General features: G+C 52.3%; 1 protein-coding gene across 1 annotated transcript; it reads left to right on the top strand.

The window, feature by feature from the left end:
- The first annotated feature begins 1,749 nt into the window (after positions 1-1,749).
- LOC144929561 (uncharacterized) lies at positions 1,750-83,870 on the top strand. The gene is made up of 5 exons (XM_078849458.1): positions 1,750-2,651; positions 3,239-3,698; positions 70,516-70,645; positions 72,868-72,952; positions 83,746-83,870. Exons 1-5 carry the CDS (start codon positions 2,069-2,071, stop codon positions 83,868-83,870), a joined length of 1,383 nt encoding a protein of 460 aa, XP_078705584.1. The 5' UTR covers positions 1,750-2,068.
- The last annotated feature ends 59,282 nt before the right edge of the window (positions 83,871-143,152 follow it).

The following is a 143,152-nucleotide window of genomic DNA, read 5'->3' on the forward strand; positions in this document are numbered from 1 at the left end:
ATGCTGCTACAATTGAATATTTATTGATGCATGGTATTAAACAAAATATTGATAGTGATTTTACTAACTCAAAAAGACGATATACTGATAAACTGCGTGTTCTAACAAAAAATGTGTTTGAACGACATCTTTTAAACGGTGAAGTAAAGTCACAGCAATATCTTGTATATTCGGAGAGCAAAGGAGCCATGTTTTGTGCCCCATGTCGATTATTCAGAGGGATCTCTAGTCTGACGACGAGTGGATACCATGACTGGAAAAACATATCAGCTCGACTATGGGAACATGAAAATCCGACTGAACATAAAACATGTGTACTGACAATGGTGAAGAGAGGCGAGATATCCGGAAGAACTGATATGAATTTAAAATTTCAAATGGAAGAAGACATTATTTATTGGAGAAATGTGTTGAAGAGGATTGTAGCAGTGGTAAAGAAACTGTCAAGCAGAGGACTTGCATTTAAAGGTAAGGTGGAAAAATTTGGATCGCCTTATAACGGCAATTACATGATGGCTCTTGAGCTTGTTGCAGAATTTGATCCATTTCTAGCAAATCACATTGCATGTTACGGAAATGAAGGTTGAGGTAACGTATCTTATCTTTCATCCTATATATGTAATGAATTTATAAAATTGATGGCTTCAAATGTGATCTCAAAAATTATTAAAGAAGTAAAAGAAGCCAAATATTTCTCAATAAGTGTTGACTCAACTCCCGACATATCTCATGTTGATCAATTGGCTTTTATACTGAGATATGTAAATGATAATGGCATACCAGCAGGGAGGTTTCTTTGTTTTTTACCAAATACTGGCCACAAATCAGAATAGTTAGCTGATGGTCTACTTTCAACTTTGAATTGTTATGGATTAGATATCGCAAACTGCCGTGGCCAGTCGTATGACAATGCCACTAACATGTCTGGTGTATATAGCGGGTTGCAAGCAAGAATAAAGAATATAAATCCTGATGCTGAGTATGTGCCTTGCTCTGCACATTCTTTAAATCTGGTTGGAGTATGCACAGCAGAAAGTTGTCAAGAAGCATGTTCATTTTTCTCAACTGTCCAACATCTTTATTCATTTTTTTCTGCCTCCCACTGGTGGGAGATTTTACTATCTAATTTGAAGCCAGGCAGTAAAGTAATAAAAAGATTTTCTGAGACTCGATGGTCATCTTGAGTGGAAGCTTGTCATTATTTGAGGGAAAACTGGAATGCTATAATTAAAGCCTTAAATACAATAAAGGAAGATGCTACTGAGAAACCTGTTACACATAATGAAGCTACAGGCTTGCAGCGAAAACTCCATCAACTTAAGGCAGCTTTTATGGCTGTATTTTGGAGCTCACTCTTGGAAAGATTTCATATAACTAGCCAAAAACTGCAAAATGTTTATATTGATATACAGACAGTTGTAGAACTCTACAACTCACTAATAGGATACATTAATTCTATACGGGACTTGTTTGATATGTACGAAGAGACAGCCAAAGAAAAATCTGAAATTGGACTACGAATTTGACACAAGGTGAAAAAGAAAGCGTAAACTTCAATCTGATGAGACACGTGAAGTTGAAGTGAAAATGTGTGGTAGAGATAAATTTAAAGTAGATACCTTTTTAACAATACTAGACCTTGTATGCTCTGAATTAAAATGCAGAAGCAATGCGTATCAAGAACTTTATGGCAGATTTCAGTTTCTCTCTAAGCCCTGGTCTACACTAGGACTTTAGGTCGAATTTAGCAACGTTAAATCGATTTAAACCTGCACCCGTCCACACAGTGAAGCCCTTTATTTCGACTTAAAGGGCTCTTAAAATCGATTTCCTTACTCCACCCCTGACAAGTGGATTAGCGCTTAAATCGACGTTCCCAGCTCGAATTTGGGGTACTGTGGACACAATTCGATGGTATTGGCCTCCGGGAGCTATCCCAGAGTGCTCCATTCTGACCGCTCTGGACAGCACTCTCAACTCAGATGCACTGGCCAGGTAGACAGGAAAAGAACCGCGAACTTTTGAATCTCATTTCCTGTTTGGCCAGCGTGGCAAGCTGCAGGTGACCATGCAGAGCTCATCAGCACAGGTGACCATGATGGAGTCCCAGAATCGCAAAAGAGCTCCAGCATGGACCGAACGGGAGGTACGGGATCTGATCGCTGTTTGGGGAGAGGAATCCGTGCTATCAGAACTCCGTTCCAGTTTTCGAAATGCCAAAACCTTTGTGAAAATCTCCCAGGGCATGAAGGACAGAGGCCATAACAGGGACCCGAAGCAGTGCCGCGTGAAACTGAAGGAGCTGAGGCAAGCCTACCAGAAAACCAGAGAGGCGAACAGCCGCTCTGGGTCAGAGCCCCAAACATGCCGTTTCTATGATGAGCTGCATGCCATTTTAGGGGGTTCAGCCACCACTACCCCAGCCGTGTTGTTTGACTCCTTCAATGGAGATGGAGGCAATACGGAAGCAGGTTTTGGGGACGAAGAAGATGATGATGAGGAGGAGGTTGTAGATAGCTCACAGCAAGCAAGCGGAGAAACCGGTTTTCCCGACAGCCAGGAACTGTTTCTCACCCTAGACCTGGAGCCAGTACCCCCCGAACCCACCCAAGGCTTCCTCCTGGACCCAGCAGGCGGAGAAGGGACCTCTGGTGAGTGTACCTTTTAAAATGCTATACATGGTTTAAAAGCAAGCATGTGAAAGGATTACTTTGCCCTGGCATTTGCGGTTCTCCTAGATGTAGTCCTAAAGCCTTTGCAAAAGGTTTCTGGGGAGGGCAGCCTTATTTCGTCCTTCATGGTAGGACACTTTATCACTCCAGGCCAGTAACACATACTCGGGAATCACTGTAGAACAAAGCATTGCAGTGTATGTTTGCTGGCATTCAACCAAAATCCGTTCTTTCTCTCTCTGTGTTATCCTCAGGAGAGTGAGATATAATTCATGGTCACCTGGTTGAAATAGGGTGCTTTTCTTCAGGGACACTCAGTATAGCCCATTCCTGCTGGGCTGTTTGCCTGTGGCTGAACAGAAATGTTCCCCGCTGTTAGCCACAGGGAGGGGGGAAGGTTGAGGGGGTAGTCATGAGGTGGGAGGAGGCAAAATGCGACCTTGTAACGAAAGCACATGTGCTATGTATGTAATGTTAACAGCAAGGTTTACCCTGAAAGAGTGTAGCGACTGTTTTATAAAATGTGTCTTTTTAAATACCGCTGTCCCTTTTTTTTTCTCCACCAGCTGCATGTGTTTCAATGATCACAGGATCTTCTCCTTCCCAGAGGCTAGTGAAGCTTAGAAAGAAAAAAAAACGCACTCGCGATGAAATGTTCTCCGAGCTCATGCTGTCCTCCCACACTGACAGAGCACAGACGAATGCGTGGAGGCAAATAATGTCAGAGTGCAGGAAAGCACAAAATGACCGGGAGGAGAGGTGGAGGGCTGAAGAGAGTAAGTGGCGGGCTGAAGAGAGTAAGTGGCGGGCTGAAGACAGGGCTGAAGCTCAAATGTGGCGGCAGCGTGATGAGAGGAGGCAGGATTCAATGCTGAGGCTGCTGCAGGACCAAACCAGAATGCTCCAGTGTATGGTTGAGCTGCAGCAAAGGCAGCTGGAGCACAGACTGCCACTGCTGCCCCTCTGTAACCAACCGCCCTCCTCCCCAAGTTCCATAGCCTCCACACCCAGACGCCCAAGAACGCGGTGGGGGGGCCTCCAGCCAACCAGCCACTCTACAACAGAGGATTGCCCAAAAAAAAGAAGGCTGTCATTCAATAAATTTTAAAGTTGTAAACTTTTAAAGTGCTGTGCTTAAAGTGCTGTGTGGCATTTTCCTTCCCTCCTCCACCACCCCTCCTGGGATACCTTGGTAGTCATCTCCCTATTTGTGTGATGAATGAATAACGAATGCATGACTGTGAAGCAGCAATGACTTTATTGCCTCTGCAAGCGGTGATTAAAGGGAGGAGGGGAGGGTGGTTAGCTTACAGGGAAGTAGAGTGAACCAAGGGGCGGGGGGTTTCATCAAGGAGAAACAAACAGAACTTTCACACTGTAGCCTGGCCAGTCATGAAACTGGTTTTCAAAGCTTCTCTGATGCGTACCGCGCCCTCCTGAGCTCTTCTAACCGCCCTGGTGTCTGGCTGCGCGTAACCAGCAGCTAGGCGATTTGCCTCAACCTCCCACCCCGCCATAAACGTCTCCCCCTTACTCTCACAGATATTGTGGAGCACACAGCAAGCAGTAATAACAGTGGGAATATTGGTTTCGCTGAGGTCTAAGCGAGTCAGTAAACTGCGCCAGCGCACCTTTAAATGTCCAAATGCACATTCTACCACCATTCTGCACTTGCTCAGCCTGTAGTTGAACAGCTCCTGACCACTGTCCAGGCTGCCTGTGTACGGCTTCATGAGCCATGGCATTAAGGGGTAGGCTGGGTCCCCAAGGAGAACTATAGGCATTTCAACATCCCCAACAGTTATTTTCTGGTCTGGGAAGAAAGTCCCTTCCTGCAGCTTTTGAAACAGACCAGAGTTCCTGAAGATGCGAGCGTCATGCACCTTTCCCGGCCATCCCACGTTGATGTTGGTGAAACGTCCCTTGTGATCCACCAGAGCTTGCAGCACTATCGAAAAGTACCCCTTGCGGTTTATGTACTCGCCGGCTTGGTGCTCCGGTGCCAAGATAGGGATATGGGTTCCGTCTATAGCCCCACCACAGTTAGGGAATCCCATTGCAGCAAAGCCATCCACTATGACCTGCACATTTTCCAGGGTCACTACCCTTGATATCAGCAGATCTTTGATTGCATGAGCTACTTGCACCACAGCAGCCCCCACAGTAGATTTGCCCACTCCAAATTGATTTCCAACTGACCGGTAGCTGTCTGGCGTTGCAAGCTTCCACAGGGCTATCGCCACTCGCTTCTCAACTGTGAGGGCTGCTCTCATCCTGGTATTCATGCGCTTCAGGGCAGGGGAAAGCAAGTCACAAAGTTCCATGAAAGTGCCCTTACGCATGCGAAAGTTTCGCAGCCACTGGGAATCGTCCCAGACCTGCAACACTATGCGGTCCCACCAGTCTGTGCTTGTTTCCCGAGCCCAGAATCGGCGTTCCACAGCATGAACCTGCCCCATTAGCACCATGATGCATGCATTGGCAGGGCCCATGCTTTCAGAGAAATCTGTGTCCATGTCCTGATCGCTCACGGGACCGCGCTGACGTCGCCTCCTCGCCCGGTATCGCGTTGCCATGTTCTGGTGCTGCATATACTGCTGGATAATGCGTGTGGTGGTTGATGTGCTCCTAATTGCCAAAATGAGCTCAGCGGCCTCCATGCTTGCCTTGGTATGGCGTCCGCACAGAAAAAAGGCGCGGAACGATTGTCTGCCGTTGCTCTGACGGAGGGAGGGGCGACTGACGACACGGCTTACAGGGTTGGCTTCAGGGAGCTAAAATCAACAAAGGGTGTGCCTGTACATCAAGGAGTATTTCAGGCAGGACTGCACGGAGGGTTCCAATAAGAAATGGTGCACCAAAGTTATCGTTGTTATTGGAACAAGGAGGTTAGCCTGGCCTCTGATTGATACATGGCTAGATTAACCTCGCTGCGCCTTCTCTGTGACTGACTGCAGTGTGATCTAGACAGGGGAGGAGGAAAATGAGTACAAAACAAATCTGGTCTATTTCTTGTTCTGACCCACTCCATCTATCCTTTACATCTTTGGCTGGCAGCAGACAAAAAAGGTGCGAAATGATTGTCTGCCCTTGCTTTCACGGGGGGAGGGAGGGTGGGAACGGGGTCCTGACGATATGTACCCAGAACCACCCGCGACAATGTTTTAGCCCCATCAGGCATTGGGATATCAACCCAGAATTCCAATGGGCAGCGGAGACTGCGGGAACTGTGGGATAGCTACCCACAGTGCAACGCTCCGGAAGTCGACGCTTGCCTCGGTACTGTGGAAGCGCTCCGCCGAGTTAATGCACTTAATGCACTTAGAGCATTTTCTGTGGGGACACACACACTCGAATATATAAAACCGATTTAAAAAAAACCGACTTCTATAAATTCGACCTAATTTCGTAGTGTAGACATACCCTAACATTATCAGTACTTCAACAACAGATATAACAGTTCACGCTAAAAAATTACAGCTATGCTACCACAGAGATTTAGAAGAATCATTCGTGAATGAGTGTCTACATTTTCAATCATATTTGGAATGTTTAGAAATTCCTGAAAATGAAAAGAAGTCAATTTTAAGATATTGCAGCCTTCTTTGAAATCGAAACATTCATTCAGTGTATCCAAACATTGATATTGCCTTCCGAATGTTCGTTTGCACACCTGCTACGAACTGTTCAGCGGAATGATCATTTTCAGCATTAAAAAGGGTCAAAAACTATTTGAGGGCTAATCTCAGTGAAGAAAAAGTAAACTCCCTTTCTCTCCTGACAATTGAAAAGGATCTAACAACTTCTCTGGATTATACAGAATTAATTAATAAGTTTGCCGCTCAGAGGTGTAGGAGTAAACAAATGTAATTACTTACTACTCACATACTTTTATTTCTTTTATCCTATCTACATAAAATAAAAAATAAATATTTTATATACACTGGACCCCCGCTTGAACGCGGGGTTTTGGATCCATTGATGGTCCCGTGCTATAAGTGAAATCACCCTATACAGACATGCGTTCAAGCGAGGGTCCGCTGTACTTGTAATTTTCTTTATAATAAAACTTATAAATGTTCAATTATTTTAATGATATTTAGATTCATTTTAGTTCAAATGAATTTGTGAAAAAACTTCATATGGGGGGGTGGCAATTATTTCAGGGCCTGGGGGAGCAAAATCATTAATCCGCCACTGATTAGGAGTAGGGCAGGAACGCTACCTGCTTACAGGCCATTAGCACAGTTTGCTTCAGGTTTCAAACAGCCTAGAGTTTGAGGCTGGTTAGGCCCTTCGCTGTTCCCTATGGAGTGTTGCAGAACGGTGAGAACTCTCCGCCAGTCTAATGTCTCCCTCCCAGAGCTAGCTATGTGTGTGGATGGGGAGCAGGGCTCCCTGCTCATTCCCAGGCAGATGGGCCTTCCTCTTCCACTTGCAACTGCCTGCTTCCAACCTGAACACAGAGGAGAGTGTGTCTCTGCCTGGCCCCTGCAAAGCCCCCGCCCGCCTGCCCCCAATGCGGCCCTTTGATGGGTCTGCCTTTGAGTCTACCAGCAAATGCCAGGGGCCTGGAGCTGTTTGTGATTCACTGGGGAGGTGAGCAGTTGGGGAGCTACAAAAATAGCCCCCCTCTCCCCCGGTGCAGATCACCCTCCCCTCACACACACCTGCACCCTCACGAGCGCATACAGACTCGGAGTCAGACTACAATGCTGCTATGGAGAGACAGTAACACACAGAGATGTGCACTCACGTAGACAGCTGTACACGAATGCACATACACAAATCATAACAGGGATTCACACACACACACTCAGGGACATGTGCACTTATCGATTTACACATGCATGTGCCCACACTAACAAAGCACGATGCTGGCCAGGGCCCTGGGCAACGTTTTAAGCACTGCTGCACCCAGAAATGTCTCTCTGTGGGGAGCCACCTGCCCCTCCCCCATCTCCCCTGAGTTCCCTCCACCAGGGTTCCCATTCGCACGCAAGCCCCTACCCCGGGGTTCTCTCTTCCCAGGTCCAGGTGCTTCAGGCCTGGCGTTTGCAGTGATTTCCAGGGCCCTAGTGGCAGGGTGAAGGGGACAGGATCCCCTTGCATGCACTGCTCACAGCTGGAGCAGAAAGGCCTGGCAGGGGATATATGGCAGGAGCCAGAGGTCCCCCTTGCTCAGACTGGGGAGAAGAGCTCCAGCCACCCTAGGAAGCAGCTCTCCTGCCTGTGGGTCGAGGTGGAGACTCTAGGCCCAGCTCATGTGGTCAATGCAAGAACGCCAGGCCCCATGTTGTCCTGAAAGTCCTCAAGGGGGGGTCTGTGTTGGGGAGGAGCTGGCTACATGTGAGAGATGCTACAGCTCAGGGGCTCCACGCGCCCATGTCTCAGAGACTGTATATTCCTATCCAAATGCTCCCCCCGGATCAGTGGTAGGAGGCCTCCTCCAGGCCAGTGTTGGGGACACTGGGGCATGACCACTAGGTAACTCGAGGGGATGGAAGACCACGAGTGTCGATGAAGCCCCCTCGCACTAGGCCCAGGTGTCCTTGGCCCCCCTCCTGCCTGGAGGCACTCGCAGCAGCTCTGTGTACTAGGCCCAAGTGTCCTTGGCCCCCCCGCCTGGAGGCACACACAGCAGTTATGCTGAGAATCTGCAACATTATGCTGCGGAGTCAGACTGCCTGAAACTAAGCAAGGCCAAACAGGGCAGATATGGAAGAACAATGCTGAATAAAGCAGCTTTATGTATAGCTTAACAAATGATACAGAGAACAAGGGAACTAGCTGGGAACTGGATTGGCTGGCTATATGGATACTTAGGACATATGGATACTTAGGGCAGCTTGCTATTGGATAAGTATTCTGGAAAAAAGGATGTATAAAAGCCTGTGTAACTTCCTGCTCTGTGTACAGGATTTGAGATTCAAATCTCCCTGTACCTTTTTGAAGCTTCAAATAAACTTTTCTGCTTCTCCACCCCGTTGTGATTATTGGGTGTAGCACACCGGGTAGCGAACCAACTCAAGCTGTTGTTCAGCCTCTCAGCACTGGGTGCCGGCAACAGCTTTTGGCGTCCCTGGGTGGGCGGAGGCTGCAATTTAGCCTTGCCTGGACCCCTTCTGGAGGTTGAGGATTGCGGCGAGAACCGACGCCCAGTGCGCACCGGTGAGTTCATCGGGGGCCTCGGAGGAGACGCGATTTGATCGACCCCGGAGGGCACAATGGTGCAATGCACTCATATAGTGGAGAAGCAGTTGTGGTGGACGACGGTGAAGAACTGGTCCCTTGCAGTTGTGGACGACGGTGAAGAACTGGTCCCTTGGATAAGGTAGGAACCTTTTGAAATCCGGATTGTATGCTCTGTTGGAACCTGGGGACGCCCAGAGTTACTCTGTAGGTATGGGACAGGGACAGAGCTCAGGGGTTAGGGCACGGTGTACACCCCTAGAGTGCATTCTAGCAAACTGAAAGGTATTTGGTGCGGATCCGATGACTAAGAGCCAATTAAAACGATTCTGTACAGTTGACTGACCTCAATATCAACTAGAGGACCAGGAGTGGTGGCCACCAGGAGGGTCAATTAATTACAACACGATCCTTCAGTTACTCCTGTTCTGTCAGAGAACAAGGAAATGGAATGAACATATGTATGCGTATTTGTTTCTGACTTTATGTACTCAACCAGATATTTTACAGCGCTGTAATCTGACTCCGACTGGTTTGGTAGCAGCTAATGTTAGTCCCCAGACCCCCACCCCCACTTAATGGCAGAGCCGGTGTCCCCTTTGGCCCCTACACCCACACCTTGTAAGTTCCCAATGGTTGGCCTATACCCCTTAATCACCGAAACTAAAGTCGCCCGGTCTGGATCGGACATGCGTCCGGCCACGACTATGCAGGTTTATACTCATGTGCCCTTTAATCCTGTGGATTTGGCTGCTTTCAAAGCACAGGCAGGAGAGTTTTCCACCAACCCAAACAAGTTTATATCAGTCTTTGAGGGGTGCCTCAGTAGTCACAAGCTGGACTGGGATGATTGTAACATCCTCCTGCGAACCCTATTGTCTGAGGTTGAAAGACAACAGGTTGTGTCCAAGGCAAGGGAGGAGGTGCAGAAACAGTATTACCGGGATTGTATTAATGTCCCTGACCCGGATGCACAAGTCCCCCGAGCAGACCCCAGGTGGGATCCAAATGATCATGGGGATATGACCCGCCTTACCTCCTATAAGGAGTTGCTTTTGCATGGACTCCGTCACTCTGCTGTCCGACATAATAATTGGGCAAAGCCATATGAAGTAATGCAGGATTTAAAAGAAAGCCCAGGGGCCTTTCTACAGCGTATTTGGGACACCATTCGACAGAACACTAATGCAGACCCCGATGATCAGGCAACTGAGTCAATTATTAAGGGAATTTTTACGAGCAGAGCAGCCCCTGATATTAAGAGAAAGTTACAAAAAAAGGAGGATTTAATGGGCATGACCATGGCACAAATCTTAGAGACTGCAAACCGAGCTTATAGTCTGAGAGAGACAGAGAAGGAGAGAAAGCAAGTGAGATTGATGGCAACAGCGGTACAGGCCGGCACTAAGAGAAGTGGCCGGGGAGGAAGGAGCCGTGGGTGCAACCGTCCGGGCCCGCAGGAGAGAAGACTGGGTCGCAACCAGTGTGCCCTGTGTCGACAGGAGGGACGCTGGAAAAATGAGTGCCCAAAGAGGAAAGAAAAGGGGGGGTGCCCCTATGATGGCGATGGCGGAACAGAAATAGGGGTGTCAGGGGAGACGGACCACCCTACCCCAGAACCCCGAGTAAAGATGCGGGTGGGAAGCTCAGAAATAGATTTTTTAGTGGACTCTGGAGCGGCCCGAACTGCCGTAAATCAGCCTCTTCAGTTGCCAGTAGCAGATTCCCTTACCGTGGTGGGAGCCACAAGCAGGGACACCAAGTGCCCAGTGTATGCCCAGTGGAATGTGCTTTGGGAAACAGGACTATATCCCACAAGCTGGTATACCTCCCTGAGTGTCCAACACCTCTGCTGGGACAGGATCTGCTTTTTCGCCTCGGTGCCACCCTGCATTTTACTGAGGATGAAATAACCCTTACCTTACCCCTTGAGAATGCATGGCTCATGACCCTTGCAGTTGAGCCCTCAGCCATGCAAGCCCCAGATTGGAGCCTGTGGGAAGACCAGGTGTACCCCCTCATGTGGGCATCAGGGATTCCAGGAAAGGCCACCCACCAGACCCCCATTACTATTCAGCTCATACCAGGGAAAGGCCCAGTGCAAGTAAAACAGTATCCAATCAAGAGGGAAGCCAGAGAAGGTTTACAGGAAACTATAGATCAATTCCTAATGTATGGTATTCTCCGGGAATGTCAGTCAGCCTGAAACACTCCCATTCTACCCATACAGAAGCCTGATGGCACATATCGGCTGGTACAGGACCTAAGGGCAGTCAATGAACAGGTTAAGACTCTGCACCCTCTTGTCCCTAACCCGTATACCTTATTGGCTTCTATAGGGGGACAGTATACCCATTTTTCAGTTCTTGATCAAAAAGATGCTTTCTTTACCATCCCAATTGCCACCCCGTCACAGGAGATCTTCTCCTTCGAGTGGGAGGACCGAAAAAGGGTTAAAAAGCAACTTTGCTGGACAGTGTTGGCCCAGGAATTTAAAAACTCCCCCACCCTCTTTGGCCAGGCTCTGGCCAGGGACCTAGAGGAGTGGGATAATGAGGAGGCCCTCCTTCTGCAGTATGTAGATGATTTATTAATTGCCACTGTGGGCCAAACCCCCTGCCTTAAAGCCACCGTGAGCCTCCTGAATTTTATTGGACTCCAGGGATATCGGGTAGCACAGAGTAAGGCTCAAATCACCCTCCCAGAGGTACGGTACCTCGGGTTTCACATGCGGCAAGGGGAGCGTCAGCTTTCAAATGAAAGAAAGGAAGCTATCTGTCAAGTTCCTACTCCAAGTAATCGTAAGCGGCTCAGGACATTTCTGGGTATGGCAGGCTTTTGGAGGATCTGGATCCCAGAGTTTGAACTGTGGGCTAAACCCCTGTACGACTGTGTAAAAGGAGCAGATCATGACCCCTTCTATTGGACCCCAGAGGCTGACAGGGCATTTAAAATCCTGAAAAAAAAATTGATGGAAGCCCAGGCTCTGGGCCTGCTGGATCTCTCTAAGCTGTTTCAGTTGTATGTACATGAACGAAGGGGGGTGGCCCTAGGAGTGCTTACACAGCTGTTATGAGCATAGAGACGTCCCGTGGCTTATTTTTCTAAGCAATTGGATCAGGTTGCAAAGGGTTGGCGGGCATGTTTACGGGCGGTCGCAGCTACTGCCCTATTGCTTGAGGAAGCCGAGACGCTAACATTGGGAGGGGTTATGCAAATCTATACTCCCCATATGGTCCGAGCCTTATTGGATGCAAAGGGAGGGCTCTGGCTCACCCAGGCTCGGATTGCTCAGTATCAGGCTAAGCTGTTAGAGAACTCTGAAGTCACCCTACAGCCTTGCCCCCTCCCTTAACCCAGCCACTCTCTTGCCAGAAACAGAGGAACAGAAACATGACTGTTTAGAGATCATAGATGTCCAGTACTCCAGCCGTCCGGATTTAAAGGATGTACCTCTCCCAAATGCAGATTATGAGTGGTACACTGATGGTAGCAGTACTGTAATAGATGGACAAAGGAGGGCGGGTTATGCTGTTGTGACCCTCCATGACACTGTGGAAGCTGAAGGTTTGCCTGCTGGGACCTCTGCCCAGCTTGCCGAACTAATAGCCCTGACCCATGCACTTGAACTGTCAAAAGGAAAGCGGGTCAACATTTTTACTGATTCAAAGTATGCTTTTGGTGTGCTGCATGCTCATGCTGGCCTATGGAAGCAAAGGGGAATGCTGACAGCCCAAGGCTCCCCAGTCAAGTATGGGCCCCAAATCCTCCGGCTCCTAGAAGCTGTACAACTCCCCTCGGAAGTGGCGGTGGTACATTGTAAAGCCCATCAAAGGGAGGATCAAGATGTGGCCAGAGGTGGTGCCCGGGCAGATAAAGAGGCTAAGCATGCTGCCACCCTGCCATCCCCTCAGACTGAAAACGCCCATCTGCATGCCCTTATCCCATCAGTAGGGGAGCTTCCAACCCCTCAGTACTCTGGGGAGGAGAGACAGCTAACCGACAAACTCGGTCTCTGGGAAAAGGAGGGATGGCTCCATTCCGCAGAAGGGAAGGTCCTCTTACCAAAAGGCCTAATCCGGCCAGTGCTGCAGAAACTACATCAAACCACTCATGCTGGCAGGGAAGCACTTATCCAACTAATGGGAAAATACTTTATCACTTCCGGACTCCGACCCCTGGCTGCCCAGGTACAAGCGGACTGCTTAGTCTGCCAAAAGAATAACCCCCGACCGGGACATCCTGTGCCATCAGCTGCCCTAGAACCCACTCCAGGCCCCGGACAAGTGGGGCAAATAGACTTTACTGTGTTTCCCCGGACCCAAGTGTTCACATATCTCCTTGTCATAGTGGATCGGTTCAGCGGATGGCCAGAAGCCTTCCCATGCCGTAACTGCACTGCCAGGACAGTGGCCCTCAAGTTTGTTAAGGAGCTCATTCCTCGCTTTGGACTCCCCCGTGGATGGAATCTGACAACGGGACACACTTCACGTCAAAAATCATCCAAAGCATCTCACATGCCTTACAAATCCCCTGGAAACTCCATACGCCCTGGAGACCGCAAGCCAGTGGGGTAGTGGAGCGGACCAATCAGACCCTTAAACAGCATCTCTCAAAAGTGTGCCAAGAAGCCTCACTGCGATGGCCTGATGCTTTGCCCCTCGTCCTACTCCGTATCCGCGTTCTCCCAAAGGGTAGATTAGGGCTCAGTCCCTTTGAAATTATGTTTGGAAGGGCATGGCCTATGAATGGCACCCCGGTTCTGTCAGGGGAATGGGAGTTGGGTAATGTTTTTTTGTCACAGTATATGTGTTCCCTGTCTGCTGTTCTCTTGTCTCTTCACAGGTATACCAAGGATTCCCAGCCTCTCCCCTTGGACTCTCCCATCCACTCCTTACAGCCCGGTGACTCCGTGCTTGTTCGCACCTGGAAAGACGAGCCTCTCCAGGAAAAGTGGAAAGGACCCTATACCGTCTCCCATACAGCGGCAAAGACCGAGGGACACAAGAACTGGATCCATCCCTCTCGTCTGAAGGCAGTACCCGCCCCCTCGTCAGCAGAACCGTGGATCGTCCAACCTGCTGACTCCTCGTCCAGTGACGATCTCGGGCTAAAGCTACTGTTTAAAAGACACAAATAGCGGACACCTTAACGCCTAAATGGGCCCACCCAGGTACTGAAGGCCCTGGGTTGGGAAGACTCTGGTGATAATTAATTGGGTAACATTGTTATTCTCTGTATTGGTATTTCCAAACTGTGCATATCGGGAGCATAACTCCTTTGTTTCGCTTGTGTCGGGCTCAACAGGTAGTGATCAATGGCTCCATGTCTAGTTGGCAGCCGGTATCAAGTGGAGTGCCCCAAGGGTCGGTCCTGGGGCTGGTTTTGTTCAATATCTTCATAAATGATCTGGAGGACGGTGTGGATTGCACTCTCAGCAAATTTGCGGATGATACTAAACTGGGAGGAGTGGTAGATACGCTGGAGGGGAGGGATAGGATACAGAAGGACCTAGACAAATTGGAGGATTGGGCCAAAAGAAATCTGATGAGGTTCAGCAAGGATAAGTGCAGGGTCCTGCACTTAGGACGGAAGAACCCAATGCACAGCTACAGACTAGGGGCCGAATGGCTAGGCAGCAGTTCTGCGGAAAAGGACCTAGGGGTGACAGTGGATGAGAAGCTGGATATGAGTCAACAGTGTGCCCTTGTTCCCAAGAAGGCCAATGGCATTTTGGGATGTATAAGTTGGGGCATAGCGAGCAGATCGAGGGACGTGATCGTTCCCCTCTATTCGACATTGGTGAGGCCTCATCTGGAGTACTGTGTCCAGTTTTGGGCCCCACACTACAAGAAGGATGTGGATAAATTGGAGAGAGTCCAGCGAAGGGCAACAAAAATGATTAGGGGTCTGGAACACATGACTTATGAGGAGAGGCTGAGGGAGCTGGGATTGTTTAGCCTGCAGAAGAGAAGAATGAGGGGGGATTTGATAGCTGCTTTCAACTACCTGAAAGGGGGTTCCAAAGAGGATGACTCTAGACTGTTCTCAATGGTAGCAGATGACAGAACGAGGAGTAATGGTCTCAAGTTGCAGTGCGGGAGGTTTAGATTGGATATTAGGAAAAACTTTTTCACTAAGAGGGTGGTGAAACACTGAAATGCGTTACCTAGGGAGTTGGTAGAATCTCCTTCCTTAAAGGTTTTTAAGGTCAGGCTTGACAAAGCCCTGGCTCGGATGATTTAACTGGGAATGGGTCCTGCTTCGAGCAGGGGGTTGGACTACATGACCTTCAGGGGTCCCTTCCAACCCTGATATTCTATGATTCTATGATTCTATGCACCATGTTGCTTCTTTAACAAACGAGACTGATTGCTGGGTATGTGCTCCGACTCCACTGTCCCCCAAAACGGGAATGCCCCTTGACATGCTGCCCCTGACTCTAGCAGAATTAGCCGCTACCAAAAAGCAGGAAAGAACGGACTCACCGTTCTGGAACAAGACCTCTTTACAGCAAGCCACCTATCAGGACCAGGAGTATTCAGTTGCAGTACTCACTGAGGGAGTTATGTTTTCCCCGAAACCAATCTGATCACTATGGGCGTCCTGTGGGAAAAAGCTTCTGTGTTATTACACAGTGGGCTGATGGGTATTGGATAAAGACCAACAGGGGAGGCCAACAGTGTGGGTGTAATGGTTCCTCCCCTTTTAGGGAAACTCTTACAAATAATCTTACCACAAAAGAGGGGTTTGAAAATATAACTTGCCGTCCAGTTAATATCGCCAATGTAGCAAGCCAATGGTGGGTTTGTAGTGGTCCCTATGGCGAGTGTAATTTGAACGGCACAATTAGAAACGCCCCCACTTGTACCCAATCAGGAGGATGGGATGCCCCCTTAGGGGCATATGAACTGTTTGAAAAAGCAGCCTTAAATATCCCAGGAATCCCCTTAAAAAACAGTCCTTACTGGGCCCTACAGGATCACTATTTTGTATGTGGCCGAAAGGCTTATAAGGTGCTGCCAGCCAACTGGACAGGTAGCTGTTATATAGCTCATGAAGTTCCTCATCTGTCAATAACTGCCACACTGCCCAAAGGAAAGATTAAAAATGCCCGAGACACTTCTGTTGAGTCATGAGAAAAGACCCTGCGGCGAACGACTACAGCATTGGAGGGCAATATGAAGAATTCCCTCACAACCGAGAAGCCTGTAGGGTGCTCTGTACTGGGAATAGCGCTGCTGTTTTCCGGGCCAGCCATGGCATGCATAGGCCGCTATACTGTAAGGCCGCAAATGGTACTTGAGAAAGTGGCCTTAGAGTTAGAGGACTCGGTTAGTGATTTAGGGTCGACAGTAAAAACATTAAATAAAGAGGTACAGCAGCTCAGGACGTTTTTCCTCCAAAACAGGCTGGCTTTGGACTATCTCTTGGCATCCCAAGGAGGGGTTTGTGCCCTCGTCGGGCCCCAATGTTGTGTATATGTAAATGATAGCAGTTATGAGATCTATGAAAAGGTGGTACAGGCTGAGGCCCATGCCCGAGCTGGAGCACAGATTGCCTATACTGCCCCCGAGAGCGATTGGTTGCAAACCTTGTTTTCAGGCTGGGGTTTGTCGTCTTGGCTTGGTGGTTTATTTAGCCTGCTATTGAAACTTCTCTTTCCTGTATTGGTTGTATTAATGGTATTATGCTGTGCAGTCTCATGTGTTAGGGCCCTTTTGCAAAAGTTAATAAGTCATTCTCTTCAGGCTATCACAAAGTGCTTATGCAAAGTCCTATTGTAAAGAAATAAATAGCCCAAGTGAGAAAACTCAGAGCCAAGGTTGTTGAGTGTTCTCAAAGGGGGGAGTTGTTGGGGACACTGGGGCACGGCCACTAGGTAACTTGAGGGGATGGAAGACCACGAGTGTCGATGAAGCCCCCTCGCACTAGGCCCAGGTGTCCTTGCCCCCCCCACTCCCGCCTGGAGGCACTCGCAGCAGCTCTGCGTACTAGGCCCAAGTGTCCTTGGCCCCCCTGCCTGGAGGCACACACAGCGGTTATGCTGAGAATCTGCAACAATGTGCTGCAGAGTCAGACTGCCTGAAACTAAGCAAGGCCAAACAGGGCAGATATGGAAGAACAATGCTGAATAAAGCAGCTTTATGTATGATTTAACAAATGATACAGAGAACCAGGGAACTAGCTGGGAACTGGATTGGCTGGCTATATGGATACTTAGGGCAGCTTGCTATTGGATAAGTATGCTGGGAAAAAGGATGTATAGAAGCCTGTGTAACTTCCTGCTCTGTGTACAGGATTTGAGTTTCAAATCTCCCTGTACCTTTTTGAAGCTTCAAATAAACTTTTCTGCTTCTCCACCCCGTTGTGATTACTGGGTGTAGCACACCGGGTAGCGAACCAACTCAAGCTGTTGTTCAGCCTCTCGGCACTGGGTGCTGGCAACACCAGGGCGCATCCCCTCAGCAGCAGCAGGATCAGGCCAAATGGCTACAAGGTGTTGTAGTGAGAGCCAGACAGTGCTGTTTGGATAATAGGGCTCTTGGCTATAGAATAACATTCAAAGGGCCTGTGTGCTTCTATTGTCCTCTCTCCCCTGGGCCCAGGCTGGCGTTCCCATCTCCTCACCAGGCCAGGGCTGACAGAGAACACTGCCTGTCCCAAGGGACACGCCACCCAGAGAGCTGAAAGGGGCTCAGCCATCTGTGAGGTCGCCCAGGTGCACGCTTAGTCATGTTTTCACACACATACATGTGCTCAGACACACATATGCACACACCACATGCACATGCTGACATGTGTACATACATGTGAGTGAATACATGTACACATCCACATCCATATGCTCACATGTATGCCTGTGCACACACCTCTGCATCCACACACAGGAATACACATGCACACACTTGCACATGCAGCCTTGCCCCTTAGGACCGGCATGATGTTTGTTTTGGGTTAATGGATTCATAGGATTTGGACACTTGTCCTCCATGAAGAGGCCAGTTTGTTCCCTTCTCTGCCCAGAGCCTCCTTGCAGACCCGAGCTAGAACCAGGGCAGCAGAGGAGTTAAGGTCACCAAGCTCCCTGCTTGCTACCATCAATCCACTCTGCAAATCTGACGGCCTCATATCATCAACAGGCTCAGATTGATTTCTTGACTGGGAGCAATGAGCAGCTTCACATGAAAAATGAGGCCTTGCACCATCAATAGAAGTTCTAATTACAACTTACATTCAGGACATTCTGTGCAGCAGAGGCCAGATTTACAGTGACTTCCCGGTGGGCGTGCATCCCTTTCCGATTAACTGCAGCACACATTGCAGATTGCTCCAGAGGGGCCATTCCCAGCTGCCCCACACTGCAAGGGCACCGCCTGGAGCTGAAAGGACACAGATTGCTGCCTGCCACCCTGGAGAGACAGCCCTAGAGGAGGAGATGGGGGTGGAGGAAGGGTTACAACATCCAGCTTTTCCCATTCTACAAACTCTTTTCTTTACCTGCTTCACCCCAACCTAACCCCTACCCCCAGGGTGCTGCATCCTGACCGGACGGCAATGCATGCCTGGCACATTCATCTGCACTACTGTGGTGCTCCATGTGTACTGCCCAGCACAAGGAGCAGTACCAGGGGATTGGGCCATGGGATGTGGGGCAGTGCTGTTAGGGATGCAGTCCATTGTGCAGCACAATGCTGGGACCCCATGGGAAGCAGCTGGTACATTGGTCAGGGCCACTGTGGACTCCGGAAGCCGTGCCCAACACATCAGATGCAGCCAGGGATGCTTCATGGGAGGTGGCACCAGGAGGTGTGCCATGGTAGACAACTGGTATGGTGACCATGGCTCTCATCTCAGCTCTGCCACGGACCCTCTGGGTGACCTCAGACAAGTCCCTTCCCTGCTCTGTGCCTCAGTTTCTCCATCTGTAAATTGGGGATAATGCTGTTAGAGTCTACCGGTCTTTTCCACAAGGGTGCTCTGGGGGATGTAAAAGTGAGCCGTACATTTGTGTCTGATGCCCAATAGGAAGAGTATGAAGCAGACCCGTGTGTTCCAAGAGGAATGGCTGTTGGGTCCAGAGTTCGGCTCCTGGATAGCGTGATGTGACTGCCCTGCAATGGCGGTGTAGTGTCTGGATGCAGTGACACAGGACGTCAGATAAACATAAGCAGCCAAGTGCCATTTAGTCCATGGCGTCGTTCTGCTCTGTGAAAGACTCCCAGGGAGAAGGGCTCAGCAGCAGCAGAAGGGGCAGGTTGATGTGGAGTATCCGGCGGATGTGACCTCACCGTGATGAACCTGTCAGCCAATGAGAAGAAAGAGACGTGTGTGGCCTGCGTGAAATTGGAACTCTGTACCCAAGTGAGCTACTACTGGCCTGTCTGACTTCTACAACTCTGCACCAACCGTCTCCTCAGAGCAGCCAGAGAGCTCCAAGTCAAACTGGAAGCAAAAGGCTGCCCAGGACTCTTCCTTGAGTTTGCGAACGTTCTGCCTAAGCCAAAGTGGGTCCAGCCTCATCCCAAGGAAACTCAGACATAATTTCTTTTCACCCTTTGAAACGTGGGTCCTCAAGGATTTATTGATGATGAGATGCCCGCTGGATTTGCTTCTACATGGCCGGTTTGAATCTGATCTAACTCCGGTGGAAATCATGAGCAATGCCATTGCTGTCACGGAGCTGCAGGGATGTAAAGCCAGCAGGAGCTCTAAATCGGAGCTGGCACGTGCCATTTTCAGCTCTTTGCCCCGGAGCTGAATTAGAGAGAGATAGAGAGAAGGAAATTGTTCTTGTCGCTATCCAACTTAAAAACATAATACTTGATTATTCTGAATCTGTCTCTTCCTTTTCCTGGGAGCTGGTGGCTTCACTTAGAGGGGTTAAGGCTTTCTCTTTACCCCTTCCCCTGGTTCCTGTCATGCAGACCGAAAGCAGAAGACCCGAAGTGCAGGCAATGTGATGTTTATTGGGGTTAGTTTCAAGCACGCATGTCCATAGCTCTACACGCTGGCAGAGCCTGTTTCCCGGTGTTCCATTCCCAGCTCTGACGCTGCAGAGCCTTTACCCACGTCCCCGTTCCCAACTCTGATGCCACAGAACCTGTGTCCCCTTCCCTATTCCCACCTCCTCCTTCTTAGCAGGCCCAAATATACCTGCAGTGCACACCCCTGGTCCCACCCCTTACAATTTATGGTCATGTTCCGTTTGGGAGGGTTGTGAGTCTGGGGTCTTGATACCGCCTTTTTTGTATCCCATGGGAGGGGCAGGGTGTGAGGTTGTGTCCTGGCCAAGGCCAGGCTTTTCTTTGTCTTTTAGTTTTTCTTATGCCCCCCTCCATCCCCCTTGCCCCTCCCAACTGGTTGCTTGAGCTGGGCTTGAGAGAGGAGCCAAGCAGCCTTCCAGTGTATGCTCATATATTGTACTTCCACTCTGCCCAGCAACACTTCAGCCCTGTTCCTTATCTCTTTTCACCCCATCTGCTTGTGGACAGATGTAACACACAGAGTCTTTGTTCTTTGTTCACACTTATTAGTGAGGATATAAGAGTATCAAAAATCAACTGCAAAATTCTATCTCAGGCTAATGACCAGGCCTAGATACTAACAAGGGTGAGGCACTTCTGCACAGTCCAAGTTCAACATGCAGAAGCAGAATTTTGCTTTTCACAAACAGAGCCATGACCTAGCCAACTATCGCTGGACATTGGCAAAGGAGGCGGGGGTTGGAGTCATAATTGGTCTTTGGGGTTCACACTTGAATCAGGGGTAAGATATGGGTTTGCATTTGAGGGCACCAAAATCTCATGATCTGTTCTTGCCCCCAAATAGCAGAGGTCTTGCAAGGTCAAAATCTCTCATAAGTTTTCAGTTCCATCCAGACAAGAATCTTAAAAACTAACTCCTTCCAGTCTGGGAACTAATCTGCAGCCCATCATTGGGGTGGGTCCAAAATCTGAAGTACTTTGAAGTCAAGGCTGTGGGGTGTGGCCCATCTCTAGTTATCATTGGGCTAATTTGGCTAATTTGGTTTTGCTGGGGCCTGGTCTTTCTCTCTTGAGAGAAATAGACACAGGACCTCCATTACTGTCACCTCCATTACTGTGTGGATGCTGCTTGGTACGGAGCTGCAGCATGCGAGTCTCTGAAGTAGGCAATGTAGTGCCTCTTTGCATCAATCTAAGAACAAGAACGACAGCCTTCTACGTTGGTCCCAAACAGCACCCTTCCAAATAGAGCTCCAGGTGCTCAAGCAGGTTTGAATTTAGGCTTTGAAACAGGTTTGGATGGGACATCCAAATCCCCTGGATAGCTCTGAAAAGTCTCAGCCCCTGAATTTTTGGGTGTTTTTCTGAATTAAACCTTCCATTTTTCATTGCATCTATCATTGTGTTCGGAGGCTGAGTGACCATACTCTGTTCTTGGATCAGTCCTTTAATAACCTCCTGTCAGGGTTCCCTCCCCACTCTGAACTCTAGGGTACAGATGTGGGGACCCACATGAAAGACCCCCTAAACTTATTTTTACCAGCTTAGGTTAAAAACTCCCCAAGGCACAAATTCTCCCTTGTACTTTGGATTAGATAAACACTGCCACCACCAAGTGATTCAAACAAACATTTAGGAGGGGCCACTTGGAACCCTATCTCCCCCTAATATCCCCCCAAGCCCTATGCCTGCTTTCCTAGGGTGGCTTGAGAATAAACAAGATGAGCACAGTCCAACCTTGGGTTTTTAGGGACACTAAAAACCCCAATCAGATTCTTAAAAAACAGAACTTTATTAGAAGCACAAAGAAAAGAGAACAGAACAACTCTGTAAGATTAGAATGGAAGATAATCTCACAGGCAGTCAGATTTAAAACATAGAGAATCCCTCTAGGCAAAACCTTAAATTACAAAAAGACACAAAAACAGGAATACACATTCCCTCCAGCACAGTGAATTTCACAAGCCAAAACAAAAGAAAATCTAATGCCTTTTCTAGCTAGATTACTTACTAATTCTATAGGAGTTGGATTGCTTGCTTTCTTGGTCTGTCCCCCGAAGAAGCATCACACAGACAGACAAAGCCTTTCCCTCCCCCCCACAGATTTGAAAGTATCTTGTCCCCTGATTGGTCTTTGGGTCAGGTGTAAGCCAGGTTACTTGAGCTTCTTAACCCCTTCCCTTAATTTTTATGACACGCCCCCCAAATCACAGATAGTGTGAAAACACTGGCTGTGATTTCTTCCTGGAGCTCTGAGAGAAAACAGAATTAATAAGACACATGCATCTCCAGATATACTACTAACTGTATAAAGACTAACAATATTTTCTACATCTCAAGGACAATTTTAACCAGTTGATTCTGGGAAACTTTCACAGGAGAGTGCATCAGCCACTTTGTTAGAAGCTCCTGAAATGTGTTGTATTTCAAAATCAAAATCTTAGAGAGCTAAACTCCACCAAAGAAGTCTTTTGTTATTTCCCTTGGAGGTATGAAGCCACTTTAGCACTGCATGGTTGGTCTGCAGGTTGAAACGCCGTCCCCAAAGTATGGGCGTAGCTTTTCCAGAGCGTAGACAATGGCGTAACATTCCTTTTCACTGATTGACCAGTGGCTTTCCCTCTCAGATAGCTTCTTGCTGAGAAACACGACAGGATGGAATTCTTGATTTGGTCCTTCCTGCATTAAGACAGCTCCCACACCACACTTGGACGCATCTGTGGTTACTAGGAACAGTTTTTCAAAGTCTGGGGCCCTTAGCACAGGGTCAGACATGAGTGTCGCTTTAAGCTGGTTAAAGACCTTCTGACACTCTTCAGTCCATTGAACGGCATTTGGCTGTTTCTTTTTGGTTAGGTCTGTCAGTGGGGCGGCGATTTGGCTGTATTGCAGTGGAAATCGCCTGTAATATCCTGCCAAGCCTAAGAAGGATTGGACCTGTTTCTTTGACTTTGGGACAGGCCACTTTTGGATAGCATCCACTTTGGCCTGTAGGGGGTTGATAGTTCCTTGACCCACCTGGTGTCCAAGGTAAGTCACTCTGTTGAGGCCTATTTGACACTTCCTAGCCTTAACAGTTAGTCCTGCCTCCCTTATGTGCTTGAAAACTTGTTGTAGATGCTCCAGGTGTTCTGCCCACGAATCAGAAAATATGGCCACATTGTCCAGATAGGCGACTGCATATTCTCCCAGTCCCGCTCAGATACCATCTACAAGTCTTTGGAAGGTGGCGGGTGCATTCCACAGCCCGAAAGGGAGCGCATTAAATTCAGACAGCCCTACATGGGTGATGAAGGCTGACCTTTCCTTGGTGGATTCATCCAGCGGTACCTGCCAGTACTCCTTGGTTAAGTCCAAGGTAGAGATGAACTGGGGACGTCCCAGTTTCTCTAATAGTTCATCTGTGCGTGGCATTGGATAGTTGTCTGGGCGAGTTACAGCATTTAGCTTATGGTAGTCCACACAAAAACGTATCTCCCCATCTGGTTTGGGAACTAGAACCACTGGAGATGGCCATGCACTGCCAGAGGGGCGGATTACCCCCATCTGTAGCATATCCTGGACCGCCCGTTCTATAGCAGTTTTAGCTTGAGGAGACACCTGGTAAGGTTGGGCCCTAATTGGGTGAGCATTACCTGTTGCAATGGAGTGGTATGCCCGTTCAGTCAGTCCTGGGATGGCTGAGAACATTGGCACATAGCTAGTGCACAGCTCCTTGATCTGCTGTTGCTGCATACACCCAAGGGTCATGGAGAGATTCACCTCTTCCACGCCACCATCACTTTTCCCTTCATAGTAGACACCTTCAGGCCACTCAGTGTCATCTCCTCCCTGGGCTATAAACTGACAAACCTTTAATTCTTTGGAATAAAAGGGCTTTAGAGAATTAATATGGTACACCTTAGGCTTTTGGTTTGAGGTGGGGGAGGCTATGAGATAATTAACAGCTCCTAGGCACTCTTGGACCGTGAATGGCCCTTCCCATGATGCTTCCATTTTATGGGCCTGGAGCGCCTTTAAGACCATGACCTGGTCCCCTACCTTGAAGAAACGCTCTCTGGCATGTTTATCATACCAGGCTTTTTGCTCTTCCTGAACCTCTTTAGGTGATGGGTCCTCAATCCTGCTTCATACCTCTGGAGGAACTTTGCTACACTGAAGCATTGAACAAAGGACTGATGACCCATCCCGGCTGGGGATGTACTCCAGAGACTTAGAGGAGAAGAAAGTGATCAGGAACAGTCAGAATGGATTCACCAAGGCCAAGTCATGCCTGACTTATCTAATTGCCTTCTATGATGAGATAACTGGCTCTGTGGATGAGGGGAAAGCAGTGGACGTGTTGTTCCTTGACTTTAGCAAAGCTTTTGACATGGTCTCCCGCAGTATTCTTGCCAGCAAGTTAAAGAAGTATGGGCTGGATGAATGGATGATAAGGTGGATAGAAAGTTGGCTAGATTGTGAGGCTCAACGGGTAGTGATCAATGGCTCCATGTCTAGTTGGCAGCCGGTATCAAGTGGAGTGCTCCAAAGGTCAGTCCTTGGGCCGGTTTTGCTCAATATCTTCATTAATGATCTGGAGGATGGTGTGGATTGCACCCTCAGCAAGTTTGCAGATGATACTAAACTGGGAGGAGTGGTAGATACACTGGAGGGGAGGGTTAGGATACAGAGGGACCTAGACAAATTAGAGGATTGTGCCAACAAAAATCTGATGAGGTTCAACAATGACAAGTGCAGAGTCCTGCACTTAGGAAGGACCATGCACCACTACAGACTAGGGACCGAATGGCATGGCAGCAGTTCTGCAGAAAGGAACCTAGGGGTTACAGTGGACAAGAAGCTGGATATGAGTCAACAGTGTGCCCCTGTAGCCAACAAGGCCAATGGCATTTTGGGATGTATAACTAGGGGCATTGCCAGCAGATCGAGGGACATGATCGTTCCCCTCTATTCGACATTGGTGAGGCCTCATCTGGAGTACTGTGTCCAGTTTTGGGCCCCACACTACAAGAAGGATGTGGAAAAATTGGAAAGAGTCCAGCGGAGGGCAACAAAAATGATTAGGGGACTGGAACACATAACTTATGAGGAGAGGCTGAGGGAGCTGGGATTGTTTAGCCTGCAGAAGAGAAGAATGAGGGGGGATTTGATAGCTGCTTTCAACTACCTGAAAGGGGGTTCCAAAGAGGCTCTAGACTGTTCTCAATGGTAGCAGATGACAGAACGAGGAGTAATGGTCTCAAGTTGCAGTGGGGGAGGTTTAGGTTGGATATTAGGAAAAACTTTTTCACTATGAGAGTGGTGAAACACTGGAATGAGTTACCTAGGGAGGTGGTAGAATCTCCTTCCTTAGAGGTTTTTAAGGTCAGGCTTGACAAAGCCCTGGCTGGGATGATTTAACTGGGAATTGGTCCTGCTTCGAGCAGGGGGTTAGACTAGATGACCTTCTGGGGTCCCTTCCAACCCTGATATTCTATGATTCTATGATTCTATACCTGAAAGGGGGTTCCCAAGAGGATGGATCTAGACTGTTCTCAGTGGTAGCAGATGACAGAACAAGGAGTAATGGTCTCAAGTTGCAGTGGGGGAGGTTTAGGTTGGATATTAGGAAAAACTTTTTCACTAGGAGGGTGGTAAAACACTGGAATGCGTTACCTAGGGAGGTAGTGGAATCTCCTTCCTTAGAAGTTTTTAAGGTCAGGCTTGACAAAGCCTTGGCTGGGATGATTTAGTTGGGGATTGGTCCTGCTTTGAGCAGGGGGTTGGACTAGATGACCTCCTGAGGTCCCTTCCAACCCTGATATTCTATGATTCTATGATTCTATGACTTGATTTGAAAGTATCTTGACCCCTGATTGGTCATTTGGGTCAGGTGCGAGCCAGGTGACTTGAGCTTCTTAACTCTTTACAGGTAAGAGGATTTTATAGTACTGTATCAGAGCTTCTTAACCCCTTCCCTTTATATTTATGACACCTCCTTGGCAGCAACTGCAGCCGTCGTACGGAACATCCCAGAGCTCGGACCCAGGGAGGTGGAAGAGTGATAAGCAGACATGTGAATGGAGAAGGAATTTCTATAGGTCATTTCTCCATTTTTGTCTGAAGTGGACTCCACCAGAAAAGGCCAGGGCTTTAGAGAGCCTCTAGATGCTAGAATTCTGCAAAAGTGGTTGGCTGTGGTTTAAAAGCCACACTTGGCGTAGTTTTCCACTGAGGGCAGGGGACTCACAAATTTGCCTTTGGAGAAAGTTGTTTTTAAACACATTAATCTGGGGCCCTGAATCCAAACTGAAATGATCATTCTCATGTCAGGCCATGCACAGGGCTGATAAGGAAGCAGAGAATAAGAGCTGGATTCCTGTGCTTGCCAGGCAACAGCTGGGGCTCTGTGTGCCTCTGCTTTCATGTAGTTTGGATCTGCTCTGAAGCTGCTGGGCACAGACACTTCTGAAGCAGCAGCAACTTTGCACGGTGCGTTTGTTTTGTGTCTGAACTGTACATACAGCAATGAATGGCGCTCAGAAAAGATGGATGTATTCTTGTTCTTTTGGCTGGTTTTGATTTATTATTTACTTCGCTTTTTTCAACTCTTCCGAAGCATTGTAAATCATCTAAATCATTTTTCTTCCTGCCTGGCTAGTTTGGGGGGAGCTGAAGGGAGATGAGTGTGCTGAGCTCCCGGTGTTGGAGGGTTTGCTGTGTTTTTATACACACACACTGTCTGTATATCTGGGAGCTTAAATCTCCAAAGTGTCTTGGAAGGGTTTGAGGGTCCTGGTCCCTCTGTTTATCACTTTTGCTTCTGGCTGGACTGTTCAGCTCTTGCTCCCATAGATGAGTACTCAGCTCTTACATTCGGGTGCATGGGCTACTCCTGAGAGTAAGTGCTCACCAGCGCAAGTAAAGGTTGCACAATCCAGCCCCGTGGCCATATTTTCACAAGAGCTGTGCACATTGGGTGCCGAGGCCTTGAAATACTAGCCCTTTGTTACTATGGGGGCCTCGTCCTTCCCATTGGAAGTAGTACATAAACTCCCATGGATTTCTGGGCATCACAGTCAGGACCACAGTGCTCAGGGGAACTTCCAGGACAACGGTCTCCGTTCTGTTTACACTTACTTTCGCTCTGCACTGGTGGAGTGACTCCTGATTGACAGCAGTGGTGTAGGTGTGAACAATCCAAAGGGCCCTGCTTGGAGATGGATTCACTCAAGGCCAGAAGGATTCAGTTAAAACCAGGCATTCATTAACATGGGCAATAAAACCAAAATAATCGGGCCAATAGGAGTAGTCCAGCAATGACTCCATGGCCTCCCTCGGGCTTAATGTACCCAGAGCAAGAGACTCAGTTCTAGAGAAGAGAAGGAACTCTGTGACCTTGGCCTGGACAGACATCTGGGGGCAGAATTTCCAGAGCTTTGCACCCTCAGCTGGGGCCAGATTATCAGAAGAGCTGAGCACCCAACGCTCCCCTAATGTGGTCTTACATAAATATGGCCCCAGTTCTTTTGAAAATTATGGCCCTATTGACTCCTACTCTGCAACTAGTTTTCCTTAGAGATCCAGGAGCCTTCACCCCCGGCCACATCCCTTAATAGCTTCTCAGATGAGCTGAGGAGAGGCCAGGAGGGCACAAATATCAGCATGTACAGGCTAAAGTTAGGGTGAATGCTGGGGGTTAAAAAAAAGCATTTGCAAATATTCATTGGACTAAAAACTGCCCATTGTCCTTAATGCTATGGGTGACCACCCTTTGCCCACATCTCACAAATATTCATGCAAGTGAAAGACTGTTCATGGGGAAGAAAAGCATTGCATGTGTACATATGTATGTTTGCACAAGCATTCGTACCGCCAGTGAATACACAGACATCTTACAAGCTCTTTTGAGGTTTTGGAGAGAGGCGTTCAGGGGTCATTTGCATCTCCCCAGTCCTGGGACTGGTGTGTGTGACAAGAATGCTCTACGAAAGCAGTGTGCGTATATATGTAGCTAGCTAATAGATAATGACGCTCAAAAACACACAGGGATCAATGCAAGTTGTTGGGCTCTGCAAACGGCTTCCCGTGCACAGTTGGTAACATGGGGTCAGTTTGTGTTGGTCTGATTTCGATTTTTAAGGCTTTCCTGACATCCGGGGCATGCCAGAGCCTCTCCGTGGAGGGCAGTGGGAGAGTGATAGAAAATGGAATTTACTTTTGGACTCTTCAGCCCCTCTTCTGTGGCAGGCATGGAGGGGTACCAGCAGAATCAGCAGATATTCTTTACCCACCACCCCCACTCAGAGGGTGGGGAGCAGGAGGTACAAATGACGGGGCAGCAATGGCTGCAAATCTGGCAGGGCCCCCCAGCTGGGTGAGTGGTTCAGGCCAGCTCAAGCCCCTGAGTTTCCAGGAGGGGCAAGGGTGGGAGCTACACATGCTGCAGCTCTGAGTGGCTGTCCTTGCCTTGGAGGCAGAGAATTCAGTGTGGGATCTGTTCAGAGACTTGAGAGTTTCTGTGCAGACCTATCGGAGGCTGTAGGACCTCGTCATCTGCAGCGAAACCCATTGAGCTGGCAGAGCAGGAGAACACAGCTTGCCCTGTCTATACTCTAGGACTTTAAAGCACATCAGTTACAGCCTGTTAATGAAGATAAGGCTTTAGGTGAGTGGGGAAAGCGAGATCAGGGCAAGAATGTAACTGTGAGCTTCTCCCATTCCCCTTTGTTACTGGCTTTGTTCCTGCAAACACGAACACACTCTGTTCATTTCAATGGAAATACTCACACGAGTAAAATTACACAAGTCCTTCAGGCTGGGATTCCCAATGGGGCTAAGGGAGTTAGACGCTCAGGCCCAGATCAGCAAACATATTTAGGCACTTAACTCCCATTGAAATTAATCTCTTAGATCTGTAAAAGCGGCAAAGAGTCCTGTGGCACCTTATAGACTAACAGATGTGTTGGAGCATGAGCTTTCGTGGGTGAACACCCACTTAGATCTGTGTTTGTACAACGCCTAGCACAATGGGGTTCTGGGGCTCCAGGGCCCGGCAATAATAATAAGGGGGGGGGAAAGCTCAGTGGTTTGAGCATTGGCCCGCTAAACCCAGGGTTGTGAGTTCAGTCCTGGAGGGGGGGCCATTTAGGGAACTGGGGCAAAAATTGGGGATTGGTCCTGCTTTGAGCAGGGGGTGGGACTAGATGACCTCCTGAGGTCCCTTCCAACCCTGATCTTCTGTGATTCTATGATAAGGATCAAGCGTGGTCTGAGGCCTGTCTACACGTGGCTGTCGTGTCAGTAGAACTAATTCTGTGGAGGCTGAGATATTTACCAAAGCAGCTCTACAGTCTGAGCCCCAGTGTGGATGCGCTTATACTGACACAAAGCCCCTTAGACGGATATAACGTTATCTACACTAGGGGTGGTACGGCTGGAACCACACTGCTGCCATCTTTAAACGGGAACATCCTTTGTGAGTAGACAAGGCCTAAGTGATGTATCCTGATGTAAGGAAAAAAAGAGAGCCTTTAATTCCAGCTGCAGAATCTTTCTACTATAAATGCGAGTGATGATGCATGCGTCAGAGAGAGCCTGCTTTTGTGCTCAGAGGGTGATTCAACACTGGAACAACCTACCAAGGGAATCAATGGCTTCTCCAGCTCTTGATGTCTGCAGATCAAGCCTGAACGCCATGTCTGGTGCTGGGCCTTAGCTAAACACAAGCTGTGTCACTCAGTACAGGGATAGCTGGATGGAATCTCATGGCCTGTGCTCATGGCAAGGTCGGATTTCTGGGCTGAACTCTATGACTAGGAATCCCAAGGGGAGTGTGCATGGTGGGCACTTTTCGGCACATGACTCTGCACTCGGCTGGGGTTCTTTCTAGCACATCTCTCTAGCATCTCATCCAGCTAATAAAAATCCAAGAACTAACAAAAGAATTGCAACTTGCCAAGTTATAACATCCATAACTTTGACAACTGAGCCAATGTTCTTTAGTCGTGACTCACTTTGTCATTCTCAATCAGAGCTACAGAACAAGCCAAGTTTGGAGAAAACTGGCTCAGGTTGTGAATATTTACGCTGGGGAAAAACATCCTCTGTGGGCTTCAGGGGGCCGGGGCCTTGGTGTTCTCTCAATTAAGGATGAGTTTCTCCCTGTGCTCAGAGGACGCACGGGAGGTGGGAGTGCCTGGGGGGTGCGGTGGTTGCCTCTGGTGGATTAGGGGTGAGGAGAATTCCACAGAACTCAGCAGTAATGTCGATGGATGACTGAAGAGAGTGGGGATGGGTCACAGCATGGGGACGCACCCTGTTCCTAGTGAGAAGGCTGGGGTAGGTGGTAGGGGAAGCTTCGGGGCTTTGAAAGGGACACACAGGTGATCTCCTTGGTGGGCAGGGGTCCCTGAGTATTTGTGTCACATCCAGCAGGGCTCCGACAGCTGGCTTGACCATTTGTTGAGCCTACTGAATCCAGGGCTCACACAGCAGGACACAACACACCCAGAGGAATCGAAGAGGACTTTATCCTGGCTTCCATGGAGGCACTAACTCATGGCAAGGACCAGCTCCTCCGGTGAAACTCCCTGCAGAGGCCAAGGTGGCTGTGAGTCCTGGGACATCACTGAGGCCCAACTGCTGGTGCATCTCCTCAAGCACCAGCCATTGACAGTTTTCTCCCTTCAGGAGGGGCAGGGATTTTTCCTTGCCCACAAGGAAGCTCAGTGACCCCATGTTCCTCTCAGTGGGGGCAGAGCAGAAGCCCCCTGACTAAAGTCAAGAAAAGCCCTGAGCTGCATCTCACTGTGGGAGACTGGACTGGACCAGGAGTTGTCCGATCCCCATGGCCTGAGACCAAGGCCAGGCCGGAGGACACGTGTAAATGAGGAACAGGAAGCCCAGCCATACCCAGCCCTGAATCTCCTGCTCTCAGATTCTACATCGTGGTCTAGGTACCCTCCTTCTAGCCGATTGAAACCAAGCCTGGGCCATGCTCTGGCTTCACACAGCCATGCTGCTGTCTCAGGAATTTTCTGTAACAGCCCAGAGCACAATGGGTGGAGGAGAATGAGTAGGGCCCTACCAAATTCACGGCTATGAAAAATGCATCACGGACTGTGAAATCTGGTCTCCCCCCATGAAATCTGGTCTTTTGTGTGCTTTTACCTTGAATACAGATTTCATTGGGAAAACCACTCAAATTGTGGGTCCTGACCAAAAAGGGAGTTACAGGGGGGTTGGAAGGTTATTTTTAGGGGGGTTGTGGTATTGCCATCCTTACTTCTGCACTGCTGCCTTCAGATCTGGGTGACTGGAGAGTGGCAGCTGAAGACTGAGGGCCCAGCTCGGCAGGCAGCAGTGCAGAAGTAAAGGTGGCAATCCCATACTATGCTCTCCTGTCAAGGTTCCTTCCCCACTCTGAACTCTAGAGTACAGATGTGGGGACCTGCATGAAAGACCCCCTAAGTTTATTCTTACCAGCTTAGGTTAAAAGCTGCCACCACCAAAGTGTTACACAAAGAACAGGGGAAGTGCCCACTTGGAAACATCTCCCCCCCCCAAAATATCCCCCCAAACACTACACCCCCTTTCCTGGGGAAAGCTTGATAAAAATCCTCACCAATTTGTACAGGTGAACACAGACCCAAACCCTTGGATCTTAAGAACAATGAAAAAGCAAACAGGTTCTTAAAAGAAGAATTTTAATTAAAGAAAAAGTAAAAAGAATCACCTCCGTAAAATCAGGATGGTAAATACCTTACAGGGTAATCAGATTCAAAACAGAGAGAATCCCTCTAGGCAAAACCATAAGTTACAAAAAGACACAAAAACAGGAATATACATTCCCTCCAGCACAGCTTATTTTACCAGCCATTTAAACAAAAGAGAATCTAACTAGCTTGCTTACTAACTCTTTACAGGAGTTCTGACCTTCATTCCTGCTCTGGTCCCGGCAAAAGCATCGCAAAGACAGACTGACCCTTTGCCTCCCCCCCGCCACCCCCCAGCTCTGAAAGTATCTTGTCTCCTCATCGGTCATTTGGGTCAGGTGCCAGCGAGGCTATCTTTAACTTCTTAACCCTTTACAGGTGAAAGGGTTTTTCCTCTGGCCAGGAGGGATTTAAAGGTGTTTACCCTTCCCTTTGTATTTATGACACCTCCTTACTTCTGCGCTGCTGGCAGCGGCTCGGCCTTCAGAGCTGGGCTCCCGGCCAGCAGCCTCTGCTGCCCAGCTCCGAAGGTAGCGGGGCCACCAGCCACAGTGCAGAAGTGGCAGTATCGCGACCCCTCTACAGTAGCCTTGCGACCCCCCCACAACTCCTTTTTAGGCCAGGGCCAAAGGTCCCTCTAACTTTTCCCACACACGTGCGGAATGAATTTTGTTATGTGCCCCAATATGGAGGTGATGTGTGACAGGGGCCAGGATGAGGGGCTTTGGGTGCAGGAGGGTGCTCCGGGGCTAGGGTGGGGAGAGAGGACTCCCCCCAGCCCTCTCTCCCCTCAGCAGCACTTGGGCTGGGTGGGAGAGATGCCTCTCCCCAGCACAGCAGCTCCGAAACTGGGGCCATGGGATAGATGCCCCTTCCCCAGCCACGGCAGCGGGGCGCCCCGCCTATGGCAGGTCCTGGCTGGGGCTGAGTTTGGGACGTGGGAGGGGAGGGGTGCCCCAGCAGGTCCGGGGTTGAGTTGGGGCCGGGGGAAGGGTGCCCCCCTTAGGCACCGACTCCATGGATGCTCCAGGGCTGGAGCACCCGCAGAGAAAAATTTGTGGGTGCTCCAGCAGCCAAGCTCTTCCTGCCCCCCAGCACCTCTCATGTGCCACCAGACCCGCTGACCAATGCCTCCTCCTCCTCCCTCCCAGCGCCTCCCCCTTGCCACGAACAGCTGCTTCACGGCATGTAGAAAAATCTGGGAGGGAAGGGAGGAGGGGGACAGGGAGCATTCGGGGGAGGAGGTGGGGAAGAGGCAGGATGGGGGCAGGGGCTTGTGGTAAGGGGTGGAGTGGGGGTAGGGCCTGGGGAGGAGGAGGGGCTAGAGGGGAAGTCCGCGCAGATGGCGTGCCCCTCCCCCGGGTGCGGCAGGTCGGCTGGGTGGGTTCCCTGAGTCCCTGCACAGCACTAAATAGGCCACGCAACTTACAGAGAACGTAGGTGCCGACTCCTAAAATTACAACACTGTGAAACTTCAGATTTAAATAGCTGAAATCATGAAATTTATGATTTTTAAAATCCTATGACCATGAAATTGACCCAAATGGACTCTGAATTTGGTAGGACCCTATGAGACAGGGAGGTTGCAGACACTGCTTTGGAACCCAGCGAGTGCCGAGCTCACAGAAATCCATGTATCTCTGTTCCCTGCAACTCCCAGGACTTGAACAAATTTCCATTGACTAGACAGAAATGGTAGAATTATCAATAATAATTCAGAAGAGGCAGAAGTGTTCAATACCTACTTCTGTTCTGTATTTGGAACAAAACAGGTGATGTCGACCTGTCACATGATAACACTCTTTCCATTGCATTAGCATCTCAGGAGGATGTTAAGCAGCAGCTTCTAAAGTTAAACAATTTTAAATCGGCAGGTCCGGATAACTTGCACCCAAGAGTTTTAAAAGAGCTGGCTACAGGACTTGCCGAACCATTAGTGTTGATTTTTAATAAGTCATGAACCACAGGGGAACTTCCAAAAGCCTGGAAGAAAGCTAATGTTGGGCCAATATTTAAAGAGGCTAAACAGGATGACCCAGGTAATTATAGGCCTGTCAGTCAGACATTGATCTCAGGTGAGATAATGGAGCAGCTGATACAGAACTTGATTAATAAAGAACTCAAGGAGAGTAATGTAATTAATGCCAATCAACACAGGTTTATGGAAAATAGATCCTGTCAAACTAACTTGCTGTCTTTTTTTGAGGAGATTACAAGTTTGCTTGAGAAACGCAACGGTGTTGATGCAATAGGCTTGATCTCTGTCACACATCTGAGTTGGCACTGCATGACATTTTGATTAAAAAACCAGAATGGTACAAAATTAACACAGCACACACTCAATGGGTTAAAAGTTGCCTAACGGATAGGTCTCAAAATGTAACTGTACAAGGGGAATGATCATCGAAAGTGTATGTTTCTAGTGGGGTCCCGCAAGGATCGGTTCTTGGCCCTACGCTATTTAACACTTGTATTAGTGACCTGGAAGACAACATAAAATCATCATTGGTAACGCTTGCAACGACACAAAAACTGGGGGATGGTAAATAATGAAGAAGACAGCTCACTGATTCAGAGCAGTCTGGATTGCTTGGTAAGTTGGGCACAAGCCAACAATATGCGTTTTAATATGGCTACATGTAAATGCCTACATCTGGGAACAAAGACTGCAGGCCATGCTTACAGGATGAGGGACTCTATCCTGGGAAGTAGCGACTCTGAAAAAGATTTTGTGGGCCAGGGGGTGGATAATCAGTGGAACATGAGTTCCTGGAGCAACGCTGTGGCCTAAAGAGCTAATGCGATCTTCAAATACATAAGTAGGGGAATCTCAAGTGGGAGAGAGAGATTATTTTACTATCGTATGTGGCACTCCTGCGACCACTGCTGGAATCCTGTGTCCAGTTCTGGTGTCCACAACTCAAGAAGGATTTTGCTAAATTGACTCACGTTCAGAGAAGAGCCACGAGGATGATTAAAGGATTAGAAAACTTTCCTTATAGTGATAGAGTCAAGGAGCTCAATCTATTTAGCTTAACAAAGAGAAAGTTAAGAGGCAACTTGATCACAGTCTATAGGTACCTCACTGGGAATCAAATATTTAATAACTGGATCTTCAATCTAGCAGACAAAGGTAAAATGTGATCCAGTGCCTGGAAGCTGAAGCTAGACAAATTCAGACTGGAAATAAGATGCACATTTGTAAGAGGGAGGGAAATTAACCATTAGAACAATTTACAAAGGGTCATGGTGGATTCTCCGTCACTGGCAATTTTTAAATCAAGACTGGGTGTTTGTCTAAAAGCTCTGCTCTAGGAGTTTTTTGGGATGTTCTCTGTCCTGTGCTATCCAGAGGCCAGACCAGATGATCACAATGGTCCCTTCTGGCCTTGGAATCTATGGAATCCATGATTTCATGAGTGATTAATCTGCCCCTGTTTAGGTGTGAAGTGAATGTTTACTGGCATAGAATAAATTAAATATCACATGAGTGAACAGCGGAATATTAAACTGAACATCTCCGTCTGATTAGCACATGCTGTGAGGGGTTGAAGGTTTGATCTTTGGACAGATGTGTCCGTTTAGCCTCTATGAGACATTTCCAAGATCACTGAACCCTGCCCTCCCCCATTATGCAAAGGCTAAGAGGCCTCACAGCACAAGACATGGAGAAATTCAAGCTCTGAAATGAAGATCTTTTCTTTCTTTCTTTCTTTCTTTCTTTCTTTCTTTCTTTCTTTCTTTCTTTCTTTTGCCACATTTCTCTCTCCCCCTAACGCTATAATCTGCACAAATTCTAAGATTTCAGGAATGCAATGGAAATTTGGGAAGGGTTGCCAAGGAACTGTGTGCACCAGTCACCTGTCAGTGTGTACAATACTTTTAATCTTGTCACATAAATAATTTTATTATGTAAAATATCAAATGTTTGGAATAAACTTAAAAGCCACAATGTTCTAGTCAGAGGTTTTGTTAAAAAAAATCCCAGCAACAAAGATAAATAAAATGCAACCCTTTTCTCTCCCCTCCCCCCATCTCCGCCTCTTCCCAGCACTGCGAGGAAGTGACTCTTGACTGCACAGAATGAAACTTTCTCTGAGAAGCAGGAGTGGGGGGATGGCTTGTGAGCAAAGATGGTTCCTTCTCTATGTCTTCAGTGCTTGAAAACTGGAGCCCCGGCTTTTGGTCTCAGCACCCTTGCAACCACCCAGGAGCTGGGGCTGGGAAGTAGCAGACAGCTCACACATGCTGGATGCAGAGCTTTTTAGAAAATCTGCCCTGAGGGTGAGTGTTGAACTCCTGAGAATCCAGCCTCGTCTCAACAAGATGGAAAATGAAGGGGGGGAAACTGAGGCATGAGCCGGGACAGTGATTCAGGGTATGTCTACACTGCAATTCAACACCTGCAGCTGGCGCGTGTTAGCTGAGGCGGGCCTGGGGCTGTTTAATGGTGAGGTGGATGTTCAGAACGTCAGAGCCCAAAGGTCTACAGGGCAGTTACACAGCCCCATAGCCCGAGCCCATGTCAGCTGATACAGGCCAGCCACGGGTGTTTAATTGCAGTGATAGAGGCAGGGAATAGACTCCATGGCTCCTGAGCCGCAGGGCAGTGCTCTGTCCACTGGGCCTCACCCTGCCACTCTCACAATTCTTCTTAGAACTTTTATTTATTTTATTTTCTATCTGAATGATTCATACAACCCCCAAACCATAGCACAGAACAGTTCAGCCTCAGCTCCCGCTGCCCACACCGTCCCCTCTGGCCTGGCCTCGTGGCTGCAGTTGGGAGGCAGCTCCCAGAGCCGCGCTGGATCACCCCAGGAAGGGAGTCAGGGCACAGTTCCCCTCTCAGCTGCACACAGTGAAACTCTAATTCGGCCCTCGATTTGTACTGCCTGCAGGATTTCCGGCACCGCTACAGGATGAGAGAGGCGGGAGCGGCACCAGGGGACCTGCCGAGTGAATGTTGCTACTGGCCCCAAGATCAAGAGCAGCATGAAAAGCGACGATCCCTTTGTTAGTTATTGTTAGCGACGCCGGACTGACAGCACTGGAAAGCAAAGTCCTCTCTACCCTATCCGTCTGGGTACCGGTGCAGCCCCCGGCACCACTGTATCAGTCCTGCATGCTGGTGCATTTTACCCTCCCTGTTATCCCCATGCCCAGACAGGGAGTGGAGGCCAAGGGCAGCTGAAATGACTTGCCCAAGGGCACCCAAGGAGTGTGTGGCTGAGGCAGGAACTGAGCCTGAGTCCCAGGCCAGTGTTCGAGTCACTAGCTCATCCTCAGGGTAGGCTCAGCGTGGGCTGCCAAGGGGCCTGCTCTGACCCTTGCAGGGACTGCCCTTCAAGGGGAGCGGAGAGCTGTGTTTTCCGGTCAGCCCTTGGCTTCTCTACTGTGACTACAAAGTGAGCCACAGGTGGGGGAACTTTGTGGCGTGGACCCACCAACTTGGTCCACAGGAGCCAGTGAACAGCGAACAGAGGGCACAACAGCTTGGCCATGGGGCTGGGAGAGCCCCTGGGATGCAGAGGTGCAAGGCTCACAGCCGCCAGCTCGCAAACTCAGCTCTGTACACAGGCCAGAGGGAAGCACCCAGGAGCATCCAGCCAGGGCTTCCTCTTCTGTCCAGCAAAATCAGTGCTAACAACACACGGGGCTGCTGCAGCTGGAGTGAATGGGGCCCCACCTGGCCGTGGCCCCCCTTCTCTCTGGATGCTGCTGAGATTGGGTTGGGAAGCTGAGTATTGACTCAGTCTCTGCCTGGAAGCCAGCTTGCTCAGTGCATAGCACAGAAGAGCCCAAGGGGGCATTGCACCAGGCAATGGTTCCAGAGGTCAGTTTTGCTGGTCCCTGGAACTGGAGGCCTGAATCTGTAAAGAGCTCCTAGGTCTCTCAGAACAGCCCAGCGAGCTCTGAAACTCTTGCTTGGCTTGTGCCATGGCTTTAATCGGCTGTCACGGACTCTGCAGTGCTTGGCTTTCCTGGGGCCAGTGGGTGGGGAGGGGCGAGGCGCAGCCGCGACCGGGCTAGGAGTGGGGGCATGAAGAGACGCTCATGGAGCTGTGACATGTTTGCAGATGTGCGCCCTGCCCAGGGGCAGCGTGTCACTTAAACAGCGAGCTGCCCCTTCCGCTCAGAACGGCCGCTGTGATGGATCCAGCTACGGGCAGGGTTTCTGTCTCTGCGCAGTCAGGTCCCCAGCAGCAAACACAGCCACTTTTCCAGCCTTCCTGCTGCCTTCTGCTCGTGCGTCTTTGTCCCTCCGGTTTGCCTGGCCAGGCAGATAGTTAAGGCCATTGCAGGGAGCTGCTTGTGTAGCGAAAGCGAAGGTCACCACCACCCCGTTTGTTCTGAAAGGCAAAAAGCAGGAGGCTCCATGTTTGGTGCCCGCAGAGAAGTGCCTGCTTTCGTGCCACCTGGTCTGTTCTGCTTGAGCAAAGGCTGATATTGAGATGTCTCTGTGGAGCGAGGAGACACACCTGGGGGGTTCTGTGCTGTGGCTACCAGCCTTCGACAGCGGGTCTGTGGTGGGTCCACAGAACAGCTCCAGCGTGGACAGCCACAGCACACATGTCCCCTACCCAAAATATGGCTCCACTCTGAGCTGGGGAGAGCCCCTCTAGGGGTGATACTGGGGCAATCCAAGGGATCAAACCTTCGCCTCTTTGCCACATCAGCCAGCAAGCACCAATTGCCTTGGTTTTCAGTGCTGTTAATACCTGCCCACTGGGGAATGGGCTGAGCACTACCAACTCACTGCGCACAGGCCAACGGCCAGCTGCTCGCTGGTAATGGCTCTGGTCACCTGCCCCAGCTGACCAAGGCTGAACTCAGACTGCTGACCTAGCCGGGAGAGACCGTCTCACATTTACAATCCCTGGTGCCAACCAGGCCTCCTAGAACAATTTTTGTACAGTCTGACCCTTGCCCCGAATTGAATTCCCTTATCCTGTAGCCAGACGACTGCACCCACCGACACATTGACCTCTTGCCTTTGTTTCTAAGTGTATGCTATTGATGCAGAGGCACCATGCATCCCGGCAACTCCCCTTTATGGGAGGAGCAGCCCATTTTCCTCCCCCAGGAGTGTCCATCCCCTCCCCCCATGGCTCGCGCTGGGGAGGCAGCGACCTGGTGGATGCTCCGGAAAGCCTGGAGCTGGGAGCAGTGTTCTCCTGAACCCACATCACCTTCAGTCAAACCAGCTGTCACACAGAGGGGTGATGGGTAGAGCATAGGCCCTGCCTGCTGTGGGGAGCCAAGGAACAGACAGCTCATCAGATCAGAGAACCATAGGGTTAAAAGGGACCTCCAGGGTCATCTGGTCTAACCCCCAAGCACTCTGGGAGCTCATTGGTGAGGAGCGGGGCTCAGATCCCCAGCCTGCCTGAGCCACCCTTGTAGCCACCCTACAACTCATTTGGGGTGATCCAAAACAATTTTCACAACTAAATTGACAAGCTCCAGCTGCCCCAGGGCCCTTTCTCCCTCCATCCCACCCTCCCCTACTTGGGCCCCGATAACTCAGGGTGCTTGGGCTGTGCCGGGGCCCCGCAGGGAGGGATAGCAGAGCGGGCTGCAGGCTCCTGGGCTTTATGTGTTTTAAAGCAGCCCCTGGATGTCATTGGGAAGTTGGTTTTATTTTAATTCACATGTAATTGTAATTACCTCCCTAATCACTCTGCAGAGTATATTAGAAATGTGCATGTATAATACAGCCTACAGAGCTCTCCGAATGGATTCTTCAGCTAACCAAAGCTCCAAGGATCTTCTCCCTGCTTTGCCGCAGTCTAGCAACCCTGCTGCTGGCCTTTGCTAATTCTCCTCAATTTCCTCAACTCCAGTGCCCACAATAGAGCTAAAAAGAACAGGAGGACTTGTGGCACTTTAGAGACTAACCCATTTATTTGAGCATAAGCTTTCGTGAGCTACAGCTCACTTTGTGGGATGCATCCGAATAGAGCTCTATCTGATGGCACCACAGCGATCTCCAGCCTTGCCCTCCACAGGGCTGGCTTTTTGTGGCTTGGATGGGTTCTGGCATGACTGTGTCAGGATCCCCAAGCTCTGCCTTTCGTAGTTTGGCTGCTGCCCCCCTGTCCCCCAAGAACAGCATCTTTCCCAGCCGGAGTGCGCAAGGGCTGTTCACGGCTCAGAATGGAGCTCAGATCTCAGGAGCTTTCAGCCACCGCTGCTCAGCAAGACCTAGACTCTGCAAGTCCCTTTGTGGCGGGGCTGGGAGGCAGCCGCCCGCCAACACAGGTGTAAGTGGAGCCCTGCACAGTTGGGTGCAGCCCTGGGTGGAGCTCTCTGCGCTGAGCCAGCCTCAGCATGCCTGCTCCTGTCCCTGCAATGCACCAGGAGGTGGGCTGGGAGTGGGCGTAGGACACTGACTGTGCTTTACCATGCACCCCCCTCTCTGGCCTCACTCCTGCCTGAGAGTAGACAAGGGGTAACAGGTCACCAATGCAAATGCCTCCTCATCCTCAGGGACAGCTGTGAGGAATCACAAAGCCTGACGGCACCAGAGGGCCCCACTGCAGTATTGCCCTGTCTTTCTGGAGGTGCTGCAGGGTTTGTTCCAGGGGAAAGCCCTGGCCCTTCTCAACGTGTCCCCTATGCATGGCCTGCTGCCTCCTTGGCTCTCCGGTGTGGATGGCACTGAACTTGCACGGAGAAATGGCAGAGGCAGCTCCTGGCTCCAGCGCCTCCTGAGAAGGGAAGAATTGTTGCTATTATTCAGGTGCCAGGCATCTCTCTGCCCCGATACGTTGGAGTTGGCACAAGCTAACATGCCGTCCAGTCTTCCCCTGGCCCACCCAGCCAGTGCTGCCTCCCTGACACGTTCCCGGAAGTACAGCTCCATGCATCTCAGGGCATTACCCCATGCCAGTCAGCTCCACATCAACACAGCCTCCCATGAATCCCTCTGCTGTCAGAGCCACCTGGGGTCTGGGGACCAGGGTTTAATCGGGATCAGGTTTCAGGGTCTCCGATTTAATCACCCCCTCGGTAATGACTGTGCTTTGCAGCCTGTCTGAAAACCTGGACTGGCATCAGGGAGGGGACACTGACAAGTCAGACAATGGAAGGGAAAGTTTATCCTTGGGGCAGAAAGTGAAGCCAACTGGAGCCTGCTAATTACCTGTCCGATATGCTTCCAAGATGCCGAAAACATATGAAGGGGGGAGAGGAGGAAAAAATATTATTTTCAAGAATTATCTGGTACTTAAAAGCATGAGACCCACAGGGGAAACTAATAAATTTTAAATAGTTTGGAGCGTTGAGACCAGCATTTCACTTTGTGCTGCTGCTGAGTTGTTTTGCAAGTGTATTTAATGAAACCCTTCATTATGTTCAGATAATTATGATCTCCTCATTTCTGTGGCTGCCTGAATTTGCCATCTGTGCTTGCAGGTACGCGCTCTGTCTTGACACCTTGGGCACTGCGAGGGAATCGCGCGCTCAGCTCAGCTACTTGCTCATGGGACCCTCTGTAATTTATTAAGGTGCCCAGGTTCAGGTACATCATCTGGTCTTTCCCCACCCACCCCCACCTGCAGGAACAACTTGCATGCGGCTGCCATTCTCCTGATCCAAATGGTAGCTGAGCACTGGTTAATAACATCTCAGTTTCAACCCCAATGTTTCTCCCATGACCCTTCCTCACTGTTGTCAATTCTGGAGATTTTATGACAAGTCTTGCGATATTTGGTGTTTTTCTTAAAGCCCCAGTGCCTGGAATTAGGAGATTGCAGGAGAATCTCAGCTTTCATTTTAAAACCAGTACGTTTTTAGCTCTCATGGCTGCAGAGAAAAGCTGGGAAATGTGGCTGAGAGCACCTAAAGGAAACCAGAAGGCAAATAACCAGAACGCGACATCTATTGTCTTTTTAGACTCTCATGGTTTTAGCCAACCTCCTGCATTTTGGATGGTTCCTTGCTGCCGACCAGTGATCGCTTTGGAGGGTAGAGTCCATAGCTCAGGGCTGGGAGAGGTGGCTGCCAGCACACATTGATGGCACACTTGGAAAATACTGTCATCCCCTGGGCTTTCACTTAGCCATTTGCACCTCTCTTGCCAAGTCCCCCTGTTCTGTGCTGTTCTCATTTCTGCTGTTCCATCACATTGTTCTCCTGCTAGTTTATTTCTTGCATGCTGCAATCACCCCCTGGTGAGAGGTGGAGCAGTAGCGCGACAGCGTGTACCAGGAGTAAATGGGAACAGCTGACTCTCGGGGTGGGAAATGTCCTCGTGTCCCTAAAATCAAACTGTCTCGCCATTTTGGAGAGCCAGTGGGGGACTGCCTGAGGGCTTGTCTGCATGGGGAGTTATTCCAGAACAGCTATTCCTAATTAACTCCTTTTACAGGCACTGTTATTTTGGAACTAGAATGGCGTATTCCAAATTAGTTTAATCCATGCATTTGGAAAAAGGCATGTTTAGTCCAGAATGAGAGCATCCACACAGGAACTTAATCAGGAATAGCTCTTTCACTTCAAATTCAGACCCTACCTTAATCTGAATTCATTTCCCATTGTAGACAAGCCCTGGGAAATGGCTGCCTCTGGAAGGCCCACAGGGCCCTGATTCCTAGCGGTGTGGCGCACTCCCTACTCTAGCTGAAATTGAGGGGAGCTGCGGGTGTTCAGCCCGCCTGGAAATCAGGGCCAAGGCTGGGTCCCCAAACAATGAGGCCCCCAAAATGGAACAGTGGCCTTGATCAAACTTGGACTGGGCAGATACAGGGCTGGGCAGCAGGGTCCCAGGAACCCCCATATTTCAGTCCATGCAGCTATGAGGAACGGCTGCCAAGAGGGTCTGAGGCTTTGTATCTGACCGTTGCCTTTACTCTCATGTCCCTCTTTGAGCAGCCCCAGCCAGCCGCAGAGTTCCAGAAGGACTCAGCAGCCAGTGGGCACCCAACGTGCTGAGCCCTAGGCTTTGTGTTCTGTGTTTGTACAGTGCCTAGCACGGTGGGGTCCTGCTCCAGGACAGGGCTCCTCGGTGCTGCGGTAATACACACACAGCTCCTTTGTGCTGCAAGCTGGCAGGGCCCGAGGGAGTCTGACCTCCCCTCCCCTGGGCAGCAGCACAAGTTTCCAGCCCTGTGCAGCTCCCTGCTCTCTGCCTGCCGTAGGGAGGAAGACTCCCTCACTGTAAAGAGCAGCCATTAATCCAGCTGATGGCCAGGATATCCGCCGACACTCCAGTCCCTGCCACAGGCCTCTCGCAGTGACTCTGCCTAGCACAGGAAACGTGTGATTCCTGTAGCAGGGGGACCCGCAGGATGGCCAGATAGGCGGGTCCCGCTGCTCTGGGTTCAAGTGTTATTTTGCAAAGGAGGCTGAGTCAGGCTGAGTCTCCCGTAGAGAGAGTCGTGACTCGGAGGGTCCTGCCCTGGCTCACGGCTTTCAGAATAGGGAGTTCTCCTCAGTTTACACAGAGCATGACTGTCTTGCAGGGGAGGGGATGAATCAGGGCGGAATACTCTGCCTTTGCTCTCTAGGTCCAACCCACTTGGCTGTGGCCAAAAATTACTCCAGTGTGATTGTCATTGATCTGTACGTCACGCTGACAGTGTGTGCAGGGACTGCCGTTCAGAGCCCAGGAGCCCCCCTCTCGGCCCCCCCCCAGTGCTAAAAGCACCCCCACTACTGCTGGAACCCAAGGAGTAGCTCCACTAGCAGGCAGCTGTAGTAGACTCCTATCCTATGTGTAACACCTGCGGAGCAAAGAGTTACTTGTGCTTGGGGCTGTACGGTTGGCAGATGAGGCCTGGCCTCCAAAGCCGAAGTCCAGAGGAAGGCTGGAGTAGGGGTGCTGAGGGGCTTGAGCATGGCTCTCTGTGTTAGCTCCATTATTTTTGTTTGGATTTTTAAAAAAAAAAACCCCATTGTATCGAATATTTATTGTCTTCTGGCTTCCTTGTGCTCCCTAGTCTGTCTGTCTTCATCTGTTGTCTCCTGTCTTATCCATAGCTTGTAAAACTCATCCGGGCTGGGCCTCGCTTCATGGTCAGTGTTTGTGTAGCTCCATGGCGGAGGCTCCTTGGTGCTGCGGTAATACAAATAATTAATCATACTAATTAATCACCTGTTTTGTTCGGCAGCCTGGCCTGGTATCTGAGGTTGCGTGAAAGCCAGACAAGCGCCGGCTTGGAGGGCTGAGGTGGTGCTGGCAGGCTGGGGAAGTCTCTCTCCTTTCCAGAGAGGGCGTTCCCATCACTGGGGCCTCGTGGTGCCATCTGGGGCTTTGCTGGATCCCAGCTTCAGCTGGATCCCCATCAGTTTCAAAGGGCATGTCTCAGTGAGGCCCCTTGGCATGGGACAAGCCTTTTCTCCCCCCGAACGCTGGTCCAAACTAGCTCTGCTCCATTGACCACACACCAGGAACAGCCCAAGGGGGTCTCTTTGCGCTGGCTGCCATGGTCAGGGTTGCCAGTTTTGGCTGGACGTATTCCTGGAGGTTCCATCACATGACATAATATTTAATGAAAAATTAATCTTTAATTCCTGGAGACTCCAGGGCAATCCTGGAGGGTTGGCAGCCCTAGTCATGGTGCTGGGCCGGCAAGGGAGCCAGATTTGAGGAGGAGGGGATGTTTGTGTCCTGAGGGCCTGCCCAGGGATGCCCAGGGCCTGCCTCCACTGCGGATCCACTTGAGGTAAATAATAACCAAACTCTTCTTAGGGACAGGGGAGAAGAGGGGTTGGGGGCCTGGTGGAAAGGGGGGAGCAGAGGCAGAGCCCAGGGGGTGAGCAGGAGGGGGGTGCATGGAGCGAGGCTGGAAAGCGGGCGCAGGAGGCAGAGGCCAAAGCAGAGGTTGGTCAGGTTATGGGGATGAGGGCGGATAAGAGAGGAGCAGAGGTGGTGGGGAGCCGGGATTTGCTGAGGGCTGGACAAGGCCTGTGTTAAGGGGATCGGGGTGGGGTTTAGCCGCTGGGTTTCTGGCAGGTTGAAGGGGAAGGGAAGACGAGAACATAGAGGCCAGAGACTCAGGCTGCAGTGGCTGCCGGCAGAGGTAAGCAAGGTCTGCCACGGGCTGAGTGAACCAACCATGGTGCCTGAACTCCCTCTCAGCCCTGTAGGGGGCGCTCTAAGGCAGAGCTGAGGCATGGGGGGGGGGAACCTCACCCTGCCACTGCCCTTCTGCACCTGCTCTGGGGACGGTCACGGACATGGCCTGCAACCTGCTCAGAGCAGGTGCGGGGCTCAGTCCCATTCAAGCGACAGCCCAAGGGCAGCGGACGGCCCTCTTGTGCTGTGCCTGGGGGGCGGGGAGCGCACGGGGGCAGCTCGGCAGCGGCAGGGTGTTCTGAGGAGGGGGCTGGGGGAGGTGTGCGGGGTCACGTGGTGCCCGGGGGAAGGGTCGCGTGGCTGACGAGAGGAGGCAGGACACGGTGAACAGGCGAGCAGCAGGAGCTGAGGGGAGCAGTGCACGGGGAAGGACGTTGCGAGGGACAGGGCGCAGGGAAGAGTCGGGACAAGGAGTCTGAGTGGCCTACAGGAGGTGGAGCCGGCGAGAGGCTTGGGAAGGGCAAACGAAGCCCGTGGGACAGTGACTAAAGAGAGGGGTCTCGTCCACAGGGCTGCCAGCTGGGCACCTCTCCCCAGCTTTAAAATGACACTGGCAAGGTTTCCTTGCAAGCCAGGCTGTTCCTTGGGACTGGCCAGCAGGCTCCATTCATACCCACTCCTGCACAGCCCGGGGCCCCGGCTGCAGCCCCAGCTGGCCCCGCAGCCCGGTTCGTGGGCCAGCCAAGCCTCCATTCACGTAGCACAGTCCCTGCTCCCGGCACGCCCGCTGCCCTGGCCACGCTCCCTCCACACTGCCGGGGTTTCAGAAAGAAGCTTTTGAAAACAGTAGGTTTGAGAAAAACCCCCTGCTATCTCCTCCTCATTGCACCCCGCGAGGGACAGTGTGGTCTAGTGGGCAGGGCACTGGTCCAGCACCATGAGCCAGGGGTTCAATTCCTGTCTCTGTCGCCAGCCTGGTGCATGACCCTGGGAAAGTGACATCTGTCCCTAGGGCAGGGAGTGCAACGGGGCCCTGAGCTCAGCTGGGGCCTCTGGGTGCTGCTGGGATACACGTAACGGTCATTATTACCGGATACGAGCTGAGTTAGCTTGGAAGCGTCTGTGCTGCTGCAGGCACCTTGCTGGGATTCCAGCGAGAACACGTGGGTCCGGGATCAGTCTTTCCCCTTGGTTTTGCAGAGCTGGGAGCTGAGTGGATCTATTGGTCTGGCCATATATAGGTGGGCGAGCCAGAGGCACAGGGGAGGAGACAAGTTCCAGGTTCTATGCTCCAGGGCCCCACACCTCTGGTTCCCACTTCTCAGGCACATTGGCAGAGCTGGGTGGACACCTAAAGGGAAGTCTGATTTCATGGGGGTCTGTGGGTCGGGAATGACCTGCATCAGCAAGGGCAGGAGGGATCGAGGGCTGGAATAGCTGTGGACCTTTCGCATCAGGTTTAAGGCAGATCATGGGGCAGCCCAAGCTCAGAAGAGGAGAGCGTGGTGGTGGTAGGGCTGAGTGCAGATGGCTCTCAGGACGGATAGCAGGGAGTGCTGCAAGTCGGGGGGAGGGGCAGGAGATGAGCCTTGTGGGGGACCCAGGAGAGGAGCAGCAGAGGGTGTTTCAAGGGAGGATTCAGGTGCCTTGGTCGGCTGTGTAGCTGGGTAGTTACCTGCACACTTGGCAGGGTCACCAACCCTCCAGGATTGGCCTGGAGTCTCCCGGAATTGGCATTGATCTCCCGGTGACTATTGAAACCAATCTGGGGGATCTGAATTGGATATTTTAAGAAAATGACATTATGTCATGTTGCGGGGGGAATCTCCCGGAATAGCTTCAGTCAGAGTTGGCAAGCCTGACATTTGGCCCTGGTGCGTTAGTCCAGGTTCCCAGCAACCTGAGACTCCATGTTCTAGCAAAGGAGGTTTCCTCTTTCCCTGTCTTCTTCCTCCTCTGTCTCCCTGTCCTTTGTCATTTCTGCCCTTCCCTTCCTCTCTTGCGCCTCCCCCTTTTTCTCTCTAAAGGGGCACCTCTCTCTGTTATTCCCGGCCACGTGCCTCACTCTGCCCAAGCCAGTAGGGGCCTGTGTGCTGCTCTCCACAGGCCGTGTGCCACGACTCGGCTCCCGCTGCTTTGTACTGAGCCCACACTTCTCTAAAGTGGCTGCCGGGGGCCCAACTTATGATGCTCCTGATTCAGCACGGTGGACTGGCTGAAACAGATGCCTCTGCCAGAGGAAAACCTTAAGAATAAAGTGTCATCGTGTCATTGAGCAGGAGGGAATCCCTGCTCCGTATCATGTGTATGCCTCCCCTGGGCCTCACCAGAAAGCATGGTGCAACTAATTCACATCTGCAGAAGTCTGACACAATTACTATAGCCCACATTTAAAGAGCGGTACCAGGACTAGAACCCTGGTCCGTCAGTTCCAAAAACACAGGTCTCTGCCACTGGGTCCAAAGAAGAGAGGCTAGATGGGGGCTCAGCGACAGCTACCAGGCACAAAGGTCAGGTTTCCAAGGCTACAGGGCACCCAATGTGCTGAACTTGCTGGAAAATCTGGCCATTTATTTTGGTACCGAAATGGAAGCCAAGTTTTTCCAAAAATCTACCTCCAAACTGTGCTGCAAACAAAAGACTCAATTACCTTATAAACTCACATGCCTGAGGAGCTGGGAATAGAGCCTTGGGTCCTCAATTCCCAACAGCTAGGCTGCTTCCACTTGTAAGTTAAAGGAGAGCTCCTCCCTAACTAGTTGCCCTAACAGCTTCCATGTCCCTGCTGAAGGCCGAGCCAACAAAGGGTTAACAGCATTCATCCACAGAACTGAAACACTGCCGTACCTGAAAATGGCTCTGGACTCTCGGACCAGGCAAAGCTACAGGCCATTTACAGGCAAACCAGGCTGCTCTGATCCCAGAGGTCTGTATCCCAAGAACTTGAGTGAGGAGCTTTCCTGGGAACTGCTGCCCCAAGCACCCGTACCATTGTGGACAGATGTTATACGTGATTTTGCTTATGGAAAACGAGAATAAAAACAAAACCAGTTTACTAAATGCAAACGGATCCCAACCAAAGAGAGAGACGGGGAGAATCAGCCAGTGTGTTAGCCACCCAGCTTCTACCAGAGCAAATAACCAGGACAGAGAAGAGTCAGCAAGGGACACACACCGCTGCAGTGTTCCAGACTAGGGTCTCAGTGCTGGATACACCCCGCCTCAATGCCACTGAGTCCCTCCCTGGGACACTGAGAAGGTTGATGGATGCAAAGATCTGCCGCTTTCCAGTTTTGCCGGGAGATGGGACGTTTGGGACTGACAACGTGGTTTCCTTTCCAGCCTCGGTGCAGGCCCTCATGCAGTCAGAAATCAGGAGTGCAAGTGGCTTTTTGTGCGCCCAGCAGTGCTTCTTCACTGTGGTTACATCCACCCTACAAGTGGGGCTGGTTCCCAGTTCACAGAGACACACTCGCGCTGGCTCTCCTCCGAGCTAACCCGCCGGAACCCCGCGGGTGCGTGCTCCAGGCAGCGAGCCTGGGCCACCTCTGCCACTGCCTCGCCCTCTGCAGCACCACTCCTGGTTTTTGCATGCTGGCTCAGAGGATGTCAGCCTGAGCTGGGAGTCACACCCCTAGCTGTAGACACAGCCTGTGCTGGGTTCCTGCTGGCTAGCTCACTTCCCTAGAGGAATGAGTGGTACCATAGGAGAGGGTTTGTCACCACCGGAAAGTGAAGCGACGGTGAGGGAGAGTTTACGATTTCTTCTCATACCAGAGTTAATATTATGGAATGAGTGTAATCAGTGGGATGAACTAGGGGGATGCACCCTGCAGCCATGGCAGATTAGGAGACGTGAAGGAGGAGCAATAGACTTGCAAGAGCCCACAAATTCAACTGAAAGAAAATTTCCGAATGGAGGGGAGCATATGGTAGAAGCTGTGAGGCTATCGATCCGACGTCAGGAGGACACGGATATAATACTGGGGCTGTGTGTTGGAGTAACTGTAAAACTGGAGAAGTGAAACGGAGAATCTGAGCCCGAGAGAGAACAATGCTGAGAGAGACCAAAGAGGCCGTGATGTTGGCTAAGAGAGTAACTTTGAGTGATTTCAGCTACCCAGACATTAACGGCTACAAAGTCACATCAGGACCCAGCTTGGAGGAGCAATTTCTCGGCTCCAGAAATGATTGGAAGAGCTAGTGAAATGGCAACACTCGACTTAATTCTAAGGACTGCAGTCGAATTTCTAAGGGATAATGGCCCTAATTACTTTTCACCTCCCTTTGGAGGCCAAAAAACAGTTCTAAAGCTTTAGGCTGGGTGATTTTAAATAACTGAGAAAGCTCCCTGGGAAAGCCTAAAGTTGGAAGTTACCAAATTAAAATCCTCGCAATCAGTATGGAGGCTACTTACGCCACCAGCATCCCCCAAAGGATTTACAATCCCAGAGGGTCAGACTTTAACGGTGTAAAGAGTCCGAGGTGAAGAAAAGTTTGAGTTTGCTCAAATGGCAGAGCGCAAGGGGTCATTCGAGCCAAACACGTATCCTTCAGAAAGTAACAGTCTAGCCCAGCAATGCCATTAAAGAGGAACATAAATTATGGCCGTTAATGTAAAGTGGAGATTAGGAGACTAACTGGAGATCACGATGTCCTTCCCCGCAGTATTCTCCTTTCAAGCTGAGATCCCAAGAGTGAGTGAGAGGGCAGGCGTCATTCTCAGCCCTAGTTCTTCAGAGTGATCATGCTCTTTGCTTCCCCAGTGCTCTGTAACAGTTCTGGTGCCAAACCTACAGCACCTGGAATGCAGCAAGTCCGGAGGCCGAAGATGGGATCTCAACCTGCTGAGTTTCTGGGAAATGCTTTCAGTCCGAGAGCAGCACCATGGACTTTTTCTCTAAACTCCAGCCTGAACCTTCTGCTCTCGCTGGAACAATGGGGATGTTCAGGGATGAGGTTTACGGTTTCATGTTAGATTTGAAGTAAAATTTGCAGCGGTGGCTCATGTGGCAGGTCTGGTGGTTGCTGTGACCACTTGGGAACTCCTCTCCCCCCACACCCTGGAGAGAGCGGAGCAAAGCCCATGTCTCACACAGAGTTTTGCCTTCACCATGCTGTGCTTGAACCGAAACGGCAAATCATGGGGCATGAATCCCCTTGAACCAAACCCAGAGATATTCACACAGCTCTTCCGCAAGGATGGAGCCACCAGAGACTGAACAGCTCAGGGGCCAGTGGCTGGGAACAGAGGGACCTCTCTGATGAGAAGGGAGTCCAGCAGCCCAAGCAGTCCAGCAGTGGAGACTCTAGTGTGTTGTAGCCCAGGGCTGGTTTTTGCCTAGGATAGCACCGAAATTGACTTGAGGATCTCACTTGCCTCACCTCTTGGCCAAAAAGTCCCCATCTTTTTGCTGGGTAGCCAGGAGAAGGTGGTTGTTTCCACAGCTGCTGAACTGTTCAGCTCACAGAGCACAGCCACAGGAAGTGACTACCCCTTTCCTCCAGGAGAGGGCACTGGGACCCTGAGTTAAGCTTCTCACTGCTTTTCAAAGGCACCGTCTCACCAAGGCTGGAGAAACTCATCACAGGAGAGAGTGAAACAGGCAGAGAGAGCTGCCATGTTACTGTGCATCGGTTTATAGTGTTGCATGACAGGCACTCAAGCAACAGTCGGCTAAAGGAAACAGATGTTGGAAAAAAATCAATGTGCTGGCTTTCCGGGGGCATCACTTGACACAGAAATATCCAGGTTGGCTGCACCTGCCTTGATGGCGAATGTCCTGGGGGTGCCAGGCTGGGATGCACCTGCCGTGATGAATGTGCTGGGGGTGCCCGGGTGGGATGTCTCTCCATGCTGCTGCACAAGCTAGCTATGTCCTAACCTACCTTTGATTTGAGCGGAGTGTTACTAGGCAGCCAGGTGTGTGATTTGGTGGGGGGGAATCAGCAGTAACAGGTTAAATAAAGAATGAAACTGTTCTGGCTGATGTGGGGGGAGGGGTGTTAGCATTATACTAGGACCCCCGAACACTAATGGGAGCCCCCTTTGCCCTTGCTGAGGCGCAGTGGAACAGGGTGTGGTGGGAACAGCTTTCCCCAGGGAGCCGTAGACCCGGACTGCCACCTCTGGGGAAGGAGCTGCTTAAAGGGCAGGTTAGAACCGACACTGGTGGGGCTGGTACAGGGTGAGAGGCAGGGAGGCCAGCTGGAGCCTGGGTTCATTACCCTTCTGCACATGCTTGGTCAGGAGCTGGCCTGGAAGTGCTCCATGCAGAGCAGGGGCTGGTTTGTTTTGGGTGCTGGGGCGGGTCATATATTATTGCCACGTGGGTGGGGAAGCCTCTGCTCTATTTATTGTGAAGGTTGAGTCCGCGGGGTGCCTGGCGTGCAGGCTGAGGGCCTGGATACACTCTGCCTTGCCCCCCTCTCTGCGCCAGCCATCCAGCAGGGCACTTTGCAGAGCAACCAACTTCCTCTGACCCCATTTCAATGCCACGTGGCTGCTCTTGCCTGTCTACGGAGGAGAGGCAGTGCTGGGTGCGCACGTGTGATTTGGGAGTGGATCTAAGGCGATCATGCTCATTAGTCTATTTGCAGCTAATTGACAGCGGGTGCATGCCTCCCACACTGACAGACATGTGAAACGGCTGTGCCAAGCGGCCCCTCAGTGCCATGCAGGCATCACAAGTGGGGGCGTAGGGCTGCTGTGTTTGGGGTAGCTAGGCCCATCGCAGGGCCCTCTACCTCCTCTCTGACTCAGTTGATCCTGCACAGGAACGGGCAATTAGGAGAACAAATGTAAAAGCGAAAAATAAACCCCATTCCTCTTTGATTCCTCTGCTTTTTTCATGCCAAGATTAGTAATTGTCTAAGCATCTCAATTTGCTGGTTTCACTTAATCATAGACACTTTGGAGATTATCAGCCTTCCCCACATGTTCCTTACCTTGTTCCAAACTACAAGACCCAAAGGGAGCAGCTAGCAAGTGCCTGCAGGAGCGACTGCAGCAAAGCACCATCTCTTGTGCGCTCTGCTTCTCCGGATTGTCCCTCAGGCTGGCCTGTCAGAGTTTGATTGCTTCTGAAACCGTGGTGTATTCCCGCCAAGTTCCAGAGGACAGGGGCTGTAAGGAACGGGGAAGTGGGGGGTGGGGGCAGTCTTGTCAGCTCCTGGCAGCTCAGAGCCTTTGATTTGCACAAAAGAAAGAAGGAAGGAGGAGAGGGGGAACGGAAATGATTTATTCAGTGAGTTCCTAACCATTTTTTTTCAGAGGCTGTGAAATAACAGAAGCCGACTGAAAGGTGAAGCACTAAGAGAGATGAAGGAGGGGCGTTTGAAGGCATTTTCTCCCTTTTTGTCATATTGAGCTGCAAAGCGGTTAATTCGTGGAGCATGGCTGCTTCCTGGAAGGTCTGAGCCACCGAGTGGAGCACAGAGTAACCTCTCTGCCAGTGCTGGGCGCACGCGTTCTGCTCAGCTACCCCAGCGAAGGGATCTCCTCGCTCGGAACCAAGAACCTCCACAGAACAGAACAGAACAGAGCTGGGTGATCGAGAGTCCCAATGTGCCAGGATTTCCTGTGTCCTGGCTGGCAACATCCACTCTCACAGGGTGTCTGGCCATCCCCTTGCTCCGCTGGGTGCCCCAACAGGGCCCAACCCCAAAGGCAGTCACCTCTTGCCCATCCCTACTCTAAAGGCCGTTGGGGGCCAGCTCCCTCCATCAAGCTGCAGATCCACTGCCCTGTGCACAGGACACCCAGGGCTGCTAAACACTCCGGAAGACACCTGACGGCACAAAGCTGACAGAGCTGGTGAGAGCCGCTCTTTCTGGCTCTGTGTTGGTGGGAGTGGACTCTCTGTGGTGGGAGCACTGTGCCTGACCATGCTGTGTGCACAGGAAACAGAGGGACAGCTTCCCTTCATCCCAGATCCCCGTACGTCCGGCCCTGGTTTGGCATCTGAAGAACCACTTGTAGCTCTGGAACCTTCCCCCTGGCTCCCCAGAGACCAACGTAGTGTGTACCCTCACCTGAAATGGTGGGCAGATGGCTTAGCACTAGGAGCAGTTTTACCACAGCAGTGGATTCATCCCTTGTGTGTGTGAACACCTCCAACCCAGCTCCTCTGTGGGCCATCGTCAGTGCTCTGTAACCCCGCCTTTCAGAGCTCTCCACACCCTCTGCAAAGGGGACGCAGGGGAAGGGGATGGCCAGTCTCAGCAATACATTCAGCTGCTTTGAAGCATTTTAGGGTTAGAATCAAGCATCAGACAAACCCCGTAATTTGAAAAATTGGCTGAGGTCGGCTGCAGAGTTTCTGGGAACACCCCGTCTTAGGCTTTTCTTCCTAAATTCTCATTTTGGGGCTTAAAATGCTGCAAACGTCACATTATTTTTGCAAGTGTGCTTGCCAGCTCTGCCTTGCCTGTCCTGCTTGTGCTGGGACAGGGAGAAGGAGACACAGAGGGGCAGGTAACGCCTACCAAGAATAATGAAGTGGCAAATGAATTTGCAAAGAGTTTTGCTTTATGCAATATTGTTGGCCATACAACTTTTCCTTCTGCTGATTTTGCTAGTGTAACCCTTCTGCCCGTCAGAGTTGGCAGCAACAAGGGCCGGGTTCAATATCTAGGGGTTCCATTCCAATAACACAATGCAAACCGGCTCGAGCCCCCACCCAGTGACCTGGGACCAATATATACCACCCCCGCTGGGCGCCTCCAAGAGGCAATACTTCCCCTCTTGCAAGCACATAGTCTGAGTGTAGCAAAAAGTCTTTTAATAACAGAGAGAAACAATGTGGCCTTATGTTGGGGAAACACCACCAACAGGATTCATAACACAACCCATGAGCAAAACAACCCCACCCCAGGCAAATTGGGGCATGCCCTTTTCCCTTTGGTTCTTGAGTCCAGCAACCCCAAATCACCCAAAGTCCCAAAAGTCCAATGCCCCAAAAGTCTCTGTCCCTGGTCAGGGCAGCCCCAGAGTTCGAAAGTTTATCGGCGGAGCTTTACCTCCCAACCTGGGTGGAAATGGGATGGGGGTAAGAGGCACCTTACGTGATCTGAAGCTGACCGCCCCATAGCTCCATAGCGGCGCTCCGCTCCGCCAGCCGCCCCACAAAACTCCTTCGCTCAGCTGCGCTCCGCTCCACCAGCCGCCCCACAAACTCCTTCGCTCAGCTCCACGGCCCACAAGCAGCTCCTGCCATCCACACACTGCTCCGCGTCGAACTGCTTCACCAGCCGTCCCGCAAACTGCTCCACAATATATCTTCAGGCTCCCCCACTACTTAACACAACACTCAGTGATTTCAGCTCTTAGGTGAATTCAGCTTATAGTAGGGGAGCCCCAGTGCTGGTGCACTGTCAGCCCAAAGTGAGCTCAGCAGCCTGTAACTAGACTTCTAATGAAATCAAAATTAGCTCTGATATTCCACAGTTGAGAGAGGAGGAAGTGCAAGCAGCATGTAAGGCCCTCACCAAGGGGCCCACACCACCAAGTATTAATACTTGTCCCCAGCCTCTCTCCATTCACACAGTTTTGGAACCCATGGCCCTTGCCTAGCGAGTGCTACTTAGTTGATGGCGAGTCCCTCCATCATAACAAAAGGCCACGTACAGTTCCAAGCACAGTTCCCATAATCAGGGTAATAACAATTTAGTCTTCCTGCCCCAATAACAGAGACACTGGGGATCCCACGGCAGCCAAAGTGACCATTTGGGCAGCTATGGTCTCATTCTAGGCGTGGTGGATGTGCCTATGCAAATGAGATCAGCCCCTGAAGTTCTTTTCCACAACTTGCCACACCTCACCACCAGATGTCAGGGTGGAGCTCATCCTGACACTGCTTACACTAGCATAAGTACTGGAATAGTTCACACCCCTCCCCACCCCCGCTTCAGTTTATGACTTTTAGATAATGGGAACCAACCTGGAATTCCAAGGGAGAGGAGAAATGGAGGAAAAATGTATTAAAATCACAAGAACTGAACGTTTTATCCATTCTGATAAAGCTTTCGCTTTTGTAGATTTGCAAATAAGGTCTACAGATCTCTGAGCACTGAACGTCCACCCGGCACCAGAGAACTCAACTGCTTTGGTCACATCTGCTCCTGGGAAGGGTCCCTCTAGTAGACAGTGACATGGGGCTGTGGTTTCAAACGAGCGCAGGGCCAGATGTTCAAGTGTCCACAATTAGAGGCAGTTACCACTTAGAAATGTAAATAGATGTAAGCAGAGTCAGGATGAGCTCCACCCTGACATCTGGTGGTGAGGTGTGGCAAGTTGTGGAAAAGAACTTCAGAGGCTGATCTCATTTGCATAGGCACACCCACCCCACCTAGAAGGAGACCATAGCTGCCCAAATGGTCACTTTGGCTGCTGGGGGATCCCCAGTGTCTCTGTTATTGGGGCAGGAAGAATAAATTGTTATTACCCTGATTATGGGAACTGTGCTTGGAACTGTACTGGGCCTTTTGTTATGATGGAGGGACTCGCCATCAACTAAGTAGCACTCGCTAGGCAAGGGACATGAGTTCCAAAACTCTGTGAATTGAGAAAGGTTGGGGGGACAGGTATTTATGCTTGGTGGTGTGGGCCTTATATGCTAATTGCACTTCCTCCTCTCTCCACTGTGGAATATCAGAGCTAATGTTGACTCTATTAGGAGTCTAGTTACAGGCTGCTGAGCTGAATTCACTGTGGGCTAATAACAGGTTTCAGAGTAACAGCCGTGGTAGTCTGTATTTGCAAAAAGAAAAGGAGGACTTGTGGCACCTTAGAGACTAACCAATTTATTTGAGCATGAGCTTTCGTGAGCTACAGCTCACTTCATCGGATGCATACCGTGGAAACTGCAGCAGACATTATATACACACAGAGATCATGAAACAATACCTCCTCCCACCCCACTGTCCTGACAGTGTCCTGCTTGTGGGATGCGGAGCGGAGCAGTTCATGGGATGGTGGGAGCTGCTTGTGGGACGTGGAGCTGAGCGGAGCAGTTTGTGGACTGGCTGGTGAAGTGGAGCGGAGTGAAGCGAAGGCCTATGGAGCTGTGGGACAGTCAGCTTCAGATCATGTAAGGTGCCCCTTACCTCTTCTCCCTCCCCCACCCAATCTCCACCCAGGTTGGGAGGTAAAACTTTGCAGATAAACTTTTGAACTCTGGGGCTGCCCTGACCAGGGACAGAGACTTCTGGGCCATTGGACTTTTGGGACTTTGGGTGATTTGGGGTTGCTGGACTCAAGAACCCAAGGGAAAGGACACGCCCCAATTTGCTTGGGGTGGGTTTTTGCTCATGGGTTGTGTTATGAATCCTGTTCGTGGTGTTTCCCCAACATAATGCCACATTGTTTATCTCTGTTATTAAAAGACTTTTTGCTAAACTCAGACTCCATGCTTGCGAGAGGGGAAGTATTGCCTCTTGGAGGCGCCCAGCGGGGGTGGTATATATTTGTCCCAGGTCACTGGGTGGGGGCTCGAGCCGGTTTTGCATTGTGTTATTGGAATGGAACCCCTAGATACTGAACCCGGCCCTTGTTGCTGCCAACTCTGATGGGCAGAAGGGTTACATAAGGACCAGATTCTCCACGGAGTTCAGCAGATCTCATTGTGACACTGATGGCCAGATTTTCTAAAGAACTCAGCACCAAACTTAATGCCTACACAGTAGCTAAGAGCTCTTAAAAATCCTGGCCAGAGTAGAGAGCTATTCACTGGCACAGCACTCCCTCGCTCGTCCGCTGACAACTGTAGTGAGTCCTCTCCTCCAAGATCATTGCAAATGATCCTGGCCTTTTCTAGTGGACCTGAACAGTTTTACTCACACACCAGCTCTGAACACATCTGCATACCCTGGGAAGAAGGCTGTGCTCCTGGAGGAAGCATCTCTCATATGTCTGATTCACTTAGCCATTGCTTTTCCATTTGCAAGTGCTCACAAGCTGATCCTGATTTCCACAAATGAATTTGTTATCTGCAAGTGTTTGCTGAATCGTTTATGCAAACAACTTTCAGCCTGTGGGGTGTTTGCAAACTCTTCATTTCCTGGTAGGTGATTAGTAGAACTGATTGGAAAATGGGGGGGAAAGACTTTTGTGAGATGTTGTCAAACTTCCCTCCCATCTGCATTTCTTCTTGTGGAAATTTCAACAAAAAATGTTGATGAAATGAAAAAATATTAGTCCCCTGTGTCCCATGCTGCTGCTTCTGCTTCCTGATGAGATATCTGGAAAATAACCAATAGCGAACCCTCTTCTTCAGGCCTCATGGAGGTTCATTTGAAGAACAGTCCCTCCCCAAATGTACATGTGAACAAAACCCCCATGTGTGACAATTCACAAATAGCCAATAATAAGAGGCATGGGTACAGGTAAGTTGAATAGCCCTTCGGAAACTAAGGCTGCAGAATTCAACCTACCCCTGTCAAGAGTAACCTGAAAGCTCAGGGGAGCAGGGAATAAAAGAAAAATGAAGGAAAAAACTCAACGAAATCTCAGTGACAAACCGTAATCAGAGGGTTTGATCTCTTCTCTGGGTAGAGCTCCCAAAGTGTTTGTTTCAAACAGAATACGGTGCTGTGATCCACACTGGCTCCTGAAGGGAGCTGTAGTGAATATTGATCAGTTAGGAAGCTATGCGCTCTTCGTGCCGTGGGGCTGGTGGGATGCAGAAAGCGAGGAATATCACTGAACTGTTGCTTTGGTAACTGCCATGAAAGGGTCCGAACTAATGTCAGAGTCCTTCCTTTCCCTTCTGCCTTGGAGCTGATTTTCTCCAGTGGAAGAACAACTGACAAGCCCTTGATCCAGCCCGTAAATGAAGGAGAATATTGAGATTTCCATGGCTGTGTTGCAATCCTCTCTCTCTCTGGCACGCGTGCACCCCCCCCCTCCCCGGCACCCCCCGAATGCCAGTGCAGGCCAGTGGGAAATGTTCCATAGCTACCTATTCTTCCTTCTCTCCCTGGTAGCTAGTTTGGTGCTGATGGAAGGTGATGGCTTGACAGTCCTGGAGACTGGAGTCCTCTCCCCACAGAGCGTAAGTGTCCCAGTCATGCCAAGCCTTTGTGCATCAGCTTTGTGGGAGCTAAGTCTTTGGCCTCTCTGCACAGGCTGCCAAGTCGGAGCCAGTTGCTGATGGTTCTTTTCATGCTGTGGACATCTGGACACTAGTAACTGGATGGTGACACCCACCAACTTATTTCACATAGACCACCAAACCGCTCTTAAATGGTAACAACCTTTGGTCACCACCGACATTGCCTGGATTCTGCCTGGCAGCAAAGAGGAGAAGGGTTCCCAATCTCCCATTTCTTAAGTGCCATAAAATCACAAGATCCAAAAGAACACAGTTCTGTTTGCTGTAACCCCTAAGAGCCGGGATGTCCCCATGCCTTGTGCCATGTGGTGCAAGACTCCCTGTGATGGGGCATGAAATAGCCAGTCACAAAGAGGTAGGCAAAGGATTGGACATCTGAAAAGAGGGAGGGGGCTCTGGGGTTGCTGAGCTCAGCTCCGGTGCGTTTGGTGGGGTGTGTGGGCCTCCAAGTGGCACAGCGCAGCTTGGAACAGAAATCCTTCCCCAGGGGCTTAGCAACCCTAATAGAAAATGGTGCCTAGAAGATGTATTCATTTGCCGTGTCTGGTAATTACACTGCACAGGTGATGTGCGGGGCCTGGATCTGTTCCACACACACCAGGCCCGGGGTGGGGAGGGACCGTGCCCACATTTTGTTAATCTCTGAAGAAGGAAAGAAACCCCAGAAGCCTGGCTGTGAAGGGGAAGAGGACCCGCACCTGTCTCCATTCAGGGTGCGCCCCTGCCTCCCTCAGGGGCTACAATTCACATTCACACCCCTCCTCCCCGCAGCAGGACTCCGTAGGGTTCATCATACAGAGACCAAGAGAGAGTGGTCGAGTGGGCAGGACATGCAGTGGGGCACCTCAGGCCCAGCTGCTGGGTCTGGCTCTCTGGTCCCTTGTGGGTAGGAGAGCACAGGGAGTGGGCGAGCCTGGGGAGCAAGGGGGCTGCTGGCACAAGGGAAGGTGGCGAGAAGGCAGAGGAAAGGAGCAGGAACTGGAGGGAGCCCAAGAGGGGAGGAGGAGAGAGCCGAGGGGAAGGGCGGGCATGGCTCAGGGCAAGAGGGGTGAGGCGGGAAGGGAGAAGTGTGAGAGAGCTGGGAAAGGGGAGTGAGAGCCTGGGCAGGACAACTGACCTCCCTTAGCAGCACACACCACGCAGGTCTGTCCAGACCCCACAGGGTTCGTGCCGCAGATCCCTGCCAGGTGAAGGACGCAGCTCAGACACAGCCCATGCCTGGGCTCAGTCACTCATGAGCTGGGCCAGGCATAGGGAATTCAAACCCAGCCCTGCCGCCAGGGTGAGGATGTGCCACGAGGGTCCCAGGCCGGGTCCTTGTGGGAGACGTAGGGAAGGCAGGAGTGTGCAGTCCAGAGCCCTTCTGAACAGAGCCTCTCTGGAGTGTCCACGTGGAGTCCCAGCCCATCCCACACACCTCACTGCAGGCAGGCAGGACAGTGCCTGGGGACATGATACCTGCAGCAGGAACGGATTCGTAGGGGTCAGGGATGAGTGGGGCCAGAGCTAAGGCTGCAGAGGGGGGTGGTGTTCAGGGCTCGGGGAGCCTGGCGGGAGAGCTCAGACAAGGTGGGGACAAAGCCAACCCCTCCTGTCTGGGAAGCACCTGGATATCCCTGGGTAGGCCCAGCAGGGGTGACACTGCGCATGGATGTTCCCCCCGTGGAGGATCTCCTTGCAGACACGTGGGGGCGCAGCTGCACCTGCGCCCCCCCCTTAACGCAGACTCATGCCAGGCCCTGTGCTCGGTGTCTAATCCAATGCACAGAAGAGATGTCATTCCACTGTCAGCGATGGCTGAAGGGGGACACGATACAGCTGCTCACTTTCTATCCCAGGAGCCAGCCCTGGGTGGGGTGGGGTGGGGTGGGTGGGCTGGCTGCAGAGAGCTCTGTCTCTTAGAACGAAGGGCTATAGGGAGAGGTGGAGGGGCGCAGGATGTGGGGGGAGCTCAGCTGGGGTGCGCTGTAGGGCCTGGTGGAAGAGGGCTGGCTGTGGGGGATACAAGTCCCAGCAGGGGGCGCTGGGGTAAGGGTGCAGGAGGGCTGGCTGTAGCTCCATTTTCTGTCTATATTTCACACACACCCCAACCCCCAACCCCCACCCTGCTTTGCAGAAATGACATAACTACAGGGATTTAATATTCCACTGCTAAATTTCTTCATTTTTCAGGATAATTTCCACTATTTCATTGAGGAATAATTAATTGCATTGTCTTTAATCAGTTGTTTTACAAATCCAGCAGCGCAAGAAATTTTCATCGACAGACAATGTAGGCAGCTGCTCTTTCCTTCTGGGTGCATTAATGAAGTGAAATAGCTCGAGTTGGAAAAATATCTACTGGCAAAAAAAAATCTATTGAGGAGGGAAAAATTGAAAAGATTTTGCAGTTGTGTGCGTGGGGAGGTGAGGGGGTGCCCTAGAGAAAGAGAAGTTTAGTCCGTTCCTTGCCCCTTGTGGAATGCGGCTAGGGAGGAAGGCTAGTCTCGTGGCCAAGGCATCAGACTGGACTCATTTCCCAGCTCTGGAGAGACCTTGGGCAAATCCTATGAACTCACTGTGCCTCAGTTTCCCAGTTGTAAAATGTGGATAGGCTGATGCTTCCTTTTCCAACCCTTTGTTTGTTTGGTCCAATTGAGCTGTGAGCTCTTCAGGGCAGGAAATGTCTCTCCCTATGCAGCGCCTAGCACAATGGGGAGCCGATCTTGGCCAGGGCCTCTACGCGCTAATACAAATAATGAGTAAGGCCTGGCCCAAGGGTCACACCAGAAATGTGACACAGAGAACAGTTAAAGTGAGAGAAAGAGAACACGGAAAAACGGTGGAGGGAAATGCAGAGCGCCGGGGAGAGGGGAGAGTGAAAGGAAACAGCCAGAGGGAGAGGAGCCCGTCTGAAGACAATGGGATAGCAAGAGGAACCAATAGGTACAAGCACCGAGGGCCCCATCGTCTCCTCCGGCCCGTGAACAGGTGTGAGCTAAGGGGAGCGTGAGGGAGCCCCTGCCCTGATGGAAGGTGCTATGTAAGTGTGAGCTATTGCTCTCATTTCCCTTCCTAGATGCACCAATGACCCTTCAGCTGCCCTTGTGCCAGGCCCGAGCAATGCTACAGCCCTTTTAACCCTTCCCTGTCGGAGTGCTTGGGCTTCCTGCAGCAGGGCTAGCGTGAGGTTAGGCTCCATCTGCCCTGCAGTATCAGCATGGCAGGTGTGATTTTATCTTCTAGCTGGAGTCAGGGTGGTCCAGGGAGACGGGCCTGGGCTGGAAATCAGGAGGCCAGGTGCTAATCCTGCTCGGCGCCTCCGTTTCTCCTCCTGCCCTGTGCCTGGCAGCTCTTCAGGGCAGAGACCATTGTGTTTGTACAGCTCCTAGTGCAGCAGGGCCCTGATCGTAGCTGGAGCCTCTTGGTGCCACTGTGATATAAACTATTATGACAAGAGGCTTTTAAGAGATGTGGGGCCAAAAGATCCAGCTTTTAACATTTCCACTAGGCGTGTCACTGCTACCTCTCAGAGCCCAGTGACCCCGCTGGGTGGAAAGAAGGGAGATGGTGGAGGTAGAAGGCAAAGGCAGGTTCTTCATGGTTCCTTAGTGGAGTTAGCTTGGCATCAGGGCCGGCCTTATGGGTGGGTGACGTGGCCAACGGCACATTGCACCATGGTCGGGGGGCACCGCCCAACTGCTGCAAGCTGGTGGGCCTGGGCTGCCAGAGCGAGGGTGAGTACGGGCGAACTGAGGGTTGGAGCCCCTGGCTAGCTGGACGGTGGGCAGGGCTGGAAGTGGAAGTGGAGGCAGAGCGGCCACAGGCCACTCCTGGAGAGAGATGTAGCGCTGGGCCTGTGCTAGGAGCCTGGCACATCCCTTGGTTCCTCTCTCTGGGCCTGGCATGTGTCCCTTGGGGTAACAGCCTGTCACTAAATTAGGATTGCCAACTTTGGTTGGACATATTCCTGGAGGTTTCATCAAATGACATAATCTTTAATTAAAGATTAATTTTTAATTCCTGGAGGGTTGGCAACCCTACATTAAATGTTTGTTGACGTGTGTGCTGCCCTATGGGGCCAGACTTAGGGAAAATGGCACCAAAATATAGGATGGCCCAGGGCACCATTTTCCCTAAGGCTGGCCCTGCTTGGCATTTCCAGGCTTCTCAAAGTTATCCTTGTTGTGCTGGTTTTTTTCATTCTCCCCTTTCCTTTCACCTCCCTCCTTCGCAATGCAGGCAGTGTGAGAAGAGTGCTGTTACGGTGAGCTCTTGACCGGGGCCTGCGCTGCAGAGTTTAGCTGTGTCACCTGATGTCTCCCCATAAGAATGGTGCTAGTGGGTCAGAGCAAGGGTCCATCTAGCCCAGTGTCCTGTCATCTGACAGTGGCCAACGCCAGGTGCCCCAGAGGGAATGAACAGAACAGGGAATCTTCAAGTGATCCATCCCCCTTTCGCCCATTCCCAGCTTCTGGCAAACAGAGGCTAGGGACACCATTCCTGCCCATCCTGGCTAATAGCCATTGATGGACCTATCCTCCATGAATGTATCTAGTTCTTTTTTGAACCCTGTTATGGTCTTGGCCTTCACGACCTCCTCTGGCAAGGAGTTCCACAGGTTGGCTGTGCGTTGTGTGAAGAAATACTTCCTTTTATTTGTTTTAAACCTGCTGCCCATTAATTTCATTTGGTGACCCCTAGTTCTTGTGTTATGAGAAGTAGTAAACAACACTTCCTTATCTACTTTCTCTACACCAGTCATGATTTTGTAGACCTCGATCATATCCCCCCCTTAGTCGTCTCTTTCCCAAGCTGAAAGTCCCACAGCTCAGGGACGTTGGGATCCAGTGCTTTGATGGGTCCCATTAGAGGATGGGTTGGTTGCAAAATATAGATATTGTTATTTGTTATTATTTGTATTACTGTAGCACTGAGGAGCCCCAGCCATGGAGCAGGACCCCATTGTGCTAGGGGCTGTACAAACACTGAACAAAAAGACACCCTTGTCCCAAAGTGTCCAATCTAAGTAACAAATCAAAACATCCCCAGAGATTGGGCATGCTAGTTGGATCCAGGGGTTTGGCTCCATTTCCAATGAACTATCCTGTAGTACTGCATTGAACTGGCTAGCACCACCAGTGCCCTCATTGGATGGAATCCTCTCATGTTTGATTTACAGGTGAAATAATGGAAATTCCCCAGTGGAAGAAGTCTGTGGGTTGGGAGCAGGACAGGAGGCTTTGAATGCTATTCTCTCTGTTGCTGTGAGGGTGTAAGCAGGTAAACTGTCACCCGCGTGATCCTAGCTAGACACGAAGCTGTTACAAAGCCAAAGAAAGAAAAGAGTCCAAATATTAGGCAATAATAAAGAGCTACTCATACTAACACCTAGCTTCATCTGTAGATCCCAAAGTATTTTCTAAAGGCAGTAAATATCATTTCGCTAATAACGCTCAGACATGGTAGAACAGGACCCTGCACAGCATGCCAGCTACCTTTGGCATTGATACAAGCGTGATCAATGAACTAAGGTGCTCTATAATTGGCCAACAGCCCTGATGGTGACAAACAACCTTGCTTCAGCTCAATTCAGTTTGAGTAAAGGGACAGCTCGGGTGCCCTTTGTCACCCCTGCTTTGAGTCTTAGCAGTAGAACAATTAGCCAGATGTATCCAGCAAGACAATGTGCCAAAGGACTTCCTATGTGATGACACAGAAGAAGAGATGGTGAGTTTATATGCAAATGACATACACTTAACTGAATGCAACCAGACAAACTCCACGGCAGGGGTGTGAGATGTGATCTTGAAGTTTGGTCAATGGTCTGGATTGCTGGCATTGAAGTCGCTGTGTTTTGTACTTTGATGATGAAACACACCATTTAAGTGCTACATGCTTTTAACACAGCCTCCAGCTGTCAGGCAAAGACTCTCTGAAAAGCCAGTTCGGACTCTTGGATTAGACACAAGGCCCCTCATTGATTGGGCTAAATGGGAGACAGCTAGGGGGATGATACAGTGATGTTTAAGGTGCTACAAGTGTTATAAAGAACAGAGCTGGCTAAAGACTACAACAGCATTCGACAGCGTATCAAACTGACTGCTTCGGGATTTTGCTTTGGGAGGGCTTTGGCTCCTTCTGTGCCATGAACATTTGTGCTGTGTAGTTTTACTGGTGAAAAAGTGAATACCAAAGCTGCATGTACAAGCACTCATGAGAACTGAAGTTTTAATTCCCACACATGAATATTCACATTAAATACCCATGCATTTCTCCAGTCAGGGACCAGGAGCAATGCCGTGTGATTTAACACGGCCAATCACTATGAACCGCCACAGCTAATATTAAATACTTGTAGGATCTACAGCTAAATTATTTGCAAGAATAAAAATGCCACATAATTTTCAGTTACAATCAGTGACATTGCAATCAGCTTGAAAATATTCTGTAAGTGGAAAGGTGGCAGAATTCCTCAGAGGACCTGTTCTTCCTGCTCTAAGAATGAGCTTCGTAAAGGGGAAGCCAGAGCAACTCTGCTTCAGCAACACCGTAAGCCGATCTCCATATTAAAAGTGTGCTCTGACTTATTAAATTCCTTTAAGGCGCTATAACCCCCAAACTCCTCTGTAGACTAAACATATCATTCCTCGGAGAAGCTGTCAGAGGCAGTGCCAAACAACAGCACACAATTAAAGCCCCAAACAACACGGCACAATAAATCGCTGGAACCATGACTGGTCAGTGTAGCAGAGCGTGGAGTAAAGATCTTAATTACATTTAGACCAAACAGTATTAGGTTATTTATTGGATACTGTAAGTACTTGAGAATGGGCAGAAAGTCATTCCAGCCACATCCCTGGGCATTTCAGAGTGCAGATGAGAGGGAGACCAAGCAAGGTGTGCAGCCAATATCCATCACAGAACATTTTCAGAAGGAAGAAGACTGGTTTCTTGAAATAAGGCCCGATTGCATCATTGATTTTAAAGTGATCGCAGCATCATTTGAAGAACGCAGCAGCTGCCCCAGGTGGTAAAACAGCTGGAAAGCTGCCAGAGCCCAGGGGAACCAGCAGGACGTCTTTGCTGGTTTGTCACACTGCAGAATGCTTTTAACCCTTTCAAAGTGGAGACCCTATTTCCTGGACACATTCGCCAGGTTGAAAACTGCTTGTTGCGACGGCGTGCTGGCTACAGGAATTCTGGGTGCCTATGGGGTGGGGGCAGGGGGAAGAGTGGGGAGTGTTGGAGTTGCTAAATTGCATGTCATTACCCAGCATGCTCTTCCAGCTCACAGCTACATCATAAGCAGTTTCTGGCATCTGAGAATAAGCTGAAAGACATTTGTGCTGGCTGGAATGTCACTGGCTTCTTTACAATGTGTTCTGCGTGGTAGAACGGTGGAGCGTCCTCCCCAGCATCTAGCCTGTAGCTCCGGGTGGTATTTGGGGCATGGCTTAGTGAATTTCTTATACCTAAAGGCTGTCTAGGTTCAGAGTCTCTACCTCTGGCACAATCACTGCAGCAAGCCATTTGCAGAGCTGCTCACAGTGTCTTCCAGGCTGGTTAGTAAGTGGGGGTGGGGAGGGGGTTCTTTCACAACAACCCTTTAGAAGGGTTCTCTGCACTGCGTGGAAAGATTCCAGGGCACTTTTTGCAAGAGGTGGGGCTTGTCCCAGTGTCTTTGGCCAGTTTCCCTCTCCCAACACTGTTGTGCAAAATGCTGTACACCAGTTGGTTGTCATCCTCCATGACTGAAGGGGTGTCTGCATTTCCATGGTGCTATGGGACTGTTGCCCAAATAAGGACTTTTAGGATTAAACCCAGAGCTTGTATGGGTTTAATGGCAATCACAATAGACATGCAAGAGATCATTGCTATTTGGACTGTACACACTAAACAATAGTATCACAACCTGTGCACAAGAAGCCGGCTGGATTGGAAGTTATGTTTGAGTCAGCCTGCTCACACCCCTTTATTGTTCTCTGCTTGTGAACATTCATAGAATCATAGAATCATAGAATATCAGGGTTGGAAGGGACCCCAGAAGGTCATCTAGTCCAACCCCCTGCTCAAAGCAGGACCAATTCCCAGTTAAATCATCCCAGCCAGGGCTTTGTCAAGCCTGATAAAGTTATTCCCATAACTGCAGTTTTGTTTGTGTGAAAAGTCACAACAGGTGAAGTTTTGGGCCTCTGGTCTAGAAATGGATTGATGAATGGTGGGTGGAAACACATGTAGGCCACCAGCTGAGGGATGTAAACCAAGCCATGTGACTCAGGGGACTCACTACAAAGCTCACACAGCAAACTCCAAATTGCGAGTAATCAGCTGCCTACTACTACGAACAGTCTGCAGAGAATCCAGAGCCTCCACTCCGGTCATAAAACCCATTCACCAAACAGTCTGGAGTCATAAACAAATGTGTAAGCCATGGTCTGTGAGCCTACAGTGAACGAACTATGGCCCTACAACTGTCAAATCTACTGTTTGCAATGAATGGTCAGACCAGCTAGTTTGGGTTTTGGTGAACTGTACGGTGCTGTGTGCATGGCACATGAGGGTCACAGCTGAGGGGTTTTCCTTCAGCCTTAGCAGCTACTGAGGAAGGACGCTCATCCCTAAGAGATTGGGGTTCAGTTCCTGGTTCTGCTACAGCAACCTTACATAAGTCACTGGGTCAGTTGCCCCTCCCCCATTAGGGTAGTGCTATTTTATTTGTGTCTTTCCTAATTAGTTTGCAAGGACTTTGGAGCAAACCCTGTGGCTCACTGTGTGTGGAATGCCAAGCACAACAGAGCCCTGATCTTAGCTGGGGGCTAAGTGCAAACACAAATAACAACAGGAGCTGTTTTAGAGCTGAGATTCTGAAGCGTAAGTCTGCAGCCCGGGGTGATTCTGTGCCCAGTTCTGTGGTTGCAGAATTGTGGAGCATGCAGGGCCTTGCCTGCAGCCCTCAGTGGCCTTGGAGCTGGACAGAATTGTCCATCTAAGTTTTCAGCAAAACTTCCTTGGAACATTTTCCATTTCCATTGACTTGGAGGGTGGGGGGAGGGAGTTGCTGAAAAACTGAAAACCCTGATATTTTTCACTGGGCCCCCCAAAATCCAAACTATTTCAAAGAAAACGTTAGACGAAAATAAACTGGCCATGAATATATTTAGGCTGGAAATGAGAAGAAGATTTCTAGCCATTAGAAGAGGACGATTCTGGAACAGCTTCCCAATAGAAGAAGCGGAGGAAAACACACCAAGTGGTTGAAGATGGAGCTTGATAAATTTATGACCAGGATTATCTGCTGGGGCTGCCTGTGATAGCAGGGGCTGGACTCAGTGACCCCAGAGGTCCTTTCCAGTCCTGTCCTGTGTTCCTATGCAATGCAAAATAAAAAATAAAAAAATGTTTTCATCCAGTTGTTTTTCAGGGGGAAAAAAATCATCGTTTCCCAACCAGACCTAGTGCTTTTGCCATATCCACTCGGGACTATCATGCCTGGAGATCCCAGTTATTCAACTAGCCTTGCACTAAAATATTGGCAGCATCAACACAGAGACAAAACTAAGCCTAGGGAAAGCATGCAGGTTGGATTAGGGCAGCTGCTAGCCAGAGAGGTGATCATCTGGGCCAGTTGAGCCAGTGTTATTGCCAGGGACTGGGAACAGCTGCTCCCATGCCAGACTTGCTGGGGAGCGGGGAGGCAAAGTCCCAGCCACAGGAGTGGCTAATGCTATGTGTACTGAATGATCAAGCTGACAAGCGTGGCTGATCTCAGGTGTCATCTGAGGGGCCTAAGGTCGTGCCATGCCATGAGATGTGCAGCACTTCCGATGGATGGAGAGGCCACGGAAAGGCACCTGGAGCGTGGGGGGAGGGTAGGACTGGGAGGAGTCCAGCCTCCTTCCCTACAAGGAAGTCTGCCCCGAGCGAGCGGGAGTGAGCAGAAGCCAGTAACCCTTTCGTGCCCAGGCCATCCCTGGAGGTCGGGGTGGCTGCAGGTTTTGGGCTCTGGCTGATGGGCAGCTGGAGCCGTGAGCCGGGGCGCCCCCTCCTGGAGCGTGTCTGGCTTTGAAGAACTGGGAGCTAATGCTCTTTTTTTCCCTTTCCCCCTTTCTGTCTCAGCAGCTGACAGGCAGCAAAAGACCCTTTTCAGTTGTCACGGCAACAGCGTGTCACAAAGATGGCTCGCTGTGAAGTGCCAGCAGCCAAGGGCTCTGCTCTCAATCTCTGCCACCTTGGCCCCTGCCAGCCAGGCTGCTCAGCACTGGCAAGTGCCCCCAGGCACAGGAGTGTGCTTGTGTTTGTGCACTTGTGTGTGTGTGCACCTATGACTGTGTGTGCATGAGTGGGGGGAGGGGAAGTATCCACTCCCACTGCATTCAGACTGTTGGCAACCGCACCCAAATCCCATAGGACCCTGTGTGCATCTTGGAGCAAGAAGCAGCGTCTCCTGGGGTCGGACAGCTGTTGTGTCCCTCTGGCTGGCCAGCCTGTGCTTGCTGGGCTGGGGTCCAGTGCACTGTTCCTGGCCAGGACCTGCTCCTGACACTCAGCTTGGGCAAACGCTCATGCCCCTGCTGCCCGAACCTTGCCTACAGGAGGAGGCTAGAAGAGATTGATGGTCTAACCACCCCATCCCAGTCCCCAGCAATGGCCTAAGAACATTAGAACAGCCATACTGGTCAGACCAAAGGTCCATCTAGCCCAGTACCCTGTCTTCAAACAGCACCAATGCCAGGTGGGAATGAACAGAACAGGCAATCAGCAAGTGATCCATCCCCTACCGCCCATTCCCAGCCTCTGGCAAACAGAGACTAGGGACACCATCCCTGCCCAGCCTGGCTAATAGCCATTGATGGACCTATTCTATGAACTTATCTAGTTCTTTTTTTAACCATTTTATAGTCTTGACCTTCACAACATCCTCTGGCAGAGTTCCACAGGTTGACTGCGCATTGTGTGAAGAAATATTTCCTTTTGTTTGTTTTAAACCTGCTGCCCATTCATTCCATTTGCTGACCCCTAGTTCTCATGTTATGAGAAGGAGTAAATAACACTTCATTTACTTTCTTCACACCAGTCATGATTTTATAGCCCTCTATCATATTGCCCCTTAGTCGTCTCTTTTCCAAGCTGAAAAGTCCAGTTTTATTAATCTCTCTTTATTAATCTGCAGAAAAGGACCTAGGGATTACAGCAGACGAGAAGCTGGATATGAGTCTATGGTTTGCCCTTGCTGCCAAGAAGGCTAAAGGCATTTTGGGATGTATAAGTAGGGGCATTGCCAGCAGATCGAGGGAGGTGATCGTTCCCCTCTATTCAGCATTGGTAAGGCCTCATCTGGAGTACTGTGTCCCGTTTTGGGCCCCACACTACAAGAAGGATGTGGAAAAATTGGAAAGAGTCCAGCGGAGGGCAACAAAAATGATTAGGGGACTGGAACACATGACTTATGAGGAGAGGCTGAGGGAACTGGGGTTGTTTAGTCTGCGGAAGAGAAGAGTGAGGGGGGATTCGATAGCTGCTTTCAACTACCTGAAAGGGGGTTCCCAAGAGGATGGATCTAGACTGTTCTCTGTGGTGGCAGATGACAGAACAAGGAACAATGGTCTCAAGTTGCAGTGGGGGAGGTTTAGGTTGGATATTAGGAAAAACTTTTTCACTAGGAGGGTGGTGAAGCACTGGAATGGGTTACCTAGGGAGGTGGCGGAATCTCCTTCCTTAGAGGTTTTTAAGGTCAGGCTTGACAAAGCCCTGGCTGGGATGATTTAGTTGGGGATTGGTCCTGCTTTGAGCAGGGGGTTGGACTAGATGACCTCCTGAGGTCCCTTCCAACCCTGATATTCTATGATTCCAATCTCGCTTCTGCCTCTCTGAGGGATACAGACCTCGCAACTTGCTCCGCTCCCATGACTGGCCGGCCTGGAGAGTCTCATCGGGCTCTCTATGACCCATGTTTAGTGCCCGTCACATGAACTCATGAGATGTGGCATTTCCATGAAGGCCCCCCCGGCTCCCTGGGGGGACCCCCATTTGGAGGGCTGTCACCAAGACCCCAGCAACACCCTCAGAAGCGGGACAGTTTCGTCTCTCCCTGGTCCCAGGAGGCCTCCGTGCTCCGAATGAGCCCCAGGTCACAGCAAGTGCAGGAGGGTCTGTATGCTGCTTCTCAGACTGGCCCAGCCTGCTGGGGCTCTCCCCAGCCCTGGCATTGTGGAGCCGATGGCAGCAAAGCTGCTTCTCCCCTCCCGCCTGAAGAATGGCCTTGGCCCATCACCCACAATCCTGCAGGGGAAATGAACAGCTCTCTGCCTCCCCTGCTTGGGATGCAGCAATTCCTGGCAGAGCCTCACGGGCCTCGCTGGGCTGGGGGGCCCCGGGCTAGGAGCAGTGCTCCCCAGAATACAGTGCAGGCCCCGGAGCTCAGCATGGCTGGCTGGGGCCCTGAGGAGAGGCCGCTCGAGCCACTGGGCCCTGTGTAAGCTTGCCAGGCGAGGTAGGGTCCCAGATGGCAAGTCGGCAGGCCCCGGTGCAGAGCCGAGCCCAGACATTATGTCCCCTGCCCCTCACTCCATTGGGAAGGAGTCGGGAGGAATGGAAAGTTGCAGATAATGAACCCCTGCTGACCGTGGAGACTCCCAGTTTAGGGCTGCAAGCTGCATCTGAATTGTCTTGAGAGACAGGATCCGAGCCAGGCCTCTTCTCCGGGCCAGAGTCTATCCCGCAGCTCGTTTGCAGCCACAGGCCTTCTGGCCAAGGGGACTGGGCTGGGTTCCCTGGTTCAGCACCGGGAGCAGCCATTGACCGGCTTGAACCCTCCCTCCCGGCTCAGGGCATGTGCCCTTTCCAAAGAGCAGCCATCCCACCTGCCTGCCACAGCAGCACTCGCAGGCCCTGCCAGCCCCGGGAGCGCCAGACGCACGGGCGAGCAGAGGAGGGATCCATCCCGCTGCGGGTTGTGGGGCTGACAGCTATGACGCATGTACGCCGCTTGCAGCATGTAAACAGACAGAAGGGAGAAGGCATGGGCTGCTGTCCTGTTGCCAGAGCGGGAGGATGTTCTCCAGCAGATCCTGGGAGGGGGGGATGCTCCACCCCACTCCCCCCCGAGGCAGCTTCCGCTCTCCCCCTTTTCTGCAGCTTCTCCCACGACTGCCCCTGTTTCCATGGCAGGCCACGTCCCACCCTCGTCTCTGCCCAGGATGCCTACCCTCACCATGTGCTCTCCTCTGCCGCGGGGCCCAAATCACAGAGCCCGGGGTTAGCTGAGTTCTCAGCGGCATCCTGGGTACAGGCCCCATGCTGCATTCACCCACCTGCAAGCCCAAACGTTCAGCCACTGGATTTGGGGTGTGTCCTCATCTCCTGGGGCTGCCATGATCTTCCAGGATCTGGGATGTTCTGCAGCACAAGGTAAGCTGGATAAACACCAAATCCTTTTCCTAACTCCCTAGGAACGCCCCTTCCTTTCTGTCCCCTCCTCCTCCCTCCCCCCCCCCCCCACCCCGCTGGCCCCCAGCTCTCTCCCTACAACTAGCCCTTCCCTTTGATGGTGGGGGGGCTGCTAACTGCACCTCCCCACTTTACAGAACAATCTTTGAGCACCAACTCTCCCTTCGCCCCATCTCCTGGGAGGGATAAGCCCACTGCAGGCAAGTCTCTCCCCACTGCAGGCCTCAAATCTTCCAGAGGTAACCCCTAATGCCATAGGCACCGATCCGTGGGTGCTCCAGGACTCAAGGACCCATGGGAAAAAAATAGTGGACGCTCAGCATCCACCTTCACCTGCTGGAGAGAAGCAAGCAGATGGCGGGCGGGGGCCTCAGGGGAGGAGGGGACCCGGGGGCAGGCCTTAGGGCAGAGCCAGTGTGGAGCACCCATGTGGAAAAATAAAATTCAACGCCTATGCCTCGTGCAATAGTGCAGCCCAATATGTCGTTAGCCTTCTTGGCACAAGGGCACACTGCTGACTCCTATCCAGCTTCTCGTCCACTGTATCCCCAGGTCCTTTTCTGCAGAACTGCCGCTTAGCCAGTCACTCCCCAGTCTGTAGCGGTGCATGGGATTCTTCCGTCCTAAGTGCAGGACTCTGCACTTGTCCTTGTTGAACTTCATCAGATTTCTTTTGGCCCAATCCTCTAATTTGTCTCGGTCACAATGGACCCTATCCCTACCCTCCAGCGTATCTACCATCCACGAACTTGCTGAGGGTGCAATTCATCCCATCCTCCAGATCATTAATGAAGATATTGAACAAAGCTGGCCCCAGGACTGACCCTTGGGGCACTCCGCTTGATACCAGCTGCCAGCTAGACATGGAGTCATTGATCACTACCCGTTGAGCCCGACAATCTAGCCAGTTTTCTATCCACCTTATAGTGCATTCATCCAGCCCATACTTCTTTAACTTGCTGCCAAGAATACTGTGGGAGACCGTATCAAAAGCTTTGTGATGCTATGCTGGAGAGAGTGAGCAGCCCCAGACACTGCATCGAGGCCGCAAAGCTGGCATGGACAGGAAAGGCCCTGTGCTTGGGAGAGGCTGTGGGGGGCAAACTGGGGGGGATGATAAAGAGAAACGAGGCTAGATCCATATACAGCATGTAGGGCCCCACTGGTGCCAGGCAGTCTGCTGGGAGGACGGGGTGGGGGGGTCTGTCCCTACCCTGCAGAGCCTGGCATTCCCCTTACATACAAGGGGACAAACTCGCACTAGCGTTGTAACCCTGTGCAATCGCCTGGGATGTCCTGGAGCCCTCAGACACTGGGAGAGTCCCAGATCCCACCCCAGGCCAGCTGGGAGAATAGCCCCATGGCTGCCTGACCTGCCAGGCTGCGTTCGATGAGCTGGAGCCGGCCCTTTGCTCGCACACGGCAAGGGGGTTCTGTGGCCTCTGCCCAGTGCGGGAGCTCACTCATGTGCCCTGGCTGGAGACCCTCCGTTAGCAGAGCTCCAAGAAGTTAAGCAGAGGCTCATGATTTAAACCGTCAGCATTTCCTTCTGCGCTGGGCTCCAGAGAGACCATCCCTCTGCTCCCAGGGAGCCGTACGTAGGAATGGTCCACAAAGCTCTGCTTCCAGGGGAGCAGGGCCAAGGAGGAAACCCAGTGCTGGCTCCTGGAGCGTCAGTGCCCCCGACTCCCCTTGGAGTGATCTAGGCAGAGAGTCTGCCTGCCACGTGCTCTTTGACCCCTGTTCCCGCAGGGGAAAGGAGCACAGGGGTGCGGGATGGGGATGGCTGTGTTCGTGGGGGGAGCAGGGACCTTGGCTGGATTCACTGTGTGCAAAGGTGAGTTACCTGCAGGTTTCAGGAGTGAGAGCAAAGGACAGCATGACCCAGGCTCAGGAGCCACGGGCATGACCCTGCATCCCACCTCCCTGTCCTGCAGTTGAGCCTGGGGCAGCAAACCCGGGAATCCTTCATCCACCCTCCTCTTCCTTCCCAGCATGCCCAGCTGAGAGACCTGCCCAGCCCCCTTGCCTGCAGGGCTTTGATGATGCTCTGTAATCCTGACTGACATCTCCCTGCTCCTCCAGCCTCAGGCCTCTACAAACTGGATGGGTGCCTGTCACTCCTGGCTCCCAACCCCTGTTATTCCTGCCCTGCCACCCTACCACACAGCTCCCTCTGTGCCCCTCATCGTGGATCTGCAGCAGCTCCTTGTGCTCCAGGCTGCCAACGCCCTGCAGTGTCCCTGCTCCCCAGTCCAGGGTGCAGCGATGGCGAAGGGCCCTCCTGTGTCAGTTGCTTGGGCAGGTTCTCTGGAGTCCCTGGACAGCCTGTTGCTTTCAGCACCAGACATGAGCTGGCCCTGAGAGGGGCCGAGCTGTATGGGTGTCCCTGTAAGCATGACACTGCCTGCAAAGGCAGCGAGGTCTGTGCTGTTACCCCTCAGCCAGCTGCACTGGAGCGAGAACACCACAGCGGCCTTCACGTGACGCAAACCCTCACGCTCCCGTTCCCGCGGGGCTCCAGAGACGCTCCCTGTGTCTGGAGCCTGCTTGGTGCGCATTGTCCGGCCTGGCCTGGGAGCATGGCCATGCCTCCCATACTGACCTGCAAGGCCGCTCTTCCGCCCCAGCAAGGGCCCTGATCGCCCTCATCTGGAGGGTAGCTCCCTTCTGCAGAGCCACGGTAGGGTCCCTTCCCTGGGAGGATGGCCCCTGCCAGCACCTTCCCAAGGTTCATAGAGGCTGACCTTAGGGTGGCCAACTTTCTGATTGCAGAAAACCGAAAACCCTTGCCCAACCTTCTTCCTCAAGGCCCCACACCTGCCCCGCCCCTTCTCCAAGGCTTGCCCCGCTCACCCCAGGCCCCCTCCCTCTGTCGCTCACTCTCCCTGCTAAGTCTTGTGCTGGGTGCTGGTCGTGTTACCCCTTCCCCTCACACCCAACCCTTTCTCTCTTTACCCCCAGTGTGGGCCTTGTCTCCCTCTGTTGGCTGCACTGTGTGTTGCTGACTGTGCATGAATGGGCCAGGTCTCTGAGCTCAGCCTGGACAGACTTACGTTTTTACATCCAGGTGATCTGACCAGTGCATCATTGCAATTGCTAGGGCTTGGCTTGGCCCAGGGCTTTCAGCAGGTCAAAAATGGGCTGCTTTCTCCCATTTCCTGTTCCCAGTCTAACTTTGCAGGCCCCAGAGGCTAGGGTAGTTTGGCTAAGAAATCATAGAATATCAGGGTTGGAAGGGACCTCAGGAGGTCATCTAGTCCAACCCCCTGCTCAAAGAAGGACCAACTCCAACTACATCAAATGTTGGACATCTCTGAGCCATACCTATGCGCTAAGGCACTTGCTTAGAGGTAAGACCCTTCCCTGAAATCTGGTAGTTTCAGAGCCAGCATGTAGCCATAGCTTACCTGGGCTGTGACGTTCACCCACCACAGCAACATTCACACTCTTACCCTCTTGTGTTCCCCATTTTGGTAGCTAATTCCTGACTAGCTACCTGCTGTCTCCTTGGAGAATCTCAGAATATAATGGGGGTCGTGCTTCGCAATGACACTCCGCAGAAATGCACCCCTGGGCTGAATCGAGTTCATTTATATTGGTGTAAATCCAGGAAAAGTCCATGAAATCCAGCAGGGTTACTTGGGAGTGACACCCATGGAGTGAATGCAGCAGCCTAGACTCCTCGGCACAGATGGCAGGACAGAGATGCCAAGAGGCTGACGGAATAGGATCTCCTCATGGGAGGGCTCCTTTACCACGTCTCCCGCTGTGTCACTCCTGGGTGACGCGCTTCCTCCAAAAGGAGGAGAGAGGACGACCTCCCTGCCCTGCCAGTTTGGAAGAACCTCAGCCACGCAACGCCGGGACGTGTTGCATCATGTTGCCATGGCAACTGACATCTTACGATGCCCAAGCAGGCGTACGCGGAGTCATGCCACATGAATCATCTGAACTCGGTGTGACAGGAGGAGAGAAAGAGCAGAGACGTGCTAGCCGGGCCCAACCTGCCCGTGTTGGACCCGTTTGTCTTTGGAGAGATGTGTGTGGGAGGGGGGAGAGCACCTCTGGGTTTAAGTAATTAACACTAAACCCTTCATTCAAAATGAGGTGAGATCCAAAGACAGGCGGCGGAGCGGGAGGGATGCTGAGGTCAGTGCTTGCTGGCTTCAGGCCGGTGGGGCGGTCAAGGGACAGGAACAGTGATGGTTGACCCGGGATTCGGATCGATAAAACCGTGCCGCTATTGGGTGTGATATTGCTCAGGACACAGGTTTCAAAAGCAGCCACCGCCTGTAGAGTGCTGGGAGCCCACCTCGAGCAGCCCGGGCCTGATGCTGGGACGTGCTGAGCATCCGCCCTTCAGCTGAAGCCAGTGAGAAGCTGCGGCCAGGAACATCAGACCCCGGGGCTCCCAAGAGCTTTCAAACGTGGCGAGGATTTTAGGTGACACTATTGCAGCTGCACAGCTCGGGACCCCCCGACCCCCGCACTCTGGCAACGTCTCTGTCACGGGGGCTGCTCACCACGGGGGCCGCTCACCACGGGGGCTGCCTCCTCCTGGTCGCTCTGGGGATAGCACTGGCCAGGCCCTGCGCCCCTTTCTGACGGCGTCTTTCCCGACCTCCTCTCACAGCCTCTGCAGCTCAGGCTATTCCCTCTCCGTGCCTTGGCCCTTTGGCCAGGTCATTCTGCATGTTTCCTCTGCCAGGCGCTATGAAAACCCCACTCCAGGAAGCGGCTGTCTTCCCTTCACTGCTCTGACCGTGCCGCTGGGAGGGGAACCCGGGCCCGCCCTCTGCTCCGGGTTCCAGTCCAGGGCCCTACCTCTAGCTACTGTGGCCTGCTCACTCCCAGATCACGTTGCTCTTCCCCTGGACACCTTCCTACTTCCCAGCTCTACCTCGTGGCTCCCCTGCTCTGGGTTTGCCGGCCCAAGCGCCCTCCTCTCCGGGCATGACCGCAGACTACTTCTCTGCAGCCCCCTTCTGTTGCCAACTCCCAGGCTTTATACTTCCCCTGCTCATTCCTTCTCAGCTGGGCGCCGTCAGCAATTTGGTCTCTGCCCTCCCTGGCTTTCCTCTCGGTGCAGCCTATAGGTTAACTGGGCCTAATTTACCCCCTCCGTGTGGGGAGTACGCCCCACGCTGTACCAGCAGTGGGTGAGGAATTGTTGCACCCAAGAACTGATGCAGGTGTTTCTCCATCCTGGGGTGAGTTCCTACTCAGGCAAAGATCCCATTGGCTCCAACCTGAGAGGAATTGGCCGTTTCCTATTGGCTGCAATGAGTTTATCAACATTTCCCAAAATCGGGCCCAGGACTTGGGAGTAAATTGGCCACTTTTCTGATGAAAAAGGGCTTTTCAACCAACATGAAATATTTTACCAGAAATATTCGGTATTCAGTTTTTCATTGAAAAATGAATTTTGTTTTTTGTTCTTTGACAACAAGAAATGGTTTGGGGGTTTGGTTTTAAGTATTTTCTCCCTTTTCTCTCCCTCTCCCCACCCCCCATTTTCCAGCAGGGAAATAAAAGGAGGATGAAGAGAGAGAAAAGAGGGTGGGGGAAAACCCCAAACTGAAAATTAAAAATTTTAATGGAAAAACAGAAAAATTCTGTGAATATGTGGAACAAAATGAAAACGCTTGTTGGGAAAATACGAACCACTTGGGATTCAGGAGCAAGAGTGAGAAGGGATCCGTGAGCAGCCATTTAATAGACCCCCACGCTCTCATCCATGATGACAGTGCTACACTTTTTATTTACTCTCAGCAAAGGTGCATACGAGTGAATTCTTTTTTCTTTACAAAATGCCCTCGTGAGGGTGATCGCATGGGTGTTCACAAAGGAAGCACTGGGCCACCATCTCTGGCCTCCCTCCTGTTTATAAATGAGTCAGTCATCCAGTCAGGAAGTAAACACTACACCATGTGACTAAGGAGACCTGTCATGTTTCACAAATCATTAAGAGGGAGTAGTCAAAGAGGTAGCTGAAATGAACAGTTCCTGAGCAAGCAGAAGAGAAATACTGTTATGCTGGAATGTGTTAACGGCTGCCATCAAGTGTGTCTTTGATCTAAAGGCAATCACCTACCTCTTTGAAGCTGATGGTGCTAGCCAGCCTTCAGTCAGGGTAAATGGAAAAAGCAATTAAGCTTTTTTATGGCATAATATAGTTGAAATAATAGAAGCCACTGCCCAAAGAACTGGGCCAGATGAGAAGACCTGAGCAAGAACTAATTCAGGGAGACTAAGAGGGGCTGTCCTGAGGAATAGGGAATGGGGGCTGATTGGTTCACCTGGGTGTGTCTCTGTGGTTGGCAGAAGCATGAAGCACTCAAAAAGACAGCCAGAGAAGCAGCCATGCATGTGACCCTTATAGGGAGCAGAGACAGATTTCTGGGGCGCAGCGCTGGCTGAAGGGGCTCAACTAGGAAATTGTGAGCAAGGAAAACTGCCTGGTGCTGTTCATTTCTACTGTGCTCAGCGGAACAGGACTTTGTACATTCTTAGAATCATAGAAGATCAGGACTGGAAGGGACCTCAGGAGGTATCTAGTCACACCCACTGCCCAAAGCAGGACCAATCCCCAACTAAATCATCCCAGCCAGGGCTTTGTCAAGCCTGACCTTAAAAACCTCTAAGGATGGAGATTCCACCACCTCCCTAGGGAACCCATTCCAGTGCTTCACCACCCTCCTCGTGAAATAGTTTTTCCTAATATCCAACCTAAACCTTCCCCACTGCAACTTGAGACCATTGCTCCTTGTTCTATCATCTGCCACCACTGAGAACAGCCGAGCTCCATCCTCTTTGGAACCCCCTTTCAGGTAGTTGAAAGCAGCTATCAAATCCCCCCTCATTCTTCTCTTCTGCAGATTAAACAAGCCCAGTTCTTTGTAAATAATAGGATCCTATCAAAGGCTAGACCTGACTCATATGATCAATTTCTCCTCCTAAGAGAAACCACCTGGCAAGCCCCAGATACTGGCTAAGCACTAGGGCCCATGGGCAATCCTGTTTATAATAGTGAATCAGCCAGGGTTTAGTTCACACCAGTGCAGATGTCATGCACAAGGCTCTATGCACCACTTCACTCCCACTGCCCAGCCATAAATGTCACTGCACAGAGTCTGGGTGGAGACTGACAGTACCAGCAAAGAGTTAAATAATCAATCCCCACTTTGCCTGCCAGACAAGAGCTGAGCTCAGTGAGCTAAGCTCAGATCTGGGCCCCTGGAACCAGCTCAGCCATGGTTTTTTGTTATCCTTCCAAAGCAGCTAAACCGAATCCCAGGAAATCACCCCGTGTCCAGACATGTTGGACAAAAGTGTTTAAAGCGGAGGCTTCTCCTGGCTCTGCACCGACTTAAGAGATCTCCCGGCTGGTGCCTTTCACCTGCTTTGCCCTGATGATCTTGGACACGGCCTCCCTTCCTCCCACTGTTGTGCAGTGTGCTGGCTGCCACCTCTTACCCCAGAGGTGGCTGCATTTCAGTGCTGCTGCATGCGTGCCATTTGCAAAGCCCTTTGGGATCCTGTGAGAGGCAGGGCACTCCGGACACGTAAGGTGGCTGATGATATTCCTGTTGGGGGAGTCGCTAGTGTCCTGCTCTGTTTTAAATGTTCGTGATTTCATCAGCTGTAGCATGAAAAACACAGAGCTCTGAGCTCAGGACTTGCCAGGAAGAAGCTTTTCCATTCACCTTTAAATGTATCTGTAGATGAGATTTTTCTTTGTCGCCTCTATCTAGCGTGACCTCATAGAGCTATGAATGGGACCAGGCAGCTGGCTACAGCTAGAAGGCAGGATTCCATGGAGGAAGGAGAAAAGAGACCCTGGTCCTGGAGGTCTCAGGGAGCCATGGTTTGAAATCAGGGATGGGCAGATCCAGGGATAATGGGAGCTGGGCTCAGGGTTTGGGTTCGAGACTGGAGTAGGAGTGGTCGTCAGCCTGAGATCCAGCAGCACTGAACTCTCACAAGCTGTGAGATTTCTCCTGTTCAAGAACCCTGTTGAGCTCAGAGGTGAGGCTGGGATGGCTGTCTGCTTCAGTGCTTCACCATCTGCACCAGTCCTGGAGAACAGGCCCTTCCAGGCATGGGTGCCACCCAGAACCAACACTGTGAGGCAGGCTCTGAGCTGGGCCTTTAAATCTACCCCCTGAAACACGACATGGTTCAGCTTCGGGCCCTTCTCTAGCATAAAGATTGGGAGGATTTGCTGGATTTGTGCTCTGCACTTTCTTCCCTGCAGGAGACCCTGTCACACCCTTATCTCCGCTTTCCTTTACATCCCTTTCCCTTTTTCTGGAGACGGTATTTTCTGCAGTATTGAAGCCATTTATAACTGACTTTATATATTGGCGGCATGGCCACAAGGCAAACATCCAGGGGCACTGGGGACTCCAGCATTCCATTAATAGTGTCTCATAAAACACTATGTAAAAGTGCGAGGGATTCTCGGCCCTTTCCAGTGCCTGTGAAGGAGTCCCCCGGCTGGCTGCTGGCACAGAGGAAGCCAGATCTCACAGCTGCTCAGGAATGGCTTGGGGTTCTTGCCCTTCACGGGGAGAGGGGAGCAAGTTCAGTGCTGACCTGGCCTGCAGGGAGTGGGTGCCATGGCACTTAGGCAAGTCACTAAGTAATTAATGGGCAAGCAATAGGTGTATTTACCGCCTGGAGTCCATGCAGAATTGAAGGGTGCTTTTCATTAAGTACTGCAAAAGGATTTTCCCCCCCGAGCCAGGATCCGCAGGGGGGATGTGGACAGTGGAGCTGGCGGGGTAATTTCCAGCTCAAGCGGCTGTACATGTGCGAGCTCTGATTGCGCTAGGGCAGTAAAGCTAGAAGGGTGTCCATGGTGAAGCAAGCAGCAGACAGCGCTGGCCACCGGAGCACGATCCTGGCTGAGCCCGCAGGCGTGCAGGCGGGTGGCTAGCCCCTCGCACCCCTTGCACTGCCATAGGCAAACGCTCTATTTGTAGCGTACTGGCTGGATCAGCGCTTGCCCGGCTACATCTCCTCGAGCTGGAATTCACACCTGCAGCTCTGCTGACCAGGCTCCCAGGGTTTGTGATACCCTGTGGGACAAGCCCATCACAGGCTGCCCTTACAGTCCCACACAGGGGGCTTCCTAGTGCGGGCCTGTGCCCAGGTTTCCCCATTGCATTCCAGTTCCTGGGGCTCTGCATCTCACTCTGGAGCCTGCCTGCTCCTTTCCACGACACTGATTCAGTCCCAGTTGTCCCAAACTTCAACGTACCTTGGGAGCCCCTCTTAGTGGGTGCGCCCATCGGGGCTCTAACCTCGAGCTTGCAGGACCTGAGGGGCCTTCTGAGAATTGTGAAATCTGAATCCTACTGACTGGTCCTAAGAGAACTCGGAGTTACTGCCTTCTCCTGCAGAGAGACGCTGAACACTCCAGCTCCGACACGGGGCAGTGAGGCTCCAGCCAACCAGCAGCTGGTGTGAGGTGAAAGCCAAGGGAGGGATGGTGCCAGGCAGGGCCCTGCTGCTCAGAGAGCCAGGGGAAATGCTGTTTTAGTTCTGAGAATGTTTCCAGGGAAATGATTTCACTCAGTGTTTTATGACGAAGTTTGATTGTTTCAGTGCAGACATCACAAGCAAACATTGACATTTCAATTTGGGTTTTTGTCCATAGAAAACGTTATTGAAATTGAACGGTTTGCACAAAATGTTTTGATATTGTCAAAATGCATTTGTTGGCCAAAAAACCCCCGCACATTGGTTAAACATTCGACCAGCTCTAACCACTGCTCCCAGCTGCACCATGAATGTACAGAGCCGTCTAAGAGAGGGGAGAAGCCATTGAGCTTGGGCTAGGACACCTTGGTCTATACACTGAGATATGACAAAACAAGGGAAGGCAAGATGTTTGCTCCACTGAGAATTTGCCCCTAATCTTCATTGTCACTGCACAGACGAGGTGCAGGCAGCCAGAATGCAGCCTGCCTTCATTCATGTATAGCTCCTCATGCCTTGGAAGGACCCAACACAGAGATTCTCTCTGCTTCTCTCCTGACTTGAGGCTAAGGGGATCTTTGACAAGATTACTGTATCTTTCACAAAAAGAAAAGGAGTACTTGTGGCACCTTAGAGACTAACCAATTTATTTGAGCATGAGCTTTCGTGAGCTACAGCTCACTTCATCAGATGCATACCGTGGCAACTGCAGCAGACTTTATATACACACAGAGAATATGAAACAATACCTCCTCCCACCCCACTGTCCTGCTGGTAATAGCTTATCTAAAGTGATCATCAGGTGGGCCATTTCCAGCACAAATCCAGGTTTTCTCACCCTCCACCCCCCAACACACAAATTCACTCTCCTGCTGGTGATAGCCCATCCAAAGTGACAACTCTTTACACAATGTGCATGATAATCAAGTTGGGCCATTTCCTGCACAAATCCAGGTTCTCTCACCCCCTCACTCCCCTCCCAAAAACCACACAGACAAACTCACTATCCTGCTGGTAATAGCTCATCCAAAGTGACCACTCTCCCTACAATGTGCATGATAATCAAGGTGGGCCATTTCCAGCACAAATCCAGGTTTTCTCACACACACCCCCACCCCCATACACACACAAACTCACTCTCCTGCTGGTAATAGTAATATTAATATTTATTCTATTCTATTACTATTCTATTACTCTCCTGCTGTTAGTAATACAGACTAACACGGCTGTTACTCTGAAACCTGTATCTTTCACAGGGAGTGTTGTTTAGCAGTGAGGGCTCAGCACTGGGCACCAGGACTCCTGGGTTCTACTTCAGCTTTTCCACTGATTCCCTGGGTAACCTTGGGCCAGTCCTATAACTGCTCAATGCCTTACTTTCCCCCATCTGAAAAGCGGGACTCACAATGCTGATTTCCCAGGTTAGAAGAGTGTGCAAAGCACTTTGAGATCTGGCAGCGAAAGCTGCCAAGTGTTGCCGCTGTATTTCATTTGTTAACAGTAACAATTCTCAGCCCTCATGTGGCGCTGTGCACCTGTAGATGTCCAAGTACCTTCCCAGAGTGATACGGTGACATTATCCCACATACGGCTGAGAAACTGAGGCACAAAAGAGGCTGCTGGCATGCAAGTGACCTGGGGTCGGGGCTGAGGCTGCACTGCTCTCCTAAGGCCCTTGCAAACTCCAGGAGAGGGGAATCCGGGAGCCCCGGAAATGGCATAGCTCTGTTCTGGGACTGCTTTTCCAAACACATCATCTTGCACCTGCCCAGCTCCATCTTTCCTCCCAACTCCAGCAACTCCTTCCCCAGCACCAGCTCATCAGCCGTGGCAGCACCTGCCTCCTTCCCCTCCTGCCTGCATCCGGGGCTCTCTGTGCGGTGGGTCCAGTGGATCTGTGATGAGGGCAGCCCATGGCCACTGGGAGCCAGGATTCATGGCCCCAGCCCCTCGCGCCTTTCCAGAGCCTTGGAAAAGTGGCTCCACTCAGAGTAGCCTGGAGACCTGATGGTAATAGATGAGCCAGGAGCACATCTGCACTCAGCGGAGATGCTCCCTGCCAAGTGACTGCGCGGCAGGATCACTCTCATCTGTCTCTCTTTAACAGGAACAAATGGAAATGAGCGAATCAATTAACACAGCACATTAGCAAAATGTCAGAGCCTCAGAATCTCACTTAACCCTTCCCTCTGCTGGCCTGCTCCAGCAGCCCCAGTGCAGGCCATTAGCACTGCCCTGCAGCCAGGTCAACCTGGGCCCAAGAGCAGCTCAACAGCCTCCCAGAACAAGCTGCCCCCGCTGCCAGGGATTGCAGCACTGGAACGATCCACTCAGTGGATAACCTGGAGGGGCGGGGGAGCTTTTTATGTCAAGGCTTGGGGATCAGAGGGCTGCCCCATTGCTAGTCCATCTCTGGCTGGACAAACCACAGTGTAACTCAGCTGGGCTTCTGCTCACCAGATGTCCCCCTTTCACCCCACCACATCCCCGGGCTTGGGATCAGGAGCCAAACTCCAAGGCTTGGGCCCCTGGATCTGTGAATTTGGAATGAGGGGGAAGTTGGAGTTTGAAGGGGAACTTTGCAGCTCAGACCCCCTGTATGTTCACTGTCTTCCCCTGTCTCTTCAAGACCCGGCCCAAATCGGGGATCAGCCTGGCTCCAGCTGGCCCTGTGCTGAGCGAAACCAGACCAGATTGCCATGGCATCAGACAGATCCAGAAGAAGCCATCCCTGCCTGGGTCAGCCCCTGCCCAAGAAAGCCAAACCAGGCTGGATCTGGACTGGCCTGGGCCGCCCCCAGGCTGACCCAGAACTGGGTGCACCATTCCTGGGCTTTCCCGACTTGTAGTAGGTTGGCCTCATGACAAACAGAGCCATGTGGAACAAAGCCGGACAGGCTGCCCCAGAACCAGACTGTGCCTGCCCCATGTCACGCTGCTTCTGCCGCAAATCCAGTGGCGTGAGCCAGCCAGGGGTGAGCGGAGCCAGCTTCACCATCCCTGCTCCGAACAGAATCCCTGAGCAGAAGCAAGGGTCCCTGCCCCCTTAAGACAGAGCAGCTCCTGGGAAGTGAAAGGAGAGATTCCCCCAGCACAGGGGAGCGTTCTCTCCGTGATGCACACCTGTTCCCCATTCCCCAGCCCCACACCCCTTCCACTCTGAGAGTCTGGAAATTGCTGTGGGGAAAAGCCAGGGGTGTGCTGTGGATCTGGGCGTGGAGGCTGAGGAGAAAGGAGGAGAGAGGATGGTGAATGCGGTGTATTGAAAACTGTGTTAAAATGGTAAGCTATCACTTTACATTTCTTGGGGTTTTCCTTGTCCTACATGCAGGCTGTGGGGTCTGTAGGGAACTGTGCTAGCTGGACCTGGCAGCAGAAAGGCGGCAAAGGCAGTGTAGGGGATGGTGGGGTGAGTTCAGCCTCTCGGGTTTAGGGAGCAGCCTGCTTTGTCTCTCTCTGTTTTGGGGGTCTTCTGTGGCATTGATCTGATTTCTAAGACATAAAGTCGTGTTACAGTCACCCTGCTGGCAAGAGTAGTGATATTTTTAATCTAACTTCTCTGTGTGCTGTGCCCACAGCAGTGGGACACATTAGCAGTACCATCACTTAGCAGACAGTTACCCCAGTCATTGTGGGAGCCCCGTGCCCTTATTGGCCTCATCTGTCAGAGGTGTAAGTTACTGGTCTGATTGGCAGTGTCAAACTCTTGGGACAGGTAGGGTTGCCAATTTTGGTTGGCCATATTTCTGGAGGTATCATTATATGATATAATCTTTAATTAAAGACTGATCTTTAATTCCTGGAGATTCCAGGACAATCATGAAGAGTTGGCCATAGGGCTAACAGTTCTTTCATTTACATTTGTGTAAATCAGGAGTCCCTCTGGGAGGCTTTACACTCATGGAAATGAGAGAAGAATCAGGGCCCTTCTCTTTTTCTTGCCCTGTAAAATGTCACATGCACCAAGAGGGCTATATTAATCCTAATCAATAATCAGTTAATTAACAATTCAAAATGAGAGGTGGACATACAAAAATGTCTGGATCCATCCTGTAACCCTGTAGCTCAATGCTTACATTAGCAATGAGCCTCTGAGGATCTCCATGCACTCGACACATCTTTATTACTGAAATCATATGAAGTAGATGAGGTTTATCACAGAGGCAGCACAGAATCATAGATTCCAAGGGACCATTGTGATCATCCAGGCTGATCTCCTGTTTAGCACAGGCTGAGAACTGCCCCAAAATAACCCCTAGCACCGAGCTTTTATACAAACATCCAATCTGGATTTAAAAACTGTCAGTGATGGAGAATCCACCACAAGCCTGGTAAATTGTTCCAGTTGTTAATTCCCCTCCTGTCAAAATTTTACACCTTATTTCCAGGCTAAATTTGTCTTACTTCAACTTCCAGCCTTTGGATCAGGTTAGACTTTTCTCTGCTAGATTAAAGAGCCCACTATTTAGTATATGTTTCACATATAGGTATTTATAGACTGTGATCAAGTCACCCCTTAACCTTCTCTTTGTTAATCTAAATAGATTGTGCTCCTTTAGTCTATCATTATAAGGAATATTTTCTAATCATTTCATCATTTTCATGGCTCTTCTCTGAACCCTCTTCAGTTTATCAGCAACCTTCTTGAATTGTGGACACCAGAACTGGACACAGGATTCCAGCAGTGGTCACACCAGTGTCAAATACAGAGGTCGAATAACCTGTCTACTCAGACTCAAGATTCCCCTATTTATGCATCCCAGGATCGCATTCACACTTTTGGCCACAGGAGTTCATGTTTAGCTGATTATCCACCACATGGTCTCAACGATCTTAATTAGAAGTGAGGACACCAGGGTTCATCCTTGGCTCTGACACTTATCTGCTGAGAGACCTTGGGACAGTCACTTCACCTCTGCGTCTCCTCCCACAATTTGTCTATTCAGGTTGTACATTCTTTGGAGCAGGACTCTCTCTTACCCTGCATTTTTGCAGCACCTAGTGCAATGGGACCTTGATCTCAGTACTACAGGAACACAATTAATACTAATCATTCTAATATTACAAATGGAGAAACTGAAGCAGGAGTGGAGAATTGACTTGGCCAAGGTCAACCAGCAGGGCAGTGTCAGAGCTGACAACAGAGCTCAGTCCCCTGCTCTGACTGCCCCCTCCCTTGTACACAAAAGTCTTAATCGGTGGGAAATGGTAATTCCATACTACGGGCCAAAGTGAGCCTTGGGATAAGTGACCCACTTACACGCAGGCTGAGCTTGGTCCCACGTGGGCCTTCTTCAGCGTGTTATCTACATTTGTTGACTCTGCTTGTGTGTCTGAAATGTAGTTAAGAAACCACTCAAAAAGTAGTGGGTCAGTGAAAAACGCGGGTGTTGTGGGCTAATATTTGTTCTTCAGCTGGCACCTCTGATAGCCAGGACCCTTGAGCCCCCACCTCTATACACACATACACATACACACACACCGAAAGCAATCCTGCCAGTGACCTGCCTTCCCTCTGAAATGAAGATGGAAACATTCCACAATCTAGGCTGACATGTGGGGAATACATGAGCCAATTGCTGTAAATGGCCATGGGTTGATGGTGCTGGAGGGATTACTGAACACCCATGCCTTCTGGCTGAGAGAGCCAACAGCTCATACAATAGAGCATCCTGCAGACGGAAGCTGCTCACAGGGGAAGGGAGAAATCTGTTTAAAAACCTCTGTGCTAGATGGCCCTCTACCCTGCCCAATTTCGCCTGATAGACCAGGTGCCAGCTCTTGCCAAGGCTGTAGGTGTCAGCTAAGCACTGTCAGATTCATAGCTGGGAAAAAGACCAGCTCACCTGTATCTTAATATTGTTCAAGACATGTGTGAAATGTGTAAGGATGTGTTTAATGTTTAGATGCTGTAAAATGCTTGTAAGTTGCTGCCGGCATCATTCTCACTGGTAATGTCTGTATCCCATGTCATAAGGTATCATGTAATTTGGCTTCATAATTGTAAAAATGCCTGCTCTGAACTTGTGACCGTAGGCAGGAGGAGTGGCTCCCCTGCCCATCAAGAAGACTAGCACAACTAAATTGGCCACTGTAGGAGAAAAACTTTGTTGATTGCACTGTCCACTCATGAAGAAGTTGTGTGCAGGAGTGCTTGTCCCATCGATTTGAACTTTGCGGGAAGGGCATGCAACCATGCTCACAAGAAGAAATGGCTCTCTCTTTGCTGTTTAGACTCTCCCAAGGGCTGGAGCTAGGAAACAGAAGCAGAGATCCCCAGCATCAAACTGGGTTAACTGTAAAAGACAGTCAGTGCTGACAGATTCCTACATCTGTGTCACCTTTGGGAGCCATAGACTGTAACTCATTGTGCTTATATGTTGCCTGCTTTAACCTGTAAATAACTCTCTCATTTTTTCCCTAGTTAATAAATCCTTAGTCAGTTTGCTGTAGGATGGCTACCAGTGTTGTCTTTGGTGTGAGATCTAAGGTACAAACTGACCTGGGATAAGTGACTGGTCTCTTGGGACTGGAAGCAACCTGAATCTTTTGTGATCTTTGGAGTATGGCAACCAGCTATCTCTCAGTCTAGCTTGCCTGGGTGGCAGGCAGACTGGCTGGAATGCCCAAGGGGACTGTCTGTGACTCCATGGTGAGACTGTCACAGTGATCCAGGAGCTCACATTTGTTACTGGACTGGTGACATCTAATTATAGAACACACCATCAGCTTGGGATATCTGCCCTGCTTTTGTCAGTCTGGCCTGAGGTTGTGAACCACTCCAGACAGCGTGACAGATGGGACGAATGATTCTTCTTACCTCTACATGTGGGTGCCCAAGTCCTAATTTTCAGAAAGTGCTGAGCAGTCACCCTCTGAAAATCAGGCCACTTTAAGACAGTCAAGTGGACACCCAAATGTAGAGACCGCAGGAATCATTTGTCCCTTCTGAAAATCTTGGCCATGAAGCATGGCCCTTAGATTTCTTTAGAATGATGATAATCCACACTGTTCACCTTTAATGCACTTAGTGAAGATTCATTCACCTCCAGGGGCCCGCTGAGGTAAGTGACTCATTGGGGTCCCACTAGCATGGATCTGATCACAGGATCGGGGCCTGACAATTATCATCCCCATTGTACAGATAGGGAAACTGAGGCACACACCTTATTGGCCACAGGAGGAGTCAGAATCAGAGCCAGGGTGAGAACTTCAGAGTGGCAGACTCCTCGGGCAGTAGGGGATGAGTTGGATGGTGAATTATTATACATTTATTGGAGATGGACACTCTCTTTCTCTCTCTCTCGCTCTCTCTCTCTCACACACACACACACACACAGGCTGGGGCTGTTTGGATCCAGGTTTTAATTCAGCCCCTTTCCCTACCTGTCTCTTCTGAGTATCATATTGACTGCTTTTGTCCTTTCTTGGGGATAAGAGCCACAGGGCAGGGTGTCACCCAGACGGCTTGCAGGACCCCCCTGTAACACTCAGAAGAAAGAGCCAGAGGACGAGCTCTTCTAAACAGACCCCTTAAAGAAATTCTTAGACCAGAATTCCTGTATTGTGGTGCATGGTGATTACCCACTAACAGCTCGTTGTTCTCTAATCCACACCCATTGATTCCAGCTGGAGCAGCTCCGCCGGACTGTACGTGCTGCATACAAACATTCCATGCATAATAAAGAAGAATTTTTAAGGCATCACCTTGATGATATGAAGTGGCCCTGATCACGCAGTGCAGTAGCTGGTGCGAGGGAGTGCACTGGGTAGCAGAACTGGCAAGCCAAGGCAAGGGCATGGACCGTAATAATTGTCATTAATCGATAAGGCTTTGCATTTCTATAGGCTCTTCCAGCCATGGATTTCAAAGCACTTTACAAGCATTAATGACGAAAAGCTGAGCAGAGCCAGCTTGCAAGGGAATTGTAGAATCCTCAGCCACATGTGGGGAGGCATAATCCGTGGGGAGGGTCAGCACAGCTGCCTTTGCACCCTCCCAGGTTTGAGCTGCTCCCGGGGCTGAAGTGGCTCCTGACAGAACTCAGGCAGTTCTGGGGCTGCTCTAAGTTACAGCAGCCTCCCCAGGCCTGTCTATGGCTTAGTAGGGCAGTCGCAGCTGTCCCTCGTCTGTCTGGATGTGAGGCCACGACCCCTTGCTATGATGCCTCTGGAGGGGCACAGTTCAGGGAGGGAATTAGGACCGGGGCCTCCGCCACTTGGCAGGGAGAGCAGTCTGTAACCTCAGAGCCCAGGTCCTCAGGCAGGGCGGGGCCCTAAAGGGTTGGGGACTCTGGTCTGTAGTCAGGACAGAGCAGTAAAGTTTTTCAGCCCCGGCCCCAGGCAGGGTGGGCAGCAAACAGTTGGGGGTTCTGGCTCTGGTGGACCACTGACAAATGCAGACTTCTTGGCCAAGAGTGTGGAGCCTGCCCCCCACAAGAGGGTTGCAGGGGGTAGGGGGACCTGAGCCCAGCCGACTCCACCATGTCCCAGCCCAAGGCCCTAACAGTGGCAGAGTGGTCCACCACCGGGTCAGCAGGGAATCCGGCTGCAACATGCTGGCCAGCTGTCAGTCAGCAACACAGCCAACATATATTCGGCGTCGCTGGGCTACGTCCTGCACTCCCGTTTGGGGGCACCCGGGTCGTCATTCATCTTGCTGGGGTAAACAGCTAGCGGCAGCCCCAACAGCTCCTGGGTGGCTCCAGTCATTGGCAGCTCCGGCACTCCCTCCAGTCTCTGGCACTGTAGCAGCCACTGTTGGGTCCGAGCTCCAGCAGCGTGGGGAGACATCCTTCTCCAGCGGCTCGTCTCCAGCTGAGCTGGGGGGGCCGCCTTTTATATTTCTGGTTCCTGTCCCACCCCTCTGCTTCCGGCGGGGTGGGGAGTGGGTGTCCTGCATCTGCCGTCCACCTCACCGCATCCACCTGGGAGAGAGGCCATGCCCCCTTGCTACAGCCTTGCAGAGTAAACCAGACCAGTCATAGCAGTGTGTGCTAAAGCCACACTTCCCCATGAACCACCCGCAGCGCACCCCCAACACTGGGGCTCTCGGGGGCCCCGGCATAGAGGGGCCCACCATGGCTCAACACAGGGCTTGTGCCAGGAGCTGCCTCTGGATTTTGTACGGCCCCTGTGCACCGAGGCTGCTGCAAAGAGAGGCAGAGCTAGGGAGACATGGGGGGGATCCCTCCCCTAGAATTTAGAAATGGAAAAGACTTCACAAAGGCTGGTCCCAGCCATCCTACCGGGTTCAGCGCTTTGAGTGGCGTATTTGCCACGGCGTCACCAGCTCTCACAGTCTGATTACAAATCTCACGATGTTTGGTGTTCGTCTGAAAACACAGGCTCCTGGAATTAAGAGATTGCACAAGAATTTTAGCTTCCCTTGGGAAAACAGTACGATTCTAGCCTCTGCGATTGCAAAGAAAAGCTTTAAACATGAAGCAAGTGAGCCTGAAAGCTCAGAAACCAGGCAGCAGATCCAAAGAACACAGCCCGAGTTTCTTTCCTTTTTTTTTTATTAAGCTCCCATGATTTTTAAGCTGATCTCGTGCTTTTTGACCATTTGGAGTTGGTGATACTGTTGCTGGCTCTGTGTCCAGAAAAAATCCACAATTTATCATAATTATTTCACTGTTTTCTTGTCATCGCCCCCCCACCCCCCGCCCCCCATCTGTCTGCGGTAGCTGTTAGCTGTCCCTGGTTTCCTACATCGATTGTGAGCTCTTTGGAATAGGGCCCAGCTTTTTGTTCTTCATACACTACCTAGCACAATGGTGGGGTGATGCCTGACCTGGGCCTCTAAGGCACTACTGTGACCCAAATAACAACTCATCGCTCTGTGTAAACAGCTTTTATTCTAGATTAAGGAACAACAGCCAAACCAGAAAGAACACAAGTAAAGCCTCCAGGAGAGAGCACAGCGTGAGAGTCCCCGTGTGACAGGCTGCAGCAGTTCTGAGACCACCATCGCTGCTGTCACTGCCCACAGCACTCAGAAAACAAAGGCTATGGACTGGTCACCCGCACATTGCAAGCTGGGCTGATAATCACATACTACCCCAAAGTGGGTCTGAGTTCCTCTCCTGGTGCCACACCTGCTCTTTTTAAACACCCTTGTGAGCTCACCACTGGACAGACCAGCCAGTAAGACGTGGAAGGGGTGGGGGGAGGCCACCTTACACAACAATACTGGACCCAGCTCCCTGTGGCGGGAGTGTGTGTGACAGCTCCCTGCATGGACAGGAATGTCTGGTACTCGGTAAATACCAGCAGAGGCCACACTCAGGGGAAGGATTGCCCAGTGGTTAGGGGCCTGGCCTAGGATGGGAAAGCCAAGTTCAGTTCCATGCTATGCCACAGACTTCCCATTTGATCATGGGCCAGCCCCTTAACCGAGAAGGCTGCTGTTCTGCAAACACCCGGTTCTCAGGTGCAAATATGGTTTTCAAGTTTCTGGTGTCCCTGGCACCAACAAGCTGGGCTGCGGGTACCTCGCTCAGGAGACCTCTCAGAGCAGCTCCCCAAACAATCACTGCTGTGTGTCTGTTATGTCAGTTGTTGCAGGTCCAATGACAGGGTGAAAGTTCACAGTTTATTATCTCAGAAGCAAAAATTTCTCCGGGGCCAAGCCCCTTTGTGTAATATTTTAGCTGATGTACAAACCCATGGAAACAGGGGTGACAAACCCCTCTGCCCTGGGCAGACACCACTCTAAGTCTGGGACGAGCCCTTGCCCCCTCTCCCTTTGCAGATCAGTAACGCAGCCAATGCGTCAACCCAGCCAGTTGGCCCCTTTCCTATCAGGTTTTCCCATCTGCAGCCATGGAATGCAGCATCCTTCCATACAGGGAAGTAAATCAAGCCCCATTGGGGCGTGTGCTCTGTGGAAGTGATTATGCACACGTCTATTTTTTTTAAATGGGGAAGAGATTCTTATTTCCAAGCATGTGCACAACCCTTGACTAATCTGTCTCTCCACTGATATTTTCTATCAGGCTGCCTATTGTCTCTTCCTCCCCTCTATCTAGCCCTTTTCTATCCCTCTCTGCAGAGAAAGATTTCTCCCTGCATCCAGCATGTCTCTCTATAACCATCTGTTTGTCTGTCTCTCTAACCATCTGTGTGTCTGTCTACAGTGTTCACTGTGGCTCTAAAGCATATACAGGCTGCATGTATAGATCTATCAATTCTAGGTCTCGTTGCCAGTCTCCCTATGCTGCATATTGTGGGCTTCATTAACATGCAAATTAGCAAGATCTGACTGGCTTGCTTAGCTGTTACTTCTCTTAGACAGCCATGCAACAATGCAAATGCTAATGAGGCTCTGGAAATGGCACTTGCTCTATTGCTAAACAAGCATGCACACAGAGCGGGCTTTGACGAGTCTCAAGCGCACTCTCCATTCTCATACCCAGCTCAGGACAGAAGGAATGGACAGAAGGGGAACTGGGTTAGAAAAAGTCCTGCCCCTGCCAGAACCTTTGCCTATTTCAAAATCAGGCTCAACACAGATCTTCTCTGCAGATGAGATGCTGCAAAGTTCCAGTTCTGATCTGGATCCTGTTATCCCCATCACATGGGATCATTTGGATCCAGATGCTGCTGCTCCCAACATCAAAGGTCACTCGGATTCGGATCCTGCTTTCCCCACCAGCCAAAGTCACTGAGATCCAGGTCCTGCTGTCCCCACCACCTAGGGTAACTGAGATCTGGGTCCCGTTCTCCCCTCCACCCCTCTCATTTAGGTGCTGGGTTTTGCTTTGAGCCTGTCTCTGGTTTTAAGGACCTGAACTATTTGGAAAGGGTTTCTCTCTTCCAGACTGCAGTCAGGGCGACCATGATAACTGCCCTTTTGGCAGAATTCCCCTCCAGGACAGGGAGAGCTGGAAATCTGGGGAGAAGGCTGTTCCTGCAAGATTCCCAGTCCTGATTCACAGCTTTGGAGACTCCGGAGAAGCTTCCAACTCTTTGGACGCACTCAAACTTCGCTGGAGAGCGCAGGGGAGGCCCCAGTGCCCCATCCTCACTCCTGACAGCAGTTCTGCTCTGATGGCTTCACACAGTTCCCTTTTTACTTTTCCCTGGTTGCAAACTTCAACCATGAATTCAGGCCACCATGAGGGAAGTCTTCTGCCGATCTTCAGCTCCATCGCCTCCTCTCATGATAATTCAAGCGTACACCTCCTTGTAAACCATCTGATGTGATCAAACGCTGCACAGCGAGATGAAGGCACCTCATCTTAGGAACCCAGTTTCAGTATTCCTTTTTATCCAGGAGATTAAATAAAGCACTGTTTGCTCTGGTGGCTGCTGCTGCTGTACACTCTCTGTCTTCCCCACCCACACAGCTCCCCATCCCCTACTGATGTTGCTTCTGTACGAAGTTTTGGTTTTCCCTGCCTCTATCCTACTCTGACGAGAACTGACCCCTGTGCTACTGGGCAGGCAGATCACTGAATACCTTACACAAGCAGAACCAGGGCATGTCTATCTACCTGTCTATCTAGTTATCTACCTACTATCATAGTAGCCAGTGCTGCCTACATTACAGTATTCTCAGCTAATGACTGATATGTGCATAGAACCTTTCATTCTCAGGACCCCCGTAGCATCTAGTGAACACACCTCCCCACCCCACCCCCGTGGAAAAATCAGCCACCTCTAGTGAGAACAGCTGTTTGACACAGCATGATAATGCCACATGCCGGCTCAGGACAGGAAGAGACGAGGATTGCTGTGCTCAGTTTAAATGGCGGGGGGAATTCTAGGGAAGCAGAGCTGAATTCCATGAGCCGGCTGGCACAGATGCTCAGTGTGTTAGAAAATGAAGCGTGCATAGTGCAGATCAGGGGTGCTGGTAAATAAAGGGGTGTGGGAGACTAGGGCCATGGGAAAGGGAGGGGTCCGAGTCTGACCCTTTCTCTTCCTGGATAGTGCATTGCTCCTTGGGATGTGCCATTGGTTTGCTGAAACTTCTTACGGGTGAGGCACTGTTCCCCAGGGGCCTCAAGTGGCTGGAGCTGACCTGGGCAAAGCAGTCTCAGCAGGAGCCCAAGGACACCCAACTGTCTCAGTGTCTGTGTTGTGTGGGCTTTCTTCTTGCCTCCACTCCTGGGGCTGAAATAACAGAGGGTCTGGTACCTTCACAGTGTCCACCACCAGCCAAGAATGCAGATCATCCTGGCCACTTCTCCAGCCACATAAATAGTCCCCAGGCTCTCCAGAGCCCCTGGCAAACACAAAGAGAGATGAATGGAGAGACCAGACGTGGCCTCACAGATAGAAGGTGGTGGGGGCTGCAGGACTGGCTAACTGCTGTTAAAGATGGTTGGGTGCTGGGCATGACAAGCCCCCTTCTGCCCACCTATATTCAAAGGTACATCTACAACCAGGAGACAGCATCCTGGACGGCATCACTTCAGGAAGAATGCACCTGGCAATGGCATCTGCTAGGGCAGATATGCCTCCAGCCCCCTGTGGCCAAGCTTCCGAGGGAGGCAGTGTTCAAAAACCAGTCCGGAAAGCAGACACCATGCAAGTTCGCCACTGGCCCCAGAATAGCACTGGGCCTGGAGGAATCCAAATGCTGTAACCTTTTGTAAGCAGAGTCAGGATGAGCTCCACCCTGACATCTGGTGGTGAGGTGTGGCAAGTTGTGGAAGAGAACTTCAGGGACTGATCTCATTTGCATAGGCACACCCACCCCGCCTAGAACGAGGCCATAGCTGCCCAAATGGTCACTTTGGCTGCTGGGGGATCCCCAGTGTCTCTGTTATTGGGGCAGGAAGAATAAATTGTTATTATCCTGATTATGGGAACTGTGCTTGGAACTGTACGTGGCCTTTTGTTATGATGGAGGGACTCACCATCAACTAAGTAGCACTCGCTAGGCAAGGGTCATGGGTTCCAAAACTTTGTGAACTGAGAGAGGCTGGGGACAAGTATTAATACTTGGTGGTATGGGCCCCTGGGTGAGGGCCTTACATGCTAATTGCACTTCCTCCTCTCCCCACTGTGGAATATCAGAGCTAATTTTGATTCCATTAGGAGTCTAGTTACAGGCTGCTGAGCTCACTTTGGGCTAATGGTGCACCAGCACTGAGGCTCCCCTAAAACAAGCTGAATTCATCAGAGAGCTGAAATCACTGAGCGTTGTGTTAAGTAGTGGGGGAGCCTGAAGATCTATTGTGGAGCAGTTTGTGGGACGGCTGGAGTGTCTTGTGGACAGGCTGGTGGAGCAGTTCATAGGACGGCGGGAGCTGCTGGTGGGATGCGGAGCAGTTCGTGGGATGGCAGGAGCTGCTGGTGGGCTGTGGAGCTGAGCGAAGGAGTTTGTGGGGCGGCTGGTGGAGCGGAGCGAAGGCCTATGGAGCTGTGGGGCGGTCACCTTCAGATCATGTAAGGTGCCTCTTACCACCACCCCCATCTCCACCCAGGTTGGGAGGTAAAGCTCTGCAGATAAACTTTCAACTCTGGGGCTGCCCTGACCAGGGACAGAGACTTTTGGGGCATTGGACTTTTGGGATTTTGTGTGATTTGGGGTTGCTGGACTCAAGAACCAAAGGGAAAGGGGCATGCCCCAATTTGCTTGGGGTGGTTTTTTTGCTCATGGGTTGTGTTATGAATCCTGTTGGTGGTGTTTCCCCAACATAATCCCACATTGTTTCTCTCTGTTATTAAAAGGCTTTTTGCTACACTCAGACTCTGTGCTTGCGAGAGGGGAAGTATTGCCCCTTGGAGGCGCCCAGCGGGGGTGGTATATCTTTGTCCCAGGTCACTGGGTGGGGGCTCGAGCCGGTTTGCATTGTGTTATTGGAATGGAACCCCTAGATATTGAACCCGGCCCTTGTTGCTGCCAACTCTGACGGGCAGAAGGGTTACACTTTGAACAGGAGGCAGGGCCATGGTGGGAGCGGTGGGACTACGCACTGCCTAGATGCCGTGGTGATAGGTGCATAAGCAAGGCCTAGGCTAGAGCCATACATTTACAAGCTCGTTAGGGCCCAAGCAGATGAGATGAAACATCTCTGCTTCTCCTTTTCAGGGCCTGTCTCAGTGATTCCTGCCCTGCCCCTTAGCGTCCAGAAACTAACAGAGGGCCCTGTCCTGCCCTGTTCACTGATAGGGTGGTGGCTTTTATGTCACGCTGGGGTGGGCTCACAAGAACTTAACCTCCTGCAGGTGCTCGGTGAAACTGTTCAATACACTTCATAGTGCAGCCTTTATTCCAGCGGAGAGTGCAACCAGAGTTCTCCGTGAGTTCCAGACGTGCACATGCCGATGGTTATTTGCAATGCAGAGCCAGTAACGAAACACCTGACTCCTGCTTCACAAATGGGGGCAGCTGGGCTGGTTGCCTGGGGGTGGTCACATTCCGGAGGGTTTGCTCAGCGCTTCCTTGTTCGAAACACTTAGCACTCTGGCCACCATATCACAGAGGCTCATCCCAGTACAGCACCTCCGGAGAGGTGACCAGGGTTCCATTTCCCAGCCTCAAGGCTCCTCTGCTACTCAAAATCTTTCCACCCTAAGAAGTGGCATTACTCCATCTATGCAGGAAAAGTGCCCAGTAGAACTAGAACAGTATAATTATAGCTGTGCCGGTGTCACTCCCCTTGTGCATATTCTATTCCACAATAACAGCGATTTTAATCCGGTACAATCACTCCATTTCCCAGCACACTTGTGTCTTTCATATTTACTATTTAAGCTGTCCCCCTTATCCTGCATGTCCCCAATGATATGACATGAAGTAAGGATGTAAGGAGTATGGGGAATAAACAGGAAGAACAGGAATTCTTAATATACATGCTAAATTCTGGATTAATTGGCCTCACAGAGACGTGGTAGGCTAAGTCTCATGACTGGAATAGTGGGATGGGGGTATAGCTGTTCAGGAAGGACAGGCAGGGCACAAAGGGAGGAGGAGTTGCATTATACACCAAGGATATATACGCTTGTTCTGAGGGCCAGAAGGAGATGAGAGGCAGATCAGTTGAAAGCATCTGGGTGAGGAAAATAGGAGGAAAAAACAGGGGTGACATCATGGTGGGGTCAAATCAGGAAGAGGATGTGAATGTGTTATTTCTAGAACAAGGAACAGAAACAGTCACAACACAAGACTGGGTAGTAATGGGCTCTTTAACTACCTGGCATCTGTGGGAAAAGTAACATGGGAAAACACAAAAGGTCCAGTAAGTTCTTGGAATGTACTGGGGACAACGTCTTGTTTCAGAAAGTAGAGGAAGTAATCAGGGAAAGCCATTTCCGATTTGATTCTGACTAACAGGCAGGAATTGGTTGCGAATCTGAAAGTTTAAAACAATTTCTGTGAAAGTGACCATGATGGATTTCATGATTCTAAGGAAAAGAAAGAGTGAGAGCAGCAGAATAAGGACAATGGACTTTAACACACTCTGAGAACTGGTAGGTAAGGCCCCATGAGAAGAAAATCTAAGGGAAAAAGGAGTTCAGGAGCTGGTGGTTTCTCAAAGAGATAATATTAAAGGCACAACAGCAAACCATTCAGCTGCAAAGGAAAGACAGGAAGAATAGTAAGGCCAATATGGAGCTCTTTAAAGACCTGAACATCAAAAAGGAATCCTACAAAAAGTAGAAACATGGACAAATTGCTAAGGAGGTGTGCAAAAGACTAACACCAGAATGCAGGGACAAAATCAGAAAGGGTAAGGCACAAAATTAGTTACACCTAGCAAGAGACAAAAAGCCAGTCAGAAGAAGAGGTTCTATAAATACATTAGGAGCAAAAGAAAGATGAAGGGAAGTGCAGGCCCTCTGCTAAGTGGGGCAGGAGAGCTCATAATGGAAGCCTGAGGTGTTTCATGCCTATTTTGCTTCAGTCTTCTCTAAAAAGGTTAATTGTGACCAGATGCTTAAACACAATTAAGCGAGAATCGGAAAAAAAACATTTAAAGAATACTTAGATAAGTTAGATATATGCAAGTTAGCAGGGCCTGACAAAATCCCCCCTCAGGTATTTAAGGAACTAGCTGAAGCAATCTCAGAACCATTAGCAATCATCTTTGATTTAACTTGGATTTAAACTTGGAGAGTGGTCAGTTTGGATGAGCTATTACCAGCAGGAGAGTGAGTTTGTGTGTGTATGGGGGTGGGGGGGGGGGGGTGTGAGAAAACCTGGATTTGTGCTGGAAATGGCCCACCTTGATTATCATGCACATTGTAGGGAGAGTGGTCTCTTTGGATGAGCTATTACCAGCAGGATAGTGAGTTTGTCTGTGTGGTTTTTGGGAGGGGGGTGAGGGGGTGAGAGAACCTGGATTTGTGCAGGAAATAGCCCAACTTGATTATCATGCACATTGTGTAAAGAGTTGTCACTTTGGATGGGCTATCACCAGCAGGAGAGTGAATTTGTGTGGCGGGGGTGGAGGGTGAGAAAACCTGGATTTGTGCTGGAAATGGCCCAACCTGATGATCACTTTAGATAAGCTATTACCAGCAGGACAGTGGGGTGGGAGGAGGTATTGTTTCATATTCTCTGTGTGTATATAAAGTCTGCTGCAGTTTCCACGGTATGCATCCGATGAAGTGAGCTGTAGCTCATGAAAGCTCATGCTCAAATAAATTGGTTAGTCTCTAAGGTGCCACAAGTACTCCTTTTCTTTTTGCAATCATCTTTGGTAACTCATGCAGGAATGGCAAAGTCCCAGAAGACTGGAGAAGGGCAAGCGTCAGAATCTCTGTGTCCTTTTTCTCCGTGGGACGAGGAAAGGCCCAGGGTGGCAGTTCCAACTTCAGAGCAGAGCTGGGCACAATAACCAAGTCCGTAGCTTTCACCTCCTTGTCTCTCAACTCCCGTGACTATTCTATTGCCGTTACTGTCACTCAGAGTCACTCCCTCACTATTTCATACCCCTGTGTTCCTTAGCCGGTAGCTTGTTCAGAAACAATTCTTCACCAGCATTTGAGTTCCATCCGCGTTAGCTTTGATTGGATGGATTGGTCACATGGCATTGGTTCTGTTCCCCAACTGGAAGCATGTAGCTCTTACGATCAAGTTACTGGAAGTGAGACAGAGTGAGTGGAGAGTTTGCTCTTACGTGGCCTGAGCCAGCACCAGTAACGTTTAGGGGAGTTTTACCATTTATCTCAATGGGAGCAGAACTGGGGCCTAAGGCCTGGTCTACACAAGGAGTTGAGGTCAAATTTAGCAGCATTAGCTCTATTTAACCCTGCACCCGTTAACATTACAAAGCCCTTTTTTTCGACTTAAAGGGCTCTTAAAATCGATTTCTTTACTCTACCCCCGACAAGGGGATTAGTGCTGAAATCAGCCTTGCAGGGGTGAATTTGGAGTACTGTGGATGCAATTGGACGGTATTGGACTCCAGGAGCTATCCCAGAGTGCTCAGTTGTGACCGCTCTGGACAGTGCTCTCAACTCAGATGCACTGGCGAGGTAGACAGGAAAAGGCCCGGGAACTTTTGAATCTCATTTCCTGTTTAGCCAGCATGGCGAGCTCACCTGCACAGGTCACCATGCAGAGCTCATCATCTCAGGAGACCATGCAGGCCCAGAATCACCGAAGAGCTCCAGCATGAACCGAACGGGAGGTACAAGATCTGATCGCTGTATGGGGAGACGAATCCGTGCTGGCAGAACTCCGTTCGAAAAGACGAAATGCCAAAATATTTGAAAAAATCTCCAATGGCATGAAGGACAGAGGCTATAACAGGGACCCACAGCAGTGCCACGTGAAAATTAAGGAGCTCAGGAAGCCTACCAAAAACCAGAGAGGCAAACGGCCGCTCCGGTTCAGAGCCCCAGACACGCTGCTTCTATGATGAGCTGCATGCCATTCGAGGGGATGCAGCCACCACTACCCCAACCCTGCTCTTTGACTCCATCCAAGGAGTGGGAGGCAACACGGAAACGGGTTTTGGAGACAAGGAAGATGATGAGGAGGAGGAGGAGGTTGTAGATAGCTCACACCAAGGAAGCAGAGAAACCAGTTTCCCCAACAGCCAGGATCTGTTTATCACTCTGGACCTGGACCCAGTACCCCCCGAACCCACCCAAGGTGAGCTCCTGGACCCTGAAGGTGGAGGAGGGACCTCTAATGAGTGTACCTTTTGTAAAGCATGTTCAAGCGTGTTTAATGATTAATTTGCCCTGGCATTCGCAGCCAGTACAGCTGCTGGAAAAGTCTGTTAATGTGTCTGGGGATGGAGTGAAAATCCTCCAGGGATATCTCCATAAAGCTCTCCTGGATATACTCCCAAAGCCTTTGCAAAAGGTTTCTGGGGAGGGCAGCCTTATTCCGTCCTCCATGGGAGGACACTTTACCACGCCAGGCCAGTAGCACGTAGTCGAGAATCATTGCAGAACAAAGCATTGCAGTGTGTGGTCCCGGTGTTAGCTGGTATTCAAACAACATCTGTTCTTTATCTCTCCATGTTACCCTCAGGAGAGTGATGTCATTCATGGTCACCTGGTTGAAATAGGGTGGTTTTAGTAAGCAGACATTCAGAGGTGTCCATTCCTGCTGGGCTGTTTGCCTGTGGCTGAACAGAAATCTTCCCCGCTGTTAGCCACGTGGTGGGGGGAGAGGTGAAGTCATCATCCCAGAGAATTGGGTGGGTGCGTGGCGCTGGGGGGAGGTTAGTTGGGTTTCTGCTGCACGTGAACCCAGAAACCGCAGCCCCTCCTTTTAAATTGCCAACCCATTGTTAATGGCCAACCCAACGGCTACTTCGTATGGGAAATGAGGGCGCTGATGTTTGAAACCATTCCCACATGTTACGAAGGTTCAAGAAGCCAAAAGACTGTGGCTTACCATGGCTGCCTGCAAGCCGAATTCTGCTGCCCAGCCCTGCGTGAGTGATCTCTCCCACCAAACCGGCAGACCCTCAATAAGGGCAGGGGAACGCAAGTCACAAAGTTCCATGAAAGTGCCCTTACGCATGCGAAAGCTTTGCAGCCACTGGGAATCGTCCCAGACCTGCAACACGATGCGATCCCACCAGTCTGTGCTTGTTTCCCGGGCCCAGAATCAGCGTTCCACGCCGTGAACCTGCCCAATTGACACCATGAAGTGCACATTGCAGGGGCCTGTACTTTGTGAGACGTCTATGTCCATGTCTTCATCACTCTCGTCACCGCACTGCAGTCACCTCCTCCTCACCTGGTTTCGCTTTTCTTGCAGGTTATGGTTCTGCATATCCTGCTGGATAACGCGCGCGGTGTTTATAGTGCTCCTAATTGCCGCGCTGGTCTGAGCGGGCTCCATGTTCCCAGTGCTATGGCGTCTGCACTGAAAAAAGGCGCGAAACGATTGTCTGCCGTTGCTCTGACGGATGGAGGGGCGACTGACAACATGGCTTACAGGGAATTAAAATCACCAAAGGGGGTGGCTTTGCATCAAGGAGAAACAGAATGGCCCCCTCAAGGATAGAACTCAAAACCCTGGGTTTAGCAGGCTGTTGATTTCATGGAGGGAGGGAGGGGGGAAGCAAATGAATACAAAACAAATCTGGTCTATTTCTTGTTTTAATCCACTTCATCTATCTTTATACATCTTGCTGGCAGCAGACGGTGCAGTACGACTGCTGGCCATCGTCGTCTCCTGGCTGCTCATTAGAAGATGGTGCAGTATGACTACCGGCAGGACTGAATCGCCATGAGACAAAACTTAAAAGGGAAATGACCTGGCTGAGTCACTCCCATGTCTGCCCAGGCACCCCTGACCGCCCTCACTGAGGCTGGCTAAAAGAGCACCCCGGACTACGGCAACAACGGCTACCAGTCATACTGCACTGTCTGCTGCCAAAAGGCAATGAGCGGCTGCTGTGTAGCAATGCAGTACCTCGTCTGCCAGCATCCAGGAGACATACGGTGATGGTGAGCTGAGCGGGCTCCATGCTTGCTGTGATATGGCATCTGCACGGGTAACCCAGGAAAGAAGGCGCGAAACGATTGTCTGCCGTTGGTTTCATGGAGGGAGGGAGGGAAGAGGGGCCTGACGATATGTACCCAGAACCACCTGCGACAATGTTTTTGCCCCATCAGGCACTGGGATTTCTACTCAGAATTCCAATGGGCGGCGAAGACTGCGGGAACTGTGGGATAGCTACCCACAGTGCAACGCTACGGAAGTCGATGGTTGCCTCGGTACTGTGGATGCACTCCGCCGACTACATGCACTTAGAGCATTTGTGTGGGGGGGGGACACCCAATCGACTGTATAAAAATGCTTTCTACAAAACCGACTTCTATGAATTCAACCTAATTTTGTAGTGTAGACATACCCAATTCACACGTAAACTGCCTGAGTGGAACTTTTGTGGGGAGCCACCATGAAAGTCCTGCAGGCCCAGGTCAAATAGAATCAGACGTTAATTCTGGTGAATATTCCTGGGAAACAGTTTAAGCCCTTAGTGTGGCACCAGCATGGGCATGGAGAACAACGGATCACTGCCCTCTTTAGGGCTGACTGTAACCTATTTGAAGATGGTTATCAGCCCCTGTGACGATGTGGCTCAGCAGGGAGGGGGGAGTGTTGACCTGGGAATGTGCCCTGGGGGTGGGAGACCTGAGAGCCTGTCACCTGAGCCAGGAGGGGGAGGAGGAGGAGGTGACACCTCTGCCAGGAATGTGGACAGAGACTGCAGCAGGGAACCTGCTGGGTGGGTTTTAGTTTTCAGTTTGGGGCTGGGTGGAGGAACACAGGGAACCCCAGGGTTGGGGTCTAAGCTCCCTGCTCCCCCAGAAGGACTTGACTGAGGCATCCTGGGTGTACCCACAAGCTCTGTTTTGGACTGTGTTCCTGTTGTCCAATAAACCTTCTGTTTTACTGGCTGCCTGAGAGTTTCAGTGAATCCCAGGAAGAGGGGTGCAGGGCCTGGACTCCCCCACACTCCATGACAGCCCCTCCCTCTCATTCTTCGTTTCTCAAGACTAAATGTGCTCAGTTTATTTAACCTTTCCTCACAGACCAGGTTTTCTAAATCTTTGATCAGTTTTGTTGCTCTTCTCGGGACTCTCCAATTTGTCCACATCCTTCTTTAAGCATGGTACCCCAAACTGGACACAGTACTCAAGCGGAGGCCTCACCAGTGCTGAGCAGGGCAGGGCAGTTACCTCCCACGTGTTACACATGACACTCCTGTCAATACACCCCAGAATGATATTCGCCTTTTTGGCAACTGCATTACATAGTTGGCTTATATTCAATTTGTGATCTGCTATCCTCCCAGACAGGGAGTTCAGCCAAGCCCCTGTTATTTTTATCTGGAGGCACTGGTTGAAAACGCCTGTTAACAGTAAACGTGTGAGCACAAAACTTAGGGCTCATTTACACTTGAAAATGTACCAGAAGCAATTCCGGGGTAGATTCCCAAGTGCAGGCAAGTCCGGGGGCTCCCAGACGGCTTCCGGTCACTTGCTTTCAGAGCTGGAATTCAGAGCATCAGGGCCCATAGCATCTAAAGCGGCTGCCATGGGAAGAGCCACTGTCAAAAAGCAGGGCAGACACCCTGGTGGTATGTTGTAATCTGTCAGCACTGAATGTCTCTCAGGGCTAACCCAGGTTGACCCTAGTGATCTCTGCTTCCGTTTCCTAGCTCCAGCCCTCGGAGAGTCCAAGCAGCAAAGGGATGTAGGCTATGTCTGCACCAGCACTTTTACTGGTAAAACTTTTGTCAGTCAGCAGTGTGAATAAACCACCCCCCAGACCGACATAAGTTACACAGACAGAAGAACCAGTGTGGACAGCGCTATGTCAGCGGGAGAGTGCCATATGTGCAGACAAACCCTTTATTTCCTTCTTCCAGAACTGAAGTTGGTGGGACCAGCGTACTTGCACGTGGCACCATCACAGCTGTGAGAGGGCCATTAACCCAGCCTTCGTATCCTGAGGTTTCAGAATGGCCCACTTAGTTGTGATGGTCCTTGATGGGTGGGAGAACCACTCCGCCTGCCTGGGTTCACAAGTTCAGAGCAGGCATTTTACAGTTATAAAGCAAAACTTACAAATTACCTTATAGCCTGGGACACAGACATTACAGGTAAGATTAATGCCGGCAGCAACTTACAAGCATTTTATAGAGTCTAAACACTAGACACATCCTTACATGTCTCACACCTGACTGAACATTACTAACATACCGGTGAGCTGGTCTGGTGTCCAGCTACGGCCTGTGAGCGCTCAGCTGACACCTACAGCCTTGGCAAGAGCTGGCACCTGGTTTACCAGGGTCACGCCATCCCCCCTATCTCACAGGGGAGTTGCATGAGGCTGCTCCATTATCTGCAGGCCTCCAAGATGGTTGCTGTCCCTGGCAATGAGGGAGGTGATGAAGAAGATTGCCAGGTTCTGGGAATTCAGCAGGTTGACCCCAGATGTGGAGCTCAGTGCCAGAGGGCAGTCGGACTGATCCCAGGCCTCACGTTGTGCAGAGCAAGGAGTAAAACACAGCAGGTCGATAGAAACTTCCCCAGCAACAACTGTGACTCAAACAATAAATAAATCCTCACGCTCCTAGGAATCTGGGGAAAGAAAATAGGGAAACCCAGCTATGGACTATTTATATCTCTTCCTAGCTACTCAAGAGGAGGTAAGATTATAGGCATTTTAGGAGTATTATGATAGATAGAGAGACAGACACGTAAGGGGGAAAGACAGAGAAAATAGATAGAGGGATATATATAGAATATCTAGACCAGGGGTGGCCAACCCGTGGCTCTGGAGCCACATGCGGCTCTTCAGAAGTGAACGTGCGGCTCCTTGTCTAGGCACCGACTCCAGGGCTGGAGCTACAGTAGACAACTTTCCAATGTGCCGGGGGTGCTCACTGCTCCACCCCGGCTCTGCCACGGGCCCTGCCCGCGCTCCACCCCTTTCCACCCCCTCCCCTGAGCCTGCCGTGCCCTCGCTCCTCCCGCTCCCCCCAGAGCCTCCTGCCCACCATGAAACAACTGATCGGGAGGTGCGGGGAGGGAGGGGGAGGCGCTGATCGGCGGGGCTGCCGGTGGGTGGGAGGCGCTGGGAGCAGGGGTGTGGGAGCTGATGGGGGGGTTGCTGAGGTATTACTGTGGCTCTCTGGCAATGTCCATTGGTAAATTCTGGCTCCTTCTCAGGCTCAGGTTGGCCAGCCCTGATATAGACAGACTGACAGATAGAAGGAAGGAAGGAATATATGCAAACTATTTTGAGATCCTAAAATGAAAGGTGCTTGTTAACAGCCATCATGTCCAGCCTGCTCCTGGCATGCAACACACACCCTGCCCTTACGTACCTCTGTCCCAGAGTGACACTATAACCGTTTAACTCTCCTGGTCTGGAGCTAATAGAGCCCACCTGTTCCAGCCTCCAGGGTGAGTCAGCAGAAGAGCTCTGCACCTCCATGCAGGGTTCTAGCACCTGATACCAATTTACTTGCTTTAAAATCTACATTAAAATACTTCACATAGAAAGAAAGAAAGATCCCTTCATTTAAACTTCTCTGTGACTCATGCTCAGCATCTCACGCAGCCAGAATAAAACAGCTGCTTAATTTGACCTGTCGACTCTTCAGGGAGAAGTGAGCGTGTTCTCTATTGCTAAGGTCAGCTCATTAAGAGGAGCAGGATCAGTCACCCACTTCGGGGACGCTCGGTGACTCCATCCCCTGAAAGGTGACCTTTTCTCTCCGCGGGTGAAGTGTAGCCGGAGACGAGCAGCAGCATGCATCAGCGCGCACACCCCGGATGGCAGTTTGTTTTCCAGACACTGCCATGTCCTGAGCAGCAGTTCTGAACTTTTCATTCTCCCAGGGCTGTCAGATGTTGAAGGCTGTTAGCCAGCACCACATTCCCAGCCCTCTGCCAGAGCTTAACCTGTTGCTGAGGCTGCTTTGCCCTTCTACTCTAGTCCTTGCATAGCTGGGGACATGATTTCAGGGGAGAGATTCTGACTCTGCAGGGGGAGAAATGGTCCCCAGATTTTCTTCCTAAAATGATGTTACTACAGTAAGGAGCTTACAAACACACCCCTCTCTCTGGGGATTACCCTGTGCCCCTCACCTGGGCAGCTGACCTTGGCTTTACACGATGATATCAGTTAGATTTTGCAGACCCTAGTCCGAGGTGTTTGGCTCCAGTTCCCATCTGCTCCGGGGTGGGCTGGCTGGGCAGAATGGCTCTTGTTCTGGCCCAGTGCTTAGCAGTGTCCACAGAGGGGGTGGGACCCCTCCGGAGCAGGGCTGGCCTGGGAGGAAGAGATAGGCCCCCCAAGTCTGCACACTTTCCACACACCGCACAGTTTGGGGGTGGGGTGTGATTCCATCTGAGCCCGCTGTGGCTGGCAGGGAAGGAGGAGGGGAAGACAGGGAGAGGCTTTGGGCTTGGAGGCAGAAGTGACTGGCAAACCCCGGACTAACCGCAGGAGACTCCTCAGATCCTAACTCCGGCCCTCCGCCTGAGGAGGGGTTAACCCCTCCTGCACAGTGGTCAGGGAGTGCTCTCCCTGGCCTACCCCAACCTCCCTTTCAGCGTGGCCAGGGCAGCAGGCAGCGCCCCCAGCCGCGTCAAGCCACTGCAAAGCAGTGCTGCATGGTGCTGGGGCGGGCAGAGCCGGCCTCCCACAGGCTCTCTCTGGGTATTTTATGCCTTGTGCATTAACACAGAGATGTGAGCGTGGGCCATTGATTTCTCCTTTCAGGCCCCGTTAGTGCAGCGTCTGGCTTGTTCCAATGCCCAGCTGCTGCTGCCCAGCCCCTGCCGGACTGTCAGCCTCTCCCGAGAGCTGGCCCACGACCCTTCCCAGAGCAAGAGGGGAGAGCGCCACGCTGCCCTCCGCAGACCTTTCATGCTTCCTCCTCCGATGTTAATGGCCGAGGTGGCGGGCGGTCAGGTTTAATATGCTGTCCTGGGGGAGTTTCATTTAGAGCTGGGAGAGAGAGATGGGATTCAGTTAGGGATTCCCATACACCCCGAGAGCATCACCGGCTTCAAAAGCAGGCGGGATTTGCAGAACACAGGCTCCACTCCAGGCCTGGCCTCCGCCCACGGCTCTGCCACATGCACCCCTGAAGCTCATCCCTGCGCTTAACCCTCCATCACAGCCATGTGCGTGCACACACAGTCGTGTATCCCCTTCCCACACTTCACCCACCATTGCAGTTACACACGGGTGCACACACACTCCCCATTCCCTCCTTGCACTTCACCCTCTATCACAGCCACATGCATATGCACACACACTCCCCATCCCTTCCCCGTGCGTCACCCGCCATCGCAGCCACGTGCGTGTACACACAGTCGTGTATCCCCTTCCTGTGCTTCACCCGCCATCGCAGCCACGCGTGGGTGCACACACACTCCTACATCCGCTCCCTGCACTTCACTCTCCATCGCATCGCAGCCACACACCCACCTGCATCCCCTCCCCGCACTTCACCCTCTCTTGCAGCCACGTGTGCGTGCACACACAATGCCCCACCCAATCCCCATGCACTTACCCTGTGTCTCACACATATACACACAGACTGTCATGCAGAGACAGAGACTCTCAAACACGTATTTACATACATGTGCTCTTACGTACACACCCACATCCACACCCTCCATTTCAATTAGCAGTTACTTTGGTATTAAACGAGTATAAATGACAAAAAAATGTCCTATTTCTCTCTTACATACACACGTGCGATGGGAGGAGCCCGGCTTTACTATTGCTCTTCTCCACTTGGCTCAAAACCCTGGGGCCGTCTCTCTGCTTGTGTGTACACAGACACACACACACCTATGCACGTTCACACACACAGGACTGTTATATTTTGCACTCTCTTGGGCAGTGTTTGAAGAGACAATCCAGGCTCCGCAGCGATCCTTCGGGAGCCACAGACTGAGCTTTCCATACCCCTGCTGCAAGAAGCCCACAGCCAAGTGGCCAGGGCAGAGTGCTGTGGGGCCCACACTGCAGTGCTGAGCCCTGGCCAGCATGGGTCAGTAATGAGTGCTACAGGCAGGGGAACCCCTCCCTGGGGTGTCTGTGCACTGCACTGGAGGCATCTCCCATCCGTAGGAAGGAGACACAAGTTCCCACTCGGCTAGATTAGAAGCACGAGGCAGCTGTAGGAGCTCGTCAGAGGGCAGAACTAGGCGCATGGGCACCTGGACTCTGTTTCCTGCCCTGTCACTGGCTCACAGTGTAACCCTGGGCAAGTCACTCGACCCACAATCCCCAACGCTGCCTGTGATTTGGGGCATCTCTGAATCGGGGTGATCATCTATGGCCAGAAGGTTCAAAAAGGGGGCCTGAAAGGTGGGCTCCTGGGTCCAGAGATAGACACGTCAATAAAAAGTGGCATGAGTCTGGGCACCCAAAAACAGAAGCACCCAAAACAAGAGGCCTCTTTTGAAAAGCTGGACTTTGACCTCTCTGTGCCTTAGTTTCCCCATCTGTAAAGTGGGGTGATAGGGGGTGGGAGGCCAGCTATCTGATTACTCCAACAGTGAGCCGGTGAGGTCATAGAATCATAAAATTATAGAATCATAGAATATCAAGGTTGGAAGGGACCCCAGAAGGTCATCTAGTCCAACCCCCTGCTCAAAGCAGGACCAATTCCCAGTTAAATCATCCCAGCCAGGGCTTTGTCAAGCCTGACCTTAAAAACCTCTAAGGAAGGAGATTCTACCACCTCCCTAGGTAACGCATTCCAGTGTTTCACCACCCTCATAGTGAAAAAGTTTTTCCTAATATCCAACCTAAACCTCCCCCACTGCAACTTGAGACCATTACTCCTCGTTCTGTCATCTGCTACCATTGAGAACAGTCTAGAGCCATCCTCTTTGGAACCCCCTTTCAGGTAGTTGAAAGCAGCTATCAAATCCCCCCTCATTCTTCTCTTCTGCAGGCTAAACAATCCCAGTTCCCTCAGCCTCTCCTCATAAGTCATGTGTTCCAGACCCCTAATCATTTTTGTTGCCCTTCGCTGGACTCTCTAAGGTGCCACAAGTCCTCCTGTTCTTTTTGCGAATACAGACTAACACGGCTGTTACTCTGAAACCAGTAATAAAATGTGATGTAGATCATCAATACCTATTAAACTCCTTTATGATCTACCAGCATTAATAACGGTGACATTGCCAAGTGAGCAGTGGGTGTCTGGCAGGCCGTGCCAGGGAGCTGAGCTAAACACCAATGGCAGGTGGCATGGGAAGGCCAACACGGCTCTGCTTCCCTGGTCCTTCCAAGACTAAGCTACCCACCATAGGATGTGCAGGCACTGAGGAGCTGCCCCAACAGCTGCCCCCATCTGCTATCCCCTGCCCTGTCTGCGACCTGCCAACCTCGGCCCCTGTCTGCTATCCCCTGCCCCATCTGCGACCTCCCATCCGCGGCCCCTGTCTGCTATCCCCTGCCCCTGTCTGCTATCCCCTGCCCCATCTGCGACCTGCCATCCACGGCCCCTGTCTGCTATCCCCTGCCCCTGTCTGCTATCCCCTGCCCCATCTGCGACCTGCCATCCCCTGCCCCTGTCTGCTATCCCCTGCCCCATCTGCGACCTGCCATCCCCTGCCCCTGTCTGCTATCCCCTGCCCCATCTGCGACCTGCCATCTGCGGCCCCTGTCTGCTATCCCCTGCCCCATCTGCGACCTGCCGTCCGCGGCCCCTGTCTGCTATCCCCTGCCCCATCTGCGACCTGCCGTCCGCGGCCCCTGTCTGCTATCCCCTGCCCCATCTGCGACCTGCCGTCCGCGGCCCCTGTCTGCTATCCCCTGCCCCATCTGCGACCTGCCGTCCGCGGCCCCTGTCTGCTATCCCCTGCCCCTGTCTGCTATCCCCTGACCCATCTGCGACCTGCCATCTGCGGCCCCTGTCTGCTATACCCTGCCCCATCTGCGACCTGCCATCCGCGGCCCCTGTCTGCTATCCCCTGCCCCTGTCTGCTATCCCCTGCCCCATCTGCGACCTGCCGTCCACGGCCCCTGTCTGCTATCCCCTGCCCCTGTCTGCGACCTGCCATCCGCGGCCCCTGTCTGCTATCCCCTGCCCCTGTCTGCTATCCCCTGCCCCTGTCTGCTATCCCCTGCCCCATCTGCGACCTGCCGTCCACGGCCCCTGTCTGCTATCCCCTGCCCCTGTCTGCGACCTGCCATCCGCGGCCCCTGTCTGCTATCCCCTGCCCCATCTGCGACCTGCCGTCCGCGGCCCCTGTCTGCTATCCCCTGCCCCTGTCTGCTATCCCCTGCCCCATCTGCGACCTGCTGTCCGCGGCCCCTGTCTGCTATCCCCTGCCCCATCTGCGACCTGCCATCCGCGGCCCCTGTCTGCTATCCCCTGCCCCTGTCTGCTATCCCCTGACCCATCTGCGACCTGCCATCCGCGGCCCCTGTCTGCTATCCCCTGCCCCATCTGCGACCTGCCGTCCGCGGCCCCTGTCTGCTATCCCCTGCCCCTGTCTGCTATCCCCTGCCCCTGTCTGCTATCCCCTGCCCCTGTCTGCTATCCCCTGCCCCATCTGCGACCTGCCGTCCGCGGCCCCTGTCTGCTATCCCCTGCCCCTGTCTGCTATCCCCTGCCCCATCTGCGACCTGCTGTCCGCGGCCCCTGTCTGCTATCCCCTGCCCCTGTCTGCGACCTGCCATCTGCGGCCCCTGTCTGCTATCCCCTGCCCCATCTGCGACCTGCCGTCCGCGGCCCCTGTCTGCTATCCCCTGCCCCTGTCTGCTATCCCCTGACCCATCTGCGACCTGCCATCCGCGGCCCCTGTCTGCTATACCCTGCCCCATCTGCGACCTGCCATCCGCGGCCCCTGTCTGCTATCCCCTGCCCCTGTCTGCTATCCCCTGCCCCATCTGCGACCTGCCGTCCACGGCCCCTGTCTGCTATCCCCTGCCCCTGTCTGCGACCTGCCATCCGCGGCCCCTGTCTGCTATCCCCTGCCCCATCTGCGACCTGCCGTCCGCGGCCCCTGTCTGCTATCCCCTGCCCCTGTCTGCTATCCCCTGCCCCATCTGCGACCTGCCATCCGCGGCCCCTGTCTGCTATCCCCTGCCCCATCTGCGACCTGCCATCCGCGGCCCCTGTCTGCTATCCCCTGCCCCTGTCTGCTATCCCCTGACCCATCTGCGACCTGCCATCCGCGGCCCCTGTCTGCTATCCCCTGCCCCATCTGCGACCTGCCGTCCGCGGCCCCTGTCTGCTATCCCCTGCCCCTGTCTGCTATCCCCTGCCCCTGTCTGCTATCCCCTGCCCCATCTGCGACCTGCCATCCGCGGCCCCTATCTGCTATCCCCTGCCCCATCTACGACCTGCCATCCGCGGCCCCTGTCTGCTATCCCCTGCCCCTGTCTGCTATCCCCTGCCCCTGTCTGCTATCCCCTGCCCCATCTGCGACCTGCCGTCCGCGGCCCCTGTCTGCTATCCCCTGCCCCTGTCTGCTATCCCCTGCCCCATCTGCGACCTGCTGTCCGCGGCCCCTGTCTGCTATCCCCTGCCCCTGTCTGCGACCTGCCATCTGCGGCCCCTGTCTGCTATCCCCTGCCCCATCTGCGACCTGCCGTCCGCGGCCCCTGTCTGCTATCCCCTGCCCCTGTCTGCTATCCCCTGCCCCTGTCTGCTATCCCCTGCCCCATCTGCGACCTGCTGTCCGCGGCCCCTGTCTGCTATCCCCTGCCCCTGTCTGCGACCTGCCATCTGCGGCCCCTGTCTGCTATCCCCTGCCCCATCTGCGACCTGCCGTCCGCGGCCCCTGTCTGCTATCCCCTGCCCCTGTCTGCTATCCCCTGCCCCATCTGCGACCTGCTGTCCGCGGCCCCTGTCTGCTATCCCCTGCCCCATCTGCGACCTGCCATCCGCGGCCCCTGTCTGCTATCCCCTGCCCCATCTGCGACCTGCCATCCGCTGCCCCTGTCTGCTATCCCCTGCCCCATCTGCGACCTGCTATCCCCTGCCCCTGTCTGCTATCACCTGCCCCATCTGCGACCTGCCGTCCGCGGCCCCTGTCTGCTATCCCCTGCCCCTGTCTGCTATCCCCTGCCCCATCTGCGACCTGCTGTCCGCGGCCCCTGTCTGCTATCCCCTGCCCCATCTGCGACCTGCCATCCGCGGCCCCTGTCTGCTATCCCCTGCCCCATCTGCGACCTGCTATCCCCTGCCCCTGTCTGCTATCCCCTGCCCCATCTGCGACCTGCTGTCCGCGGCCCCTGTCTGCTATCCCCTGCCCCTGTCTGCTATCCCCTGCCCCATCTGCGACCTGCTGTCCACGGCCCCTGTCTGCTATCCCCTGCCCCATCTGCGACCTGCCATCCGCAGCCCCTGTCTGCTATCCCCTGTCTCCCTCTGCGACCTGCCATCCACGGCCTCTGTCTGCTATCCCCTGCCCCGTCTGCGACCTGCCGTCCGTGGCCCCTGTCTGCTATGCCCTGTCCCCATCTGCAACCTGCCGTCCGTGGCCCCTGTCTGCTATCCCCTGCCCCATCTGCAACCTGCCATCCACGGCCCCTGTCTGCTATCCCCTGCCCCTGTCTGCTATCCCCTGACCCATCTGCGACCTGCCATCCGCGGCCCCTGTCTGCTATCCCCTGCCCCATCTGCGACCTGCCGTCCGCGGCCCCTGTCTGCTATCCCCTGCCCCTGTCTGCTATCCCCTGCCCCATCTGCGACCTGCTGTCCGCGGCCCCTGTCTGCTATCCCCTGCCCCATCTGCGACCTGCCATCCGCGGCCCCTGTCTGCTATCCCCTGCCCCATCTGCGACCTGCCATCCGCTGCCCCTGTCTGCTATCCCCTGCCCCATCTGCGACCTGCTATCCCCTGCCCCTGTCTGCTATCACCTGCCCCATCTGCGACCTGCCGTCCGCGGCCCCTGTCTGCTATCCCCTGCCCCTGTCTGCTATCCCCTGCCCCATCTGCGACCTGCTGTCCGCGGCCCCTGTCTGCTATCCCCTGCCCCTGTCTGCTATCCCCTGCCCCATCTGCGACCTGCTGTCCGCGGCCCCTGTCTGCTATCCCCTGCCCCATCTGCGACCTGCCATCCGCGGCCCCTGTCTGCTATCCCCTGCCCCATCTGCGACCTGCTATCCCCTGCCCCTGTCTGCTATCCCCTGCCCCATCTGCGACCTGCTGTCCGCGGCCCCTGTCTGCTATCCCCTGCCCCTGTCTGCTATCCCCTGCCCCATCTGCGACCTGCTGTCCACGGCCCCTGTCTGCTATCCCCTGCCCCATCTGCGACCTGCCATCCGCGGCCCCTGTCTGCTATCCCCTGCCCCATCTGCGACCTGCTATCCCCTGCCCCTGTCTGCTATCCCCTGCCCCATCTGCGACCTGCCATCCGCGGCCCCTGTCTGCTATCCCCTGCCCCATGTGCGACCTGCCGTCCGCGGCCCCTGTCTGCTATCCCCTGCCCCTGTCTGCTATCCCCTGCCCCGTCTGCGACCTGCCGTCCGTGGCCCCTGTCTGCTATGCCCTGTCCCCATCTGCAACCTGCCGTCCGTGGCCCCTGTCTGCTATCCCCTGCCCCATCTGCAACCTGCCGTCCGCGGCCCCTGTCTGCTATGCCCTGCCCCTGTCTGCTATCCCCTGCCCCGTCTGCGACCTGCCGTCCGTGGCCCCTGTCTGCTATCCCCTGCCCCATCTGCAACCTGCCGTCCGCAGCCCCTGTCTGCTATCCCCTGTCTCCCTCTGCGACCTGCCATCCACGGCCTCTGTCTGCTATCCCCTGCCCCGTCTGCGACCTGCCGTCCGTGGCCCCTGTCTGCTATGCCCTGTCCCCATCTGCAACCTGCCGTCCGTGGCCCCTGTCTGCTATCCCCTGCCCCATCTGCAACCTGCCATCCACGGCCCCTGTCTGCTATCCCCTGCCCCTGTCTGCTATCCCCTGCCCCGTCTGCGACCTGCCGTCCGTGGCCCCTGTCTGCTATCCCCTGCCCCATCTGCAACCTGCCGTCCGCAGCCCCTGTCTGCTATCCCCTGTCTCCCTCTGCGACCTGCCATCCACGGCCTCTGTCTGCTATCCCCTGCCCCATCTGCGACCTGCCATCCACGGCCTCTGTCTGCTATCCCCTGCCCCGTCTGCGACCTGCCGTCCACAGCCCCTGTCTGCTATCCCCTGCCCCGTCTGTGAAGAGCCGTCCGCGGCCCCTATCTGCTATCTGCTATCTGCTGTCCCCTGTCTGCTGTCCCCTGTCCCCGTCTGCGACCTGCTGTCCTCTGCCCCCATCTGCTATCCACTGCCCCTGTCTGCTACCCACTATCCACTGCCCCTGTCTGCTACCCACTCTCCCCCGTCTGCTACCCTTTGCCCCCTGCCACTTGTCTGCTGGGCCCTGTCCATTCCCTCTCTCTGGGGAGGACACTTGCCAGCTCTCCATAGCATCAAACCAGGGGCATTTGGAACAGAATTTGCCCCACAGCATCAGGACTCAGCACAGGTGCTCCCAGACAGGCGTGGGTGAGAACCAGGGGTGTGGGCATGCCGCGAGGGCACGGAAAGTCTGCCCCTTGGAGTGGGAAGCGAGGTTGCCGTGCTACCCGTGGAGTGAGGCTCCATCCTCCCTGCCACCATGACCAGCCTAATCAACACAAGCCTGAGTAAATCTGTATTCACAAAGGGCCAGTCGAAGCTCTTCACCGTCGCCTTCCCCACAGGAGCCGGGGGCGGAGAAGCGTCCATTCTGCCCCAGGCTGCATGCTGCAGCAATGCTTCATAGGGCAGCGGGTGCCCGTCTCTCCGGCACCCCAGGAACTAGACCCACCGCTGCAAACAGCCAGGGTGGGGCGGACGCCCAGGGTCAGCACAGCCTCCGTTCCTCACTTGCAGACGGCGAGGCGGACACCTTGCCGCACAGCGAGCGTCACATGCAGCAGGGCCCAGCTAGGCTCCGGGAGACCCATCCCTCTGAGAGGCGCAGGCCTGGGCTGTCTCAGACACCTCAGCCCCTGTCACCCAAGATGGGGGTCCTGGGGCTGAGTGAGCCATTCCCTGGTCAGATGGGCTCTTGGGGGGCTCCATCGCCAAGGCGCAGAGAAGCCCTTGTGTCAGCATCTGGCTCAGTCACCCCTGGATTGCCTCAGCAAGGCTGGCCTTGACCGATCACTCTGGAGCAGGGTGACCAGATGTCTCGATTTTGTAGGGACAGGCCTGAGATTTGGGGCTTTGTCTTATATAGGTGCCCATTACTCCCCACCCCCTTTCCCAATATTTCACGCTCAGTGTCCGGTCACCCTACTCTGGAGCTTGTGTGTATCCTGCTTGCACCAGTCTCTTCTCTGCCCCTAGGTCTCCTCTCAGCACAGACTCAGGTGATGTGCATTCCCGCCTGAGGAGAAGGACCCGCACTCTGACAACACAAGTGCGGCCGTGAGATTATTTCCCTCTGTTCTTTGTGATTAGAAACTTCTGGGTAGTTACCTGAACAACGCAAGTGGCCACAGTGCCTATAACCACTCATGGGAGACCGAAAAGGCAGAGGGAGAGGATCAGAGGGTTCACCAGCCCCTTTTCCTTTCTCTCTCCTTGGGCTGTTGAGCCCAGACTGTCCGGCCCCTGTGCTAATGAAGATTTCCTGTGGCGCTTGATTAGCAGAAAATGATTGGTAACACCCGGGCTCATAATTAAAAAAAGAGAGCGAGAGCACTAATGGGTATTTATTTGACTGTTACCTTGTCATGTATTTATTGATGCAGATAAATTCAAAATCATTAAATGCTCTACGGGGCCTGACAATTTACAGCCCCTGCTGAGGCTCCGTACCCTGACACTGCAGCGACAGCTCAATGTGGGGCACGCGGCATGGTCACCTGTCAGCCGGGGGCCAGGCCCCGGGGCGCTGCCCAAGGATAGGGCAGGAATCAGCGCAGCGTGTGGGAAGCAGGGCGCCCTGCACCCCTGCTTCCTGCATGCAGAGTGGCTGTGCGGTGGACAGGAGTGCGCTGAGATGGATCATAAGATTAAATAACCCGCCGCCGGTGTCAGGCTGATTAGCCGTTTACCACCCAACAGGCCTTGATGGTCCCTGCGTGCTGGGGAGACGCTGCAGTGCTGCTAAATGCCTTGTCTTACCAGACACCGGGACCTGACTGTGATCATCTGGGCGGGAGCCTGGCCTGGAAAACACAGAACCTGACATGGACCTTTCAGCCCAGGCCTGGAGCAACCAGCTGTGCGTGGGGTGTGAGCAGTGGCGGGAGGTACCCCAGCCAGGCACCGGCACCTGGGCAGACCCCTCCTTCCCCAAGGAACTAATTCGCCCTCCGCTCCAATCCTGTCACTGACTAGATACAAGAGGAATGAGGTACGGGGGGAAGGGGCCGTGTCTGGCTCTCTCCAGCCTAGGCTTGCTATCTGCCCTGGCAAACCAATGTCACGTGCACCAGCACCTGGTGCCCCTTTTGCTCAGTGCAGGCGGCTGCAGGTCAAGGGGGAGGCGTGTTGACAGGGTTGTGGGAGGGGAGGCTGTGCAGTGCCCGGGCCAGCCAGCTCAGGAGAGTGGAGCTGGCTCTGGGACTGACCACATGGGGATCTGGGAGATTGGGCCCAGCCAAAGCTCTGCACAGGGAGAAGTCACTGAGTCATTCCCCGGGCCTGCTGACAACGGGGCAAAGATCAGCGTCTCTGAGGCCTTGCTGTCAGCTCAGTGGTTCCCATCCCTGACACCTGAGCCCACGGCTCCCTGCACCTAGTAAGGGCTCATGGGCTGGCTGGTCTCTGCTCAGAGTGACACGCCAGAGAACCTGAGGTCTGTGGCCAGTACGCACACGCCCAAGAACTGTTCTTCGTTCCTTCTGCTCTACACCGATTCGACAGCACTGGGGAGGGGCTGGCTGCAGGCCCATCTGAGGCACCCCGCCTGCCCTACAGGGAGCCCCGTCAGTGCAGTGAAGCACCCTGCTACTCCAGGGCAGGGCTCCTCACACACAGCTCTGCCCGCTCACCACACGCCTGGCCGGCTGACTTCCCTGCACCACAGCCCAGCCAACAGGCCGTAATCCCGTGCGCTCCACTGCGTCACGTCCTGGCCGCTCCCACGCCTCCTCAATGCCAAATGCCAGCACAGGCCGCAGCCATTCTGCTCTGGCCTGGGGCAGTGCAGTAAAAAGAGATGCTGGCCAGTCTCTGCTCTGAGTTTGTTTGGGGGTTGAAACTTATTTTTATTGTTCTCAGTGCAATACAAATTCAAGCCAGATGAGCTAAGCACCTTCCCTGGCTCTGGGTGACTGTTCCTGGACATACTCTGCTGTCTCCTTCTTGGGAACGGAAACTGCCCTCAAGCGGCCTTGCACCGCGGCCTGGCTGGGGAGAAAGCTTCCTCTCCTGCCCCTTCCCATGATGGGGATGACGAAGATGATGAGGAAGAAAAAATGAAGGATATTTTACCTGGCCCCATGAAAACAAAATAAATCCCCACCCTGGGTGCATGGGAATTGGCATCACTGCCCGGGGCTCTGGCTGCATGTCAGGGGCGTGGTGCAGTGTGCCAGAGGAGGCAGAGTTTTGGTCTCTGAAAGAGGATGCCTGCTTGTGGCTGGCTGTGCTGTCTGGGCCCAGCCGAGCGGAACCCCGACCGCCTGCAATTTGCATCCTCCTGCTCCCCGTGGAGGGTGCTAATAAATCTCCATACGGTATTTCACTGGAGACTTGTTGGCAGTGCGGATGGCGGGGATGCCTGCCAGCTCATCACTTGCATAGCAACAAGATGCTGCCTTTATGCTAACTACGCAGCCCGTAATTACCTTAATATTCCCCTTAGCCAAGGCAGCCGAGCCCCCTTCTCCCAGCGGGCTCCAGCAGCCAGAGCCCCCGTCCTGGGCCTTTGTGTGTGGGCGCTCGCGCCCTGGAGCGGGCTGTCCTGGCCTCCCCTCCCACTCCACGCTGCGGGTGTCACTCCGGAGTGCGCGCTGGGCAGCCGACGGAGCACAGGGCAGCAGGATCACAAAACCTGAGTGACAGCCTCCTCTCCCGCTGCATAGCAACGGCCCGCACGCCGGCGCTACCGTCTGCTTCCCGAGTAGTGCCCGCTTAGACGCCATTCTAGTGAACTGGGGAGGTGAGGAGCAGAGCAACCACGGGCCATTAAACCCAGACAGCCCCACGCTGCAACGCTCCAGCCTCCTGAGCTACACATGCAGCAGGGCTCACGCACTGTGGCACCAGCCCCAGAACCTGGGCTCCAGCAGCCGCCTCGTCGGCTGGGCTAGAATAGTCCCGACCCCTGCTCTGCGGACTGGTGGAACTTGAGTCCCCGGTGTCTGACTGGGGGAGGGAGAGGAGCGCTGTGTGTGTGCATCCACGCGTGTGTGGGAGTACGTGTGTATGGCCACGTGGTGCTCACCCATGCTTCTGTGGGTGCTGTGTATGTGTGGTTGAGTGTCCTCCTGTGTGCTTGGGGTGGGGGTCCTGCTGCAGTCACACTGGGGGCTGTCTGAGGGAGCTCGTTCTCCCCAGGAAATGGGAGCGAGAAGTCCTGTCCTGTGGGATGAACAGAGGAGGGCGAGCCAAACAGGCATCAGCTCTGGCATTGGACTTAGCCGGAAATTGGGCCAAACTGGATCCCTGCCCTACCTGAACACCAGATCCAAATTCCAGGCCCATCTGAGCAAGGAACCACCCCCACCTCTGGCACCCAATCAGAACATCCACCAGTCATCTGTTGGCAAGCAGTACGGTGGGTTGGCAGAGGCTGCAGAAGGAGCTGAAGAGACCATGCTAGGCCCAGATACAAACCCACTGCGCAGGGCAGTTTCCAGCAGCCCATTGGGGTAAGTTACTCCAAACCCTGCTCTGAAGGCAGTAGGACACAAGAAAGCTTTGTGCATAACACGCAGGGACACACTTTGCCCTCCTGCATGCTGGAGCCAGCCCCCAAGCTCCATGGGACTTGTCCTACTGCTCCTGAGAGCAGAATCCAGCCTGTAGAGCTGCGTACCACGGGGCACTGCATGAGACCCACAACTTTTCATTCTGCTGCTTCCAGGTTAGCCCAGCTCAGCATTAGATGAAAGTCATTTTCACTCCCGCAATGGCTGCTCCTTGTTCTCAGCCCAGTCCTTAGGGCCTGAATGGTTAATTGGAGAAGGCTAAGAGAAGAGCCATGAGAATGATTAAATGATCCCTAAACATGAAGTACAGTGAGAGTCTCCGGGAGCCCAAACTGCTTAACTTAACAACGAGAAGGTGAAGGGGTGATTGGATCACAGTCTGCAAGTTCTACATGGGGAACAACACTTTGAGAATAGACTTTTGTCTAGCAGGTAAAGCTCTAACCAGGTCCAGTGGCTGGAAGGAGAACCGAGGCAAATTCATTGGAAAAGTGTACCAAGGGCTGGGGTGGATTCTGCATCACCGGCAATTATTAAATGAAGTCTGGATGGTTTTTCCTGTTCGGGTTTTTCCTTATGGCCTAGGAGGTCAGAGCACGTGATCACAGTGATCTCTTCTGGCCTCGGAAGCTATGAAGCTGTGATCCAAAGTCCACTGAAGTGAATGGAATTTTACACTGTCGTCAAAATCAGCCCTTTGGTGCTCATTACAAACCCCCTGCCCCCTGCCCCCGCCCCCCTCCCCTGTTGGCAGCCTCAGCCCCACGGCCAAGGAGTGCACAGCCAATGAAGATTTGCTCCCCTTTGACTCCAAAGCTCTGTCCCACTGGGGAAGGAGCGGGAGGCAGAGGAGGCAGGAAGCTCCCCCTGTCGCTCTGACACCCCAGAGCAGCCAGGCTGGCCTCCCTACCACACAGCCTGATAGTCACGACATAAAACAGCAAATTAACCCACTGAGCTCCCATCGGTGCATCCAATTGGATCGTGTAGGAGAGAAGGAATGCAAAATATGGGTCAGTGTGTGTAAGTAGGTGACAAATGTGAGGCTGGGGGCCAGGCCATGGGGACAGGCCTTATATGCTAACCAGAGGGAGGGGAAGGGCGGGAGGAAGGAGGATGGATAGATATCTAGCTAGATAGAGGGAGGGCTATCTCAGTGGTTTGAGCATGGCCTGCTAAACCCAGGGTTGTGAGCTCAATCCTTGAGGGGGCCATTTAGGGATCTGGGGCAAAAATTGGGGGTTGGTCCTGCTTTGAGCAGGGGGTTGGACTAGGTGACCTCCTGAGGTCCCTTCCAGCCCTGAGATTCTATGATTAGATAGATAGGAGTGTATCTATGCGCAGGAGCAGGGGGTCTCCGTGCAGGACATCTTGGCTGGGAATGTGGGAACATGAGTGTCTTGGAGCCCCCTAACTAGGCTCTGCTGCTGTGACTTCACCTGCCCGTGGGAGGCAGGAGGTCAGACCTGCTCTACCACTGACATCTCTCAGGCACAGAGTGAGAACTGTCGCTGCAGGCTGGTGTTCGGGGCTGTTCAATGCATCAGGCCTGGTGCCATGACAGCTCATGGCACATAATGGCCTTCTTTCTCATTAGGACCTGACAAATCGCTGAACTTTGCTGCTGGTCAGGCCAGGGCTCTCAGTGGACGTGTCCCTTTTCCTCATGGCTATGCTCAGTCCCAGTAGGGGAGAGAGATCCTGAAAGACCCCAGCCCAGTTTCAGGGTGGTCTCCTGTCTCTAGGCCCAAGCCAGGCCTGGCTGGTCCCAGGTGAGCACCGTGCTGGAGACCCAGTTGTCACCGAGCAGCAGTCTGTTCCCAGGACTCCAGTCATATCAACTGAATGGGACAGACATGCACTAGGCTGGGAAGCTGCGATGGAGGGGGCCGCTCTGCCCCCACCAGCCAGTCATGTGACCGCCAACTCACTCGGTAAATAAACATTACAGAGCGAACCCAGAGTGGAGATGCTGCAAAAGAGCAGAGCTGAGATTAACTCTCCATGCAATGGGAGGTTTGTGTGTGTGCTTGGTCAGAGCAATGATTCATCCACGCCAGTCTCCTGCCTCCTGCCACAGCCAGCACCTGATGCTTCAGAGCATGGCCAAAGCTCCACATCATGCACCTGGTTGGTTGTGAAATGCTGAAGGCAGATGGAAAATTCCTTCTTGGCCCCTGCAGTGATCAGCTGGTGCCCCCAGGCATGAGATGCAATTAACCTTCTCTTGACAAGAATAACTACCAATGTTATTATCGATCATAAAATTATCCAGCACTTTGCAACATCCAGCCGCAGGATCTGACTCAAGGCTGGTATTGTCCAGGAACAAAAAGCCCGGAGGCAGGAGTACATGCTGCGAAAGCGCTCCAGAATAAAGATGCTCCAAATTCTCAATGCCCCAAAGTGCAATGCTGTTCAGAGCCAGGGTTTTGTTTCTGCCCAAGGGGCCAGTTGCAAAATCTGGATCCAAATCTGGGTTCAGAGTTTGGACTCCCCCAAGGTGGGGCTATTCGAACTCATGATCACACGCTAGGAGAGAAACTTCAATAGAAAGCAGCATGGCTTACCAGTCACAATTAGTACTAGATAGATAGATAGATCTATGTCGATGGGGAGAGACCAGCCTCTTATGTAGCACTTCTCATCAGTAGATCTCAAAGCTCGTTACGAAACAGGTCAGTGTCATTACCCTTATTCTACATGTGGGGAAACTGAGGCACAGAGCAGCAAAGTGATTTGCTCCAGGTCACCCCGCAGACCAGTAGCAAAGCCAGGAATAGAACTGATGTCTATTGGGTCCACAGCTTTAGCCTTTAGGCCACATTGATTAGACACTACAGCTGCAGAAAGGAAGGGCCAGGCCTCAGCCTGTTTAAAATTAAACATAATGGTTTGTGTTGATTAAAAAACATATTGGAAGTTTGCTAAAAAACAGCCTTGCTACGGACATGTCAAAGAGGCATGCATGAACTAGTGGTAACTCCAGGTCTGGCTCACCGTGCCCGGGGGGTAGCCATGTTTTGCTTTGGTCCCCTCGTCTCAGCCGTGCCGTTCCCCGAGCACTGGCATAGCAGGCAGGTCAGGGAGGGAGCAGACCCTGGCTGGAAACCACCCCTTTCGTGGGGCTCTCACATGGAGCGGGCTGAAATATTTTCATCCAAAAGTAAGTGTGACAGAAACCGGCTTTTCATCCGAAACTGAAAATATTGTGGAGAATTCTCTTTTTTTTTAAGCAAAAACCAGGAAGCTGGAAATTTTGGAAGGGTAAAAATGTTCAGGTTTTGGCTCTCGGAAAACCATCCTCAAACCCTTTTCAGTTTCTGATTTTGGTTTTTCACTGAAAAAACAAAAAGCACAGGGTGGGAAATGTTGATGAACATGAAACAAAACAAGGATTTTTTTTCCAAAACATCCCATGGACAAGTAACAAGAATGCTCTGAGCAGCTCCAGTCCTGAGCCTGCAGGTGGGGAGAGGGGCTTGGTCCCACACTGACAGTCTTCACTCCTGTCCTTGGGCCTGGGCCACATGGACCAATGTGCTAAAGAGGGAGCCAAACCTGTCAAGCTTCCCCCCATGCAATGAGCCCTGGGAGAGGCCTATTGTTCTGCAAGTGGTAACCTAGCTTGCACAGGCTCCTGCTGCTGCTGCTAAATTAGCAGGGAGTAAGAGGGATGTCACGTGGGTGACAGGGTGTCTGACTAGAAGAGTGTTTGACTACACCATGCCTGTGTGCTAAATACTCCCGTCATTCTGACTGAGCCAAAGTGACTGGGTGATGGAGTTCTCTGAGCTTCTAGTGCTGGGTGGATGAGGTGGGGGAAGAGGGATTTAAGGAGCAAGAGGAGACACTCTGAAGCTTTGGTGATGTTATGACAGGACCAAAATTTTATCTCCCTCGCTCATGTTCCTGATCACAGCGGCTTGTACCTTGCTTTGCCTCTCTCTGAACCCTCTTGGTTCTCTGCTGTTCAAAGACTTTTTAAAGTGCAGAATGGAAGCTAATGCATCTTTATCATTGTGCTGGTGGTTGGGTGGCTCCAGGCAGCGTCTCTTTGATCTATGGGCAGTAGCAAACCTCTTTGAAGCTGGTGGGCATGATAGCTGCCTTCTATTCAGGCTACTTGATGGAGCAGCTACATGCCCCTTGTGCTGGTGATAGCTGAAACAGTAGAAACCACCACCCAAATCACAGACGGGTATGGCAAGGCTAGAGTATGAGAGAATTGAGCCATGTGGTCTAAGAGGTTTTCCCTGGGGTATGAATGCAATTGCAGGGGTAAGGTATTGCTTGGAGCTGTGTGCAGGTCTGTGAGCGGAAAGCAGCGGGAATGCCAAGGAGACAGCCAGAGAAGCACCGGTAATGTGGCCCTGAGAGAAAGCCAAGAGAGAAAGCATTTTGGGTGGAGTGCTGGCTCAAAAAAGACTTGGAACAACAAGCAAGAAACTGCTTCTTGCAGTTTGATTTCTGCTGTGTTCCGGGACATAGGACTTTGTGTACATAGGGTTGCGCCAAAGAAATACCTGACTCATATCATCAATTTTTCCCAAAAGAAATAACCTGCAAGATCCTGAGTTCTAGCTAACCGCTCAGGCTAGAAAGGGGTGTACCCGTGCCCATCTGGTGGTGCCTAGCCCAGCGAAACTCTGATGAGCCTGCTACAGCATTGACTAAGCGGTCTCAGGTTCTAACCCCAGTGCTGCTGACCCACCTCCTGGTGCTGCAAGTAGCAGCCTCTTAGGGGGATTTGAACGTGGATACTTTGAAGTACAGGTTGTAGCCCCCTGGCTGGGGGATGTAGATAAGCTACATCTACTCCATGTGGCATCTGTCCCTTCTAGTGGTGGCTAAGCTCACTAGTGATTGGTGAGCCTGCCAGGGCAGCTGAGCAAGTAAGGTCTGTCAGCTCAAGCATTACTTTAGAGAGGTCCCAGGTTCAATCCCTACTGCTGAGAACTCGTGTGGGGCTGTCAGTGATTGAAGGGAGTGACCATATTAAGGCACTGGAATCAGTGGCTCACCCCATAACAGGGTGATTGGCATCATGCATGTGGCAGTGAGGTGATTTGTTTGTGCCATTCTCTGCTAGACCCAGTGCTGAGGACCTAGCAAGGTAAAGGGAAATTTTAACTTTGATTATAAAAACCCTCCTAGTTCTTTCCCTTTGCAAATATAGCCAAATGACAGGGTTGAAAATCTGTCCCTGTGATTGGTGGTTTCAGATCCTTCCCCTACAGCTACATAGGGCTGGACTTTGAGCCCTGTGCAACCCATGGCAATTCTGAGGGACTGTAGACAGGTTTGTAGGGAGTGGGATTGCCTGGACTGCTGCTGTTACCTGACACCACAAGCTCCCAGGTACACCTCTTCAGAGCAGCCAAAGTGCTGATGAAGGATCTAGCTCAGTAGTATGCGAAGCAGCCTGGTCTACTGGAGAGCACACAGGCCCGAGAGCAAAGGTTCCCAGCTCGGACACTGACTCCCTCTGAGATCTTAGTCATGTCACTTATTTTTCTGCCTCCGTCTCACCCGCCCCTTAAGAGGAATGTTGTGATACTTAACTAGTGAATGTTTGTAATGTGCTACTCTAGGCGGAATCAATCAAGTTAGGCCAGCAGAGAACTGGACTCTCAATGTTCCTCTGCAGACGATAAAATGGGGAAGTGCATGGATTAAGGATGGGATGCGCCCATGGCTAGTTATTCATCAGGGAACAAGGGCCCAGCCCTGAATCTGCTGAGAGCTGTGGGAGTTTCGCAGTTGACTGCAGTGTGAGTGGATCTGATCGATTGCTCAGTGGCCCAGTTAGAACAAGCACCTTGAGTCTGGTTGTCATCAACTGGCCCCCTTGCTGGGCACTCTCAGCTGAATGGCCCCTGGAGTGGATCTGGTCAGAAAATAGAGGGTTTCCAATGAAAGTCTTGAGTGTGGGATGAAACCTTAAATGCTCCAATTTGAAAATGCTGCCACAGTGCCTCATGGGAGTTATAGTTTGTGTGCCTCACACTCCCATTTGCCTGTATGGGCCAGGCTCCCTGGTCAGACTGTATCTTCCATGATGCACCGTGGTGTCCCCTCCTGGTGAGGGAAGGCGGGTGCCTCGTGGCAGTCACCGCCCACAGTGCCTCATGGGAGATGGTGTCTGGCCAGGGAGCCTGGCCCACGGAAGGGAATGGGAGCACGAGCACCTGAACGACAACTTCCACAAAGCACTGCAGCCGCATTTCCTAATCTAAGTACTCTGGGTTTTCAGGTGCTCTGGGTTTGACAAACAAACAAAACAAACCCCTGCGGAAAGTCGACGCCTTTTATGAAAGCCATTATTTAGACGAAACCCTACAATGTTCTGTTGAAAAATCCAATTTTGGTGGAAAATTTTCAAGCCTCCCTACCCTGGAGTTTGAGCTCCCACCAAGCTGGTCCCTCTGTGCTGAGGGGCATGGGAAGGGGGAGTGTCCTGTCGGGGAGTGTGCAGAGCCCCCTGCTTGCTGCCGCTTTCACAGCGCAGCGATACTCAGAAAAGACTGTGAAGTTGTGTGAGTGTGAGAGAGAGAGAGAGAGAAATGATCAGGGATTATGCACAGTGTCATCACTCACAAATAGTAATGGCCCAGAGCTATTAATATTGCCACTGCAGTCATATCTGGGTAATTACTCCCATTAGCCACCAGAAGTACTATTGAGTTCCCATAATCAGTGCATTATAATAATTGGTACCAAGTGTTTTATAGATCTGGGTGCTAATTCCCTGCAAGCACCTCCAAGTTTTGGTGAGCGGTTCCTGGCCTCGTTGTCACCACCAGGCTTCCTCAGCCGGGCCTGGCTGCTTCCAAGGAAGTGACTGTGAAGGCTGCAATTAGAGTGGTCAACCTACTCAAGTCTGAAAACTGGAGTCTCCCTCCCCCAAGGCCCCACCCCGCCCCACCTTTCTGTCAAAGCCTTGCCCCAGCCTTGCCTCTCCCTTCCACCTCCCCCCCCCATCACTCTCTGCTGACCCCCCTCGACTCCAGCATGAGCAGCCCCAAGGGACTTGCAAGCCCCAGCTTCAGAAGGCTGCCTGGCAGTGCAGGTCAGAAGAGCACTGCGGCCACGTGGGTGCAGCCAGGCAGCCCCGCTGGTGAGCTAGGACATGGTCCTCCTGCCTAGCAGCCCCCCGCCTCCCTCTGCGCTGCCTGCCTGGCCGCACCTTTCCCCGCCTGCTCAAGGCCTCCCTGCCTGAGAGCGCAGTCAGGGAAAGCACCGGCTGGTGGGGCAGCTCGCGTTCCTTTCCCTCCTGGGGCATGTTCCACACTCTCGGGGAGCCCCTTACCCCACTCGCCTTGGGCCCCCACACTGTGTTCTCTGCTGCAGCCCTGCAAACCATGCTTCTCAAAGGGGCCGCCCCTGCAACCCGCCCTGGTGCATGTGTGCCACCGATTCAGGGCTGGGTGACAGGCTCCCACTTCTCCCCTCCCTGTCCCATGGTAACTGGCCTTTTAGTGTCCGGTCAGTAGATCTGACTGGACACTAGCAGATTCCCTTTTCAACTGGACTTTCCAATTGAAAACTGGATACCTAGCAACCCTAGGTACAATGAGCACAGGTCCTGGCCTTTGGGGATTTGCTAGCCAAACTGCACACCATGGGCAGCGGGTCAGAGTGATGATTGTTTATAAAACAAAGAGAGCTCCATGCACTTGCAGAGAAGCTGGCTCCCTTCTCTCTGCAGGGAACGTTTGCCCTTAAAGAGCTGAAATCTTTTGGATTTCATGCTCGGGATATGCATCCACTCGCTTTGGGGCCTGTCCTGCTCCCAGTGCCATATAGAAGATAAGAGCATACTACTGCTAGTGGCAGAGGCTTGTGCCTTTGGTGACAAAGGGCTCAGATTCAATCCTTGCGGGGGGTGGGAGGGTTGTAACATATAACTATCCTCCCAAATGCCAGGCCTGACGGCAAATCTTGTCTTGCACTGGGAAATCCCACTCTGGCCTATTGTTGCTTTGAATCCATGGCGTGTTTGCCTATACACGACCTGAAGAATGACATCTTCATCCCCTTATTGGTTTTTAAAGTTGAGCTGGCTCCAAACCATGCTTCAGAGCGGTGGATGAAGCACCACTGTCCCCAGAACAGAGCATACCAGGAGCAGGAGGTGAGGGGCAGCTTTCCATTTGGGGATTCCAGCGGATAAATCAAACTCCTGGTAGTTACAGCTCGCAGGACTGGAGAGAGCGCTCTGGTTACAACTGCTGAGTTTCTGTATGAATAGAAATCTGGTGTGGGTGAAATTAATTGCACAATCTGCTATTTACACCAATTTCCTATTGCTCTGGAACACTCTTCACTACTGGAGCCATCTGGACCTTGGAGCCAAAACCTTCCTTAGACCAGAATATTTAACTTTTCAGGCAGTGATTCAATGTATTGCATAAGACAAGCTTCTTCCAGAGGAAAATTCTCCTCCGCAATCCCGGGTCTCTGTTCCAGAGCACAGAGGGGAGGGGGAAATGCTCCCCCGCTGAGACACACGTGAACAGTGGATTTTTCAATTTCCTGGCAGTTCTGAAAAATATATTTAAAAAATAATTAATTAATGTTGGGACAAACTGAATCCAAAAAGTGCAAACTAGTTTGGTGAATTGAAAAAAATCCATTTGAGGTCAAACAGAAGGTGACAAAATGAATTTTTTCAGGGCTGAACAGCAGCCTGAGATCCAGTGATTAGAGCACCCAAGGGGGATGTTAGAAACCCAGGTTCAATCCCCGCCCCTGCCCAAGGTAGGCAAAAGCAGCAGAGCTTGGGTCTCCCCTGTTGCAGGAGGGGCTCCGGGGTCCTTGAGGGAAAGGCTCTCCCAGTCTCTCCTCCTGAAGCTGTTCCACTTTGGTTAATATTTAGCCATTGTAGCAGGAAATTGAGTCTCCCCGGGGTGCGCTGACCACCAGGCCATAGAGCCACTTACTCTCTTTCCCCAGCCTCGCCACTGCCATGCAGAGTGGCAATTCAGGGCCCCTCTGGCCCCGCCTTCCTGCCCTAGATATTTGTTTTCCTTTGTCCCATTGAACTTTGACCCCAGGCCCATTGTGGCCCCGCCCCTCTCCTGAGGGGATGGCTTATCTGGTTTTGGTGGGAGGGGCCTTTTGTGGCCCCACCTTCCCCTGCTGGAGCTCTAACACCCCCGGCTCCTTCCCCAGCACTGCAGTCCTTAAGTAGAGCTAACAGTCCCTCATGTTATCCCCAGCAATGCCCAAGGCTGGTCTGGGGCCGACAAGCCCTTAATGAGCCAGTGACACCAACTCTCAGGAACAGCCTAGGTTCTCTGTGAGCAGCAGAACGGGCTTGTCCTGATGCGTCTGCCTGTGGGCAGTGGAGGGACAGCTGAAGGCCTTGGATAGCTGTGCAGGCTTCTCTGCAGTTGTGCCTTTGGGGTCTGCAGAACGACCCGGTGCGGATTGCCTGTCTGCATGTCTCCCCGGAGCTGACAGCATTCAGGAGTTTCTCCGGGGCAGCTCATTGTGGCTCGGTGCATGACCACAAATGCTGAGTGGGGTGATGAGTCATTTGATGGACCGGCGGAGGCAGGATCAAACCCATGAGCGGCGATAGATGACAGACAGCGCTCCCCTGAGAGCTCCCTGCGCGGTGGGGACCCTGCCGGGACATGCAGCAAAGCTGCAGCGGCAAGGACACAACCTCGTTAGTGTGGGAGGAGATGAACCAGGTGAGAGCAGCACCTTTGATCCCCCCCCCCCCGCCCCAAGAGTCAGCAGGTGAGAGAACAGGAAGATGCAACCAATAGTGCTAATTGCAGAGGCAATGTCTAGCAGAAATAAAACGGTTATTCTGCATCACTGGACACTGTTACAATCAAATTGTCCACAGACAATTAGCTGAGCAGGAGAAATAAGAATTAGATAGCTAATTATTCTCCCCAGTAAAAGCCATTTCTGGGCAGAGTTTGATTTGATTTGATTTTTTGGGTGCGTTCCGGGAGTTAGAGCTCCCCTCCCTCCTGCTGCCATTCCCGTGGCTTTCAGCTGGAGGACAGGCTGCTTCTCAGGCAGGTTGGACAGTGCGGGCTGTGCACAGATGGATTAGTTAGTTATTTGATTCCACCGCCTGTATTTCCATGCAAGAAGCAGTGCTGCTTGGCTCTTTGCAAGGCACCTGGTCAGCAGCGAGACAGCTGCCGGAGCCTTTGCTCTTGCCACTGTCACATTGCTAGCCCAACCCTCCCCCATTCTCTGCGACACTCTGGGTATCAGTGAAGCACCAACACAGAATGCAGGCAGCCCCTCCATCAAAGAGCTTCCAGTCTCTGCCACAGGGCAATAATCATCCACCACTCCCAGGGTGCTTCGCACAGGCGGGCAAGCTGTCCCTGTTTTAAAGATGGGGAAACTAAGGCACAGAGACAGGAGGGGTCTTGCCCAAGGTCACCCAGCAGGTCAGAGAGGATCAGGAATAGAGCCCAGGTCTCCTAATGCCTCCTGTGGCTTCTCACTAGACCACGCTGCCTCCTAGGCAGGGTGGCTTGAGGCAGGCACAGGAGGAAGTGACTCGATTGTGCTGTTTGTTATTCATGTTCTCCTTGACTCACTCCTGGTGGGTGTCGCTCAGCACAAGGGAGTCTCCTGATGTTACTAGAGCTTGGGCTGTGTCGTGAGGGGAACGGGAAGTTCTCTCGCCCCCATTGGGGGGTGCAGATTTTCAGCTGGTGTTAATGGACCCAGCCCCATGGGACTCACCCACTGACGCCAGCAGAGGGTCTGGCTGGGAAGCTATTTCATTTTGGGGATGAGGGATAAGCATTCAGTCCAGCAGCACGTGTTCCCTTCTTTGCTACCAAAGGGAAGGTGGAGCGAGGCGGGAGGCAGAGGGGTTCCCCAGAGGGCAGGTGGGGTCTGGCATGTGTAACTTCTGTTCCCCCCACACCCCTTCAAGAAGTGCTCCGTTCTGAAGGGCGGGTAACAGACTGTGGCTCTGTCCTTAGGACGACACTAGACACACTAGGGCTGGCCAGTAGGGTGTATTCTGCACCCAGAAATGCTGGTTCTGGTGTAGAAAGGATGGGTCAGCATAGCTCGGCGTGCACAGCCTGTGTGTACCCATGGGGTGAGGGGAGACCATCCCAGTATTTCCCCCCTGCACACGTTTGGGCATGCCCAGCTGCCAAACACTGATTCACATTGTGGGGAATGTGTCTCACTGCTCGGCCATTGTCTACTAGGAATCAGGGCTGACTGCTCATGGGTCTTCTTTTATGGCTTTGTCCAGTCCCTAGCACCAGGGGCCCCAGATTCTTACTGGGGCACCTGGACACTGCTGTAAATATTTGTATCCTTTATTATTTGTATTACCATAGCACCTAGCAGCCCCAGCCATGGACCAGGACCCCTGGTGCTAGACGCTGTACATTTTATATTAGGTATATTACGGTAGCACCTAGCAGCCCCAGCCAGGGACCAGGACCCCGACGCTAGGCGCTGTTCAGACAGACCCAAAGTCAGCCCTTGTCCCCGAGAGTTACAATCTCAGCAGAAGACAAGAGACAACAGAGGGAGGCAGACAGATGGGGGACTATGAGGAAGTAGTGAGACAATATGGGGTCAGCAGGGTAGGCGGTGGTCTCAGCACACCAGCACCTAGCCTGTGTCAAGTAATCATACACAATAATAGCTGACCTGCCTCCTCTCTTGAGTCTGCAGAATTAGGCCAACGATCTCAATCTCGTGAGAACAGGTCCTCTCATGAAACTGCGGGGAGCGGGGAGACTGTGGGGAACAGGTCCTCTCGTGAGACTGGGGGATTTGGTTCCAGTCTCCAGCAGTGCCCAGATGGGGGGAAGACAAGGGGCAGTATTTGCTTAAGCTTATCCCCCAAGCACAGCTCCGCCCCGTCATGACACCAGAACAAGATGTCACTCCCTGGAGATTGTACAGATCTCAACGATCTGATCATCCTCTTCCTTAGAATCACAGAATCATAGAATATCAGGGTTGGAAGAGACCTCAGGAGGTCATCTAGTCCAACCCCCTGCCCAAAGCAGGACCAATCCCCAATTAAATCATCCCAGCCAGGGCTCTGTCAAGCCTTGACCTTAAAAACCTCTAAGGAAGAAGATTCCACCACCTCCCTAGGGAACCCATTCCAGTGCTTCACCACCCTCCTAGTGAAAAAGTTTTTCCTAATATCCAACCTAGACCTCTTCCTTCTCAGCACAACTTTGCCCAGCAGTGAAACCATTGGCAATGTGGGTATTTAAACAGTCCCCTCAGCCCTGCGAGTCAACAGCCCATTGAGATAACTGGGGCAACCTGCAGCAATCACAGCTGCCCTTTTGAGGGGCCTGCAGGCAGAGGCGGACATCACGGCCTCACTTGACATCTGGCTTGTAACCGTAGGAGGGAAAGCGTGGAGCTGGGAGCACGCAGGGACAGTATCCAGCACCCCCAGCCACAGCGGCCTGGGCCAGATGGAAGCCTTGAGTGGGACCTGGAGCCAGTGATCAGACTAGAACATTCAGCACCTTAAGAGAAAGGCTGGATCGAATTTGGTTCTAAAGTCTGATGGAGGCTTCCTGCTCCTGCCTGGGCTCCTCTGACACAACAGTTCCCACATGGGGAAACCTGGCCACGTCACACAGCTCCTCCAGGACCCGAGGGGTGAGCCCGAGGCTCTCAGAGACCCTGCCAAAGAGTCGGGCACGCTGCAGAATCTTGCAGGGGGGTCTTGCAGTTCTGGGCACTGCAGGGACCTGGAGCGGGGGGATAGGGGGTGTTAGCACATGCCCAGGATTGGCTCACTTGTTTGGTTTTCATTTTGAACCGATTATGGGGCCTTTGTGATTCCAGCACAGATGAGAATGAGACCTGGAGGCTAAGGATGCAGTAGGAAAGGAGTGGTTCATATTCTCCCTCTCACACACAGACCTCCCTCTGGCCAATAAGTCACAAATTTTAGGTACCTTCTCTGCCAGGAGTTCTCTGAGAAATACCATCTCTCTCTCTCTCTGGCTTGCATGTGGACTAATTTTATTGTCTGTCTTTCATCTGCCTGTGTCTCTACTGCTCCTGACGAAAGAGGGATTTTCACAGAATTTGCTAGTGTTCATCAGCTCTAAAAGCTTTCATCTTCCTTCCGACGATGAGAACATGTCATCTGCCAAATTACAGCAGAGGCCTCGCCATTCAATCGGAGCATTTTATGCCTAATTTCCAGATGGTAAAATTAGCTGTTGGCTCCAGGAATGATCCCCAGGCCAGGCCCCCTGCGTGAGTCAGCACTGCGCTCCCCGCAGCCCTCCTGCTTGGGTGCTGGGGGTAGGGCCGAGGGCACATTTCACACAAGTCCTGGATATGCAGGCAGAAGGTCTAAAAACAAGCTCTGGTGCATTGTACGACCCAATGTAAAATCACCAACTCCGAAGGGTGGAGAGTATTTTCTGACACAGTATGCCACCAGCCCGGCCCTGCCACCACTGGGTTTCTCTGGGGTATGGTCATGGCTGTTTGCCTAGGGCCCTATGTCGCCTCAGCATCTGGGAGCCTCACAGTCACAACTGGATTGTGCCCGCGCCCCTTGCAAGGCAGGGAAGTATCATCCCTGGGTTTCAGAGGGGAAGCTGCGGCAGAGGGTAGATCAGTGACTTGGCCAAAGTCACACAGGACAGTTGAATCCAGGTTTCAGTCTCGTCCCCTCTGCACTAGACCATCCTGCCAGCTGACCCAGAGGCGGCTGGTCCAGAGGAGGCAACATCTGCTTTACTGCCCGGCGCTCCTGAGAGCCGGGTGAAAAGGAAATAGCCGCGAGAAGGTGCCTAGAGCAGCAGTGTGCTGGGTTCACTCACCCACTTGCAGATGTCACTGGTTCCCACTGCAGCCCCCTGGAGACCAGGTCACTGCTCCTTTAGCAATTTCCCTGCATCTCCCCTCTGCCTGGGGTTTTCGTAAGGTCTCCCTCTCCAGACAGTGCCACAGGGAGTCGCTCCTCCTCCTGATTGTTTGTATCCAGTAGCACCCCCTCGTCCCATTGTACGAGGTGCTGCACGGGCCGGCTGAGGCTCTGCCTAGTAGAGCTGTACTGCTGCAGGACTCCTGTGGCCGCGCTGGGCCGGCGGGAGAGCTCTGCCACTGACAGCATTATGCCCCCCCAGCAGGCGACGTGGCTGCATCGGCGGGAGACGCTCACTGTGCACACTACCGCTTATGGTGGCAAAACATATGTCGGTCGGGGGGTGACGTAAACACCCCCGAGTGACGTAAATTTTGCCGACATAAGTGGCAAGGTAGCCGTGGCCTTAGATGGTCCCAGCCATGACAAGTTTAGAGTCTAAGACTTTGTCTACACGGCTACTTTTGTTTGTAAAAGTTTTGTCACTCAGGGGTGTGAAAAAACACCTCCCTGATTGACATAAGTTTCACCAACAAAAGTGCTGGTGTGGACAGCTCAATGTCGGCGGGAGACGCTCTCCCTATGACAAAGCTACCGTCGCTCGTTGGGGGTGGTTTAATGGTGCCGGCAGGAGAGCTCTCCCCGCTGGCATAGAGCAGCTCCATGGGACACCTCACAGCAGCACATTGACCATTAACACCCCTATGCTACCCCACTGTAAAATCCTAGTGGAGACAGGGCTTTGAGTTGTACTGCAAGGGGAACTAGGCACTGTCAGCCATGGGCAGGGGGATTATTATGTTTATTATGACAGGTTTCAGAGTAACAGCCGTGTTAGTCTGTATTCGCAAAAAGAAAAGGAGGACTTGTGGCACCTTAGAGACTAACCCATTTATTTGAGCATAAGCTTTCGTGAGCTACAGCTCACGAAAGCTTATGCTCAAATAAATGGGTTAGTCTCTAAGGTGCCACAAGTCCTCCTTTTCTTTTTATGTTTATTATGGCAGTGCCTAAGGGCCAGCCAGGACTGGGGCCCCACTCCGATAGCTGCCAGTCCCTGCCCCGAGCAGCATAGAGTCTAAACAGAGCAGCCAGGTGCAAGGCAGGGATGGGGTAGAGCACACCAGCAGGGTGAACAGTGCAACAGCGGCAAATGGCATGTTAGTGCCATGACTTGGGGGAGGGGTTACTTAGGAGAGGATATCGTTGACCTCACCTAGCTACCTCGTGGTAAAAGCTACAGCCGCCTCGTCTACACTAGGGCTTGGCAGCGAGCTGGCTGTCGGGGGCTAGTTATCACCTGTAAAATACCAGCTCTGTGTCAGCAAAGACGAAGCCTAAGCAGAAAAGACAGCCAAACGAGGGGGCAGTAGTGTGGGGCAGCAAAGCGAGTTCACTCACTTTTCACTCAGGGGCCCTGCAGTTTGGTTTCGAGTCATTTCCCACCTCGTGATTTGGAACTTCACCCTGGCTGCGGGGGAGAGATGGGGGGGAACGGAGAGGGACCCTGGTTTGCGCAAGGTCACCCAGCAGATCTCTCCCATCCCTGTCCAGCACTTTCCCCGAGACCCTGCTGCCTCCCTCCTAGTTGCTCCTTCTCTGCTCTGTTTCCAAGGCAGACACCCCTCTCGCTCCCTCATGGCTAGGGCCCCTCCCTCTCCTCCAGCTGCCAGGGCCCCCCCACCAGGAAGCCAGCCGCCACCCCCCACCCGCACCCTCCACCCCCATGTGTGTGCTGACAAGGCTCTCGCTCGGTCCCACACTGCCTGCTCTCCTGAGAGGAGCGGCAGGAAGCCCTGGGGGAAGGAGATGCTGGATGGGGCAGGAGGGGCTGCGTGTGGGTGGAAGCTGGATGTGATTCTCCCAGGGAAGGAAGCAGTGGGGGAGAATTGGAAAAGGGACAAGAAACATGGGCAGTGACCAGCCTAGTCTGAGTGCAAAACCTACCGCCTTCTCCTGAAAGATGCAGGGGCTGCTTCTGGTCCCCCGGCACCAGGGTCAACCAGGAGCGACTCCCAGAGGTCACTGAACTCTTGCTGAGGTGAGGCCAGTGCAAGGGAGATCAGACTGGGGCCCAGAGCTTAGTCAGAGGATCCAGAGATGGGTTCTGATGAGACAGGTGGCTTGGCCTCCGGTTCCCCTCTGAGCCCTGTGTGAAGCAGGAGCAGCTCCAGTGGTATCAATGGGGTTTCCCCAATGGGAGCCGGGAACCAGGCCTTTTGTATGTAGCGTGAAAGCCTGCAGGAACTGGAGGGATTGGAGTCGGCTTTGAGGGGCTGTGAATCAGGGATGAAGGTTATGAAGGCCCCAGTGGGATTGGACACCTGCCCACCCAGCCGCCTGCACTGCATGACTTGGGGCTGCATGAGGGACAGGGGCCCAGGGGGTATGTGCCAAGGTGAGGCCATGGTGACATGTAACTCAATGCCAGGCTACAGGGCTGCAGCTGATCCCCAGCGGGGTCAGGAAGGAACTCCATCCCTGCCCTTCACACAGCAGTGCACACTTGGCCAGCAATCTGAGGTAGGACACTGCTCTGGGCTGCTCTGAGAACCCCTGCTGGAACCCTGCTGTTTCAGATCCCGGGGGGAGCTCCCTGCACTCCCCAGGCTGGCAGGTGTACAGACCCTGCTGCACCTTCCCTGGCTGCTGGACAGCACTGGGAGAGATCACTGAGAGGAGGTGCCATCACCCGGCTGCCAGGAGATGGCCGAACACCAGCACTGACAGGTGAGACTAAAGCCATTAGTTCTGCCTACAGCTGTGTCAGCTTGTGCACTGATCCTTAACCACTCCCAGGCTTGAGCCTTGTTCTCCTTGGAGGGTAGACTTCCCAGGTGCATCCCCATGCTGCCAGAAGGGGTGATGGTGAGTTGGTAACTGACCCTAAGCTACAACCTGATGTCAGCAAGTAATAAACAGCACATCCTGCTCTGAGTGTTTGATGGTCTGGGAGCCAGAAGGAACTACAGCATCTCTCTGGCTCCAGCTGCCTGGTGAGAAATCCCCTCCTCAGCTGGCTGGAAAAGGGGCTTTTCTTTTTCATGGAACCTCTTACATTTTCATCGAAAATCTGAAAAGTGATTTTTTTTTCAGGTTTTGATGAAAGAGTTTGACAAAAACTCGACATTTTCCACTGAAAGCCGACACTTTTCTTGGAAACTTTTAGCTGAAAACCCTATTTTGTATCCAAAACAGTTTTGACGGCAAGTTTCCAGCTAGCGCCAATCCCCTTTCAACTCATTCCAGCCGTGCCCTGTCCCTCCTCACTGCAAGGGACATTGCAGTACCCTGGTCTGGGGGAGATAGAAAACAAGGGCCTGACTGTTTGACATCGTTAAAGATTATCTGGCAAGAGCTGGGTGTTGACTGGTGTCCTAGACAAAGTCCTCCCAGGGGTATTTAAACAACCCGTAAACAGCTGCTGTGCTTCTTCCCAGAAGTGGCTGCCTTTTGGCTTCCTGTGTGTCCAGCAGGGTCAGGCAGGACCCAAGGACAGATATGGTCATTATCCCAGATCCCGAAGCCTAACAAAAAGCTCAACTCATTCTCCAACTGCATTTCAGCCTGGGGCCTCAGTGCGCTTGGAAATGTCTCGTACCCTGTCCTGGGTGGGTGCTGGAACTCAGCTCCTGGCAGGAGCTATGTAGCCACGCTGATGCCCTGAGATGCCATGCCAGGAATTCAGGGCATCTCCTTACTGCTCCACCACTGAGCTTCCCTGTGTTATCTCCCCCTGGGCCTCTCCAACAGCTCCATTTCTCAGCAGCCGATACAGCGGCCCCTTGAGCAGAGAGGAGACAGCCTGTGGGAACCAGATAGCTGGGGAGTTAGGCAGTAAAGCAGCCAGAGGAACTTCCACTCCCATCCCCCATGCTTGTCAGCTGGAAAGAGCTCAGATAAATGCTCTAAATGTGGCTTGCAGAATTTAGCAAAGCCTCAGCAGAGAGAGAGGCTGGAGCGGCTTAATAAGACTCCTTCTCTCTCTGACTAAATTACATCCTTTAAAAAAAAACCCTGAATAAATCTACAGCTGCACAGACCAACTTCAAACGCTCCTCTGCTCTGCAGTGTGCGTGAACTCCTGGGTAGCTCACTCCTGAACTGAGCAGGCTCAGCAGGGATCAGAGGCTTTCTCTCTGACTACTGGTACAGGGCCCTACTTGGAATCCAGAAAGCATATGGACTGGTCTGCCAAAGCGACTCCCTCCAAGGGAGGACTTAAGCTCCTGAACCATAAAAATCACATCCTTCCGATTACCATTCTGATTAACCCCCAGCCCTTTGACAGACAACATATGGCATGATTTAGCACCCTATAGTTCACAAACCTCGCTGGCCAGGGATGAGTGCTTTGTTGCTGTTGAAGCCTGCTGTTCCAGGCTGCTCTCTGAGGTTTTAACACATTTCTACCAGCTTTAGCTGGTCTCGTGATAGCAACCGTCGAAGGAAGGAATAAACAAGTCTGCAAGAAGAGTGGTGTGTCCTGCCAGGGCTACAGACATCCCTTGCACCACGGAAAACTCATCCTCCTGGACTGCCAGCGGCAGAGAGCCCAAGTTCTCAGACTAGTTTATGGAACACTTTCAGGTGGTGCGTGAGGGGCTGGCCCCTCTCTCCCGCTTGCCAGCAGAGAGAAACTTGCAGTTGTGGAGGGGAGCTGGAGGGAGGAGCCAAAGCCGCTGGTGCGATTCCCTCTGTTCAGAAAGGTCAGCACACTTACCACACTCCGGCCGCTAAAAATACACTCAGCACCTCCCTGGTGTTCTGGAGAAGCAGCTGCCGGGGCTGCCAGTGGGAGGCCACGTAATTGTGAATGGGACACTGGGGACGGGAGCAGAGCGGTCTCCACAGTCTCTAATGGGAGGGGATCCAGCTTAGTAGGGTGATCATATTTTCCCAAAGGGAAAACAGGACACCCCATGGGCTGGCTCCCCTTGTGCAGGGCCGACCTGAGACCCCCCCTGCTGCCCACCCATGCACAAAGCCGCCTGAGGCCCCCTCTCTCTTCTGGGTTCAGGGCCAGCTCAAGATCCCCTGCCCCCTGCTCACGCATGGGGCCATCCAGCCCGAGCCGCTTTCCCTAGCCCTCTCTTCAGTGCAGGGCTGGCATTGCCATTCCCTGCCCCCTGCACCCAACTAGGGGTCCCACCCCACTTTTTTGGCAAAATGCCAATGCCCTGCCGCTCCTTCTCTGTATGGCCTTGCTAACCTGAGCTTCCGCACCAGGAACCAGAGAGGGTCACATCGCCTCACCTGGGAGGAGAGAATGAGGGGACAAGGAGACAAGCTGCCCATAAATCTATAACCTAGAGCAGGGCGCAGTAGAGCCCCTGCCCAGCGAGTAAGGGCACAAGGCACCATCGAGGGACACACCTCTACCCGGGAGGTGGACGTAGAGCAAGGGGAGGCCATGAGGCTCCAGGGCACTGCGAGGGGACCGGAGCTGGGCACATGGCACAGTATCTCGGAGGAACATTTATTTGGATTGGTATCTCAGGATGCTTCACTAGGTCTCACGCCCTGTTGTGTTCGCTTCCAGCTGACAAACATCCTGGCGGGGCAGGAGCAGGAGTAGCGAATGCTGCAAGATATTCACCAAGAGTGAATTTCACCATCATAATCACAAGTATGTGCACCTGGAATCTGATTCCAAGGCCACGGGGAGCCAAGCAGGGGAGGAAATATGCCATGTGACAGTGTGTCCAATCAGAACAGCTCTACGTTTCAACACGGCGGACTCCCAAACGAGCTACAGGCCAGGAATCACAGGATGAAATGAGTCAACCAGTGACTTTGGATAGCAAGCAAATGCAAGAAAGTCGTGATCTGCTTGGGGGCAAATTGCCAACAGGGAAAGAAGTAACATTGACTGTTAGAAACTGGTCCCCTCTGCTGGGGACTGTCCTGCACTCGTGCCCAGGGCTGTGGGTTAGACACTCCGATTCTAGTAGCACTCTCTGTGCACACGCACTCCTCTGGACTCGCCCCATCTCTCTGGCCCTCTGAGCTGCATGTGACCAGCAACTATCAGGGACTCTTCACATCTAGTCATTTGTTTTGTCTGAGAAGTGACGGTTTCTGTTAATATGTCTCCATTTCATAACAGCTTCTCTTTCAGCACCGACGGGGCGCTCACCCCAGCTCCTCACTTCCTAGCACCACCGGCCTCTGCCCTGGGGGGGATGGACTGACAGGCAGAAACTATGAAACGGATCCACCCCCTGACATGTGCACGGCTCCAACCCCCAGTGGTGGAGAGAACAGACATCACCCTGCACATGGACTCGCAGACTTTAGTCTGCCTGGGGCAAACAGCCAGTTACGTTCGCGGATGGCAGGAACTGGAAGGAGCTGCGAATGAGGCCAGAAAAATAATCCGATGGAACGTCCCCCCAAAAGTGCTCGAACTGGAAAAATGCAGCTTGTCCCCCTGGAGAAGGACAGATCTTCGGCGTGAGTCTTGGGGAGCAGAGAATCTTCTCCTTGGCTTATGTGTCGCACTTGGCTCACTAGTTGGACCATTAGCGTCCCCAGCCCAGGCCAGGCACTGATGGAGAGCACGACATGAATGCTGATCCAGGCCCCCCGGAGCAGGGTGACCTGACCTGGAGGAATAGAAATCAGTGGGAGTTAGGTGCCCAAACACCTCTGAGACCTGGACCTAAGCAACAAACTGGTGTGATTCGGGGCTGTATAAACAGCAGCACCAGTCACAGAGAAGGGAGGTGACAGCACTAATTTCCAACATAGCTCCCCAGCACTGGGACACCAAACAGCTCCCACCACTGTGGTGTCGCCAGGGTAAAGATTTAGCTCATGTTTTACCCATTATCATTATTAGCAATGCTAATTATTGTTACTTTAATAATTGTGAATTTAATAATTATTGACACTTTACAGGCAAACACCTTCCTCTGAAGCATCTGTCGAGGGGCCCTGCTAGTGGTGACCTGCTGGTTTTTCTGGCCTGGGGATTTCTAATTCCCAAGCAGAGGAGGGAAGGGGTGGAAGGTGACCCCATCTCAAAATGCTGCACACAGTGCAGGCCCCTGCAGATGTACAAGACGGGGTCGGTCTTTTTCACCCACTCCTTTTTATGACTCCACCTTCGGTGGAATCCAGAGATTCCTGCCAATCAGGGGTGAGGCTCAAAAGGCCTCGGTGCTGGGAATCCATACAGGCCCGTCTGCGAGAGAGGAATGAGAGAACTGTGAGCCGACAGCGCCCCTCATTAGCCCAGCGGGGACCCTGCCACTTGAACCAGGGGCCTGATTCTGGGTGGAGCAGGCTGAGGCCTGGGAACGGTTCCACAGAAGCCTGGTTGCCGGGAGGGGCAGACTTTCCCAACTGTCCCCGACTTGTATTGTGAGATACATGGCATGGCTGTTCAATGGGAGACGGCCCCTGGCTCTGCAGGGATGAGCTGGAAAGCCGGGATTGCGAGGTGAGAGGAATTTCTCCTCACTCAAACGCTGGCTGGCTTAGTTCTAACATTCCACCTTTGCTTTTCTTTAGCACTTTCCATCAAGTGATCTCACAGGACTTGACAAGCACCCAGAGAGGAATGTCCTGGCAAAGCCATTATAGACACAGCTCTTCTGAGTCAGGGAGTGGTGCAGGGATGAGCCCAAGGTCCCAGGGGGAGGCACAAACACAGGCACCCTGACTCCAGCCCCCTTCTGCTAATCTGGGCTACACTTCGCTCCATTGCTCACAGGGAGGGCCCGAGCTCCCCGTCCTTCCCTCCCCTTCAGTGAGGGTATCATCAAAATACCCCCTCCCTCCTGGCTGCTGGGAAGGGAGGGCTCCCCATCTCTTTCCACCCTCCCCTCTTTGGGGCTTTCCCATTGCAGCGGCCAGCTGTGCTGAGAGATCGCTGTCCCCCAGCTCCAAGGGAACCTCCACGTGGAGATGAGGAGAAGCAGCATTACAGCACCCATGAGCCACTCGCCCTGCCGGTGCCCAGGTGCACTGTCTACTCACCTCTCAGTACCAAGCAACAAGAGCAAGTGACAGGCTCCCCTAGTGAGCCTCAAAACCCGCTGGCCAGGTGAGTACCCATTATCTGCATGGGACATGGGCGTACTAGGCATGGAGATGGAAAGGACCCGCCCAAGCACACGCCGCTCAACAGCAGAGCAAGGATTAGAACCCAGGAGCCCTGGCACCCCTCCCCTGAGCTTTCCTCTTGGGTCAGCCGCGGTGCCTCTCCCACTGACACGCACCCAGGGAAAGGCAGCTTCAGTCTCAGAAACTATTGTCTTGTGGACAATTGGTGACATCTGTCTATTCATCCATCTATCTGGATGCCTGTTCTGTGCTCATTACCATAGTATCTATCTGTGACCTTCCATCCCCTTCCTTCTTGTCTATCTATCTGTCCCCAGACACCATATTTATCTATCGAATATCATAGAATCTCAGGGTTGGAAGGGACCTCAGGAGCTGATCTAGTCCAAGCCCCTGTTCAAAGCAGGACCAATCCCCAATTTTTGCCCCAGATCCCTAAATGGCCCCCTCAAGGATTGAGCTCACAACCCTGGGTTTAGCAGGCCAATGCTCAAACCACTGAACTATCCCTCCCCCCAATCTATCTATCTATCCATCCATCCCCATACACTCCATCTCTCTTTCTTCCCCATACTATCTATCTATCTATCTATCTATCTATCTATCTATCTATCTATCCTGCACCAATTACCATGGTATCTGTGACCTCCCATCCCCTTCCTTCGCTCACGCTCATTCCCTGCTGCATGGAATGCACGGTAGGAACTTGTTGATTATGGATGCAAACGCTTGTCATTATTTTGAAGTAATCATCTGTTCAGTTCCCTGTCTGATCAGGCCCCTTGCCGAGGAGCCATCAGGGCCGAGATGCCATTCGCTGACCAGCAAGGGCTCCTTTAGTAGGCTCCTGTATCTTTAAATGAAAAAAAAAATCCCCTCGCCTAGAGGGCAGTGGAACAATTTTGACTTTAAAAAGCGAAGGAGGCAGCGAGAGGGAAGTGAGCGTTAACAACTCCTGCTCCAGTCCCTGGGCCTTCATTAATGTTTCATGGTGCTTTCAATTATGGCCCCCTCTGCCACTGCCATCATCTGTCTCTTCAAATCGACGGTATAATAACCACTCAAGCAGAAATCCACTCTGCTGCCTGCCCGGCGCTCCCCCGCCCAGCCTTGAGAACTCCTTCCTCTGCCTCTCGCTCAGACGGCCCTGGGAATGCCTTTGCCCTGTCCTCAGCCATCTCGCCTGGACCAGCCAGGGCCAAAGCAGCTGGGGTAACTCCAGAGCCGGTGGGGTGCCTGGGGCTGCCTCAGACCTTCCTATTTTAAGTCAAGCGTCAGCTTCTGCCTCCCTCCCCCACTCCCCAGGTAACTAGCTTCGGTGGCTCTATGCACTGTCACGATCAGAGGCCTTGTAGTTTCGGAGGCTGGAGTCATCTTACATGCAGGCAGACAGATGTGGGCACACCCTTGCCATGTACCCTGCACACGCATGCACGCACAGATCCACATGCATAAATACATCCGCAGCCTGTAGAGGCATGCGTGCCCTTACCCACGCACACGCATGCTGATAAATGTGGACACACACAAACCTGCAGGCTGAGACACACACATTAGGCATATGCACAAACATAGACAAGCGAGTACAGACACAGCCCGATACACTCCAAAGATGCGGCACAGACTCAAACACACAGACTCTGGCTTTTACACATACAATCACACACAGCCTCGCTAACACATTCACACACGCACACACAGACCTGCACACATGGATCGTCCCCGTTTCCAGTCCTCCCCCACCCCCATGACTGCCCCCAGAAGGCTGTGTCTCTCCCTTGACACACATATTGTACCCTGCTGTTGTTGACCTGAAGAAGAAGAGCTCTGTGTGTAGCTTGTCTCTCTCACAACACAGGTTGGTCCAATAAAAGCTATTTCCTCCCCACCTTATCACTCACATTATATTGCACTGTGTTCAGGTGACCGTAGTGGCATGTTTCTTCAGCAGACTCCCCCAGCTCTAGAGGGCAGGGACCATGTCTTGGGTAGGGCAGGAGGCTCCACAATTCAAGGCTCTACCTTGCTAGGCTTTGCCCTCGCCTGGCCATGCTGGATCTTCGCTCAAACCCTAAGAAGGGCTGGCAGGTCCCAAAGTCCCAGAACATATCACTGGGAGCCGTGTCTATCTCACTCCATTGACAACCAGGTGAATTTGGGATTAGATACTTATTAGCATTAGGAATGGCAGGTCCCCAGAGACAGGTCCTACAGAGCAGCACAGGTCTAAGGGCCAAATCTGGATCATCTTCAGACTCCAGTGAAGCTGTGGGTGTAAAGCACCACCCTGGGCTTGAGCCTGAATTTGGGGGCCAGTGGAAGGGAGTTTTAAATCCATGTCTATGGTTACAAACCTCATGGCTGGCAGTGTGAGCAAATCAGCGCACACTGCAAATAAAGATAGTGTCTGCATGATGCTAATGCAGCATGGACATCCTGCTGGCATCTGGCTGCTGCGCCCACCCCCGCGGATACGGGAACAACCCTGCACTGGATGGGCCAGGTGAGACCCCACCGGGCTTTTCCACCTTAGGCTTCTGCACAGTCACCATGTTCTGGGGGTCTGTAGCCTTCATAGAAGCCCAGAGTCTAAGCCCAGAAGGGCCCATTGCTGTAATCTGATGTGGCCTGCTGCACAACACAGGAGAGCGAATCCCACCCAGCGACCGCTGCTTGCGGCCCAGAACTTGTGGGTGAGCTAGAGTGGACCTTTAGCCAGCTGTGTCGTGCTCTCTGTGGGCCGCTTCCTTCAGCACCTCACATCTACCATCAGAAAATGCAGGTCCATCGAAATCTATCTGTTCTCGGGCACAG

This window comes from Lepidochelys kempii, chromosome 19, assembly GCF_965140285.1.
Source record: "Lepidochelys kempii isolate rLepKem1 chromosome 19, rLepKem1.hap1, whole genome shotgun sequence".
Taxonomy (NCBI): Eukaryota; Metazoa; Chordata; order Testudines; family Cheloniidae; genus Lepidochelys; species Lepidochelys kempii.

Excerpts from the sequence above, each read along its gene's own strand:
- LOC144929561 (XM_078849458.1), top strand. The coding sequence starts at position 2,069 with ATGCAGAGCTCATCAGCACAGGTGACCATGATGGAGTCCCAGAATCGC. Across the intron at positions 3,699-70,515 it reads CCCAGACGCCCAAGAACGCG|AGCAGCCATCCCACCTGCCT; the intron begins GTGGGGGGGCCT and ends CCCTTTCCAAAG. Across the intron at positions 72,953-83,745 it reads TGGATTCACTGTGTGCAAAG|CCCCACACCCCTTCCACTCT; the intron begins GTGAGTTACCTG and ends CCCATTCCCCAG.